Below are 137601 nucleotides of genomic sequence, written 5' to 3' on the forward strand. Positions count from 1 at the left end.
TGCCAGAACCAGTGCGAACCAGTAGCAATTCACCTCTGTCCGTTACACAGCGCTAAGGATTGTTAACCGCCAAACTGCCGACCTTTCTGATCGACAAGCTCAGCGTCTTAGCCACTGAGCCCTTTTGGAAGAAAATAATACTATGTTGAACAGGGATTTTGAGAGCGAGAGTCCTGGGTTTTTATTTTATTTTTATTCTTCGCATTTCTAGACCGCCCCCTCTCCCAAAAAAGGACTCGGGGTGGTGTACAGTCCACACAACAAATAACAAATAATAAATACAAATATAAATATAGATATAAATATACATATGGAGGAGGTTAAAAAATTAAAAGAACTGTACAGAAGAATATAAATATGGTTCTGAAAGCCCTAAAATCAATTAGATTTAAAAACCATACCCTTCTTCCTCAATTTTGGAGGAATCCTTAACAACAACTTACTCCAATTTTTTTTCAAATTTCTCTTCCTTCCCATATTTACCACTGTCATTACTTACCTGTTGAGATGACTGAAGAGAGGAGACACAGGAGAAAGATTCTAGCAGACATTATGATGGCAGTATGGATTGTCTGTGTTTAGAGAAGGCAGTGTGAGATTATTTGTGGTTCCTGGAGTATTCCTAACTTGGAGGATGAGTTTGAAGAACTCTGCTGAGGAGCTGGAAAGGGAGTTGAGGATGACAATTAAAACTCACACAGAGGAGTAGAGCAACATCAACTTACATAGGGAGTTGAGGAAAGGAAAACTTGTACAGAATGCATCAAGATAGGCAAGGCGGTTTGTCATATTGATGGTGAAAGGAAAGTTGATTTAGGCTCTTCCAGTTCATGATGTGGGCCTCACCTTTAGCAGACGTTTATGGGTCAAGTAATGCTAATCGATTAAGGGGGCAGGAGGCAAGAAAGGAGGTTAAAAATCACCATTGGGTTGAGATCATTGTGGTAACATTTTAGGAGAAATGACATGGGATCAGCCAGAACTGAAGCACCAAGAAGTTGTGATGAAAGAGGAATGTCTTCAGGTTCCTTCTCTCTAGCATCCCTATCTATGGTCTGAAACAATGCTGACATGGCTAACTACCCAGGTAGAAAATATCTACCGTATTTTTCGGAGTATAAGACACACTGGAATATAAGATGCACCAAGGTTTTGAAGAGGCAAATAAAAAAAAAAAGATTTTGCACTCTGCAAACCTCCCCAAAACGGCCCATTTTTCCCCTGCGAAAATGAGCCTGGTTTTTTTAAAGGCATGAATAGCTTTGGAGCGGCTTGCAGAGTGCTTCTGGGTGGGTGGGTGGGCAAAAATGAGCAACAAGCAAGGGCTGTTTTTTTTCTCATTTCTGCCCTCCCCAGTCCCCAGAAGCTCTGTGAAAGCCTCCTACAAGCTATGCATGGCCATTTTGGTGAAGGCGGTGGGGTTTCAGGAGGCAAAAATACTATATTCAGTGTATAAGACGCACCCAGATTTTCAGCCTCTTTTTTGAGGGAAAAAGGTGAGTCTTATACTCTGAAAAATATGGTACTTTACCATAGAGAGCCAGAGTGGCTCAGTGGTTAGAATGCAGCACTGCAGGCTATTCCTGCTGCTTTCCGGCTGCTTGTAATTTGGCAGTTTGAATCTTACCAGGCTGCAGCATTTTGGGAGCCACACTCTTTCTGCTTTACATAAATGACCTTTGCAATCATATTATAAGCAGCTGCGCCCTCTTCGCTGATGAGGCAAAACTTTTTAACACCATCGACAATGCTGCTGCCATACAAAGCAACCTTGATTATGTGTCAGAATGGTTGTCCAATTGGCAACTCCAAAGGTCCACCAATAAATGCTTGGTCTTATACATTGGCAACAAAAATCAGAACACCAAATACATTCTGGGTGGATACGACCTCGTAGGTGACCCTCACTCTGTCAAGGGTCTAGGAGTACTCATCTCAAAGGATCTAAGCCCCAGAGCTCATTGTAACAGCATTGCCAAAAAGGCATTAAGAGTTGTTAACATAATTTTGCGAAGCTTCTTCTCCAGTAACATTGTACTGCAAACTAAGGCATATAAAACCTTTGCCAGACCAATTCTCGAATACAGCTCATCTGCCTGGAATACACACTATATATTGGACATTAATATAATCGATAAAAAGGGGCTTCCGGTGGTGAGGTCATGATGGGTGTGAGGAAGAAGATCGGGTCTCTAGCTTCTTATCTCAATCTACACATTTGGAGGACCCCTTTGGGGTATGCTGATCTAGGAGAGAGATGCAGAGGAGTAGGGAAACCCTAGAAATAACAAGGCGGAGGGTGACCGCTTGCTATGATGTGAGGATACCCTTTCAATCTGGTATGCAAGCATCTGCCTTGCTTCAATAGTGGACCTGAAGTTGCGACAAGCTGTCTAAAAGGGGAAGGAAGAATTTAATCAACTTGCTGTGTCATCGAGAGGATTAATGGATCGGCTTGCGAGTGGAAATGGTGGTGAGTGTTGACAGGAAAGGAAGATCGCAGAGAAGAATGGGCAAAGCAGTGAGTCTCTAAAGATTGGGCAAGAGCCATATAAACAAGGAGCAATTTAGCAGAGGCGAGAGCGGTGGGAGCTATTTTTAGAGGCAAAAGACCAGCCTAAAAGAACTAACTGGTGTAAGCAAGTGATCGGGAGGGAAGACAACAAGAAAGAGCACAAACTGATTCTAAGTCATATAGACTCGAGTGGAGAAGATAATATGTGTGTGTGTATAGGTAGATAGATAGATAGATAGATAGATAGATAGATAGATAGATAGATAGATAGATAGATAGATAGATAGAGTGATGTGCCTAATTGAATTAATTGCACTAAGAATATAATGAAATAATAGCACTTTCAAGATATAGCACTTTTGGTATAAGTAAGTATTGAGGCTTTCTCTCTCTGTCTTTCTCTTTCCTTGTTTTTTCTTTCTTTTTTATTATCATTTGGTGTCATTGAATAATTAAGAGATATATAGAGACATATACAGACATATTTATATTACTTACATTGCTATAGGATAACTGATTTTGGATTAATATAGATAAAATAAGCTAAATTAAGGAATTACTTTAAAATGTTTTTTAAAATTTAAAAGTAATTAATTAAAAAACAACAAACTTAACAACAAAGCAAATATATTATACTATCAGTAGTGATTAGTGTAACAGAATATATCTTATTAATAGCAAATTTAGGGCTGTGATCAAAAAAGAAAAAAAAGAATATTGATAAATAGAAAGAAGTTAAGTTGAAATAAAATAATAGTTGAGATATTGGATGCCACTTTGGGACAACAATTACACCATATTAAAAGAACGAGATAAAATTTTAAAAGAGATGACAAGTATCACAACAAGATCATTGAAAGCCAGAAAAAAGACAACTGTAAATCCAGCAATAATGGTATTGACTGCCTCTCCAGCATCCCAAAGGTCAACAAAAGGAATGGCCACAATGGAAAAACAAAATACAGCATCGAATACCCAAAATGTGCAGGCTACATTGCGAGCCATTCAAGAAACCATGATCAACCTTCAAGAGGCAATAACTAAAAACCGCAGTGAATTGAAAACGGAGATGAATGAAATGAAAACAGAGATGAGTGAAATGAAAAATGAAGTTAAAAATGATACACAGAAACGAGACGAAAAAATGGGAATAATACAACAAACACTGAAAAAAGTGAATAGCCAATAAAAGTGGTAGAAAAAGAACAGAACAAACCGAGAAGAAACTAGAGCTAGTTGAAAAAAAGATGAAAACATCAAACAAAGACTTAGAAGACTCTCTCATTCATCTGGAAATGGACCGTGCAGCATTCTAGCTTTGATTCCAAAACGTGACAGAAACAAAAGAGGAAGATTTACAAATGATAATGACAGAAATAATAGCAGAGATGTTACAAAGAGACAAACATGAGATCCTAAACGAGATGAATGAAGTTTTCAGGGTAAGCACTAATTATGCCAGAAGACACCGATTGCCTAGAGAAGTACACATTAAATTTGCGAGGAAAAAAGTGAGAGATATAATTTATAGAATAATAAGAGACGAACCGATGATATACAAAAGAAAGGAGATACAAACCCTGAAACAAATTCCGTGAAGAGTGAGGTAACAACGGAGAGCCTATCGATTTTTAGCAACACAACTAGTTAAATTGGATATACTATTTAGATAGTTGGTACCTAAAGGGATGCTGGCAACTTGGCAGGAGAAAAAGATTAAAGTTGATAATCGGGAGAAGGCACAGGGTTTATATGAGCAACTAGTAGGCCCGGAAGTGGAACAGAACAGTAAGGAGGAGTTAGAATCTAGAAGCCAGATCACTGTCTTTGTATGTCATGCGCGCACAGTCAGCAGTAAAGGTTTTTTTTTTTGAATGGCTGTGTGGAGACTTTCTCATCTGTCTACAGGGAAGATCAGAGAGAGTACCTGAGGTACATTCCCTCCTTCAAGGGGAAGAACAGATTGAACAGGTCTCAGGTGCTAGCACTCCATCCTGCTCCATTCCACAGGAAATGATAAACGCAACTGCTTTATCTTACAAGACATCAGAGCCAACTATGGACAGCCTATTGAGTAGGTTGGAAAAATGTTCAGCCCAGGTTGTTTTTCAGTGCTTCGTGGTTCTTGATCAGACTCAATGCCAACAAGGGGGAGCATCCTGATTTAGAAGGACCTTAAACCAGGGTGGATTTGATTGAAATCAAGTCGATTTAAATCACGATTTAAATCACGAGTAAAAAGGCTCGATTTAAATCGACTCGATTTAAACCATGATTTTTAAAGGGCAGCTGTAATCTCTGTCGCACAGTGGCTCCTCCTCTGACCTGCTTTTGACTCACCGACAGCCGCCATATGGCAGAATATACAGCCTCATGCTACATAACTAAGCTCCATTTCATGCTGAATAGACAAAGTTATGAATATATCTCAAATAGTAAATTTGATAAAAATCAAAAACTCCCATTTAAATTTAAAAACAATCCAATTTAAAGTTTAAAAAAACATTTTTTTAAAAAAACCTTTTTTTAAATTAAAAAATCATTGCTTTTTATCTACCCAAACTGCTTTAACTGTATTGGGGAAAAAACACCTCTCCGATGGCTTGCAAGTCATGACTAATTTCCACCTGCTCAGACTTTCTCTGCTTGTCCTGCATTTCTCACTGTTCCGCTTGTACTTTGGACAACCTGTGTTTAAACGTTTCTTTCTTTGAGACAGAGGATGGGCCATTCTGCCATTCTGCATAGGCCTTGTCCTTGGTCAGGAGGGCTGCTGAAATGGATCCATGGTTTTCATCCAACTAGCCCTTTGGTATGCTTGTGCTTGCAGTCTGTGTGATGGCAACTTTGAACTACATGCACTTTTCAGAATGAAGTTCCCAAAAGGGGTAAATTATTGGAGACTTTTTTAGTAAGCAGACCTTGGATATGTTGGACTTGGCCTGGGCTTTGCAGCCTTCTGAGCTAAATGATATTTTGACTGTCCTTGGTTGCTTATGGCTCATGGGAGCTGTGTGAAAGTTGTAGACCTGTGATGGTGAATCTATGGCACCCGTGCCAGAGGTAGCACATAGAACCCTCTCTGTGGGCATGTGCGCTGTTGTCAGCTGCTCTTCTGGTTTAAGGTGCACCCATACATGCCATCCAGCTGATCTTCTCTGACTGTGGACAACAGCCTGAAAACGGCTCGAAGAATGCCCCCAAAACAGGGCTTTGGCGGGGCTGTTTTAAAAAAAATTGGACCTGTGATGGTGAACCTATGGCACCCGTGCCAGAGATAGCACGTAGAAGCCCCTCTGTGGGCATGTGCGCTGTTGTCAGCTGCTCTTCTGGTTTAAGGTGCGCCCATACACGCCGGCCAGCTGGTCTTCACTGGCTGTGGAAAACAGTCTGGAAACGGCTCGAAGAATGCCCAAAAAACAGGGCTTGGGGGTGGGGGTGGGGGGCTGTTTTCACAAAAATCTGCCTGCACAAAATTCTCTCTCACAGCGAACTGGTAGTAAACCGTTTAGGAACCCACCACTGGTGCAGATATGCCAGTTGCACAATCCTGGAAGCCATCTTAACTTTTTGAGCCTGTCCTGAATTTACCCAATGCTCTCATTTGTGTTATGAGGGAAATAGGAGTTCAAGTAAGGGAGGACATGTATCAATATTTGCACAATGGCTTCTTGTGCTCCCCCAGGCTGCTCAGTTTGTTCTCTCTGTGCTAGACAAAAAGTTCCAGGAAGAACTTTCTAATCGCTTGCGTACGGGATCTACTTGAAGCACTCTGGATCAGCAGTTCAGTGGATCCTGTCTCATTTTATAAACTTTTCTGCCATGAGTGTTCAGCAAATGATTGTGGTTGTTAAAGGGAATCACACAGCCACTCAGCGAATCCAGTATTCATTATTGATTGCCTGTGGCAGCTGGCCAGGAAGGTCTCAGTTTGTGATGACATGAGCTAGGATGGTGCAACCATTGTACATTCATGCCAGTTGCCAAACAACCAAATATTGATCACATGATCACGGGGATATTGAAAGGTCATAAGACAAATAAATTAGTAATCTATAAACTTACAATAGAATAGAATAGAATAACAGAATTGGAAGGGATCTTGGAGGTGTTCTAGTCCAACCCCCTGCTCAGGCAGGAAACCCTACGCCAATTCAAGCAAATGGTTATCCAACGTCTTCTTTGAAACTTCCAGTGTTGGAGCACTTCTGGAGGCAAGTTGTTCCATTGATTGATTCTAACTGTCAGGAAATTTCTCCTTAGTTCTAGGTTGCTAATCTCCTTGATTAGTATCCACCCATTGCTTCTTGTTCTTCCCTCAGGTGCTTTGGAGAATAGCTTGACTCTCTCTTCTTTGCGGCAGCTCCTGAGATATTGGAAGACTGCTATCATGTCACCCCTACTCCTCCTTTTCAAAAGACTAGACATAGCCAATTCCTGCAACTGTTCTTCCTATGTTTTAGCCTTCAGTCCCCTAATCATCTTTGTTGCTCTTCTCTGCACTCTATCTTGAGTCTCAACATCTTCAGGCAGAAGGACATTGAAGAACTCAGTGAGAATTATTTGATGTGGAAATGCATTAAATGATAATTACAAGTTTTTAAGTATGGAAGACAGGAGGGATCAGAAAGAGCTATTTTATTCAGAACAACCTTATTATATAAATTCTAAAGAAAAAGATACTGAATGCAAATTTCTTTGTCATAGCAATTTATTTTTATGATTCTGTGGACTTTGAAAATAGAAAACACTTATTTTATTGAGCTGTGGTCTCAAAGCATGATAGTCAACATTTTTGCCCCAGATCTCCAGTTTGCCACCACTCAGATGAGACTCACAAGCCTCTTTGATTTCAATCTCACTTAATTCACTATTAAATCTCCAGCTTTCTCATTTTTAAAAAAATTCCCAAAATTGTAAAGAAGGGTGACTCTTCCCAACAATCACTGATGATCTGGTTCAGAAGAAGATGCATTTCTGCATTCCAGGATGGTGATATTGAGCTGAATCAGCCCACCAGCCATCTCAGACACTCCTAAAGGGAAGAAACACGACTTCTCTGTCGTACATCCTTGGTGGGTGGACTTCCAATTGAAACTTTTAAGTGGGGCTAAAAAAAAGGAAGAAAAGGTGCATATGAGACACTATAGCATATATATTATAAAACAATACAGATTGTTTCCTTGCTATTTATACTGTTTGGCCTTGATGTTCTTGTGGCCTTTATGGAACCGTTGAAAAACCTGATGCAAATCTGGTTTCCATTTATTAAATGGGAAAAAGGAAGGAAGGAAGGAAATATTTACTCACGAAACTCTGTCTCTGTGGTATGACTTATGGTAAGACACTGATCCTGTATGCCAACGCAGGCTACAGATTGATTGGCTTCACAAGAATCCTCATCTAGTGCAAAGCAGCCTGGGCACTGTAACCCATTTGGTTGAAAGTCTTCATAATTTTCCACTGGAGGAAGCAAACATTCCAGTTAGCATAGTTTCATGATCACCACTAACCCCTTTAATGTCTATCCAACTTGACATTCTTTTCACATACTTGAGTTCAATTCCAGCTGGGATGGAATCAAGGAACCCAAGATTCTTTGCAACAAGCAAGAGTTTTTTTTTTAAAAAGCTAGATTTGGAAAAAATGTATTAAAGTGTAGATACTTACAAGGAAGTGGTTCTACATTAGTTCATAACGGATATGATAATTTGGGCCATAACTGGAGAACTACATATTACATGTAACTACATTACATATAGTAATGTTTCCTTTCATTGAATTATTGTATGCCGCTCAGAGTCTATAGTTGGGCGCAGGTGATAGGTATTATATAAACTAAGTCCATCAATTGAAGCTCAAAAAGTAGAGTTTGAAAAGGTTGTATTAAGGTGTAGATACTTACACGGAAGCGGTTCCGCGTTACAGAGATCAGTTTGGCAACAGTGACCTCTGGCTATGTTAAATCTACCATCTACTGTTGTGGTGCTGTAGAGGCCATCCCAACACGCCTCACGGGTTGAACATTCCTTGACAATTGAACTCACTGGAATTTTGGCTGCAGGAGGGAATTAGAAAAAGAAATATGGAACTCAGCAGAAAAAAGACGAATTGCATATCAACATTTGGCTGTTGTATTTTGGAAGAAACAGCTAAATACCTGTGTTTATTTCACTTTAAGAAATGAATACTGACTGAAACTTTTGAGTGAACTTCCATTGCCAAGTCTTTCTCCTTCCAACCCAGCACATATCCCAATATGCCAGTTCTTGGACCTGCAGAGATTAACTGGCCAGTTAAACTTCTGCAACTGAGGAAGGCCAAGAATGTTGACCTTCTGGCTCCTACATTTTACCTGTGCTACTAAACCTCACTGTCTTTCATGTAGATGTTGACACCTTTGAAGATTTATTTATTCCCAAGGAACATATAAGCACATGCAACTGCAGAATCTGGAGCTTTTGCAGAACGATGAATCTTGCATTGTGACAAAGTAAACTCTAAACTCCTTCTGTTTACCTTGAAATTTGTGATGCAGATTCAAAAGGGCAAAGTGTAGATTGCTACATCAGGATGTGTGTTGTATCACTTGTCCTCTCTTGCCCCCTTGTACATATCAATTCACCAACGTTTTAAAAATTGCATCTGGTAAATAACATTGGACTTGTCCTACTGTCTCTCACTGAACCCTCAAGAGAAGTCATTGAAGGAATTGACCAAACCTAATCACGTTTTAGTGCAACCTAGATGCTAACTTTTAGCATTTTACTGTTTGAGAGTGAAATGGGCGACATATGTCAGCAAAGATGTTGAGACTCTGGAAAGAGTGCGGAGAAGAGCAACAAAGGTGATTAGGGGACTGGAGGCTAAAACCTATGAAGGACGGTTGCAGGAATTGGGTAGGTCTAGTAAAAAGAAGGAATAGTGGTGACTTGATAGCAGTGTTCCAATATTTGAGGGGCTGCCACTAGAATTGGGGGTCAATTTATCCTCCAAAGCATCTGAAGGCAGGATAATAAGCAAGGATATAAGCAACCAAGAACTAAGGAGAAATTTACTGACAATGAGACCAATCAATCAGTGGAACGGCTTGACTCGAGACGTTGTGAATGGTCCAATACTGGAGTCTTGTAAGAAGAGACTGAACAGTCATTTGTCTGAAATGGTCTAATCTAGTGTCTCCTGCCTGAGCAGGAAGTTGGACTAGAAGACCTCCAAGGTTCCTTCTAACTCTGATGTTCTATATTCTAATAAATATATGCATATTATATAAAAGTGAGAAACATGTGCAGGTTATTCCTTGATGGTGCAAAAACCAAGTGATGGACATGGTTGAGAACAAACTCAATTTTCACTTACCTATAGAAGTATTACCAAGCACAGTAGAACAAAATTCTTCATCTTCCTTGCACTCCACCACCTTCACATCATCTTCTTCACATTCAGTTCCAACGGCAACACATTGTTGACACTTCAGAGACGTCACTATAAATAAAAGACATAGCCATGCCAATGATCAGTATCCTCCTTCTATGTTTTTCTCTCCTCCTAGCATTTACATTCAAGACTCCTGTTATAATCTGGATTACTAAGCATGTCTCTCCTGTTGTTGTTTTTCTGCTGGGGACCTGTGGAAGGGTGGGAAATAAGAACAGCGTGTGTGGAAATGGAAGACAAATTGAGACTAAGGGAAGGATTCAACCTCTCAGATCTCTAACATTTTAATATGACACTGGATCATCCCATCTTTTGGTATTTATGCCGTAGACCAATTTTGTGAAGAAACCGTTTGGATGCTGGCTGAGGCCATTTTTTTAAAAGCAGCTGAATTCTAAATGTCTATGAATTCTGAATAACTCTTGATATCAGCTTTGACTCTTGATTCTTGGTGATGCAGGATTTGGGCACATTATAGACATGGTGTGCCAATAACATCTTCTTAAGGCTGAGAGGGAATCACCTGCCCAGTTTTTGGCCCAATGGTAGATTGTCACTTGCCTAGTTTTTGTTCCTCATGAATGACTAGACCAGCGGTGGGTTTCACATTTTGTTACCACTGGTTTGCTGAATGTGTGCCTCAGGCTTCGTGTGGTGTGTGCCCTGCCTTTCACACATGTGCTTTGCTCGCACAGCCTCAAAAACATGCCTAAATAGGATGGCATAGAGCTGGGACAGGTGGGCAGGCCCACCAGTAATTTCCATTACTGGTTCAGGTGAACTTGTCCAAACCAGCTGAATATTACCTCTGGAATAGACTCATAGCACCCCACTCCTAATCCAAAACCTTCAGCCATTAAACCAAATTGGTTCTCTTGATATTCTGAAGACATGATCATTGATCCCTCATCCACCACAGGTAATCCTTGATGTAAGACCAAAATTGGGTTTGGCGCTTGTGCCACTAAGTAACATTGTTAAGTGGGTTGTGCCCAGTTTTACAACCTTTTTGTGGTAGTTATTAACTGTAGTCCTTAAGTGAATCAAATGGCTGTTCAGCAAATCTGCCTTTGCCTATTGATGCTGCTGGTCAGCAAAGATGCAAATGGAGATCATATGTCCCAAGACATGCAATGGATATGAACACATGCCAGATGTTTCATGCCCAAAACTTGATACCTGGCTGTGGGAATACTGCCATTTTTGAAAGTGTTAGGACCATTTGTAAGTCACTTTTTTCAGTGCTGTTCTAACTTCAGATGGCCACAGAACAAATGGACTTGCAGTAGAACAGTTGACCAGAGGCTTCCTCAACCTGCCTGCCTTCCATCCCTTTCCTGAAGTGTCCTGAAGTTTCTTTATTTCAGTTTCAAGGAAATTAAATTCCTTACCTGTTGACAGGATGGAGGAGAAGAGACAGAAGACAAGAATTCCAGCTGCCCTCATGTTGGTAGAAGTCAACTCTGCTGCCTTTCCTGAAAGTTGCTCAGCTTTGCAACTGGGGAAATGTTTGTGAACAATTTGGTGGTGGAGGTGGAATGTAGGATCCCAAATGATTGGCTGCCAGAAATAGCAAACTCAGGCAGGGCAGAAGTTAAATTCCATTAGGAGAGATAGTGGGTTTCTTAGAAAGTATACACAAAATAAACTTTGCTCAGCAGTCAAACGGGGCTGTGATTTCTTGTTTACTACATCTCTACATCTCGACCCTGCAGAGGGTCACTAAACGGGATCATGTGACTCCCAGGATGCCTCAACCATCATAAATATGAGACAATTGTCAAGCACCTGAATGTAAATCACATGAAGGTAAAAATGCAGCAATGGTCACAAGTATGAAAAAGGGTCTTAAGTCACATTTGTTTAGTGTCGTTGTAACTTCAAACGCTCACGAAATGAACGATTGTACATTGAAGACTACCTGTCGTAGATATTATTAATATTTATAATTTGCCAAGCTCAAGACTCCTGGAGTCCAATAGCTCACTATGCAACCACCTTGAGAAACCTCTGCAAACTTCAAAGGGTCCAGAATGCGGTACTCCTTGGCCTCCTACAGGCTCTGCATGGCCATTTTGGAGAAGGGGGTGGGGTTTCGGGAGGCAAAAAATGCTGTATTCAGTGTACAAGATACACCCAGATTTTCAGCCTCTTTTTTGAGGGAAAAAGGTTGTGTCATACTCTGAAAAATCCGGTAACAGGTAGTCCTCAACTTATGGTGATCATTCAAAATAGAGAGATTCCTTGAGAGGACCCACAATTGAAGTTCGTCCTTACTTTGGACAAATCCTTAACCACAATTTAGTCCAAATGCTTCCAGATTTCTCTTACCTCACATATTTACCACTGGTGTTACTTACCTGTTGAGATGACTGAAGACAGGAGGCACAAGACAAAAATTCTAGCAGACATTATGACGAAAATGTGGATCAACTGTGTTTAGGGAAGACAGTGTGAGACAATTATAGTTGCTGGCTCTTTGCCTACTGTGGAGGATGAGTTGGAAGAATTCTGCTGTGGAGGTTGAAAGGGAGTTAGATATGACAATCAAATCCCATACAGAGGAGTAGAGCAGCATCAATTAACACAAGAAGTCGGGGAAAGGGAAAACTTGTACAGAATCCATCAAGATGAGTAAGGCACGGTATCATGATTTCTTCATGACCATCCATTCTGTCTGGTAAGCAATAGCAATAACACATAGATGCATATACTGCTTCATAATGCTTTTACAGTCCTTTCTAAGTGGTTTACAGAGTCAACCTCTTGTCCCAATAATCTGGGTCTATGTGTGTTTGTGTGTATGTGTGTATGTGCCTGTTTGTCTGTCTCTCTCTGTGTGTATAGATAGATAGATAGATAGATAGATAGATAGATAGATAGATAGATAGATAGATAGATAGATATAGTTATGTGCCTAATTGAATTAATTGCACTAAGGATATAATGAAATAATAGCACTTTTAAGATATAGCACTGTTGGTATAAGTAAGTATTGAGGCTTTCTCTCTCTATCTTTCTCTTTCCTTGTTTTTTCTTTCTTTTTTATTATCATTTGGTGTCATTGAATAATTTAGAGATATATAGAGACATATACAGACATGTTTATATTACTTACATTGCTATAGGATAACTGATTGTGGATTAATATAGATAAAATAAACTAAGTTAAGGAATTACTTTAAAAATATATTATACTATCAGTAGTAATTAGTGTAACAATATATCTTATTAATAGCAAATTTAGGACTGTGATCAAAAAAGAAAAAAAAAGAATATTGATAGATAGAAAGAAGTTAAGTTGAAATAAAATAATAGTTAAGATAGTGGATGCCACTTTGGGACAACATTTACACCATATTAAAAGAAGGAGATAAAATTTTAAAAGAGATGACAAGTATCACAACAAGATCATTGAAAGCCAGAAAAAAGACAACTGTAAATCCAGCAATAATGGTATCGACTGCTTCTCCAGCATCCCAATGGTCAACAAAAGGAATGGCCACAATGGAAAAACAAAATACATCATTGAATACCCAAAATGTGCAGGCTACATTGCGAGCCATTCAAGAAACCATGATCAACCTTCAAGAGGCAATAACTTAAAACTGCAGTGAATTGAAAACGGAGATGAATGAAATGAAAACAGAGATAAGTGAAATGAAAAATGAAGTTAAAAATGATATATAGAAATGAGATGATAAAATGGGAATAATACAACAAACACTGGGAAAAAGTGAATAGTCAATAAGTGGTAGAAAAAAGACAGAACAAACGGAGAAGAAACTAGAGCTAGTTGAAAAAAAGATGAAAACATCAAATAAAGACTTAGAAGACTCCCTCATCCATCTGGAAATGGACCATGCAGCATTCTAGCTTTGATTCCAAAATGTAACAGAAACAAAAGAGGAAGATTTACAAATGATAATGACAGAAATAATAGCAGAGATGTTACAAAGAGACAAACATGAGATCATAAACGAGATGAATGAAGTTTTCAGGGTAAGCACTAATTATGCCAGAAGACACCGATTGCCTAGAGAAGTACACATTAAATTTGCGAGGACAAAAGTGAGAGATATAATTTATAGAATAATAAAGAGATGAACCAATGATATACAAAGGAAAAGAGATACAAACCCTGAAACAAATTCCGTGAAGAGTGAGGTAACAACGGAGAACCTATCGATTTTTAGCAACACAATTAGTTAAACGGGATATACTATTTAGGTGGTTGGTACCTGAAGGGATGCTGGCAACTTGGCAGGAGAAAAGGATTAAAGTTGATAATTTGGAGAAGGCACAGGGTTTATATGAGCAACTAGTAGGCCTGGAAGTGGAACAGAGCAGTAAGGAGGAGTTAGAATCTAGAAGCCAGATCACTGTCTTTGTATGTCATGTGTGCACAGTCAGCAGTAAAGGGGTTTTTTTTTTTTTTTGAATGGCTGTGTGGAGACTTTCTCATCTGTCTACAGGGAAGATCAGAGAAAGTACCTGAGGTACACTCCCTCCTTCAAGACCCTGGACAATATGTGATCACATGCAGGGGAAGAACAGATTGAACAGGTCTCAGGTGCTAGCACTCCATCCTGCTCCATTCCACAGGAAATGATAAACACAACTGCTTTATCTTACAAGACATCAGGGCCAACTATGGACAGCCTATTGAGTAGGTTGGAAAAGTGTTCAGCCCAGGTTGTTTTTCAGTGCTTCCTGGTCCTTGATCAGACTCAATGTCAGCAAGGGGGAGCATCCTGATTTAGAAGGACCTTAAACCAGGGTGAATTTGATTGAAATCAAGTCGATTTAAATCACAATTTAAATCACGAGAAAAAAGGCTCAATTTAAATCGACTCGATTTAAACCATGATTTTTAAAGGGCAGCTGTCATCTCTGTCCCAGAGTGGCTCCTCCTCTGACCCACTGTTGACTCACCGACAACTGCCATATTGCAGAATATACAGCCTCATGCTACATAACTAAGCTCTGTTTCATGCTGAATAGACTAAGTTATGAATCTATCTCAAATAGTAAACTATCTTTAGAAAGATTTTTTTCTTCAGAAGCATTTTATTAAAATAAATTTGATAAAAATCAAAAACTCCCATTTAAATAAAATCCAATTTAAAGTTTAAAAAACATTTAAACATCCTGTGTTTAAACATTTCTTTCTTTGAGACAGAGGATGGGCCAGTCTGCCATTCTGCATAGGCCTTGTCCTTGGTCAGGAGGGCTGCTGAAATGGACCCATGGTTTTCATCTAACTAGCCCATTGGTATGCTTGTGCTTGCAGTCTGTGTGATGGCAACTTTGAACTACATGCACTTTTCAGAATGAAGTTCCCGCAAAGGGGTAAATTGTTGGAGACTTTTTCAGTAAGCAGACCTTGGATATGTTGTCTTGGCCTGGGCTTTGCAGCCTTCTGAGCTAAATGATATTTTGACTGTCCTTGGTTGCTTATGGCGCAAGGGAGCTGCGTGTAAGTTGTAGACCTGTGATGGTGAACCTATGGCACCCGTTCCAGAGGTAGCACATAGAACCCTCTCTGTGGGCACGTGCACTGTTGTCAGCTGCTCTTCTGGTTTAAGGTGCACCCATGCACGCCGGCCAGCTGGTCTTCTCTGGCTGTGGAAAACAGCCTGAAAACGGCTCGAAGAATGCCCCCAAAACAGGGCTTGGGGGTGGGGGTGGGGGGCTGTTTTCACAAAAATCTGCGTGCACAAAATGCTCTCTCACAGCGAACTTGTAGTAAACTGTTTAGGAACCCACCACTGGTGCAGATATGTCAGTTGCACAATCCTGGAAGCCATCTTAACTTTTTGAGCCTGTCCTGAATTTACCCAATGCTCTCATTTGTGTTATGAGGGAAAAAGGAGTCCAAGCAAGGGGGGGCATATATCAATATTTGCACGATAGTTGGCACAATGCCATGGTTTTTTGTGCTCCCCCAGGCTGCTCAGTTTGTTCTCTCTCTGCTAGACAAAAAGTTTCAGGAAGAACTTTCTAATCGCTTGCGTACGGGATCTACTTGAAGCACTCTGGATCAGCAGTTCAGTGCATCCTGTCTCATTTTATAAACTTTTCCGCCATGAGTGTTCAGAAAATGATTGTGGTTGTTAAAGGGAATCACACAGCCACTCAGCAAATCCAGTATTCATTATCGATTGCCTGTGGCAGCTGGCCAGGAAGGTCTCAGTTTATGATGACATCAGCTAGGATGGTGCAATACATGCCAGTTGCCAAACAACCAAATATTGATCACATGATCATGGAGATACTGAAAGGTCATAAGATGAATAAATTAGTAATCTATAAACTTACAATAGAATAACAGAGTTGGAAGGGACTTTGGAGGTCTTCTAATTCCTCATTTCCCATCATCTCATCCTGCTCTAAATATATGCATACAAGTAGTACCTACTTTGCAGAAAATGCAGCACACAAGTCAGCATATTAGAAATATGTCTGGTACATTTTGCAATTATGTTAGTTTAAAACTTTGGTTCAGTGAGGCCTGCAAGCTCACTCCTAGGCCTATTACGGTACCTTCCAATTTTCACAGCCCTCTTTTTGACTTGTGCAGTATACAGCAAAAGAAAAAAAACAAGGAAGTCCAGTTGCCTCCTGAAAAAGAGGCCTTTGGGACAAAGGCCAAAAGACCTTAGGGACAACCATGTCCTGGATGACTGAGAATTTCTACAGACTCTCAGACAAGTTGTTGTACCTTTGATTTACCAAAGAACTGAGAAAGGCTGGCAAACCCTTGTCTCTAGTAGTAGTTTACCAGTGGCTAAACACCCAGCCTGAAACGTGAAGGGAAGTGTTGCACATGGTAAGTATGGACGCGCAGAGGGTTTGGGAGGCCTGCAAAGTGCTCCTAGGAGTTGGAGAGATCAAAAACGAGCAAAAGATGGGCCCGGTTTTTACAAAAAGGGGGTGTTTTTGCTCTTCCAAGCCCCCAGGAGTACTCTGCAGGCCTTCCAAATGTTCTGCATCTCCTGTTTTTTTTTTTGCAAAAAAATGGACCATTTTTTTGCTCATTTTTGGTGCTTCCTGGCCCCCAGGAGCATTCTACAAGCCTCTCAAGCCCCCCCCTTTTCAAAATATGGGCCCGTTTTTCACCTCCCAAACCCCCAAGTGTCACATTTTTGCCTTCCCCACCCCCAGGAGCACTTTGCAGGCCTCTCAAACTCTCTGTGTGTCGCTTTTTCACAACAAAATGGGGCATGCAGAGTGTTTGGGAGGCCTGCAGAGTCCTCCTGGGGGTGGAGAGAGCAAAAAAAAAAATTGATTTTTTTTTTAACCTCTTCAAAATCTTGGTGTGTTTTATACTCCGGTGCATTTTATAATCTGAAAAATACGGTAATAATGATGAGGTAAAAAGTGATTAAAATAAATAACTCCTGCCACTTGTTCAACCACTTGAATAACTACACAAGACTCAATTATTTGCATCTTTAGTTTATTTTGATGCTACCTTAATGGCAGTTGAAAGTTAAGAAAGAACCTCACAGTGAGCTGGAAAATCCAAGCATAGTAATTAAACCCCATCATCCATCACCAACTCAAATCACCAACTCTAATCTCGAACCTGAGTGTCTTTGATCCCAAATTTTTACGGCTCTTTGGATTAAGCCCTTAATTCCATCCCCACCCCGATGTTTTTGAAAAGGCATTCCATCCTTCCATTCCCTGAGGATTCTGGCATTCCATTTTTTCAATATTGAAACGAAGTAATCCTTTCCCTTGTTCCACTTCTCCTTTTGGGCAATTACAAAAATTCTGGGTAGCACATCCTTTGGCATTGATTGTTACCTGGTATGCTGCCACTGGGGAAGAAAAGGGGGAGAAAGGAAGCATTTAGGAAACCTGTCTTAATTTTCTCTTCATTTTTAATTGTGCAACACTGAGATACATTAATAAACATAATGTATCTGTCCAGTCATCTAGAGAAGGTCTGTTGAACATTTCCCTTCCTTGTGAGGTAAATAAGGTGTCAGATTCCAATGCATCCATCACGAAGTGAACTCCAAGGCATTCTGTTTCCTCAAATAACAAATTTGGAAAGCCAGCACTAAAACTTCCCGGGCTTTCCATCCCACTATAAAAGTTTCTCAATTTCCCCAAACAATATGCCACATTGGCCAACCGGGATGGGAGTTGGTTGCTTGGTGACTTTTCTCCTCCTCGGGTCAGACAGACATTGGAATGTATCGGATTCATTGGCGAACTACGTTGCAGGACAATTTACAGTGAACTGCTCACGTGCAGTCACTCAAATCCAACATGGCGGCGACATCAGCGGCGGTGAAGGAAGCGGTTCGGGGTGTGTGTATCAGGACTGGGTCGCTGCCGGTTCTGCGACCCAGGCCTGAATTCCACTACAGGTTCGGCTGAACTGGGCCGAACCAGTAGCAACCCATATATGGCTTGACATAAGGAGTGTATGAGATGTTGGGTAGCCAATACACTTGGACAGTTTCTTCCCCTGAGGCATGTCCTACCTCTCCCCGCCCCATGTCATCTATCCCCAAATTACTAAAAATCTATTTTAAATCCAGGAGCATTTGGCCCCCCTTTGATTAACTAAGGTGAGGGGGGGGAATCCATCTCAAATTTTTAATTGAAAGGTTTTCTTGTTGTTTTCGTCCTTAAAAAAAAAGGAACTGAACATTGCCAAAGACCAAAATATTCTACCAAGGAATGAGTCCTATTTGGTTTTACTTTGCATTGTTTATGTTTTTTTCATTTCCTGTATGCTTAATTTATTTGGTGTCTAAAATATTCCTCCCAAAACTGATAAAGAATGAGGTGCTTACATGCAAGCATTCGGTATTTCGTATTGTAACATTGGACCTCATCGTTGAGACACAAGACGGTTCCATTTCCTAAAGAGGAGCCATTTTGTTCATAAGCGCCCGGACAGGTGAGCCCATTGGGTTTAAGGTCGTCACGACCTGGTACTGCAGAGAGGAAATTTCAGAGTTAGCAAATAGTTTTAACAACCACAATCCTTTCTGAAGTAGTGATAGCCCAATCAAGTGCCCTCTAAGCCAGGGATGTCAAACTCAAGGTGCAGGAGCCAGATCTGGTCCATGGGGGCGCTTAGATGTGGCCCATGGGGACAGCTTGGAAAACAGCAAGGAACCAGCCCATGATCCCTCTGCCAGCAAAAACGGAGCTCGGGAGGATTGTGCATGGCCCTGCCAAGGTCCAATTTTGCTGGCAGAGGGTTGCAGGAAGCCGTCACAACCAAAAACAGAGCTCGGGAGTCCATTTTCACTGGCAGTGCTCGGGCTACCACAGGCACCCTCCAACATGAGTAACGTCGAGCTGGCCATGCCCCCCCCCAACCCCAATGTCAAACTCAACCCTGATGCGGCCCTCAATGAAATCGAGTTTGAACCTCCTGCTGCCAGTTTGGACTAGTTTGCTTGAACCAGTTGTTCTGATTCTACATGGTTCAGAGAACCAGCAAATCGGCTGGTCCCGCCTATTTTTCGGGCCATTTTCAACCATTTTTCTGGTGAAAAATAGCCTCAAAGACGCCTCAAAAACGGCCTGAAAATGCCCCCAAACCAGGTCATTGTTCAGGCTTTTTTCAAGCTGTTTTTCAGGCCATTTTCAGGCTGCAAAATTGGCCCGGAAAATGGCCCAAAAATGGCCTGAAAATGGCCCCAAAAAGCTGGCTGCGAGAGAGAGAGAAGCTGAATGAGCTGGACCCAGACTGACACTCACATATACTCTCTCTCCCTTTCCGTCCCTTTCCCTCCCCCCCTCTCTTTCACACACACTCACACATAGACACACGTTGGATCTTTCTCCCCCAACGCCCGGAGACCCCTGGATTCCCTTCCCAACCCTGCCTTTCCCATATAGGTACCACCCACACCAGCGACATAGGGTTGGCCATGCCCACTCAGTCACATGACTCCCACCCAGCCACGCCCACCCAGTCAGTCATTAGGGCAGAGAACTGGTTGTTAAAAAATTTGCATCCCACCACTGCTGCAAAGTCACCAGTCACATGGGCCAATCATCCTACAGCCCAGTTGCTGGGCATCTTCAATCTTCTCTGCTCAAAAACCTGCAGAAGGACCTCGAGGTCATTGCACTGATGCTGGAGGGCGTTTTCTAACTATATTGTTCTGCTTTTAGCTGCAAGTTCTTTCTGAGGAGTTTCATGCTAGTTGATCCCTCCAACGCAAAACACACAGGGTGCTGAAAGGGATAAGAACTTACTCGTTCACACGGAGAATCTGCTGCCGGTTGTTAGAATGGACATTTTAATCTCAGGTTACTTACTAGGAAGAGGTCCAGAATTACAGCCGTCACTCTCACAACACGCTACTCTTATCTGCTTGTGTTTGCCGGCTAGTGATGTGATGCCATAATAAGCATTGTAACATTGCTCAGCTTTTACACAGCCTTTGGAAGTAAAGGACAACGTAGGAGTGGCTGCAAAATTCAATCAGAAAAAACAAAAACCCCATTATGGCAGGTAACAGAGAAATGAAAAAAATCAAGCCTTCCAATTTAGAGGCTTAAATTCAGATGCTTCAGATGATCAGTTCTAATTATTGGAGAGGGTTAAAGCTGAGGATAGGGGCGGGGGAGGGGATACATCTCATGCTTCTCCCTCTGGGATATCCTGAGATGAAATGGAAATCATGGAGAGGTGCCATAAAGAGCTGCGGTGGCACAGTGGTGAGAGTGCAGTACTGCAGGCTGCTTCTGCTGACTGCCAGATGCCTGCAATTTGGCAGATCAAGTCTCACCAGGCTCAAGATTGACCCAGCCTTCCATCCTTCGGAGGTGGGTAATAAAATGAGGACCCAGATTGTTGGGGGAAGAGGCTGACTCTGTAAACCACTTAGAGAGGGCTGTGAATATAAGTCTAAGGGCTATTGATTTTTCCCTTTCCTTTTCCTTTTCATTTCCCCCTTTCCCCCTTTCCCCCTTTCCCCCTTTCCCCCTTTCCCCCTTTCCCCCTTTCCCCCTTCCTTTTCCCTTTCCTTTCTTTTCCTTTCCTGTTAGAGTGCAGCATTGCAGGCTAACTTTGCCCACTGCCCGGAGTTCAATCCTGATGGGCTGAAGATCAACTCAGCCTTCCGTCCTTGAGGTCAGTAAAATGAGGACCCAGAGGGTGAGAGGCTGACTTTATAAACTGCTTAGAGAGGTGTGTAAAGCACTGTGAAGAGGTATATAGGTCTACCTGCTATTGCTCTTGCTATCCGAGAGCATTTCAACACCTTTGACTTCACCCAGGAGAAAGGGAATATTTCCAATTTTTAAGCTGAATGAGGCTCAGTATGATAAGATTGACAGAAGCCATTCTGTTCCTGGATTAATGGCAACTAGACATAGGAAACAGCACAGGTATGGTGAAATGTCTGTTGTGACTCCCACCAACACCTATAAGTTACCCCTTGATGCTTTGGGGACCAAGGGCAGAACATGGCAAACATCATTAAGACTGAAAGTGCATTTCACTCACTCATAGTGCTGCGAATGGAAAGTGTACGACAATGTCCTTCATTCGGTTTACATTCCACCATCTTCATGTCCTCGTTCCTGCATTCTGTCCTGCTGGCAAAGCAGGTCTGGCATTTTAAAGATGCTGCTGCAAATAGAAGAAGAAAAAAAGGAAGGAAGGAAGGAAGGAAGGAAGGAAGGAAGGAAGGAAGGAAGGAAATTTCTAATCAATCATGCTGTAGTTCTAGCAATGTTCAAGATCTGTAATGAGATAATTACCATATTTTTCGGAGTGTAAGACGCACCAAGGTTTTGAAGAGGCAAATAAAAAAAAAAGGTTTTGCACTGTGCAAACCTGCAAAAATGGCCCGTTTTTCATGGAAATGGGCCCATTTTAAAAAAACAAAGGCATGAATAGCCTTTAGGGGGCTTGCAGAGTGTTCCTGGGGGCTGGGGGGAGGGGGTCAAAATTGAGCAAAAAACCCAGCCTTTTTTTCTGCCCTCCCCAGCCCCCAGGAGTTCTCTGAAAGCCTCCTACAGGCTCTGCATGGCCATTTTGGAGAAGGGGGAGGGGTTTCGGCAGGTAACAAAAATTGTATTCAGTGTATAAAGTGCACCAGATTTTCAGCCGCTATTTTGAGGGGAAAAGGTGTGTCATATACTCTGAAAAATACGGTAACAGGTAGTCCTCAACTTATGGTGATCATTCGAAATAGAGAGATTCCTTGAGAGAACCCACAATTGAAATTCTTCTCCTTACTTTGGAGAAATACCTAGCCACAATTTAGTCCAAATGCTTCCAGATTTCTCTTACCTCACATATTTCCCACTGGCGTTACTTACCTGTTGAGATGACCGAAGACAGGAGGCATAAGACAAAAATTCTAGCAGACATTATGATGACAATGTGAATCCACTGTGTTTAGGGAAGGCAGCGTGAGACATTTATAGTTGCTGGCGTTTGCCTACTGTGGAGGATGAGTTGGAAGAATTCTGCTGTGGAGGTGGAAAGGGAGTTGGAGATGACAATCAAATCCCACACAGAGGAGTAGAGCAAGATCAATTTACACAAGAAGTCGGGGAAAGGGAAAATTTGTACAGAATCCATCAAGATGAGTAAGGCAGTTTGTCGTATTGGCAATTTTGTGGGGCCCATGTTTAGCAGAAGGTTTGCGTGTCAGTAATGTCCATTTAATATTTGGGAACCAGATTTGTATCAGATTTTTCAACGATCCTTATGGTTCCATAATGGCTACAAGAACATCAAGGCCAAACAGTATAAATAGCAAAGAAACAATCTGCATTGTTTTATAATATCTATGCTATAGAGCAGCGATGGCGAACCTTTTTTGGCTCGCGTACCACAAGTGGGGGGAGCGCAAGGGGATAGTGTGCGAGCATGCCACACCCATAATGCAATGCACGACCCCCCCAGTGTGCATGCGTGCACAATGCGCAGCCCCCCCACGTTTACATTCTTTTTTTCACCCTCCCCAGGCTCCAGAGGCTTTATAGGAGCCTGGGGAGGGCGAAAAGAGCCTCCCCTGCCCCCCCTGCCCCCCCTGCCCCCCGCCCCCTAGGAGGCCTCCGGAGGCTTAAGGGACCATCCGGAGGCTTCCATGAAGCCTTAGGAATGCTTAAAACGACCCCCCGAGCAAACCGGAAGATCCTCCGAGCAAACCGGAAATAGAGATTGGAATAACAGATGCTTGTGAGTCTTACCTGAGTCAGTAGGGGAAAGCTAGAAATTTGGGACTCTAGAAAGAGTGCAGAGAAGAGCAACAAAGATGATTAGGGGCCTGGAGGCTAAAACATAGGAAGGACAGTTGCAGGAACTGGCTATGTCTAGTCTTATGAAAAGGAGGAGTAGGGGTGACATGATAGCAGTCTTCCAATATCTCAGGACCTGCCACAAAGAAGAGAGAGTCAAACTATTCTCCAAAGCATCTGAGGGAAGAACAAGAAGCAATGGGTGGAAAACTAATCAAAGAGAGAAGCAACCTAGAACTGAGGAGAAATTTCCTAACAGTTAGAACAATTAATCAGTGGAACAACTTGCCTCCATAAGTTGTGAATATTCCAACACTGGAAGTTTTTAAAGAAGAGATTGGATAACCATTTGTCTGAAGCGGCATAGGGTTTCCTGCCTGAGCAGGGGGTTGGACTAGAAGACCTCCAAGGTACCTTCCAACTCTGTCATTCACCAGGAAGGTGTGATGAAAGAAGAATGTCCTCCAGATTCTTTTCTCTAGTCTCTTTATCTATTGGCTGAAAAACTGCTGACACTCCTAGTTGAACATGTCTACTCTGCTCACTATGCAACCACCTTGAGAAACCTCTGCAAACTTCAAAGGGTCCAGAATGCGGTACTCCTTGGCCTCCTACAGGCTCTGCATGGCCATTTTGGAGAAGGGGGTGGGGTTTCGGGAGGCAAAAAATGCTGTATTCAGTGTACAAGATACACCCAGATTTTCAGCCTCTTTTTTGAGGGAAAAAGGTTGTGTCATACTCTGAAAAATCCGGTAACAGGTAGTCCTCAACTTATGGTGATCATTCAAAATAGAGAGATACCTTGAGAGGACCCACAATTGAAGTTCGTCCTTACTTTGGACAAATCCTTAACCACAATTTAGTCCAAATGCTTCCAGATTTCTCTTACCTCACATATTTACCACTGGTGTTACTTACCTGTTGAGATGACTGAAGACAGGAGGCACAAGACAAAAATTCTAGCAGACATTATGACGAAAATGTGGATCAACTGTGTTTAGGGAAGGCAGTGTGAGACAATTATAGTTGCTGGCTCTTTGCCTACTGTGGAGGATGAGTTGGAAGAATTCTGCTGTGGAGGTTGAAAGGGAGTTAGATATGACAATCAAATCCCATACAGAGGAGTAGAGCAGCATCAATTAACACAAGAAGTCGGGGAAAGGGAAAACTTGTACAGAATCCATCAAGATGAGTAAGGCACGGTATCATGATTTCTTCATGACCATCCATTCTGTCTGGTAAGCAATAGCAATAACACATAGATGCATATACTGCTTCATAATGCTTTTACAGTCCTTTCTAAGTGGTTTACAGAGTCAACCTCTTGTCCCAATAATCTGGGTCTATGTGTGTTTGTGTGTATGTGTGTATGTGCCTGTTTGTCTGTCTCTCTCTGTGTGGATAGATAGATAGATAGATAGATAGATAGATAGATAGATAGATAGATAGATAGATAGATAGATAGATAGATAGATATAGTTATGTGCCTAATTGAATTAATTGCACTAAGGATATAATGAAATAATAGCACTTTTAAGATATAGCACTGTTGGTATAAGTAAGTATTGAGGCTTTCTCTCTCTATCTTTCTCTTTCCTTGTTTTTTCTTTCTTTTTTATTACCATTTGGTGTCATTGAATAATTTAGAGATATATAGAGACATATACAGACATGTTTATATTACTTACATTGCTATAGGATAACTGATTGTGGATAAAATAAACTAAGTTAAGGAATTACTTTAAAAATATATTATACTATCAGTAGTAATTAGTGTAACAATATATCTTATTAATAGCAAATTTAGGACTGTGATCAAAAAAGAAAAAAAAAGAATATTGATAGATAGAAAGAAGTTAAGTTGAAATAAAATAATAGTTAAGATAGTGGATGCCACTTTGGGACAACATTTACACCATATTAAAAGAAGGAGATAAAATTTTAAAAGAGATGACAAGTATCACAACAAGATCATTGAAAGCCAGAAAAAAGACAACTGTAAATCCAGCAATAATGGTATCGACTGCTTCTCCAGCATCCCAATGGTCAACAAAAGGAATGGCCACAATGGAAAAACAAAATACATCATTGAATACCCAAAATGTGCAGGCTACATTGCAAGCCATTCAAGAAACCATGATCAACCTTCAAGAGGCAATAACTTAAAACTGCAGTGAATTGAAAACGGAGATGAATGAAATGAAAACAGAGATAAGTGAAATGAAAAATGAAGTTAAAAATGATATATAGAAATGAGATGATAAAATGGGAATAATACAACAAACACTGGGAAAAAGTGAATAGTCAATAAGTGGTAGAAAAAAGACAGAACAAACGGAGAAGAAACTAGAGCTAGTTGAAAAAAAGATGAAAACATCAAATAAAGACTTAGAAGACTCCCTCATCCATCTGGAAATGGACCATGCAGCATTCTAGCTTTGATTCCAAAATGTAACAGAAACAAAAGAGGAAGATTTACAAATGATAATGACAGAAATAATAGCAGAGATGTTACAAAGAGACAAACATGAGATCATAAACGAGATGAATGAAGTTTTCAGGGTAAGCACTAATTATGCCAGAAGACACCGATTGCCTAGAGAAGTACACATTAAATTTGCGAGGACAAAAGTGAGAGATATAATTTATAGAATAATAAAGAGATGAACCAATGATATACAAAGGAAAAGAGATACAAACCCTGAAACAAATTCCGTGAAGAGTGAGGTAACAACGGAGAACCTATCGATTTTTAGCAACACAATTAGTTAAACGGGATATACTATTTAGGTGGTTGGTACCTGAAGGGATGCTGGCAACTTGGCAGGAGAAAAGGATTAAAGTTAATAATTTGGAGAAGGCACAGGGTTTATATGAGCAACTAGTAGGCCTGGAAGTGGAACAGAGCAGTAAGGAGGAGTTAGAATCTAGAAGCCAGATCACTGTCTTTGTATGTCATGTGTGCACAGTCAGCAGTAAAGGGTTTTTTTTTTTTGAATGGCTGTGTGGAGACTTTCTCATCTGTCTACAGGGAAGATCAGAGAAAGTACCTGAGGTACACTCCCTCCTTCAAGACCCTGGACAATATGTGATCACATGCAGGGGAAGAACAGATTGAACAGGTCTCAGGTGGGATATCCTGGGATGAAATGGAAATCATGGAGAGGTGCCATAAAGAGCTGCGGTGGCACAGTGGTGAGAGTGCAGTACTGCAGGCTGCTTCTGCTGACTGCCAGATGCCTGCAATTTGGCAGATCAAGTCTCACCAGGCTCAAGATTGACCCAGCCTTCCATCCTTCGGAGGTGGGTAATAAAATGAGGACCCAGATTGTTGGGGGAAGAGGCTGACTCTGTAAACCACTTAGAGAGGGCTGTGAATATAAGTCTAAGGGCTATTGATTTTTCCCTTTCCTTTTCCTTTTCATTTCCCCCTTTCCCCCTTTCCCCCTTTCCCCCTTTCCCCCTTTCCCCCTTTCCCCCTTTCCCCCTTTCCCCCTTTCCCCCTTTCCCCCTTCCTTTTCCCTTTCCTTTCTTTTCCTTTCCTGTTAGAGTGCAGCATTGCAGGCTAACTTTGCCCACTGCCCGGAGTTCAATCCTGATGGGCTGAAGATCAACTCAGCCTTCCGTCCTTGAGGTCAGTAAAATGAGGACCCAGAGGGTGAGAGGCTGACTTTATAAACTGCTTAGAGAGGTGTGTAAAGCACTGTGAAGAGGTATATAGGTCTACCTGCTATTGCTCTTGCTATCCGAGAGCATTTCAACACCTTTGACTTCACCCAGGAGAAAGGGAATATTTCCAATTTTTAAGCTGAATGAGGCTCAGTATGATAAGATTGACAGAAGCCATTCTGTTCCTGGATTAATGGCAACTAGACATAGGAAACAGCACAGGTATGGTGAAATGTCTGTTGTGACTCCCACCAACACCTATAAGTTACCCCTTGATGCTTTGGGGACCAAGGGCAGAACATGGCAAACATCATTAAGACTGAAAGTGCATTTCACTCACTCATAGTGCTGCGAATGGAAAGTGTACGACAATGTCCTTCATTCGGTTTACATTCCACCATCTTCATGTCCTCGTTCCTGCATTCTGTCCTGCTGGCAAAGCAGGTCTGGCATTTTAAAGATGCTGCTGCAAATAGAAGAAGAAAAAAAGGAAGGAAGGAAGGAAGGAAGGAAGGAAGGAAGGAAGGAAGGAAGGAAGGAAGGAAGGAAGGAAGGAAGGAAGGAAATTTCTAATCAATCATGCTGTAGTTCTAGCAATGTTCAAGATCTGTAATGAGATAATTACCATATTTTTCGGAGTGTAAGACGCACCAAGGTTTTGAAGAGGCAAATAAAAAAAAAAGGTTTTGCACTGTGCAAACCTGCAAAAATGGCCCGTTTTTCATGGAAATGGGCCCATTTTAAAAAAACAAAGGCATGAATAGCCTTTAGGGGGCTTGCAGAGTGTTCCTGGGGGCTGGGGGGAGGGGGTCAAAATTGAGCAAAAAACCCAGCCTTTTTTTCTGCCCTCCCCAGCCCCCAGGAGTTCTCTGAAAGCCTCCTACAGGCTCTGCATGGCCATTTTGGAGAAGGGGGAGGGGTTTCGGCAGGTAACAAAAATTGTATTCAGTGTATAAAGTGCACCAGATTTTCAGCCGCTATTTTGAGGGGAAAAGGTGTGTCATATACTCTGAAAAATACGGTAACAGGTAGTCCTCAACTTATGGTGATCATTCGAAATAGAGAGATTCCTTGAGAGAACCCACAATTGAAATTCTTCTCCTTACTTTGGAGAAATACCTAGCCACAATTTAGTCCAAATGCTTCCAGATTTCTCTTACCTCACATATTTCCCACTGGCGTTACTTACCTGTTGAGATGACCGAAGACAGGAGGCATAAGACAAAAATTCTAGCAGACATTATGATGACAATGTGAATCCACTGTGTTTAGGGAAGGCAGCGTGAGACATTTATAGTTGCTGGCGTTTGCCTACTGTGGAGGATGAGTTGGAAGAATTCTGCTGTGGAGGTGGAAAGGGAGTTGGAGATGACAATCAAATCCCACACAGAGGAGTAGAGCAAGATCAATTTACACAAGTCGGGGAAAGGGAAAATTTGTACAGAATCCATCAAGATGAGTAAGGCAGTTTGTCGTATTGGCAATTTTGTGGGGCCCATGTTTAGCAGAAGGTTTGCGTGTCAGTAATGTCCATTTAATATTTGGGAACCAGATTTGTATCAGATTTTTCAACGATCCTTATGGTTCCATAATGGCTACAAGAACATCAAGGCCAAACAGTATAAATAGCAAAGAAACAATCTGCATTGTTTTATAATATCTATGCTATAGAGCAGCGATGGCGAACCTTTTTTGGCTCGCGTACCACAAGTGGGGGGGAGCGCAAGGGGATAGTGTGCGAGCATGCCACACCCATAATGCAATGCACGACCCCCCCAGTGTGCATGCGTGCACAATGCGCAGCCCCCCCACGTTTACATTCTTTTTTTCACCCTCCCCAGGCTCCAGAGGCTTTATAGGAGCCTGGGGAGGGCGAAAAGAGCCTCCCCTGCCCCCCCTGCCCCCCCTGCCCCCCGCCCCCTAGGAGGCCTCCGGAGGCTTAAGGGACCATCCGGAGGCTTCCATGAAGCCTTAGGAATGCTTAAAACGACCCCCCGAGCAAACCGGAAGATCCTCCGAGCAAACCGGAAATAGAGATTGGAATAACAGATGCTTGTGAGTCTTACCTGAGTCAGTAGGGGAAAGCTAGAAATTTGGGACTCTAGAAAGAGTGCAGAGAAGAGCAACAAAGATGATTAGGGGCCTGGAGGCTAAAACATAGGAAGGACAGTTGCAGGAACTGGCTATGTCTAGTCTTATGAAAAGGAGGAGTAGGGGTGACATGATAGCAGTCTTCCAATATCTCAGGACCTGCCACAAAGAAGAGAGAGTCAAACTATTCTCCAAAGCATCTGAGGGAAGAACAAGAAGCAATGGGTGGAAAACTAATCAAAGAGAGAAGCAACCTAGAACTGAGGAGAAATTTCCTAACAGTTAGAACAATTAATCAGTGGAACAACTTGCCTCCATAAGTTGTGAATATTCCAACACTGGAAGTTTTTAAAGAAGAGATTGGATAACCATTTGTCTGAAGTGGCATAGGGTTTCCTGCCTGAGCAGGGGGTTGGACTAGAAGACCTCCAAGGTACCTTCCAACTCTGTCATTCACCAGGAAGGTGTGATGAAAGAAGAATGTCCTCCAGATTCTTTTCTCTAGTCTCTTTATCTATTGGCTGAAAAACTGCTGACACTCCTAGTTGAACATGTCTACTCTGCCCATCGAGGCCAGTTTACCACTCTCAGAGATAGGAGACACACATGATACACTCAAAGAACCAGACATTCCTAGAAACGGTTGATTGTAAATCACCCTGACTTCAATGTCGTCGCTTTCCATTTGTATTGCACCGGATTGCAGCACAAAACTTGCAAGAATTCACATAAATTAAGCTCTGCAACTTTTTGGACCATAACAAAATCCAGAATGATGAGTTGTGTGTGGGAGGGAAAGGACGATGGATAGATGTGAGAAAGAGTAGCTGGTTGAATGAGGAAAGAATTGAACCTGGTCCCTCTAAGGCTCTTGTGCCTTCAGCCTTAGGGTAAAACTGCTTTGCAAACAGCAGAAAGACACGTTTGGAAAAGAGCATAATTCTCTTCGGAATTATGGGAATCTGTAACGCAGGCAACATGATTGTCCTTGGTCTGGAGGGCTGCTGAAATGGACCCATGGTTTTCATCCAAGTAGCCTGTTGGTATGCTTGTGCTTGCAGTCTATGTGATGGCAACTTTGAACTACATGCACTTTTCAGTAAGTCATTGGAGACTTTTTCAGTAAGCAGACTTTGGATATGTTGGACTTGGCCTGGGCTTTGCAGCCTTCTGAGCTAAATGATATTTTGACTGTCCTTGGCTGCTTATGGCGCATGGGAGCTGCGTGTAAGTTGCAGACCTGTGATGGTGAACCTATGGCACCCGTGCCAGAGGTAGCACGTAGAACCCTCTCTGTGGGCATGTGCACTGTTGTCAGCTGCTCTTCTGGTTTAAGGTGCACCCATGCACGCCGGCCAGCTAATCTTTGCTGGCTGTGGAAAACAGTCTGGAAACGGCTCGAAGAATGCCCCAAAAACAGGGCTTGGGGTGGGGGTGGGGGGCTGTTTTCACAAAAATTTGCCTGCACAAAATTCTCTCTCACAGCGAACTGGTAGTGAACTGTTTAGGAACCCACTACTGGTGCAGATATGTCAGTTGCACAATCCTGGAAGCCATCTTAACTTTTTGAGCCTGTCCTGAATTTACCCAATGCTCTCATTTGTGTTATGAGGGAAAAAGGAGTCCAAGCAAGGGAGGGCACATATCAAAATTTGCACAATGGCTTCTTGTGCTAACTCAGGCTGCTCAGTTTGTTCTCTCTCTGCTAGACAAAAAATTCCAGGAAGAACTTTCTAATCGCTTGTGTACGGGATCTACTTGAAGCACTCTGGATCAGCAGTTCAGTGGGTCCTGTCTGATTTTATAAACTTTTCCGCCACGAGTGTTCAGAAAATGATTGTGGTTGTTAAAGGGAATCACACAGCCACTCAGCGAATCCAGTATTCATTATCGATTTCCTGTGGCAGCTGGCCAGGAAGGTCTCAGTTCGTGATAACATGAGCTAAGATCCTGCAACCATTGTAAATACATGCCAGTTGCCAAACAACCAAATATTGATCACATGATCATGGGGATACTGAAAGGTCATAAGATGAATAAATTAGTAATCTATAAACTTACAATAGAATAACAGAGTAGGAAGGGACTTTGGAGGTCTTTTAATTCCTCATTTCCCACCATCTCATTCTGCTCTAAATAGATGCATACAAGTAGTACCTACTTTGCAGAAAATGCAGCACCCAAGTCAGCATATTAGAAATATGTCTGGTACGTTTTGCAATTATGTTAGTTTAAAACTTTGGTTCAGTGAGGCCTGCAAGCTCACTCCTAGGCCTATTATGGTACCTTCCAATTTTCACAGCCCTCTTTTTGACTCGTGCAGTATACAGCAATAGAAAAAAACAAGAAAGTCCAGTTGCCTCCTGAAAAAGAGGCCTTTGGGACAAAGGCCAAAAAGACCTTAGGGACAACCATGTCCTGGATGACTGGGAATTTCTACAGACTCTCAGACAAGTTGTTGTACCTTTGATTTACCAAAGAACTGAGAAAGGCTGGCAAACCCTTGTCTCTAGTAGTAGTTTACCAGTGGCTAAAGACCCAGCCTGAAAGGTGAAGGGAAGTGTTGGACATGGAATCAAATTGTGCACCTAATTCTGATTTCTTCAGTCTTGGTCATTGGGGAAGGTTTCTGCCCTGGGAAGAGCCCATTTTAGTTTTCCAGAAGAGACAGGATGGTAAAGTGTGAGTAGAGGAAGTCCGGGTGGTTTTACTGGATTTGAACATTGTTACTAAACGTTTCTGGTATTAAATGTAATGGAGGATCAATTTGAGTATTTTGATACCTTGCACCTTAGTCCCACTCACATTTTGCACTGCAGCTCTCAGCGAGCCACTCAGGAAATTCTACCCTCCTCTTTAGTGGCTAAAGAATTGGAATTGGTCCAGGGCCAACTCTTTACCCAGCTATGAGAAACAGAAGCTGTATTTACTCACAACATGGCTATTCCATTTGCTTTGTTTGCACAACTGCAATATTGGCTAATCAAGTGGAATCGTGCAATATGGTAGGCCACCTAGCCCTATTGGCCACCTAGCCCAATCACACATATGAGAACCCTGATTTAAGTTTGTAACAGACCTGATTAAGCCTGTTGTGTGAATGCAGTCATGATTGGACACTTCAAAGGAGAAGAGATAGAGGAAAAAGGAAGCCCATTTACTATTGCCCCTAAGTCTCATTTCGCCCCACCTCACCCTTCTTTTTTGTGGCTGTAAGAAAATAAGCTTTAAAAGGTATTGCCACTGCTGTTCAGGCAATTTTTACTCACTTCTGCCCTACTTTCAATATTTATTTAGTTCAATTATTTTATGCTGCTTTTAGAAACACCATGAAGATGTTTACCATTAAAAACCCAGCAATAAATGAATAATTTACAATAGTGGTCTCTTGTGACATTTCCTCTTCTTCTGACTTGGGGTTGGTTATGGATGGAACTCTCGTGACCATTCCAAGAATATTCCCAGCGATGTTCATCCTTACTCTTTTAACTTGCTTTAATTGCTTTGCTAGTTCTTGCATTACACAAATTGCTACCTCCAACAGATTTTTAATTTAATGCTGGTAGAGCATCCAGAGCCATTAAGAGAATGGAAGCTGTATAGATGATCTCAATAAGCATATCAGCTTATCCAAGGTAAGTACTGTATTTTTCAGAGTATAAAATGCACCGGAATATAAGATGCACCAAGGTTTAGAAGAGGCAAATTAAAAAAAAAGTTTTTGCACTCCCCAAAATGGCCCGTTTTTGTGAAAACGAGCCCATTAAAAAAAAATTTTTTTAACTTCTTTAAAATCTTGATGCGTTTTATACTCCGGTGCATTTTATAATCTGAAAAATATGGTAATAATGATGAGGTAAAAAGCGATTAAAATAAATAACTCCTGCCACTTGTTCAACCACTTGAATAACTACACAAGACTCAATTATTTGCATGTTTAGTTTATTTTGATACTAGCTTAATGGCGGTTGAAAGTTAAGAAAGAACCTCACAGTGAGCTGGAAAATCCAAGCGTAGTAATTAAACCCCATCATCCATCAACAACTCAAATCACCAACTCTAATCTCGAACCTGAGTGTCTTTGATCCCGAATTCTTACGGCTCTTTGGATTAAACCCTTAATTCCACCCCCACCCCGATGTTTTTGAAAAGGCATTCCATCCTTCCATTCCCTGAGGATTCTGGCATTCCAATTTTTCAATATTGAAACGAAGTAATCCATTCCCTTCTTCCGTTTCTCCTTTTGGGTAAGTACAAATATTCTGGGTTGCACATCCTTTGGCATTGACTGTTACACGGTATGCTGCCACTGGGGAAGAAAAGGGGGAGAAAGGAAGCATTTAGGAAACCTTTCTTAGTTTTCTCTTCAGTTTTAATGGTGCAACACTGAGATACATTAATGAACGTAATGTATCTGTCCAGTCATCTAGAGAAGGTCTGTTGAACATTTCCCTTCCTTGTGAGGTAAATAAGGTGTCAGATTCCAATGCATCCATCACGAAGTGAACTCCGAGGCATTCAGTTTCCTCAAATAACAAATTTATTTAGCACCAACTGGTGGAAAGCCAGCACTAAAACTTCCCGGGCTTTCCACCCCACTATAAGTAAAAGTTTCTCAATTTCCCCAAACAATATGCCACATTGTGCAACCGGAATGGGAGCTGGTTGCTTGGTGACTTTTCTCCTCCTCGGGTCAGCCAGCCATTGGAATGTATCAGATTCATCGGTGAACTACATTGTTCTGGCTGAAGACTCCATTCACCTCAGCTCTCCTCCCCTTCAGCTCCAAACTGTGTCAAACTGAATTCATGTGAGAGTAACCCAGGATATAAACAATCCCACAGCCCGGTCAGTTTTAGGCTTGACACAGGGATGGGTTGCTACTGGTTTTACTACTGGTTTGCAACTCGTGCACAATTGCTTCACTCGTGCTTGCCAGATGTGCGCTGCGCGTGCACTATTCAATGGAAATTGAAGGACAATTTACAGTGAACTGAGCATGTGCAGTCACTAAAATCCAACATGGCTGCGACATCAGCGGCAGTGAGGGAAGCAGTTTGGGGTGTTTGTATCAGGCCTGGGTCGCTGCCGGTTCTGCGACCCAGGCCTGAATTCCACTACCGGTTCGGCTGAACTGGGCCGAACCAGCAGCAACCCACCTCTGGCTTGACGTAAGGAGTGGATGAGATGTTTGGTAGCCAATAGACTTGGACAGTTTCTCCCCCGAGGCATGTCCTACCTCCCCCCGCCCCATGTCATCTATCCCCAAATTACTAAAAATCTATTTTAAATCCAGCAGCATTTGGCCCCCCTTTGATTAACTAAGGTGAGGGGGGGATCTATCTCAAGTTTTTAATTGAAAGGTTTTCTTGTTGTTTTCATCCTTAAAAAAAAGAAGAACTGAACATTGCCAAAGACCGAAATATTCTCCCAAGGAATGAGTCCCATTTGGTTTTACTTTGCATTGTTTATGTTTTTTTCATTTCCTGTATGCTTAATTTTATTTGGTGTCTAAAATATTCCTCCCAAAACTGATAAAGAATGAGGTGCTCACTTGCAAGCATTTGGAATTCCATATTGAAACATTGGACCTCATCGTTGAGACACAAGACGGTTCCATTTCCTAAAGAGGAGCCATTTTGTTCATAAGCGCCCGGACAGGTGAGCCCATTGGGTTTAAGGTCGTCACGCCCTGGTACTGCAGAGAGAAAGTTTCGGAGTTAGCAAATAGTTTTAACAACCACAATCCTTTCTGAAGTAGTGATAGCCCAATCAAGTACCCTCTAAGCCAGGGATGTCAAACTCAAGGTGCAGGGACCAGATCTGGCCCATGGGGCGCTTAGATGTGGCCCATGGGGACAGCAGCCCATGATCCCTCTGACAGCAAAAATGGAGCTCGGGAGGATTGTGCATGGCCCTGCCAAGGTCCAATTTTGCTGGCAGAGGGTTGCAGGAAGCTGTCACAAGCAAAAATAGAGCTCGGGAGCCCGTTTTCATTGGCAGTGCTCAGGCTACCACAGGCGCCCTCCAACATGAGTAACATCGAGCTGGCCATGCCCCCCCCCTAACCCCAATGTCAAACTCAACCCTGATGCGGCCCTCAATGAACCTCCTGCTCTAAGCATTTTGACTGCACTTCTTGTCATTCGCAGTCAGGAAAAGTTTTCTTTTCCCCTTGTGTTCATACTGGAGCAGGGCGTTAAATTTAGAACCGCACCATTTCTTAACGAACTTCAAGGCATGAAGGTTCCAAGTAACACCCCCACCCCCTCAAAATAAGAACTCTGAGGCAGGCATATTCCTCGAAGAACATTTTATTGGGATATATCATATTGGTACACTCACTGGAAAACTGGCTCTGGGTCCCTGCTGGTTTTCCACCCAATTAAAAGTAAAACTTTGCCACTCCCCCAGTAAAGCAGTGGGGGGGGGGGCTGCTGCCAGTTTGGACTAGTTTGCTTGAACCAGTTGTTCTGATTCTACATGGTTCAGAGAACCAGCACATCGGCTGGTCTCACCTATTTTTCGGCCCGTTTTCAACCATTTTTCTGGTGAAAAATAGCCTCAAAAACGCCTCAAAAAACGGCCTGAAAATGCCCCCAAACCAGGTCATTGTTCAGGCTTTTTTAAAAGCTGTTTTCCAGGCCATCTTGAGGCTGCAAAATTGGCCTAGAAAATGGCCCAAAAATGGCCTGAAAATGGTCCCAAAAAGCTGGCTGTGAGAGCGAGAGAAGCTGGGTGAGCTGGACCCAGACTGACACTCACACATACTCTCTCTCCCTCTCCCTCCTCCCCCTCCCCCTCTGTCTCTCACACACACTCACACATACACACATGTTGAATCTTTCTCCCCCAACCCCCGGAGACCCCTGGATTCCCTTCCCAACTCTGCCTTTCCCATATAGGTACCACCCAGACCAGCGGCATAGGGTTGGCCATGCCCACTCAGTCACATGGCTCCCACCCAGCCACGCCCACCCAGTCAGTCATTAGGGCAGAGAACTGGTTGTTAAAAAATTTGCAGCCCACCACTGCTGCAAAGTCACCAGTCACATAGGCCAATCATTCTACAGCCCAGTTGCTGGGCATCTTCAATCTTCTCTGCTCAAAAACCTGCAGAAGGACCTCGAGGTCATTGCACTGATGCTGGAGGGCGTTTTCTAACTATATTGTTCTGCTTTTAGCTGCAAGTTCTTTCTGAGGAGTTTCATGCTAGTTGATCCCTCCAACGCAAAACACACAGGGTGCTGAAAGGGATAAGAACTTACTCGTTCACACGGAGAATCTGCTGCCGGTTGTTAGAATGGACATTTTAATCTCAGGTTACTTACTAGGAAGAGGTCCCGAATTACAGCCGTCACTCTCACAACACGCTACTCTCATCTGATTGTGTTTGTCGGCTAGCGATGTGATGCCATAATAAGCATTGTAACATTGGTCAGCTGTTGCACAGCCTTTGGAAGTAAAGGACAGCGTAGGAGTGGCTGCAAAATTGAATCAGAAAAAACAAAACCCCCATTATGGCAGGTAACAGAGAAATGAAAACATCAAGCCTTCCAATTTAGAGGCTTAAATTCAGATGTTTCAGATGATCAGTTCTAATTATTGGAGAGGGTTAAAGCTGAGGATAGGGGCGGGGGAGGGATACATCTCATGCTTCTCCCTCCGGGATATCCTGAGATGAAATGGAAATCATGGAGAGGTGCCATAAAGAGCTGCGGTGGCACAGTGGTGAGAGTGCAGTACTGCAGGCTGCTTCTGCTGACTGCCGGATGCCTGCAATTTGGCAGATCGAGTCTCACCAGGCTCAAGATTGACTCAGCCTTCCATCCTTCCGAGGTGGGTAATAAAATGCGGACCGAGATTGTTGGGGGCAAGAGGCTGACTCTGTAAACCGCTTAGAGAGGGCTGTGAATATAAGTCTAAGGGCTATTGATTTTTCCTTTTCCTTTTCCTTTTCCTTTCCCCCTTTCCCCCTTTCCCCCTTTCCTTTCCTTTTCCTTTTCCTTTCCTTTCCTTTCCTTTCCTTTCTTTTCCTTTCCTGCTAACTTTGCCCACTGCCAGGAGTTCAATCCTGATGGGCTGAAGATGAACTCAGCCTTCCGTCCTTGAGGTCAGTAAAATGAGGACCCAGAGGGTGAGAGGCTGACTTTATAAACTGCTTAGAGAGGTGTGTAAAGCACTGTGAAGAGGTATATAGGTCTACCTGCTCTTGCTCTTGCTATCGGAGAGCATTTCAACACCTTTGACTTCACCCAGGAGAAAGGGAATATTTCCAATTTTTAAGCTGAATGAGGCTCAGTATGATAAGATTGACAGAAGCCATTCTGTTCCTGCATTAATGGCAACTAGACGTAGGAAACAGCACAGGTATGGTGAAATGTCTGTTGTGACTCCCACCAACACCTATAAGTTACCCCTTGAGGTTTTGGGGACCAAGGGCTGAACATGGCAAACATCGTTAAGACTGAAAGTGCATTTCACTCACTGATAGTGCTGTGAAAGGAAAGTGTAAGACAATGTCCTTCATTCGCTTTGCATTCCACCATCTTCATGTCCTCGTTTCTGCATTCTGTCCTGCTGGAAATGCAGGTCTGGCATTTTAAAGATGCCGCTGCAAATAGAAGAAGAAAAAAAGGAAGGAAGGAAGGAAGGAAATTTCTAATCAGCCATGCTGTAGTTCTAGCAATGTTCAAGATCTGTAATGAGATAATTACCATATTTTTCGGAGTATAAGACGCATCGCAGTATAAGACACACCAAGGTTTTGAAGAGGCAAATTAAAAAAAAAGGTTTTGCACTCTGCAAACCTCCCAAAAATGGCCTGTTTTTCATGAAAATGGGCCCATTTTTAAAAAGCAAAGGCATGAATAGCCTTTAGGGGGCTTGCAGAGTGTTCCTGGGGGCTGGGGGGAGGGGGGCAAAATTGAGTAAAAAAACCCAGCCTGTTTTTCGCTCATTTCTGCCCTCCCCAGCCCCCAGGAGTTCTCTGAAAGCCTCTTACAGGCTCTGCATGGCCATTTTGGAGAAGGGGGAGGGGTTTCAGCAGGTAAAAAAAATTGTATTCAGTGTATAAGATGCACCAGATTTTCAGCCTCTATTTTGAGGGGAAAAGGTGTGTGTTATACTCCGAAAAATACGGTAACAGGTAGTCCTCAACTTATGGTGATCATTCGAAATAGAGAGATTCCTTGAGAGAACCCACAATTGAAATTCTTCCTTACTTTGGAGAAATACTTAGCCACAATTTAGTCCAAATGCTTCCAGATTTCTCTTACCTCACATATTTCCCACTGGCATTACTTACCTGTTGAGATGACCGAAGACAGGAGACACAAGACAAAAATTCTAGCAGACATTATGATGACAGTGTGAATCCACTGTGTTTAGGGAAGGCAGCGTGAGACATTTATAGTTGCTGGCGTTTGCCTACTGTGGAGGATGAGTTGGAAGAATTCTGCTGTGGAGGTGGAAAGGGAGTTGGAGATGACAATCAAATCCCACACAGAGGAGTAGAGCAAGATCAATTTACACAAGAAGTCGGGGAAAGGGAAAACTTGTACAGAATCCATCAAGATGAGTAAGGCAGTTTGTCGTATTGACAATTGTGTGGGGCCCATGTTTAGCAGAAGGTTTGCGTGTCAGTAATGTCCATCTATTAATGGGTCATTACTGGGGTAAGAAATGAGGATCAAAATCACCATTGGGTTGAGATCACTTTGGTAACATTTTAAGAGGACGTGTGATCAGGTAGTAGAAGCACCTGGCTCAATCGTGGTGACTGTGAGAGGGATGTTGGAGTCCTAGTGGACAATATGAGCCAACAGTGTGTTGCAGCTACCAAAAAAGCCAACACAATGCTACGCTTCATTAACAGACGGATAGAATTAAGACTACAGTACTGGTTTATAATGCCCTGGTAAGATCACGCTTTGAATATTGTATCCAGTTTTCGTCCCCACAATGTATAAAAGATGTTGAGATTCTAGAAAGAGTGCAGAGAAGAGCAACAAAGATGATTAGGGGGCTGGATGATAAAACATATGAAGAACGATTGTTGGAATTGGGTAGAAAAGAAGGACTGGGGGTGACATGATAGCAGTGTTCCAATATCTCAGGGCTTGCCACAAAGAAGACAGAGTCAAGCCATCTTCCACAGCACCTGAGGGCAGGACAAGAAGCAAGAGCCAGAGGTAACTGTTGCCAGACTGATGTCTGTAGTGCAGAACTGCTTCCACATAAGTATCTACACTTAATACATTCTTTTCCAACTCTAACTTTTTTTTTTAAAAAAAAAAAACCTCTTGCTTGTTGCAAAGAATCTTGGGTTGTGAATTTCCATCCTGGATGGAACTAAAGTCAAGTATGTGAAAAGAATGTCAAGTTGGATAGACATTAAAACGGTTAGTGGTGATCATGAAACTTTGCTAACTGGAAAATTTGCTTCCTCCAGTGGAAAATTATGAGGACTTTCAACCAAATGGGTTACAGTGCCCAGGCTGCTTTGCACTAGATGAGGATTCTTGTGAAGCCAATCAATCTGTAGCCTGCGTTGGCAAAGAGGATCAGTGTCTTACCATAACCAGTACCACAGTAGCAAAGTTTTGTGAGTAGACATTTCCTTCCTTCCTTTTTTCCTTCCTTCCTTCCTTCCTTCCTTCCTTCCTTCCTTCCTTCCTTCCTTCCTCCCTCCCTCCCTCCCTCCCTCCCTCTCTTCCCTTCTTCCTTCCCTTTTTTTGAAAGCACCTGAGGGAAGAACAAGAAGCAATGGGTGGATACTTATCAAGGAGATTAGCAACCTAGGACTAAGGAGAAATTTCCTGACAATTAGAACAATTAATCAATGGAACAACTTGCCTCCAGAAGTGCTCCAACACTGGTAGTTTCAAAGAAGAGATTGGATAACCATTTGTCTGAAGTGGCATAGGGTTTCCTGCCTGAGCAGGGGGTTGGACTAGAAGACCTCCAAGATCCCTTCCAACACTGTCATTCATCAGGAAGGTGTGATGAAAGAAGAATGTCCCCCAGATTCTTTTCTCTAGTCTCTTTATCTATTGGCTGAAAAACTGCTGACACTCCTAGTTGAACATGTCTACTCTGCCCATCGAGGCCAGTTTGCCATTCTTAGAGATAGGAGACACACATGATACACTCAACGAACCAGACATTCCTGAAAACTGTTGATTGTAAATCACCCTGAATTCAATGTCGTCACAACACTTGCAAGAATTCACATAAATTAAGCTCTGCAACTTTTTGGACCATTCCATAAGAAAGTCCAGAATGATGAGCTGTGTGTGGGAGGGAAAGGACGATATATAGATGTGAGAAAGAGTAGCTGGTTGAATGAGGAAAGAATTGAACCTGGTCCCTCTAGGCTTGGCGCCAGCTCTCTTGTGCCTTCAGCCTTAGGGTAAAACTACTTTGGAAACAGCAGAAAGACACGTTTGGAAAAGAGTACTTTCTCTTCGGAATTATGGGAATCTGTAACGCAGGCAACATGATTGTCCTTGGTCTGGAGGGCTGCTGAAATGGACCCATTGTTTTCATCCAACTAGCCCTTTGGTATGCTTGTGGTTGCAGTCTGTGTAATGGCAACTTTGAACTACATGCACTTTTCAGAATGAAGTTTCTACAAGGGGTAAGTCATTGGAGACATTTTCAGTAAGCAGACTTTGGATATGTTGGACTTGGCCTGGGCTTTGCAGCCTTCTGAGCTAAATGATATTTTGACTGTCCTTGGTTGCTTATGGCACAAGGGAGCTGCGTGTAAGTTGTAGATCTGTGATGGTGAACCTATGGCACCCGTGCCAGAGGTAGCACGTAGAACCCCCTTCTGTGGGCACGTGCTCTGTTGTCAGCTGCTCTTCTGGTTTAAGGTGCGCCCATGCACGCCGGCCAGCTGATCTTCGCTGGCTGTGGACAACAGCCTGAAAACGGCTCGAAGAATGCTCCAAAACAGGGCTTTGAGGGGGCTGTTTGCAAAAACTTTTGCCTGTACAAAATGCTCTCTCACAGCAAACTGGCAGTAAACCGTTTAGGAACCCACCACTGGTGCAGATATGTCAGTTGCACAATTCTGGAAGCCATCTTAACTTTTTGAGCCTGTCCTGAATTTACCCAATGCTCTCATTTGTGTTATGAGGGAAAAAGGAGTCCAAGCAAGGGAGGGCACATATCAAAATTTGCACAATGGCTTCTTGTGCTCCCCCAGGCTGCTCAGTTTGTTTTCTCTCTCTGCTAGACAAAAGGTTCCAGGAAGAACTTTCTAATCGCTTGCCTACGGGATCTACTTGAAGCACTCTGGATCAGCAGTTCAGTGGCTCCTGTCTGATTTTATAAACTTTTCCGCCATGAGTGTTCAGAAAATGATTGTGGTTGTTAAAGGGAATCACACAGCCACTCAGTGAATCCAGTATTCATTATCGATTTCCTGTGGCAGCTGGCCAGGAAGGTCTCAGTTTGTGTTGACATGAGCTAGGATGGTGCAACCATTGTAAATACATGCCAGTTGCCAAACAACCAAATTTTGATCACATGATTACGGGGATACTGAAAGGTCATAAGATGAATAAATTAGTAATCTATAAACTTAGAATAGAATAACAGAGTTGGAAGGGACTTTGGAGGTCTTCTAGTCCAACCCCCTGCTCAGGCAGGAAACACTACATCACATCAGACAAATGGTTATCCAACATCTTCTTTGAAACTTCCAGTGTTGGAGCACTTCTGGAGGCAAGTTTTTCCATTGATTAATTGTTCTAAAATTTCTCCTTAGTTATAGGTTGCTAATCTCCTTGATTGGTATCCACCCATTGCTTCTTTTTTTTTGTAATAAAATTTTATTGGTTTTTCAAGATTTATAGGGAAAAGGGTAAATGGACAGGTATACAAATTTTGGCAGTTGCAAAATGTGAGAGGCCCCCCTCCCTCCATACCCATAATATACATTGAAATATAATGCATTAGTATATAATTGATTACAATCAGCATATTAGTTCTATTATTAAATTCAGTCAAATTAAACATTACAATATAAAATCCAAATATAATTCCATTTTCACTTTCGGTCAATTTATAATAATATGATTTTCTTGTTTATTTTTGTGATCTGAGTCTTCTTGCTATTGCCCCATCTCCCTCCACTGGCAGAGCTCTGGCCCCTGCCGTGTCCTGCGTATCCGTTGTAGTGTCTGGTGGTTTCTCTAGGAGTGTTTTATTTTTTTCCATAAAGGCCTGCGCCTCTATGGGTGAATTAATTCTAATTCTTGTCTCCTCCCAGAATATCAGCATACCTTCAGGCATCAACCATCTAAACCACACCCCTTTCTGGTATAATTTATTCGCTAATTGCGAATAATTCTTCCTTTTTTCTCTAATCTTCTTAGGGATCTGCTTCAGAATGGTTATCTCCATATCATGGTATGTCAATGCTTGCCCCCTTTGTACACCCAGAATTTCATCTCTTGTGCTTTTTCTAAGGAATTTAATGTGAACCTCCCTGGGTACATTGTGTGTTCTAGCATAAGCTGAGTTCACTCTATAAACCAGGTCTATATCCCACCCCATCTGTTGTTTTTCTTTGTGTGTGTAGTCAGCCAGAATGTTTGTCATGATGTCCCTTATATTTTCCCCATCTTCTTCTATAACATTTTGAAATCTAAGATAATAGGACATTCTCTCAAATTCTAATTTCATCTGTTGGGTGTCAAGATCTTTGTTCCCTTTCTGCACAGCTTCCACCCCCCCCTCACCTCCTCCACCCCCCCCTTCCACAAGATCCAGTCTCTGTGAGTTCTTATAAATTTGGGCTTGATTTTCTTTAATTTCATCTTTCATTTCCCTTAACTGTTTCTTGATTTCCTCCTGGCCCTGTAAAATTTGTTGAAGCATTTGTTGAAAGTCCATCTCTGTAGTCTTAGGTTGCATCAGTTCTGTTATCTTTGACTGTGTGGCTGGACTGGATGTTGCAGATGTTGGAGCAGACGTGGCAAAGCCAGGTTTCCCAGGAGGTGGTCTTTTAGATGCCATCCTTTATAACATTAGAAGTTCAGTCCGTATATAAGATAAACAGTTAGAAAAGAAGGGTAGCCAGGTGAGGTCCGGGAGCAGAAGAACCAGGCAGAAGAGAATCTCTCTAATAAATCTGGCAATAGATGAAAGGTTTCCCCTAGAAAGTTCAAAAAATACCAATCCACAAGAGATTCCTCTGGGAGACACGGAGACAAAGACCGGAAGCCTGAATTTTAAAGGTGGAGTCAGGTTTCAGAATTCATAAAGACAACGGAAGTGTGCCATCTTGCCCTGCCAGTTTTGGGCACAGAGGCATAACAAAGTTTTTAAAAAAGTTCCAAAAGTCCTCAAATCACAGTAGAAAGTGAAATTAAATTGAAAAGAAAATCATCTCAGCCTGGGTGAGGCTTCATTCGTTGGCTCTCCCCCCTCCTCCTTCCCCGGGGGCTGAGAGCAAAATTATTCCTCGCTGCTTGTCCAAGGGGGGGGGAAACCCCCCTCCCTCCAGCCGCGCCTCCAGAATACTCCGAAAGTTATTTTAAGGAAAGCTGACTAATTCTTCGTGCAAAATAGGGCATGAAGAGAGAAGCAACCTCACCGCACCGCAGCTGCTTCCTTCAATTGCTTCATTCTCCAGACGGCTTTAGCGAGGCGCGAGGCGCAAAAACGCGAGGCGCCCTCCGATCTAGCTCCCCGGTGCCTTGGGCGCGCGAGAGACCTCCCGCCGCCCGCCGCCGCTGCAGGAGCTCCCCGCGATGCCGCCCCTCTGGCAGGACCCCTCTGAGGGGTGTCCTGTGCCCCCCAAGGAGTGGGGAAGCCCACCGGAGAGCCGGAGCGGGCAAAGAGCTGCCCGTCGCCGCTGCCGCCGGAACCGGAACTTACCCATTGCTTCTTGTTCTGCCCTCAGGTGCCTTGGAGAACAGCTTGACTAACTCTTCTTTGTGGCAACCCCTGAGATATTGGAACATTGCTATCATATCTCCCCTAGTCCTTCTTTTCATTAAACTACACATATCCAGTTCCTGCAACTGTTCTTCCAATGTTTTAGCCTCCAGTCCCCTAATCATCTTTGTTGCTCTTCTCTGCACTCTTTCTCGAGTCTCAACATCTTCAGGCAGGAAGGACATTGTAGAACTCAGTGACAAAGATCTGAAGTGGAAATGCATAAAATGATAATTACAATTTTTAAAGTATGGAAGACAGGAGGGATCAGAAAGAGCTATTTTATTCAGAACACCCTTGTTTATATAAATTCTAAAGAAAAAGATACTGAATGCAAATTTCTTTGTCATAGCAATTTATTTTTATGATGATTCTGGGGACTTTGAAAATAGAAAACACTTATTTTATTGAGCTGTGGTCTCAAAGCATGATAGTCAACATTTTTGGCCCAAATTTCTAGCTTTCCTCTACTGACTCGGGTAAGACTCACAAGCATCTGTTATTCCAATCTCTACTTAATTCACTATTACATCTTCAATTTTCCAATTTTTTACAAATTTCCCAATATTTGCAAAGAAGGTTTGGCTCTTCCCAACAATCACTGATGATCAGGTTCAGAAGAAGATGCATTTCTGCATTCCAGGATGGTGGTATTGAACTGAATCAGCCCACCAGCCATCTCAGACACTCCTAAAGGAAAGGAACATGAATTCTTTGTCGCACATCCTTCGTAAGTGGACTTCTCAGTTAAATTTGCAACTGGAGATAAGAAAAAGGCAGAAAAGGTGCATATGAAACTCTGTAGCATAGATATTGTAAAGCAATGCAGATTGTTTCTTTGCTATTCATACTGTTTGGCCTTGATGTTCTTGTCGCCATTATGGAACCATAAAGATTGTTGAAAAACCTGATACAAATCTGGTTTCCATTTATTAAATGTTCAATAAAGTTTCTCCAAATATATCATCTTCCTTTATTTAAAAAAAGGGAGGAAGGGAGGAAGGAAATGTCTACTCACAAAACTCTGTTACTGTGGTATAGGTTATGGTAAGACACTGATCCTCTTTGCCAACGCAGGCTACAGATTGATTGGCTTCACAAGAATCCTCATCTAGCGCAAAGCAGCCTGGGCACTGTAACCCATTTGGTTGAAGCTCATCATAATTTTCCACTGGAGGAAGCAAACATTCCAGTTAGCAAAGTTTCATGATCACCACTAACCCTTTTAATGTCAATCCAACTTGATATTCTTTTCACATACTTGAGTTCAATTCCAGCTGGGAAGGAATCAAGGAACCCAAGATTCTTTGCAACAAGCAAGAGTTTTTTTTTAAAAAGTTAGAGTTGGAAAAGAATGTATTAAAGTGTAGAAGTGGTTCTGTACATTAGTTCATAATGGATAGGATAATTTTGGTCATAACTGGAGAACTACATATTATATGTAACTACATTACATATAGTAATGTTTCTTTTCATTGAATTATTGTATACCGCTTAGAGTCTATAGCTTGGAGTAGGTGTTAGGTATTATATAAACTAAGTCCATCCATTGAAGCTCAAAAAGGTAGAGTTTGAAAGGTTGTATTAAGGTGTAGATACTTACATGGAAGCGTTTCTGCATTACAGAGATCAGTCTGGCAACAGTTAGCTCTAGCTATTTCAAATCTACCATCTACTGTTGTGGTGCTGAAGAGGCCATCCAAACACTCATCATGGGTTGAACATTCTTTGAGAATTAAACTCACTGGAATTTCGACTGCAGAAGGGCATTAGAAAAGAAATATGGAACTCAGCAGAAAATGACAAATTACATATCAAACATGTTCATTTGGCTGTTGCATTTTGGAAGAAATAGCTAAAAATCTGTGTTTATTTCACTTTATGAAATATATACCAACCCAAACTTTTGAGTGAACTTCCATGGCTGAGTTTTCCTGCTTACAACCCAGCGCATTTCCCACTATGCCAGTCCTTGCACCTGCAGAGATTAAATGGCCAGTTAAACTTCCGCAACTGAGGAAGGACAAGAATGTTCAAGTTTCAAGTTTTTTTGATTTATAGACCGCCCCTCTCCCCGAAGGGACTCGGGGCGGTGATCTTCTGGCTCCTATATTTTACCTGTGCTACTCAACCTCACTGTCTTTCACGTAGATGTTGACACCTTTGAAGATTTATTTATTCCCAAGAAACATATAAGCGCATGCAACTGCAGAATCTGGAGCTTTTGCAGAACGGTGAATCTTGCATTGTGACAAAGTAAACTCTAAACTCCTTCTGTTTACCTTGAAATTTGTGATGCAGATTCAAACGGGCAAAGTGTAGATTGCTACATCAGGATGTGTGTTGTATCACTTGTCCTCTCTTGCCCCCTTGTACATATCAATTCACCAACGTTTTAAAAATTGCATCTGGTAAATAACATTGGACTTCTCCTACTGTCTCTCACTGAACCCTCAAGAGAAGTCATTGAAGGAATTGACCAAACCAAATCACGTTTTAATACAACCTAGATGCTAAATTTTAGCATTTTACTGTTTGAGAGTGAAAAGGGCGACATATGTCAGCAAAGATGTTGAGACTCCAGAAAGAGTGCGGAGAAGAGCAACAAAGGTGATTAGGGGACTGGAGGCTAAAACCTATGAAGGACGGTTGCAGGAATTGGGTAGGTCTAGTAAAAAGAAGGAATACTGGTGACATGATAGCAGTGTTCCAATATTTGAGGGGCTGCCACTAGAATTGGGGGTCAACTTATCCTCCAAAGCATCTGAAGGCAGGATAAGAAGCAAGGATACAAGGAACCAAGAACTAAGGAGAAATTTACTGACAATGAGAACAATCAATCAATGCCTCAAGAAGTTGTGAACGGTCCAATACTGGAGGCTTGTAAGAAGAGACTGGACAGTCATTTGTCTGAAATGGTTTAATCTAGTGTCTCCTGCCTGAGCAGGGAGTTGGACTAGAAGATCTCCAAGGTGCCTTCTAACTCTGATGCTCTTTGTTCTAATAAATATATAAATATTATATAAAAAATGAGAAACATGTTTAGGTTATTCCTTGATGGTGCAAAAACCAAGTGGTGGACATGCCTGAGAACAAACTCAATTTTCACTTACACATAGTAGTATTGACAACTATAGTAGAACAAAATTCTTCATCTTCTTTGCACTCCACCACCTTCACATTATCTTCTTCACATTCAGTTCCAAGGGCAACACATTGTTGACACTTTAGAGGCGTCACTATAAATAAAAGACATAGTCATACCAATGATCAGTGTCCTATGTTTTTCTCTCCTCCTAGCATTAACATTCAAGACTCCTGTTATAATCTGGTTTACTAACCATGTCTCCCCTGTTGTTGTTTTTCTGCTGGGGACCTGTGGAAGGGCGGGATAGGAGATCAGCTTGTGGAAATGGAAGGGAAGTTGAGATTAAGAGAGAGATTCACCTTTTGTACAGCTAACATTTTAATATGACACTGGATCATCCCATCTTTTGGTATTTATGCCATAGACTAGTTTTGTGAAGAAGCCCTTTGGATGCTGGCTGAGGCCATTTTCTTTGCAAGCACCTGAATTCTCAATGTCTATGAATTCTGAATAATTTTTGATATCAGCTTTGACTCTTGATTCTTGACGATGCAGGATTTGGGCACATTATAGATGTGGTGTGCCAATAACATCTTCTTAAGGCTGAGAGAAAGAGTCACCTGCCTGGTTTTTGGCCCAATGGTTGAATGTCACTTGCCTAGTTTTCGTTTCTCATGAATGTCTAGACTCATAGCGTTTCACTCCTAATCCAAAACCTTCAGCCATTAAACCAAATTGGCTCTCTTGATATTCTTAAGACATGGTCATTGATCCTGCAACCACGACAGGTAGTCCTTCAGGTAGGGTTTGGTTTGGTGCTTGTGTCACTAAGTGACATTGTTAAGTGAGTTGTGCCCAGTTTTACAACCTTTTAGTGGTAGTTAATAACTGCAGTCATTAAGTGAATCACATGGCTGTTCAGCAAATCCACCTTCCCCTATTGATGCTGCTGGTCAGGAAAGTTGCAAATGGAGATAATATGTCCCAAGACATGCAACGGATATAAACACATGCCAGCTGCTTCATGCCCAAAATTTGATACCTGGCTGTGGGAATACTGAGATTGTTGAAAGTTTTATGACCATTTGTAAGTTACTTTTTTGAGTGCTGTTCTAACTTCAGATGACCACAGAACAAATGGACCTGAGTAGAGCAATTAACCAGAGGCGTCCTCACCCTGCCTGCCTTCCATCCCTTTCCTGAAGTCTCCTGCAATTCCTATATTTCAGTTTCAATGAAATTAAATTCCTTACCTGTTGACAGGATGGAGGAGAATAGACAGAAGACAAGAATTCCAGCTGCCCTCATGTTGGTAGAAGTCACGTCTGCTGCCTTTCCTGAAGCCACCTATTGCTCAGCTTTGCAACTGGGGAAATGTTTTTGAACAATTAGGTGGTGAAGGTGGAATGTAGGATCCCAAATGATTGGCTAGCAGAGATAACAAACTCAGGCAGGGCAGCAGCCAAATTCCATTAGGAAAGATAGTGGGTTTCTTAGAAAATATACACAAAATAAACTTTGCTCAGCAGTCAAATGGGACTGTGATTTCTTGTTTACCACATCTCTATATCTTACTCTGTAATTGGAACCTTTGCCTCTCTTGACTGTTTCACCTTAATTCCTACATTCATTCATTTGGATTGTTCTTCTTCTGTTCCTACAGTTGTGCATAATATAATAATCAGTATTTTGTTATACTGTATATTAATGATAAATCTCTGAACATTTTCATTATTATATTTTTATTTTTGTAGACAGATTTTAGTTTCTTTCCCTTCATTTCTACTACTTATTACCATATTTATTGACCTCCCAATCTATATGGAATAAAGATTAAAATACAGTTATAATTCACCTGTATTCAGTGCTGTTGTCACTTCAGATGGCCACCGATTAAATGGACATATGTCAAGAACTCTATGTAGTAGAACAATTGATCAGAGACTTCCTCAAAGGAAAATGAAGTGATACTTTGCTTTTTATGTTATAATTGTGATCATAATTCTTCCCACCCTCGTGATTCAGAGGTGCTATGTAACTAACTGACCAATTACTATCCTTCCTTTTTCAATGGAGATTATTGAGATGGAGATGAGGGAGCAATTACAGAATCGTACTGATTTGCAATAGTACCACTTTTCCTCAGTGGACAACTTCATCTGTAATGTTGGAAAGAACTGATCTCTTGTGGGTGTAAAGGGACTTGGCACTGATGACCAGTGGTCAGATTCAGTCAGTTTGCATCGGTTCAGCCATAGCAGTTGTTAATTTTGTGTGCAGTTCGGTGAACCGGCTGAGCCCGCCTCATGGCTCACCCCTCCCCTCCCAGCTACTCCTCGCCTTGCCCAGCCTGACCTGAGGCCATTTTGGCATCTCAGCGCTCCTTCTAAGCAGCCCTCTGGCCCAAGCCTGCATGGTGGACTGTGGCACTGGATGATTCCAGAGACACACACAGAGGGATGGATGGGTGACTGAGCAGTTGGCAGGAAGAAAGGAGAAGGAGCAGGGAAAGAGGAAAAGCGACCTCCTCCTCCCCTCACACTGGCCACTCAGTTGCTCATTTCTCCATTGCAGTGCAGTGCCATGAAGCTTGCCCCACCCACCACTACCCAGATGCCTTTGCTTCCCCCAAGTATTTGGTTGCCTGACTTCCAGCTGCATCTAATTTTCCCATCACGTTTCTGGCCATTGTGTGCAGGAATCAAAGGTTTGTGGGACTAAAAAGAGTTCGGTCCATCAATTCCTATTTCCCCCACCCCAACAAAAATAAAATCACACAAAGCTTTTTCTTTTCCCCTGCTCCTCCTTCTCTTGTGCTGGTTGTTCCATTTCCCATTTTTCCATTGCAGCACAGCTATTTTATTCAGAACACCTTTGCTGATATAAATTCTAAAGAAAAAATACAGAATGCAGATTCCTTTGTCATAGCAATTTATTTTTATGTTGATTTTGTGGACTTTGAGGATTGAAAAAAACATATTTTATTGAGCTGTGGTCTCAAAGCATTATATTTCAATATTTTTGCCCCCGATTTCCAGCTTTCCACCACTCAGTTAAAACTCAGAAGCTTCTTTGATTTCAAGCTCTACTTAATTCACTATTAAATCTCCAGCTTTCACATTTTTTAAAAAAATTCCCAAAATTGCAAAGAAGGTTTGGCTCTTCCCAACAATCACTGATGATCTGGTTCAGAAGAAGATGCATTTCTGCATTCCAAGAAGGTGCAATTGATCTGAACTTGCCCAACATTCATGTTAGAATATCCTTCAAGGATGGAACATACATTCTTTGTCGTACACCCTTGCTGAGCGAACTTCAGAGTGAAATTTCCACTTAGGGCTAAGAAAAAGGAAGAAAAGGTGCATATGCAGACACTATAGCATAGATATTATATTATTATTATTATTATTATTATGTTCTTGAGCCTTTATGAAACCATAAAGATCATTGAAAAACCTGATGCAAATCTGGTTTATTAAATGTTCAATAAAGTTTCTCCAAATAGTTCATCTTCCTTTATAAAAAAAAGGAAAAAGGGAAAAATGGAAGAACGGAAGGAAATGTCTACTCACGCAATTCTGCTACTGTGATACAACTTATCGTAAGACACTGATCCTCTTTGCCAACGCAGGCTACAGATTGATTGCCTTCACAAGAATCCTCATCTAGTGCAAAGCAGCCTGGGCACTGTAACCCATTTGGTTTAAAGTCTTCATAACTTTCCACTCGAGGAAGCAAACATTCCAGTTAGAAAAAGTTTCATGATCACCACTAACCCTTTTAATGTCTATCCAACTTGACATTCTTTTCACATATTTGAGTTCAATTCCAGCTGGGATGGAATCAAGGAACCCAAGATTCTTTGCAACAAGCAAGAGGTTTTTTTTAAAAAAGGTTAGAGTTGGAAAAGAACGTATTAAAGTGTAGATACTTACACAGAAGTGATTCTACATTAGTTCATAATGGATAGGATAATTTTGGTCATAACTGGAGAATTACATACATATTACATATAGTAACTACATTACATATAGTAACTACATTACATATAGTAATGTTTCTTTTCATTGAAGTATTGTATGCCACTCAGAGTCTATAGCTTGGCGTAGGTGATAGGTATTATATAAACTAAGGCCATCAATTGAAGCTCAAAAAATAGAGTTTGAAAAGGTTGTATTAAGGTGTAGATACTTACACGGAAGCGTTTCTGCATTACAGAGATCAGTTTGGCAACAGTTAGCTCTAGATAGTTGAAATTTACCATCTACTGTTGTGGAGCTGAAGACGCTATTCAAACACTGCTCACGGGTTGAACATTTCTTGAAAATTACAGTCACTGGAATTTCGGCTGCAGGAGGGAATTAGAAAAAGAAATATGGAACGCAGCAGAAAATGACAAATTTCATATCAAACATGTTCATTTGGTTGTTTCATTTTGGAAGACAGAGTTAAATGCCTGTGTTTATTTCACTTTAAGAAATGAATACTGACTGAAACTTTTCAGTGAACGTCCATGGCCAAGTCTTTCTCCTTCCAACCCAGCACATATCCCAATATGCCAGTTTATGGACTTGCAGAGATTAACTGGCCAGTTAAACTTCTGCAACTGAGGAAGGACAAAAATGTTGACTTTCTGGCTCCAATGTTTGAGGGGCTGCCACTAGAATTGGGGGCCAACTTATCCTCCAAAGCATCTGAAATTTACTTACAATAAGACCAATCAATCAGTGGAACGGCTTGCCTCAAGAAGTTGTGAATGGTCCAATACTGGAGGCTTGTAAGAAGAGACTGGACAGTCATTTGCCTGAAATGGTCTAATCTAGTGTCTCCTGCCTGAGCAGGGAGTTGGACTAGAAGATCTCCAAGGTTCCTTCTAACTCTGATGTTCTGTGTTCTAATAAATATATACATATTACATAAAAATGAGAAACATGTGTAGGTTATTCCTTGATGGTCCAGAAATCAAGTGATGGACATGGTTGAGAACAAACTCAATTTTCACTTACCGCTACTCATAGAAGAATTAACAACTATAGTAGAACAAAATTCTTCATCTTCTTTGCACTCCACCACCTTCACTTTATCTGCTTCACATTCAGTTCCAAGGGCCCTACATTCTTGACACTTTAGAGACGTCACTATAAATAAAAGACATAGTCATACCAATGATCAGTGTCCCCCTTCTATGTTTTTCTCTCCTTCTAGCATTAACATTCAAGACTTCTGTTATAATCTGGATTACTAAGCATGTCTCCCCTGTTTTTGTTTTTCTGCTGGGGACCTGTGAAAGGGTGGGAGAGAAGATCAGCTTGTGGAAATGGAGGGGAAGTTGAGACTAAGGGAGAGATTCACCCTCTCAGACATCCAACATTTTAATATGACACTGGATCTTCCTATCTTTTATTATTTATGCTGTAGACTAATTTTCTGAAGAAGCCATTTGGATGGAAGAAGTGAATTCTGAATGTCTATGAATTCTTAATAATTGTTGATATCAGCTTTGACTCTTGATTCCTGGTATTGCAGGATTTGGGCACAGTAGAGACGCTGTGCCCCAATAACATCTTCTTAAGGCTGAGAGAAAGAATCACCTGCCTAGTTTTTGGCCCAATGGTTGAATGTCACCTACCTAGTTTTTGTTTCTAATGAATGTCTAGAGTCATAGCGTTTCATTCCTAATCCAAAACCTTCAGCCATTAAACCAAATTGGCTCTCTTGATATTCTTAAGACATGGTCATTGATCCTGCAACCACGACAGGTAGTCCTTCAGGTAGGGTTTGGTTTGGTGCTTGTGTCACTAAGTGACATTGTTAAGTGAGTTGTGCCCAGTTTTACAACCTTTTAGTGGTAGTTAATAACTGCAGTCATTAAGTGAATCACGTGGCTGTTCAGCAAATCTGCCTTCCCCTATTGACGCGGCTGGTCAGGAAAGTTGCAAATGGAGATCATATGTCCCAAGACATGCAACACGTTCCAGCTGCTTCATGCCCAAAATTTGATACCTGACTGTGGGTATACAGCCATTGTTGAAAGTTCTTTGACCATTTGTAAATCACGATTTTTCAGTTTTGTTATAACTTCGGATGGCCGCAGAACAAATGCGCCTGCTGTAGAACACTTGACCAGAGGCTTCCTCAACCTGCCTGCCTTCCATCCCTTTCCTGAAGTCTCCTGCAATTCCTATATTTCAGTTTCAATGAAATTAAATTCCTTACCTGTTGACAGGATGGAGGAGATGAGACAGAGGACAAGAATTCCCGCTGCCCTCATGTTGGTAGAAGTCAACTCCGCTGCCTTTCCTGAAGCCACCTATTGCTCAGCTTTGCCACTGGAGAAATGTTTTTAAGCAATTAGGTTGTGGAGGTGGAATGTTGGCTTCCAAATGATTGGCTGCCAGAAATGGCAAACTCAGGCAGGGCAGAAGCCACATTCCATTAGGAAAGATAGTTGATTTTTTAGAAAATATACACAAAATAAGCTTTGCTCAGAAGTCAAATGGGGATATGATTTCTTGTTTACTACATCTCTACAAAAATAATGTAAACTCCTTCTGTTTATCTTGCAACTTGTGATGCAGATTCAAAAGGGTAAAGTGTAGATTGCTACATCAGGATGTATGTTTCATAACTTGTCCTCTCTTGTCCCCTTGTACATATCAAATCACCAAAGCTTTAATAATAACCCTAACCCTAACCCTAACCCTAGCTTAGATGCTAAATTTTAGCATTTACTGTTGTTTGAGAGTGAAATGGGCAACATATGTCAGCAAAGATGTTGAGACTCCAGAAAGAGTGTGGAGAAGAGCAACAAAGGTGATTAGGGGACTGGAGGCTAAAACCTACGAAGGATGGTTGCAGGAATTGGGTAGGTCTAGTAAAAAGAAGGACTAGCAGTGACATGATAGCAGTGTTCCAATATTTGAGAGGCTGCCACTATAATTGGTGGTCAACTTATCCTCCAAAGCATCTGAAGGCAGGATAAGAAGCAAGGATATAAGCAACCTAGAACTAAGGAGAAATTAACTGACAATGAGACCAGTCAATCAGTGGAACGGCTTGCCTCGAAATGTTGTGAATGGTCCAATATTGGAGGTGTGTAAGAAGAGACTGGACAGTCATTTGTCTGAAATGGTCTAATCTAGTGTCTCCTGCCTGAGCAGGGACTTGGACTAGAAGATCTCCAAGGTTCCTTCTAACTCTGATGTTCTGCGTTCTAATAAATATATACATATTATATAAAAATTGAGAAACATGTTTAGGTTATTCCTTGATGGTCCAGAAATCAAGTGATGGACATGGTTGAGAACAAACTCAATTTTCACTTACACATTTCTACTCATAGTAGAATTAACAACTATAGTAGAACAAAATTCTTCATCTTCTTTGCACTCCACTACCTTCACATTATCTTCTTCACATTCAGTTCCAAGGGCAACACATTCTTGACACTTTAGAGACGTCACTATAAATAAAAGACATAGTCATACCAATGATCAGTATCCTCCTTCTATGTTTTTCTCTCCTCCTAGCATTTACATTCAAGACCCTGTTATAATCTGGTTTACTAAGCATGTCTCCCCTGTTGTTGTTTTTCTGCTGGGGACCTGTGGAAGGGTGGGAGAGGAGATCAGCTTGTGGAAATGGAAGGGAAGTTGAGACTTAGGGAGGGATTCAACCTCTCAGATCTCTAACATTTTAATATGACACTGGATCATCCCATCTTTTGGTATTTATGCAGTAGACCATTTTTTTTGCAAGCAGCTGAATTCTCAATGTCTATGAATTCTGAATAATTTTTGATATCAGCTTTGACTTTTGATTCCTGTTGATGCAGGATTTGGGCACATTATAGACATGGTGTGCCAATAAGATCTTGTTAAGGCTGAGAGAAAGAGTCACCTGCCTAGTTTTTGGTTCTCATGAATGTCATAGCATTTCATTCCTAATCCAAAACCTTCAGCCATTAAACCAAATTGGCTCTCTTGATATTCTTAAGACATGATCTTTCATCCTGCAACTACTACAGGTAGTCCTTGAGGTAGGATTGGGTTTGGCACTTGTGTCACTAAGTCACATTGTTAAGTGAGTTGTGCCCAGTTTTACAACCTTTTCGTGGTAGTTAATAACTGCAGTCATTAAGTGAATCACATGGCTGTTTGGCAAATCCGCCTTCCCTTATTGACGCTGCTGGTCAGGAATGTTTCAAATGGTGATCATACATCCCAAGACATACAACGCATATAAACACATGCCAGCTGCTTCATGCCCAAAATTTTATACCTGGCTGTGGGAATACTGCCATTGTTGAAAGTTTTATCACCATTTGCAAATCACTTTTTTCAGTACTGTTCTAACTTCAGATGACCACAAAATAAATGGACCTGAGTAGAACAGTTGACCAGAGGAGTCCTCAACCTGCCTGCCTTCCATCCCTTTCCTGAAGTGTCCTGAAGTTTCTATATTTCAGTTTCAAGGAAATTAAATTCCTTACCTGTTGACAGGATGGAGGAGAAGAGACAGAAGACAAGAATTCCAGCTGCCCTCATGTTTGTAGAAGTCAAGTCTGCTGCCTTTCCTGAAGCCACCTGTTGCTCAGCTTTGCAACTGGGGAAATGTTTGAGAACAATTAGGTGGTGGAGGTGGAATGTAGGATCCCAAACAATTGGCCAGCAGTTATATCAAACTCAAGCAGGGCAGCAGCCAAATTCTATTTGGAAAGATAGTGGATTTCTTAGAAAATATACACAATATAAACTTTGCTCAGCAGTCAAATGGGACTGTGATTTCTTGTTTACTTCATATCTACATCTTCCTCTGTTTTTTTCAAAGCTTAGTTTAGCTTCTAAAGGTGATTTTATATCCTAATATAATTCTCTATATCTGAGTTGTATCCTTTGCCCCTCTTGACTGTGTGTCACCTTAATTCCTACATTCATTTATTTGGATCGTTTTAGACCTTTTCCTGTTTTTATAGTTGTGCATAACATGTATGTCAGTACTTTGTTATATATTAATGATATCAACATTTCCGTTATTATATTTTTATTTTGTAGACAGATTTTAGTTTCTGGCCCTTAGTTGCTATTACTTATTACTATATTTATTGACCTCCAACTCTATCTATAAGAAATAAAGATTAAAATACAGTGATAATTTAACTGTATTAGTGCTGTTGTAACTTCAAATGGCCACTGAAAAGGACATATGTCAAGAACAACCTGTAGTAGAACAATTGATCAGAGACAACCTCAAAGGAAAATGAAGAGAGACTTTGCTTCTTATGTTATAATTGTGATCATAATTCTTCCCGCCCTCATGATTCAGAGGTGCTATGTAACTAACTGACCAATTACTATCCTTCCTTTTTCAATGGAGATTATTGAGATGGAGATGAGGGAGCAATTACAGAATGGCTGAAATCTGGGCCATTTCAATTGGCTTCAGACACCGGATGGAAAAAGCCTTGGTCATACAAGTGGGCGACCTTTGCCAGGATCTGTATTGGTGTCTTGGCCCTTTTAAATCTCTCTGTGACCGTTGTCCTCTTCTGGACCAATTTTGAGGATGAGGAGTTGATTGAAGGACTGATTTGCAATAGTTCCACTTTTCCTCAGTGGGCAACTTCATCTGTAATGTTGGAAAGAACTGATCTCTTGTGGGTGCAAAGGGATTAGACACTGATGACCAGTGATCAGATTCAGCCGGTTTGCACCGGTTCAGCCAAAGCAGTTGTAAAATTTGTGTGCAGGTCGGTGAACTGGCTGAATTACCATGCCTCACCCCTCCCCTCCCAGCTACTCCTCGCCTTGCCCAGCCTGACCTGAGGCCATTTTGTAAGGTGACCAACCGTCCTCCTTTAGGGAGGACAGTCCTTCTTTTGTAAGTTCTGTCCTCCCTCGAAAAGTGTCCTCCTACATGTCCTCCTTTTCGATATTTGAAGACTAATCTGTTGCGCGTTATGTGACGTATTTGTATTTGACATGACAATTCGTCAAGACTCGGTATAGTGCAGTATAAGATGCGATTATGAGATGCATGCACTCCGCACGGGAGACCTTGAGAGAGAGCGCCACGTGCAAGTGGCTTTGTTTACTTCTTACCGAAACACAACACGGCACATACGTGAGTAGACTCACGGCATGTCGGCAATTGAATGACTCACGGTAATTATTTCTTTCTCAGTGAATATTCAATTATACAGAGGTAAGTACAATTCACGTTTTACTAAACAGTTTTTAATGGTGTTTTTTTTACTTCATCGCAAGTGTATTGAACAGATATTGAATCTTGTGTTGAATTTTTATCTAAAGAAATGCTAGACATTAAAATAGACGACAATTGTCTCTTTGAAGAAATTAGAAGACTGAATGTATATTTAAATTCTGAAAAATTAATACAATGGGAAAATCAACATGTTGAAATTGATAAAAGATGGCTGGATATTTTCAGCCATTTCAAAAATGAACATATTCCATGTGAACATTTATTTATACTTGTTCAATTTACGTTGTGCAGCCCTGGAACTAATGCAGCAGTTGAAAGAGTTTTTTCAATTGCCAATGATTTTTGGACAAGTGAGAAATCGAGATTGAATGTTGATACTCTAGCTGCAGCACTTGCCGTAAAATTCAATATCAAGAATATTTCTTGTTCAGATATTTCCAATATATTGTTAGAAGATGATACATTGACAAAAAATATTAATTCAATGGAAAAGTACTCATTTAAATAATAATTAACAGGCATGTAAGCATAATTACAATATAAAATGTTGCAAATGTTTTTTATTAGGCATATATCATATTTTAGTGTATTATTGTTGCAATGAACAAAATATTTCTTTTATTTACGATATATTTTTTCCAATTTATTTGTCCTCCTTTTCATTGTAAAAAAGTTGGTCACCTTACATTTTGGCATCTCAGTGCTCCTCTAAGCAGCCCCCCAGCCTCAGCCTGCATGGTGGACTGTGGCACTAGATGATTCCAGAGACACACACAGAGGGATGGATGGGTGACTGAGCAGTTGGCAGGAGGGAAGGAGAAGGAGCAGGGAAAGAGGAAAAGCGACCTCCTCCACTGGCCACTCAGCTGCCCATTTCTCCATTGCAGCGCAGTGCCATGAAGCTTGCCCCACCCACCACTACCAAGATGCCTTTGCTTCCCCCAAGTATTTGTTTGCCTGACTTCCAGCTCCATCTCATTTTTCCATCACGTTTCTGGCCATTGTGTGCAGGAAACAAAAGTTTTTGGGACTAAAAAGAGTTCGGCCCATCAATTCCTATTTTCCCCACCCCAACAAAAATAAGATCACACAAAGCTTTTTCTTTTCCCCTGCTCCTCCTTCTCTTGTGCTCGTTGTTCCATTTCCCATTTTTCCATTGCAGCACAGCTATTTTATTCAGAACCCCTTTGCTGGTATAAATTCTAAAGAAAAAATATTGAATGCAGATTTCTTTGTCATAGCAATTTATTTTTATGTTGATTTTGTGGACTTTGAGGATTGAAAAAAACATATTTTATTGAGCTGTGGTCTCAAAGCATTATATTTCAATATTTTTGCCCCCGATTTCCAGCTTTCCACCACTCAGTTAAAACTCACAAGCATTTTGATTTCAAGCTCGACTTAATTCACTATTAAATCTCCAGCTTTCTCATTTTTAAAAAATTCCCAAAATTGCAAAGAAGGTTTGGCTCTTCCCAACAATCACTGATGATCTGGTTCAGAAGAAGATGCATTTCTGCATTCCAGGAAGTTGACATTGAGCTGAACTTGCCCAAGAGCCATCTTAGAAAATCCTTCAGGAGAGGAACATAAATTCTTTGTCGTACATCCTTGCTGAGCGAACTTCAGAGTGAAATTTCCAATTTGGGCTAAGAAAAAGGAAGAAAAGGTGCATATGCAGACACTATAGCATAGATATTATAAATCAATGCAGATTCTTTCCTTGCTGTTCATACTGTTTGGCCTTGATGTTCTTGAACCTTTATGAAACCATAAAGATCATTGAAAAACCTGATGCAAATCTGGTTTCCATTTATTAAATGTTCAATAAAGTTTCTCCAAATAGTTCATCTTCCTTTATAAAAAAAAGGAAAAAAGGAATAAAGGAAGGAAATGTCTACTCACGCAATTCTGCTACTGTGATGTAACTTATGTTAAGACACTGATCCTCTTTGCCAACGCAGGCTACAAATTGATTGGCTTCACAAGAATCCTCATTTAGTGCAAAGCAGCCTGGGCACTGTAACCCATTTGGTTGAAAGTCTTCATAATTTTCCCCTGGAGGAAGCAAAGTTTCCAGTTAGCAAAATTTCATGATCACCACTAACCCTTTTACTGTCTATCCAACTTGACATTCTTTTCACATACTTGAGTTCAATTCCAGCTGGGATGGAATCAAGGAACCCAAGATTCTTTACAACAAGCAAGAGGTTTTTTAAAAAAACGTTAAGAGTTTGAAAAGAATGTATTAAAGTGTAGATACTTACACAGAAGCGGTTCTACATTAGTTCATAATGGATAGGATAATTTTGGTCATAACTGGAGAACTACATACATATTACGTGTAACTACATTACATATAGTAATGTTTCTTTTCATTGAAGTATTCTATGCTGCTCAGAGTCTATAGCTTGGAGTAGGTGTTAGGTATTATATAAACTAAGTCCATCAATTGAAGCTCAAAAAGCTAGAGTTTAAAAGGTTGAATTAAGGTCTAGATACTTACATGGAAGCGTTTCTGCATTACAGAGATCAGTTTGGCAACAGTTAGCTCTACATAGTTGAAATTTACCATCTACTGTTGTGGAGCTGAAGACGCTATTCAAACACTCCTCACGGGTTGAACATTTCTTGATAATTGCAGTCACTGGAATTTCGGCTGCAGGAGGGAATTTGAAAAAGAAATATGGAACGCAGCAGAAAATGACAAATTGCATATCAAACATGTTCATTTGGTTGTTTTATTTTGGAAGAAATAGCTAAATGCCTGTATTTATTTCACTTTAAGAAATGAATACTGACTGAAACTTTTGAGTGAACTTCCATGGCCAAGTCTTTCTCCTTCCAACCCAGCACATATCCCAATATGCCAGTTCTTGGACCTGCAGAGATTAACTGGCCAGTTAAACTTCTGCAACTGAGGAAGGACAAAAATTTTGACTTTCTGGCTCCAATATTTGAGGGGCTGCCACTAGAATTGGGGGCCAACTTATCCTCCAAAGCATCTGAAATTTACTGACAATAAGACCAATCAATCAGTGGAACGGCTTGCCTCAAGAAGTTGTGAATGGTCCAATACTGGAGGCTTGTAAGAAGAGACTGGACAGTCATTTGTCTGAAATGGTCTAATCTAGTGTCTCCTGCCTGAGCAGGGAGTTGGACTAGAAGATCTCCAAGGTTCCTTCTAACTCTGATGTTCTGTGTTCTAATAAATATATACATATTACATAAAAATTGAGAAACGTGTTTAGGTTATTCCTTGATGGTCCAGAAATCAAGTGATGGACATGGTTGAGAACAAACTCAATTTTCACTTACCGCTACTCATAGAAGAATTAACAACTACAGTAGAACAAAATTCTTCATCTTCTTTGCACTCCACCACCTTCACTTTATCTTCTTCACATTCAGTTCCAAGGCCAACACATTGTTGACACTTTAGAGACGTCACTATAAATAAAAGACATAGTCGTACCAATGATCAGTGTCCCCTGTCTATGTTTTTCTCTCCTCCTAGCATTAACATTCAAGACCCTGTTATAATCTGGATTACTAAGCATGTCTCCCCTGTTTTTGTTTTTCTGCTGGGGACCTGTGAAAGGGTGGGAGAGAAGATCAGCTTGTGGAAATGGAAGGGAAGTTGAGACTAAGGGAGAGATTCACCCTCTCAGACATCCAACATTTTAATATGACACTGGATCTTCCTATCTTTTATTATTTATGCTGTAGACTAATTTTCTGAAGAAGCCATTTGGATGGAAGAAGTGAATTCTGAATGTCTATGAATTCTTAATAATTGTTGATATCAGCTTTGACTCTTGATTCCTGGTATTGCAGGATTTGGGCACAGTAGAGACGTTGTGTGCCAATAACATCTTCTTAAGGCTGAGAGAAAGAATCACCTGCCTAGTTTTTGGCCCAATGGTTGAATGTCACCTGCCTAGTTTTCGTTTCTCATTAATGACTAGATTGAAAGCGTTTCATTCCTAATCCAAAACCCTCAGCCATTAAACCAAATTGGCTCTCTTGATATTCTTAAGACATGGTCATTGATCCTGCAACCACTACAGGTAGTCCGTGATGTAGGGTTGGGTTTGGCACTTGTGTCACTAAGTGACATTGTTAAGTGAGTTGTGCCCAGTTTTACAACCTTTTCGTGGTAGTTAATAACTGCAGTCATTAAGTGAATAAACACGTGCCAGCTGCTTCATGCCCAAAATTTGATACCTGACTGTGAGTACACAGCCATTGTTGAAAGTTTTATGACTATTTGTAAATCACGATTTTTCAGTTTTGTTATAACTTCAGATGGCCGCAGAACAAATGCGCCTGCTGTAGAACACTTGACCAGAGGCTTCCTCAACCTGCCTGCCTTCCATCCCTTTCCTGAAGTCTCCTGCAATTCCCATATTTCAGTTTCAATGAAATTAAATTCCTTACCTGTTGACAGGATGGAGGAGATGAGACAGAGGACAAGAATTCCCGCTGCCCTCATGTTGGTAGAAGTCAACTCCGCTGCCTTTCCTGAAGCCACCTATTGCTCAGCTTTGCCACTGGAGAAATGTTTTTAAGCAATTAGGTTGTGGAGGTGGAATGTTGGCTTCCAAATGATTGGCTGCCGGAAATGGCAAACTCAGGCAGGGCAGACGCCAAATTCCATTACGAAAGATAGTGGGTTTCTTAGAAAATATATACAAAATAAGGTTTGCTCAGCAGTCAAATGGGGGTATGATTTCTTGTTTACTACATCTCTACAAAGGTAATGTAAACTCCTTCTGTTTATCTTGCAACTTGTGATGCAGATTCAAAAGGGTAAAGTGTAGATTGCTACATCAGGATGTATGTTTAATAACTTTTCCTCTCTTGTCCCCTTGTACATATCAATTCACCAAAGCTTTAATAATTATATTTGGACTTCTCCTACTGTCCCTCATTGAACCCACAAGATAAGTCATTGAAGGAATGTCCCAAACCTAATCACATTTTAGTACAACCTAGATGCTAAATTTTGGCATTTCACTGTTGTTTGAGAGTGAAATGGGCAACATATGTCAGCAAAGATGTTGAGACTCCAGAAAGAGTGTGGAGAAGAGCAACAAAGGTGATTAGGGGACTGGAGGCTAAAACCTACGAAGGATGGTTGCAGGAATTGGGTAGGTCTAGTAAAAAGAAGGACAAGCAGTGACATGATAGCAGTGTTCCAATAAAACTTTTGTACTATCTGTTTTTTTAATGCTGTACGCCGCCCTGAGTCCTTGGGAGAAGGGCGGCATATAAATCTAATAAATCCAATCCAATCCAAAAGGAAAAGTGACCTCCTCCTCCCCACACACTGGCCACTCAGTTGCTCATTTCTCCATTGCAGCGCAGTGCCATGAAGCTTGCCCCACCCACCACTACCAAGATGCCTTTGCTTCCCCCAAGTATTTCTTTGCCTGACTTCCAGCTCCATCTCATTTTCCCATCACGTTTCTGGCCATTGTGTGCAGGAAACAAAAGTTTTTGGGACTAAAAAGAGTTCGGTCCATCAATTCCTATTTCCCCCACCCCAACAAAAAAAAAAGATCACACAAAGCTTTTTCTTTTCCCCTGCTCCTCCTTCTCTCGTGCTGGTTGTTCCATTTCCCATTTTTCCTTTGCAGCACAGCTATTTTATTCAGAACACCTTTGCTGATATAAATTCTAAGGAAAAAATACTGAATGCAGATTCCTTTCTCATAGCAATTTATTTTTATGTTGATTTTGTGGACTTTGAGGATTGAAAAAACATATTTTATTGAGCTGTGGTCTCAAAGCATTATATTTCAATATTTTTGCCCCAGATCTCCAGCTTTCCACCACTCAGTTAAAACTCAGAAGCATCTTTGATTTCAAGCTCTACTGAATTCACTATTAAATCTCCAGCTTTCTCATTTTTAAAAAATTTCCCAATAATTGCAAAGAAGGTTTGGCTCTTCCCAACAATCACTGATGATCAGGTTCAGAAGAAGATACATTTCTGCATTCCAGGATGGTGGTATTGAATTGAATCAGCCCACCAGCCATCTCAGACACTCCTAAAGGGAAGGAACATGAATTCTCTGTCGTACATCCTTGGTAAGTGGCCTTCTCAGTGAAATTTTCAACTGTGGATAAGAAAAAGGCAGACAGGTGCATATGAAACTCTGTAGCATAGATATTATAAAGCAATGCAGATTGTTTCTTTGCTATTCATACTGTTTGGCCTTGATGTTCTTGTGGCCTTTATGGAACCATAAAGATTGTTGAAACACCTGATACAGATCTGGTTACCATATATTAAATGTTCAATAAAGTTTATAAAAAAAGGAAGGAATAAAGGGAAGAGGGAAGGAAGGAAGGTAGAAAGGAAGGAAGGAAGGAAGGAAGGAAGGAAGGAAGGAAGGAAGGAAGGAAGGAAGGAAGGAAATGTCTACTCACAAAACTCTGATACTGTGGTATAGGTTATGGTAAGACACTGATCCTCTTTGCCAACGCAGGCTACAGATTGATTGGCTTCACAAGAATCCTCATCTAGTGCAAAGCAGCCTGGGCACTGTAACCCATTTGGTTGAAAGTCTTCATAATTTTCCACTGGAGGAAGCAAATTTTCCAGTTAGCAGAGTTTCATGATCACCACTAACCGTTTTAATGTGTATCCAACTTGACATTCTTTTCACATACTTGAGTTCAGTTCAATCCAGGATGGAAATTAACAACCCAAGATTCTTTGCAACAATGAAGAGTTTTTTAAAAGTTAGAGTTGGAAAAGAATGTATTAAAGTGTAGATACTTACACAGATGTGGTTCTACATTAGTTCATAATGGATAGGATAATTTTGGTCATAACTGGAGAACTACATATTATATGTAACTACATTACATATAGTAATGTTTCTTTTCATTGAATTATTGTATACCGCTTAGAGTCTATAGCTTGGAGTAGGTGATAGGTATTATATAAACTAAGTCCATCAATTGAAGCTCAAAAAGGTAGAATTTGAAAAGGGTGTATTAAGGTGTAGATACTTACACAGAAGCGTTTCTGCATTACAGAGATCAGTCTGGCAACAGTTAGCTCTAGCTATTTCAAATCTACCATCTACTGTTGTGGTGCTGAAGAGGCCATCCAAACACGCCTCATGGGTTGAACATTCTTTGACAATTAAACTCACTGGAATTTCAACTGCAGAAGGGCATTAGAAAAAGAAATATGGAACTCAGCAGAAAATGACAAATTACATATCAAACATGTTCATTTGGCTGTTGCATTTTGGAAGAAATAGCTAAATACCTGTGTTTATTTCACTTTATGAAATGTATACCAACCCAAACATTTGAGTGAACTTCCATGGCTGAGTTTTCCTGCTTACAACCCAGCGCATTTCCCACTAGGCCAGTCCTTGCACCTGCAGAGATTAACTGGCCAGTTAAACATCCGCAACTGAGGAAGGACAAGAATGTTGATCTTCTGGCTCCTAAATTTTACCTGTGCTACTAAACCTCACTGTCTTTCTCATAGATGTTGACACCTTTGAAGATTTATTTATTCCCAAGAAACATATAAGCACATGCAACTGCAGAATCTGAAGCTTTTGCAGAACGATGAATCTTGCATTGTGACAAAGCCATGTAAGCTCCTTCTGTTTATTTTGCAACTTGTGATGCAGATTCAAAAGGGCAAAGTGTAGATAGCTACATCAGGATGTATATTTCATGACTTGTCCTCTCTTGTCCCCTTATACATGTCAATTCACCAAAGTTTTAAAAATTACATTTGGACTTCTCCAACTGTCCCTCACTGAACCCACAAGATACGTCATTGAAGGAATGTCCCAAACCCAATCAGGTTTTAGCAGAACCTAGATGCTAAATTTTAGCATTTTACTGTTGTTTGACAGGGAAATGGGCGACATATGTCGGCAAAAATGTTGAAACTCTGGAAAGAGTGTGGAGAAGAGCAACAAGGGTGATTAGGGGACTGGAGGCTAAAATCTATGAAGGACGGTTGCAGGAATTGGGTAGGTCTAGTAAAAAGAAGGACTAGCAGTGACATGATAGCAGTGTTCCAATATTTGAGGGGCTGCCACTAGAATTGGGGGTCAACTTATCCTCCAAAGCATCTGAAGGCAGGATAAGAAGTAAGGATATAAGCAACCTAGAACTAAGGAGAAATTTACTGACAATGAGACCAATCAATCAGTGGAACGGCTTGCCTCAAGAAGTTGTGAATGGTCCAATACTGGAGGCTTGTAAGAAGAGACTGGACAGTCATTTGTCTGAAATGGTCTAATCTAGTGTCTCCTGCCTGAGCAGGGAGTTGGACTAAAAGACCTCCAAGATTCCTTCTAACTCTGATGTTCTGCGTTCTAATAAATATATACATGTTATATAAAAATTGATAAACATGTTTAGGTTATTCCTTGATGGTCCAGAAATCAAGTGATGGACATGGATGAGAACAAACTCAATTTTCACTTACACATAGTAGTATTGACAACTATAGTAGAACAAAATTCTTCATCTTCTTTGCACTCCACTACCTTCACATTATCTTCTTCACATTCAGTTCCAAGGGCAACACATTCTTGACACTTTAGAGACGTCACTATAAATAAAAGACATAGTCATACCAATGATCAGTGTCACCCTTCTATGTTTTTCTCTCCTCCTAGCATTAACATTCAAGACTCCTGTTATAATCTGGTCTACTAAACATGTCTCCCCTGTTGTTGTTTTTCTGCTGGGGAAATGGAAGGGAAGTTGAGATTAAGAGAGAGATTCCCACCTGGCTGTGGGAATAGTGCCATTGTTGAAAGTTTTATGACCATTTGCAAATTACTTTTTTCAGTACTGTTCTAACTTCAGATGACCACAAAATAAATGGACCTGAGTAGAACAATTGACCAGGCGTCCTCAACCTGCCTGCCTTCCATCCCTTTCCTGAAGTCTCCTGCAATTCCTATATTTCAGTTTCAATGAAATTAAATTCCTTACCTGTTGATAGGATGGAGGAGAAGAGACAGAAGACAAGAATTCCAGCTGCCCTCATGTTGGTAGAAGTCAAGTCCGCTGCCTTTCCTGAAGCCACCTATTGCTCAGCTTTGCAACTGGGGAAATGTTTGTGAACAATTAGGTTGTGGAGGTGGAATGTTGGCTTCCAAATGATTGGCTGCCGGAAATGGCAAACTCAGGCAGGGCAGAAGCCACATTCCATTTGGAAAGATAGTTGATTTTTTAGAAAATATACACAAAGTGAACTTTGCTCGGCAGTCAAATTGGGCTGTGATTTCTTGTTTACTACATCTCTATATGTTACTCTGCTTTTGCTTAGTGGGTTAGTCTGGTTTCTAAAGCTGATTTTATACCCTTCTGTAATTCTTTATATCTAATTGGAACCTTTGCCCCTCCTGACTGTGTTTCATCTTAATTCCTACATTCATTCATTTGGATCGTTTTGGACCTTTTTCTGATTCTACAGTTGTGCATAATATGTATGTCAGTACTTTGTTATATATTAATGATAAGTCTCTGAACATTTCCATTATTATATTGTTATTTTTTGTAGACTGATTTTAATTTCTGGCCCTTAGTTTCTATCACTTATGACTATATTTAGTGATATCCCTGTCTATCTATAACAGGGGTGTGAAACTCAATTTCATTGAGGGCTGCATCAAGACGGTGGTTGACCTCGGGGGGGCCAGGAGGCGTGGCTGACTGGGTGGGTGTGGCAACTGGGTGGACATGGCCCATTTGACACCACTCTCCAAACTGCTGGATTTGAAACAGAGTGGTGGATGGCTTATAGAAATGAGGGGATGACCAGAAAGAATTAATTCCTTCTACTGGGCCAATTTTGAGGATGAGGTGTTGATTGAAGGACCGATTTGCAGTAGTTCCACTTTTCCTTAGTGGATAGCTTCAGCAGTGATGTGGGAAAGAAAGGCCTACATAGTAGCTGCTCCCTTGTGCGATGCCTCTGCCCCCTATTGTTTAATCTGTCCATGGAAATTAATTTAGGATTTGATATCCTCAGTATGTTGATAGATTTAGAATTATATGTCTACACCAGTGTGCTGAGCCTGGGCTGGTGAGGCTGGTGAGACCTTGTCCCAGTGTTTGAAGTACCACTACATTTTCAAATTTCCAGCCCCCAGTTTGAAAATAGATGTGGGCTCTTGCTGTGAAGGTAATGGTGATTGGTTTTTACTATGGCCACTCACTGATTTTTTTTTTTGTGGATTCAAGGGAGAAACAGATTCTTTTTTGACCCCAGAGATACTTTGATTCACAGCCTCTGCTTTGACCCTCCTCTTTAACAACTCCCTTCCCTTGCAATACCCAACACAATTCTTCCCAGTGTCTCTATATCCTCCTCCAGAAATATAGCCATCAAAGGTACAGAAAGAAGCCGTGAAAAGACACAAAAAAGAGCTGAAGGAGGAAGAGAAAAAAAATGCAATGAGGGATGGAGGGCACCTCCTTGAGATCTGGGATACACAAGCAGAACTTGGGTACAAAGTCCCTTTCCAACATTTATGAAGAGCTCTAGATATCTCCTTGAGTTCATTTCGTTTGGGGAGGAGGATATGAGAAAAAGAAAAAGAATGGAAGTATGCCAGAGGAAAAGGGGTATAGCTGAATTGACTCCAGAATGGATGACAATAGAGGAGGAAATGCGTAGTTTATCGAAGCTGTCTTCTCGTGTGTGTTCAAACTTCCCTTAGGAGAATACACAGACGCAAATACTTTTGTCACCAATTTTATTTGCATTACAATTTAGAGAAAACGGATCATTAAAGAAAGACCACATACCCCTGAGCTAGCTTGCACCTCCATATCCTAAATCATTACCAAATTTCCAAGAATGCTTAGTCCCAAAGCATCGTAATTCTTACCACTAAAGCTCCAATCTCCTTTCCACGTTTACAAATTTCAAATGCTAAGGGAAATAAATCTGTCTGTCTATATCAGGGGTGTCAAACTCAAGACCCTAGGGTGGAATCTGTCCCATGGGGGGCTTAGATCTGGCCCACAGGGACACCCTGGAAACAGCAAAGGACCGGACCGCAGTTTCTCTGCCAGTGAAAATGGAGCTCCCAAGGGCCGTGGGCAGCCCTCCCTAGCTCCGTTTTCATTGGCAGGAGGCCATCACAGCTGAAAACGGAGCTCGGGAGCCCGTTTTAGTTGACAGAGCTCTCAGGCCACCACAGGCACCCCCGACATGAGAGACGTTGAGCTGGCCATGCCCACCCATGCCATGTTCCCCCCCAGATCAAACACAACCCTGATGCTGCCCTCAATTAAATCGAGTTTGAAACCCCTGGTCTATATATTAAAAAGCCATCTGATCCAGTGATTGTGAAGCAATGTGTGGTGATATTGAATTTTACAATGCCCGTTTCCCATTTGTGTCTCGCCTATAGGGAAGGAACATATATTGTTTGTTACACATCCTTGGGTAACAACCTCCTCACAAAAAGCTCCAACTGTGGAAGAAATAGAAAGAATAAGGGTTGGTTGTGAGACACTGGAAAACAATGACGTTTTTCTTCTTGACCCCCGAGGGAGCCACAAGGGAGCTATCCACCTCCCTCAAAGTAGCTCTCTGTCAATGACTGAGTCAATGACTATCAGTCCTTCAAGGAGACCAGACAAAGCATGCATGTTCCCACTACCAAACCAGTAGTGAAGAAAATAGAATACCACCTCTGGCTCACATGTATACGAGGGGTGGGTTCCTGCCAGTTCTAACTTCTTCTGTAGAAGAGCTTCCACAAATCTACCCTGCCATTTAGAACCAGTTCTAGCTCCCTCCCCCCACGTCCACACCACGCTATCCCCGCCCACCACTCACTGATCGGCTGACTCACCAATCATCCCGCCCACCTCTAAGAGTCCTATCTAAACCTTAAAGTCTTAAAGCTTGTCATGTTTGAACACCCCTGGGATTTTTTCCCCTAAAGGATTAGGGGTGCAAGGGTCTTGTAACGTGACAGTTTTAAGACTTGCATACTTCAGTGCCAGAGTTCCTGAGCCAACATGACTGGAGGAGGAATTCTGGGAGTTGAAGTCCACAAGTCTTAAAGCTGTCAAGTTTGAACTCCCCTGGGGTTTTTTCTAAAGGGTTAGGGGTTCAAGGGTCTTGTAACTTAACAGCTTTAAGACTTGCGTGCTTCAAATGCCAGAGTTTCTGAGCCAACATTTTGGTTGCTAAGCAAGAGCGTTGTTAAGTGAGTTTCACCACATTATACAAGTTGGCCATGCTCACCCAGTCACATGAGTGCCAAGCCACTCCCACTCAGTCACATGGCTGGCAAGCCACTCCCACAAAGCAGGCCACACCTACAGAAGAGGTACTAAAATTTTTTGAAACCCACCACTGATGTATACATGCCAAAATGTGTATTTCACGCACATTCTCTTTTAGCACAACATAGATGCTAAATGTTAGTTAAATGTTAGCATTTTACTGTTGCTTGAGAGTGAAATGGGTGACATATGTCAGCAAAGATGTTGAGACTCTGGAAAGAGTGCGGAGAAGAGCAACAATAATGGATTGGGGAGTGGAGGCTAAAACCTATGAAGGATGGTTGCAGGAATTAGGTAGGTCTACTAAAAAGAAGGACTAGGGGTGACATGATAGAAGTGTTCCAATATTTGAGGGGCTGCCACTAGAATGGGGGGGTCAACTTATCCTCCAAAGCATCTGAAGGCAGGATAAGAAGCAAGGAGATAAGCAACCTAGAACCAAGGAGAAATTATTTTTGCCAAGACAGAGAAGTGACTGATGTCATGGGGGAGAATCCCCATGTTGTGGGTACGATCAAAGGTTTTCCCCTACTGACCAAGGTAAGAATCACAGACATCTTTGATTCCAATCTCTACTTAATTCAGTATTAAATCTCCAACTTTCTCATCTTTTACAAATTTTTACAATAATTGCAAAGAAGGTTCGCCTCTTCCCAACAATCACTGATGATCAGGTTCAGAAGAAGATGCATTGCTGCATTCCAGGGTGATGACATTTATGTGAATCAGCCCACTGGCTGCCTCAAATTCTCCTAGAGGGAAGGAACATGAATTCTTTGTCGTACATCCCTGGAAAGTGAGCTTTTCAGTGGAATTATCATCTGGGGTAAGAAAAAGACAGAAAAGGTACATTTGAGACTCTATAGTGTGGATATTATAAAGTAATACAGATGGTTTCTTTGTTATTTATACTGTTTTGCCTTGATGTTCTTGTAGCATTTATGGAACCATAAAGATCTTTGAAAAACCTGATGCATTTAAATCTGTTTACCATACATTAAATGTGTGATAAAGTTTCTCCAAATAGATCATCTTCCTTTTTTTTTAAAAAAAAAGGAAGAAAGGAAGGGAAGGAGGGAGGAAGGAAGCAAATGTCTACTCACAAGACTCTCTGATATAAGTTATGGTAAGACACTGATCCTCTTTGCCAACGCAGGCTACAGATTGATTGGCTTCACAAGAATCCTCATCTAGTGCAAAGCAGCCTGGGCACTGTAACCCATTTGGTTGAAAGTCTTCATAATTTTCCACTGGAGGAAGCAAATTTTCCAGTTAGCAAAATTTCATGATCACCACTAACCCTTTAATGTCTGTCACAACCTCCTCCAACTTCACATTCTTTTCATGTACTTCCAGCTCGGATGGAATCAAGGAACCCAAGATTCTTTGCAAAAAAACAAGAGTTTTTTTTCCAAAAAGCTAGAGTTTGAAAAGGATGTATGAAAGTGTAGATACTTACACAGAAGCGGTTCTGCATTACAGACATCAGTCTGGCAACAGTTACCTCTGGCTAGCTCAAATCTACCATCTACTATTGTGGTACTGAAGAGGCCATCATAACACTGCTCACGTTTTGAGCATTCCTTCATAAGTAAACTCATTGAACCATTGGCTGCAGAAGGGAATTAAAAAAAGGAATATGGAAGTCAGCAGAAAATGAAGAAATGCTTATCAAACGTTCATTTGGCTGTTCTATTTTGGAAGAAATAGCTAAATACGTCTTTTTTTTCACTTTATGAAATGTATATCCTTTTTCTTTGGGAGCTCAAAGCACTTCCACTTGTTACTTTTTCCTAGAAAATCACTAAGATTAGTTGGGCTGTGAAAGTTTGACTTACTATTGAGTGAACTTCCAACCCAGCATATATCTTACTCTATTAGTTCTTGGACCTGCAGAGAATAACTGGCCAGTTTAACCTTTGCAACTGAGGTTCCTAATCCTAACCTGAATTATTAAACCTCACTGTCTTTCACATAGATGTTGACATCTTTGAAGATTTATTTATTCTCAAGTAATATATAAGCCCAGGCAACTGCAGAATCTGGAGCTTTTGCTGAACGCTGAATCTTGCGTTGTGACAAAGCCATGTAAGCTCCTTCTGTTTAGCTTGCAATTTGTGATGCACATTCAAAGGGGCAAAGTGTAGATTGCTACATCAGGATGTATGTTGACTCACTTGTCCTCTCTTGTCCCTGTGTACATGTCAATTCACATCGTTTAAAAAGTCACATCTGGCAAATAACATTGGACTTCTCCTACTGTCCCTCGATGAACCCCCAAGAGAAGTCACTGAAGGAAAGTCCCCAATTAATCAGGTTTTAGCAAAACCTAGGTGCTAAATGTTAGCATTTCACTCTTGCTTGACAGTGAAATGGGCAATATACGTTGGCAAAGATGTCGAGACTCTGGAAAGGGTGCAGAGAAGAGCAACAATGATGACTGGGGACTGGAGTTTAAAACCTATGAAGGACAGTTGCAGGAATTGGGTATGTCTAGTAAAAAGGGTGGGATGTTGTGGCTCAGTGGCTAAGATGCTGAGCTTGCTGATCAGAAGGTCGGCAGCTCAGCGGTTCGAATCCCAGATCTCCCATTACTTGTCCCAGTTTCTGCCAACCTAGCAGTTTAAAAACATGCAAAACATGTAAACAGAAAAAAAAACTTTGATGGGAAGGAAACAGTGCTCCCTGTGCCTTCGGTGTTTAGTCAGGGCAGCCACATGACCATGGAGACATCTTTGGACAGCACTGGTTCTCCGGCTTAGAAACCGAGATGAGAAACAACTAGTATGCATGTGCGGGGGAATCTTTACCTTTACTAGCAAAAAGAAGGTTGTGGGTACTCCAACGCTGGAGGATTGTAAGAAGAGACTGGACACCCATTTATCTGAAATGGTCTAAGGTCTCCTGCTTGAGCAGGGGGTTGGACTAGAAGACCTCCAAGGTCCCTTCTGACTCTCATTTTCTACATTATAATAAATATATACAATTATGTTAAAAAAAATGAGAAACTCATTCAGGTTATTCCTTCATGGTCCAGAAACCAAGTGATGGATATGTTTGAGAACAAATTCAGTTTTCACTTACTTATAGAAGTATTATAAACTTGAGTATAACAAAATTCTTCATCTTCTTTGCACTCCACCACTTTCACATTATCTCCTTCACAGTCATTTACAGGGGAAAAACACGTCTGGCATTTCAGAGAGGTCACTACAAATAGAAGATTTGAATAAAAGTCATGCCAACGATTAGTGTCACCTTTGAATATGCTGCTGTTCTGGCGTTTACATTCAAGACTCCTATTATGATCTGGTTTACTAAGCATGTCTCCCATGTTGTTGAGTGTTTTTCTGCTGGAGAGCTTTGCAAAAGTGGGAGAGGAGATCAGCGTGTGGAAATGGAAGACAAATTGAGACTAAGGGAGAGATTCATCCTCTCAGACCTCTAACATTTTAATAGGACACTGGATCATCCCATCGTTTGGTATTTATGCTGTAGACCAGTTTTGTGAAGCAGTCATTTGGATGCTGGCTGAGGCCACTTTTCTGCAAAAAACTGAATTCTGAAATGTCTATGAGTTCTGAATAATTTTTGATATCAGCGTTGGCTCTTGATTCCTAGTAATGCAGGATTTGGGCACATTTAAGATGTGATGTGCTAATTTCTCCTTCTTATGGCTGAGAGAGAATCAATTGCCTATTTTTGGGTCTAATGGTCGAATGTGACTTGCCTAGTTTTTGTTTCTCATGAATGAAAAGTCTCATATTGCCCCATTCCTAGTCCAAAACTTTCAGCCACCACACCAAATTGGCTCTCTTGATACTTTGAAGAGATGATCATTAATCCTGCATCCACTACAGGTAGTCCTTGATGTAGGACCACAATTGGGACTGGAGATTGTGTCACTAAGTAACATTGTTAAGTGAGTTGTGCCCGGTTTTACAACCTTTTCCTGGTAGTTAATAACTGCAGTCCTTAAGTGAAACACATGGTTGTTCAGCAAACCTGCCCTCCCCCCACCTTGAAGCTTCTTATCAAAAGCTGATGGCCAGGAAACTCGCATATGGTCCTCATATGTCCCAGGACACTGCAATGGATGTAAACTCATGCCAGCTGCCTAATACTCAAATTTTGATATGTGGTTGTGGTAATACTGCCATTGTTGAAAGTGTTGGGACCATTTGTAAGTCACTTTTTCAGTCCTCTTCTAACTTCAGATGGCCACAGAACAAATGGACACGTAGTAGAGCAATTGACCTCAACCTGCCTGCCTTCCATCCCTTTCTTGAAGTTTCCTGAAGTTTCCATATTTCAGTTTCAAGAAAATTAAATTCCTTACCTGTTGACAGGATGGAGGAGAAGAGACAGAAGACAAGAATTCCAGCAGCTTTCATGTTGGTAGAAGTCAACTCCGCTGCCTTTCCTGAAGCCACCTATTGCTCAGCTTTGCAACTGGGGAAGTGTTTTTAAGCAATTAGGTGGTGGAGGTGGAATGTAGGATCCAAAATGATTGGCTGCCAGAAATAGCAAACTCAGGCAGGGCAGACGTCAAATACCATTACGAAAGATAGTGGGTTTCTTAGAAAACATACACAAAATAAACTTTGCTCATCAGTCAAATGGGGATGCGATTTCTTGTTTACTTCATCTCTACATCTTACTCTGCTTTTTTAAGGGCTTTAGCCTAACTTCCAAAGCTGTTTTTATATCCTCCTATAATTCTCTATATCTGATTTATATCCTTTGCACATCTTTACTGTGTTTCACATTAATTCCTACATTCATTCATTTGGATCGTTTTGAAACTTTTTCTGACTCTAAGTTGTGCATAATTCCCTGTTTCCCAGAAAATAAGACCTCCCTGGATAATGAGCCCAATTGGGCTTTTGAGCGCATGTGCTAAAATCAGCCCTCCCCACAAAATATTGCAACACAGCAGCAGCCATGAGGTGACCATGCTCGCTGCCTCCTGTACCTCTAAAATAATAAGACTGCCCCCAAAATAAGGCCAAGTGCTTATTTCTGGGGTCAAATGAAAATAAGACCTTGTCTTATTTTTGAGGAAACACGGTATAACATTCAGTACTTTGTTATACTGTATATTAGTGATAAGTCTCTGAACATTACCATTATTATATTTTTATTTTTGTAAATAGATTTTAGTTTTGGGCCCTTAGGTTCTATGACCGATTACTATATTTATTGATCTCCCACTCTATCTATAAGAAATAAAGATTAAGGTACAGTTATAATTTAAGGTTACCTGAAATGATACTTTGCTTCTTATAATCATGATCATCATTCTTCCCGCCCTCGTGATTCAGAGGTGCTATGTAACTCACTGACCAATTACTAGCCTTCCTTTTTCAATGGAGATTATTGAGATGGAGATGAGGGAGCAATTACAGAATGGCTGAAATCTGGGCCATTTCAATTGGCTTCAAATATGGAATGGAAATTGTTATGTATTATAGTTTTCCCTCTGGTCCGTTCCACTAGGGGGCGCTGTGCTCGTTGCTGATTGGTTCCCTGTTTGACAGCCGGTATATATAAAGAGCTGCCAAACAGGACTCAGCTGTTGCCAGTTAGCTGAGATGCGCGAATTGCGAACTGCCACATTTGGCAACCTGTTATCATTAAAACTGTTAGCTGCTTGAAGTCCTGGCTCGCCTCCTTCTGTCCACCTGTGTTCTCCCAGCTAGAACAGAAATAGCCTTGGTCATACAAGTGGGTGGCCTTTGTCAAGATCTGTATAGGTCACTTGGTCCTTTTACAACTCTCTGTGACCGTTGTCCTCTCCTGAACCAATTTTGACGATGAGTGTTGATTGAAGGACTGATTTGCAATAGTTCCACTTTTCCTCAGTGGACAACTTCATCTGTAATGTTGGAAAGAACTGATCTCTTGTGGGTGCAATGGTCAGATTCAGCCAGTTTGCATTGGTTCAACCAAAGCAGTTGTTAACTTTGTGTGCAGGTCGGTGAACCGGCTGAATCACCACGTCTCATGGCTCACCCCTCCCCTCCCAGCTAGTCCTCACATTGCCCAGCCTGACCTGAGGCCATTTTGGCACCTCAGCGCTCCTCTAAGCAGCCCTCTGGCCCCAGCCTGCATGGTGGACTGTGGCACTGGATGATCCCAGAGACACACACAGAGGGATGGATGAGTGACTGAGCAGCTGGCAGGAGGGAAGGAGAAGGAGCAGGGAAAGAGGAAAAGCGACCTCCTCCTCCCCTCACACTGGCCACTCAGTTGCTCATTTCTCCATTGCAGCGCAGTGCCATTAAGCTTGCCCCACCCACCACTACCAAGATGCCTTTGCTTCCCCAAGTATTTGTTTGCCTGACTTCCAGCTGCATCTAATTTTCCCATCACGTTTCTGGCCATTGTGTGCAGGAATCAAAGGTTTGTGGGACTAAAAAGAGTTCATCAACTCCCAATCCCCCCCCTCCAAAAAAACCACACAAAGCTTTTTCTTTTCCCCTGCTCCTCCTTCTCTTGTGCTGGTTGTTCCATTTCCCATTTTTCCATTGCAGCACAGCTATTTTATTCAGAACCCCTTTGCTGATATAAATTCTAAGGAAAAAATACTGAATGCAGATTCCTTTGTCATAGCAATTTATTTTTATGATGATTTTGTGGACTTTGAGGATTGAAAACACATATTTTATTGAGCTGTGGTCTGAAAGCATTATACTTCAATATTTTCCCCAGCTTTCCAGCTTTCCACCACTCACGTAAGATTCAGAAGCATTTTGATTTCAAGCTCTACTTAATTCACTATTAAATCTCCAGCTTTCTCATTTTTAAAAAATTTCCCAATAATTGCGAAGAAGGTTTGGCTCTTCTCAACAATCACTGATGATCAGGTTCAGAAGAAGATGCATTTCTGCATTCCAGGATGGTGGTATTGAATTGAATCAGCCCACCAGCCATCTCAGACACTCCTAAAGGGAAGGAACATGACCTCTTTGTCGTACATCCTTGGTAAGTGGCCTTCTCAGTGAAATTTGCAACTGGGGATAAGAAAAAGGCAGAAAAGTTGCATATGAAACTCTGTAGCATAGATATTATAAAGCAATGCAGATTGTTTCTTTGCTATTCATACTGTTTGGCCTTGATGTTCTTGTGGCCTTTATGGAACCATAAAGATTGTTGAAACACCTGATACAGAATTGGTTACCATATATTAAATGTTCAATAAAGTTTCTCCAAATAGATCATCTTCCTTTATAAAAAAGGAAGGAAGAAGGGAAGGAAGGAAGGAAGGGAGGGAGGAAGGAAGGAAAAAAGGAAGGAAGGAAATGTCTACTCACAAGACTCTGTTACTGTGGTATAGGTTATGGTAAGACACTGATCCTCTTTGCCAACGCAGGCTACAGATTGTTTGGCTTCACAAGAATCCTCATCTAGCGCAAAGCAGCCTGGGCACTGTAACCCATTTGGTTGAAGCTCATCATAATTTTCCACTGGAGGAAGCAAATTTTCCAGTTAGCAAAGTTTCATGATCACCACTAACCCTTTTAATGTCTATCCAACTTGACATTCTTTTCACATACTTGACTTCAGTTCCATCCAGGATGGAAATTCACAACCCAAGATTCTTTGCAACAAGCAAGAGTTTTTTTTAAAAAAAAAGAGTTGGAAAAGAATGTATTAAGTGTAGATACTTACACAGAAGTGGTTCTACATTAGTTCATAATGGATAGGATAATTTTGGTCATAACTGGAGAACTACATATTACATGTAACTTCATTACATATAGTGAGTTTCTGTTCATTGAATTATTGTTTGCTGCTCAGAGTCTATAGATTGGAGTAGGTGATAGGTATTATATAAATTAAGGCCTTCAATTGAAACTCAAAAAGGTAGAGTTTGAAAAGGTTGTATTAAGGTGTAGATACTTACACGGAAGCACTTCTGCATTACAGAGATCAGTCTGGCAACAGTTAGCTCTAGCTATTTCAAATCTACCATCTACTGTTGTGGTGCTGTAGAGGCCACTGAAACACTCCTCACGGGTTGAACATTCTTTGACAAATAAACTCACTGGAATTCCATCTGCAGGAGGGAATTAGAAAAAGAAATATGGAACTCAGCCGAAAATGACAAATTGCATATCAAACATGTTCATTTGGCTGTTGTATTTTGGAAGAAACAGCTAAATACCTGTGTTTATTTCACTTTATGAAATGAATACTGACTGAAACCTTTGAGTGAACTTCCATGGATGAGTCTTCCTGTTATCCCACTGTTCTGACACACACACCCCATCCACTAACGAATGCTGACACAAGCTTAGCTGGAATGACGCAACACTTTATTATAAATCTTGGTGGCTGAAAGCCCAAACACGAAACACAGATTATAAATCTTGGTGGCTGAAAGCCCAAACACGAAACTAACAGATAAGAACCTTGGCAGCAACACAGAGTCCGACGGATTTATATTTATTTATTTATTTATTTATATTTGGTGCTTCTAGACCGCCCCCTCTCCCGAAAGGGACTCGGGGCGGTGTACAGTCCATACAAAATATAACAGAATACAATAAAAGTTAAATATGTACAGTTGACAGTTGGCATGGAGGAGGTTAAAATGCAATTAAAAGAACTGTACAAAGCTAATATAAATATAAGTTTAAACCCCTAAAATAGATACAGTAAATATTTTTAAAAACCCCTAAAATAACCAGATATAATACATTTGCCAGGAGGGACAGTTGTAATTATGCCAGGCCTGCTAATCGGAACAGGTGGGTCTTCAATTTTTGCCGGAAGAAGCGGAGGTCAGAAGTGGTTCTAATATCGGGGGGGAGGTCATTCCAGAGGGTTGGGCCCATCACAGAGAAGGCCCTACTCCTCGGTGTCGCCCGTTGGCATTGCCTAGTGGACGGCACCAGGAGAAGTCCCTCCCTGTGTGAGCGAATTGGCCGCAGGGATGTATGTGGGAGGATGCGATCCCGCAAGTAACTAGGTCCCGTGCCATGGAGCGCTTTAAAGATGGTAATCAGCACCTTGAAATGCACCCGGAAAACCACAGGTAGCCAGTGCAGCTCGCCTAGGAGAGGTGTTACGTGGGAGTACCTCGTACTCCTCATCACAGCCCGCGCGGCTGCGTTCTGAACTAACTGCAGTCTCCGGGCGCGTCCCAAGGGCAGCCCCATGTAGAGAGCGTTGCAGTAATCCAGGCGGGACGTCACCAGCGCATGAGTGACCGTGCGCAGGGCATCCCGGTCCAGTAGGGGGCGCAATTGGCGCACCAGGCGAACCTGGTGGAACGCCCCCCTCGCCACGGCTGCTACATGGTCATCCATTGACAGCCGGGCATCAAGGAGGACGCCCAAATTGCGCGCCCGTTCCACAGGGGGCAATTGTTCGCCCCCTATGGCCAGTGATGGAGTCAGCTGGCTGAACCGAGGTGCCGGTAGCCACAGCCACTCAGTCTTGGAGGGGTTGAGTTTAAGTCTGTTACAGATAACAGCTTCTCCAGCATGTTTCAAACACGAATCCAAAACAGTTCAGACCAGATGAACTGCAGATTGCTTTCAATGGTTGTGTCCTGCAAAAGTCTCCTCCCCAAAAGCTCTCCTTAAGTAAGCTCTTGGGAGGGGCCAAGCCACAACCACCTGGGCGTGATTATCTCTGAGGAGCTTGTCTCTGAAGCAACTGTTGCTGTCGCTTCTCCGCCCTCCTTAATCTTAAACTCCCTTAGATCCTCCCCACTGCTCCATGCCTCAGGTGCCTCCTGGTGGCCAATCAGCCTCTCTGGTCCCTGCTCTGAGTCTGAACCCTGCCCAGGGTCCTCCATCTCTTCCATAGCCGACTCATAAGGCTCGTCTCTATCTGAGTCCTTCAGCAGCTCCAGCAGATCTTGCTGGGCCACAACATCCCACTATGCCAGTTCTTGGACCTGCAGAGATTACTTGGCCAGTTTAACTTCTGCAACTGAGGAAGGACAAGAATGTTGATCTTTTGGCTCCTAAATTTTATCTGTGCTACTCAACCTCACTGTCTTTCACATAGATGTTGACACCTTTGAAGATTTATTTATTCCCAAGAAACATATAAGCACATGCAACTGCAGAATCTGGAGCTTTTGCAGAACGATGAATCTTACATTGTGACAAAGCCATGTAAGCTCCTTCTGTTTACTTTGCAACTTGTGATGCAGATTCAAAAGGGCAAAGTGTAGATTGCTACATCAGGACGTATGTTTCATAACTTGTCCCCTCTTGTCCCCTTATACATGTCAATTCACCAAAGTTTTAAAAATTACATTTGGACTTCTTCTACTGTCTCTCAATGAACCCACAAGATAAGTCATTGAAGGAATTGACCATACCTAATCATGTTTTAGTACAACCTAGATGCTAAATTTTAGCATTTTACTGTTGTTTGACAGTGAAAAGGGCGACATATGTCAGCAAAGATGTTGAAACTCTGGAACGAGTGTGGAGAAGAGCAACAAAGGTGATTAGGGGACTGGAGGCTAAAACCTACGAAGGACGGTTGCAGGAATTGGGTAGGTCTAGTAAAAAGAAGGACTAACAGTGACATGATTTCAGTGTTCCAATATTTGAGGGGCGACCACTAGAATTGGGGGTCAACTTATCCTCCAAAGCATCTGAAAGCAGGATAAGAAGTAAGGATATAAGCAACCAAGAACTAAGGAGAAATTTCCTGACAATGAGACCAATCAATCAATGCCTCAAGAAGTTGTGAATGGTCCAATACTGGAGGTTTGTAAGAAGAGACTGGACAGTCATTTGTCTGAAATGGTCTAATCTAGTGTCTCCTGCCTGAGCAGGGAGGTGGACTAGAAGACCTCCAAGGTTACTTCTAACTCTGATGTTCTATGTTCTAATAAATATATACATGTTAGATAAAAAATGAGAAACATGTGCAGGTTATACCTTGATGGTCCAGAAACCAAACTCAAATTGAGAACAAACTCAATTTTCACTTACCGGTACTTATAGTAGAATTAACAACTACAGTAGAACAAAATTCTTCATCTTCCTTGCACTCCACCACCTTCACATCATCTTCTTCACATTCAGTTCCAAGGGCAATACATTCTTGACACTTCAGAGACGTCACTATAAATAAAAGACATAGTCATGCCAATGATTAGTGTCACTCTTCTATGTTTTTCTCTCCTCCTAGCATTTACATTCAAGACTTCTGTTGTAATCTGGTTTACTAAGCATGTCTCCCCTGTTGTTGTTGTTGTTGTTTTTCTGCTGGGGATGTGTGAAAGGGTTGGAGAGGAGATGAGCTTGTGGAAATGGAAGGGAAGTTGAGATTAAGAGAGAGATTCACCTTTTGTACTGCTAACATTTTAATATGACACTGGATCATCCCATCTTTTGGTATTTATACCGTAGACAGTTTTGTGAAGAAGCCATTTGGATGCTGGCTCAAGCCATTTTTTTTTTGCAAGTACCTGTATTTTCAATGTCTATGAATTCTGAATAATTTTTGATTTCAGCTTTGACTTTTGATTCCTGGTGATGCAGGATTTGGGCATATTATAGACATGGTGTGCCAATAACATCTTCTTAAGTTTGAGAGAAAAAGTCACCTGCCTAGTTTTTGTTACTCATGAATGTCTAGACTCATAGCGTTTCATTCCTAATCCAAAACCTTCAGCCATTAAACCAAATTGGCTCTCTTGATATTCTTAAGACATGGTCATTGATCCTGCAACCACTACAGGTAGTCCGTGATGTAGGATTGGGTTTGGCGCTTGATCACTAAGTGACATTGTTAAGTGAGTTGTGCCCAGTTTTACAACCTTTTTGTGGTAGTTAATAACTGCAGTCATTAAGTGAATCACATGGCTGTCCAACAAATCTGCCTTCTCTTATTGACGCTGCAGGTCAGGAAAGTTGCAAATGGAGATCATATGTCCCAAGACATGCAACAGATATAAACACGTGCCAGCTGCTTCCTCCCCAAAATTTGATACCTGGCTGTGGGAATACAACCATTGTTGAAAGTTTTATGACCATTTGTAAGTCAATTTTTTCAGTTCTGTTCTAACTTCAGATGACCACAGAACAAATGGACCTGAGTAGAACAATTGACCAGAGGCGTCCTCAACCTGCCTGCCTTCCATCACTTTCCTGAAGTGTCCTGAAGTTTCTATATTTCAGTTTCAAGGAAATTAAATTCCTTACCTGTTGACAGGATGGAGGAGAAGAGACAGAAGACAAGAATTCCAGCTGCCCTCATGTTGGTAGAAGTCAACTCTCCTGCCTTTCCTGAAGCCACCTATTGCTCAGCTTTGCAACTGGGGAAATGTTTTTGAACAATTAGTTGGTGGAGGTGGAATGTAGGATACCAAATGATTGGCTGCCGGAAATGGCAAAGTCAGGCCGGGCAGGTGCCAAATTCCATTACAAAAGATAATGGGTTTCTTAGAAAATATACACAAAATAAACTTTGCTCAGCAGTCAAATGGGGATGCGATTTCTTGTTTAATTCATCTCTACATCTTACTCTGCTTTTTCTAAGGGGTTTAGCCTAACTTCCAAAGCTGATTTTATATCCTCCTATAATTCTCTATATCTGATTTATATCATTTGCCCATCTTTACTGTGTTTCAGCTTAATTCCTATATTCATTCATTTGGATCGTTTTGAAACTTTTTCTGACCCTAAGTTGTACATAACGCACTGTTTCCCTGAAAATAGCACCTCCCTGGATAATAAGCCCAATTTGGCTTTTGAGCACATGTGCTAAAATAAGCCCCCCATGAAAATAAGCCCTCCCCAAAATATTGCAACACAGTAGCAGCCATGAGGTGACCGCGCTCGCCGCCTCCTGTACCTCAAAAATACTAACACTGCCCCCAAAATAAGGCTAAGTGCTTATTTCGGGGGTCAAAAGAAAATAAGACCCTTTCTTTTTTATGCCAGAGATATTTTGATTCATAGACTTTGGTTTGATCCTCCTTCTAAACAACTCCCTCTCCTTACAATCCTCAACACAATTCTGCCCAGTGTCGCTATATCAGGAGTGTCAAGCTCATATTCATTGAGGCTGCATCAGAGTTGTGTTTGACCTGAGGGGGCCAGGGTGGATGTGGCCAGCTCGACCTTACTTGTGTCGGGGACAACTGTAGCGAAAACAGGCTCCTGAGCTCCATTTTCAGCTGCGGCAGCTTCCTGCAACCCTCTGCCAGCAAAAATGGGCGGGGCTCCTGAGCTCCATTTTTGCTGGTAGAGGCACAGTGGGCTGGTTCTTTTCTGTATCGAGGGTGGCCCCATGGGCCAGATCTAAGCAGCCCGTGGGTCAGATCCAACCCGTGAGCGGGACCGAGTTTGACACTCCTTGCTCTATATGGCAACTATTTTAAATTTTAGGGTAGTTTTTAATGTTTTTAATGTTATTTTATATTATTATTATTATTGTGTTGATTTTATGAAATGTAGTATTGCTGTTGTGAGTTTTTATACCTCCTCCATGTAACATGCAACATGCAATACGTTTTGACTTTGATTGTACGCCGCCCTGAGTCCCTTCGGGGAGAGGGAGCGGCATATAAATCTAATCAAATCAAATCAAATCAATATCCTCCTCCACAAATATGGCCATCAAAGGTGGAGAAAGAAGCTGTGAAAAGACACACACACAAAAAAAAAAAAAAAGAGCTGAAAGAGGAAGATAAAAAATGCAATGAGGGATGGAGGGCACCTCCTTGAGATCTGGGGTACACAACCAGAACTGAGATAAAAAAAAAACCTTTCCAACATTTATGAAGAGCTCTTGATATGTCCTTGAATTCATTTCATTTGGGGAGGAGGATGTGACAAAAAATAATGGAAGTATGGTAGAGGAAAAGAGTCTAAGGGTATAGCTGAATTGACTCCAGAATGGATGACAATAGAAGAGATAATGTTAGTTTATCGAAGCTGTCTTCTTGTGTGTGTTCAAACTTCCCTTAGGAGAATACACAGACGCAAATACTTTCATCACCAAAATTTATTTGCATTACAATTCAGAGAAAATGGATCGTTGAGAGAAAAACAACATCCCCCTGATTTAGCCTGCACCTCTATATTTTAAATTAGTGCCAAATCCCCCAAAATGCTTAACCTCAATTCATTATAATTCTTATCAATTGAGCTCCGATTTCCTTCCCACTTTTACAATTTTCAAACGCTAAAGGAAATAAGGCTGTCTATATGTTAAAAAAACGTGCTCTCAAATAATTGCGAAGCAACGCAACACTTCTGTGTGGTGATATTGAACTTTATAATGCCATTGCCCATTTGTGTCTCTCCTTTGTGGTAGGAACACACATTGTTTGTTGCACATCCTTGGGAGAAATCCACTTCCTCAAAGTAGCTACAGAAAATAGCCATGAAGCCACTGTCGACTGGCTGTTTTGTTTTGTTTTGTTTTTGCAATGGAAGATTTGTGATAAAAGTGAATGTTCATATTGCTCTGAATGTTTACATAGTGGGCAGACATTGCTCCCTTGACCTGTTTATCAGCTACAGTGGATTGCTTTCCACTGGATGAATATTTTGCAATAACACCCTGGCTTGGTAAATTTGCTTTAAAAAAAACATCAGAATTGAGAATAGATATTATTTTAGGAGATGCAAATGGTCTGTTTGGGAGATGTTAGATACTTGCTCTAACTACAATGGCTTCCACCATGGTCGTCTGTTCAGGCGGAAACAGAGGTTTAATCCTATTGGTCAGAGGGTCTGACAGCTCCCTATAAAAGGGCTGCTGTCAGATTCAACCTTCTCTGGATTGTTCTCACTTGTTGTACTTAATAAAGAGCTGATGTTGTCGTTAAGTGTGTGTGTGCCTATCCATTACCCAATCTAACATTAGTCATATTTCTATGTCTGCCCCTACACTATCTATGTTCCCTATAATCCATTCAGGAGTGTCAGTTGGGTGGGCCAAAATAATCAAGATGGAGGCCAGAACATGATTCTAACCCCAGGAGGCAAATTGTATTTTTCTCTTTCCCACATTTTTCTCTAATTTAAAAAAATAGCAAGAAAGACAAAGGAAGAAAGATCTTCTAATCACACGTATACATGCCAAAATCCATATTTCCACATCGATCCCCTTTGCCAAGGCAGAGAACTGGCTGAGGTGGTTGGGGAGAATCTCCATGTCTCGTGTATGATCCAGAGCATACCAATCAGAGGAGGCATTCTGCTGGTTCGCCCTGGTTTGAACCAGTGGCGGTGGTGAGAGGCTCCTCCCACCTGCTCAGACGTCATCACGGATGCTCTGAATATGTGCAGAAGTGTTCCATGTGAGCACACACTCCCCGTTCCAAAGCAGTAGCGAAGGTAAGAAGATTTCATGCCTAAAATCAATCCCTTGGGTTCAAGTTCCTCACGATAAGCCACTTCAGAAACCAACCCCAAATTATCAAAACATTTTCAAGGAGACCATCCCATATTAAATCTCAAGATCTTTTGCATCCTGGCTTCCAGAATTTCCCAGACAGGACAGGATTTGTACTCCAAACATCTAAAGGCAGAGCTGGAGTTTCTGCTTATCCCAGCAACCAAGCAGGTCGCCCCACCAATTTCTTCAGTCAAGGAAGAGATGACATTTCATCCCATCTACCCCACCCACTGTGGTTCTTAAGTGATCATACGGTCACTCAGCGAATCCACTTTTCCCTATCGATTGCCTGTGGTGGCTGGCCGGGAAGGTCTCTGTTTATGTTGACATGAGCCAGGATGCTGCAACCATTGTAAATACACGGCATTTGCCAAATTTCTAAATTTTGATCCCATGATTATGGGGATACTATGAAAGGCCAAAAGACGAGTAAATTAGTAATCTATAAACTTCAGTCAGAAGGACATTTAGAACTCAGTGAGAAAGATTCCAAGCGAAAATGCCTTAAACAATAATGACAATTTCTTAAGTATAGAAGACAGGAGGGACCAGAAAGAGCTACTTTATTCAGAACACCTTTGTTTATATAAATCCTAAAGAAAAAGATACTGAATGCAGATTCCTTTGTCATTTTTGCCAGAATCATTTTTATGATGATTCTGTGGACCTCGAAGGTCGAAAAAAAAAACATATTTTATTGAGCTGTGGTCTCAAAGCATGATAGCTCAGTATTTCTGCCCCAAATCTCCAGTTTCCTCCCTACTGACTCAGGTAAGAATCAAAAACATCTGTTTTTCCAATCTCTACTTATTGAACTATTAAATCTCCAACATTCTCATTTTTTTTTACAAATTTCCCAATAATTGCAAAGAAGGTTTGGCTCTTCCCAAGGCTCACTGATGATGAGGTTCAGAAGAAGATGCATTTCTGCATTCCACTGTGGTGATGTTGAACTGAATTAGCCCACTGGCTACCACAGACACTCCTAAAGGGATGGAACATAAGGTCTGTGCCGTACATCCTTGGTAAGTGGACTTTTGAGTGAAATTTCCAACTGCGGATAAGAGAAAGGAAGAAAAGGTACATTTGAGACTCTATAGCATAGATATTATAAAGCAATGCAGATTGTTTCTTTACGATTTATACTGTTTGGCCTTCATGTTCTTGTGGCCTTTATGGAACCATAAAGATCTTTGAAAAACCTGATACAGAATTGGTTACCATATATTAACTGTTCAATAAAGTTTCTCCAAATAGATCATCTTCATTTATAAAAAAAAGGAAGGAATAAAGGGAGGAGGGAAGGAAGGAAGGTAGGTAGGTAGGAAGGAAGGAAGGAAATGTCTACTCACAAAACTTTGCTACTGTGGTACTGCTTATGGTAAGACACTGATCCTCTTTGCCAACGCAGGCTACAGATTGATTGGCTTCACAAGAATCCTCATCTAGTGCAAAGCAGCCTGGGCACTGTAACCCATTTGGTTGAAGCTCATCATAATTTTCCACTGGAGGAAGCAAATTTTCCAGTTAGCAAAGTTTCATGATCACCACTAACCCATTTAATGTCTATCCAATTTGACATTCTTTTCACATACTTGAGTTCAATTCCAGCTGGGATGGAATCAAGGAACCCAAGATTCTTTGCAACAAGCAAGATTTTTTTTTAAAAAAAGTTAACAGTTTGAAAGGAAGGTATGAAAGTGTAGATACTTACACAGAAGCGGTTCTACATTACAGACATCAGTCTGACAACACTTAGTTTTAGCTATTTCAAATCTACCATCTACTGTTGTGCTGCTGAAGAGGCCCTCATAACACCGCTCACGTTTTGAACATTCCTTGATAATAAGATTCACCGACGTTTTGGCTGCAGAAGGGCATTAGAAAAAGAAATATGGAAGTCAGCAGAAAATGAAAAAATACATATCAAGCATGTTCATTCGACTGTTGTATTTTGGAAGAAATTGCTAAATTTCGTTTCAAGGTTTTGATAACAATCTTTAAAGCGCTCCATGGCTCAGGACCTAGTTACTTGCGGGATCGTATTCTGCCCCATACATCCCTGCGACCAATCTGCTCGCACAGAGAGGGCCTCCTCCAGGTGCCGTCCACCAGACAGTGTCGAGGGGCGGCGCCTAGGAGTAGAGCCTTCTCTGTGGCGGGCCCAGCCCTGTGGAATGACCTCCCTCCGGATATTAGGAATACCTCTGACCTCCGCTCCTTTCGTATAAAGCTCAAGACCCACCTATTCCAAGTAGCTGGCCTGGTTCAACTTTGATCTAACTATATCGCTCCTGACGGGTTTTTATTTGGGTATTTTAATTGTATTCAATTATTTAGGGGTTTCTAAACATTGTATTTTATTGTTTTTATTCATTAGCCGACCTCCTCCTTGTACATGTCTTGGTATATGTCTTTGTAACATGTATGTCTTGTCTATATATTTATTTCATATGTTTTATTGTACGCCGCCCCGAGTCCTTCGGGAGAGGGTGCGGCTAAGAAATAAATATTTATTATTATTTATTATTATTATTAAATACATGTGTTTATTTCATTTATGAAATGTATACTGACTCAAACCATTGAATGCACTTCAATGGCTGACTTTTCCTGCTTCCAACCCAGCACATATCCTAATATGCCAGTTTTCAGCCAGTTAAACTTTTACAACTGAGGTTCCTAATCGTAACCTGAATTATTGAACCTCACTGGCTTTCATGTAAATGTTGACACCTTTGAAGATTTATTTATTTCCAAGAAACAGATAAGTACAGGCAACTGCAGAATATGGAGCTTCTGCAGAATGATGAATCTTCCATTGTGACAAAGCCAGGTAAGCTCCTTCTGTTTAGCTTGCAATTTGTGATGCACATTCAAAGGGGCAAAGTGTTGATTGCTACATCAGGATGTGTGTTTTGCCACTTGTCCTCTCTTGTCCCCTTGTACATGTCAATTCACCAAAGTTGAAAAAATTACATCTGGCAAATAACATTGGACTTCTACTACTGTCCCTCACTGACCCCGCAAGAGAAATCATTGAAGGAAAGCCCCAAACACAATTGTTTTAGCACAACCTAGATGCTAAATGTTAGCATTTCACTGTTGCTTGACTGTGAAATTTGGTGACATATGTCGGCAAAGATGATGAGACTCTGGAAGGAATGCAGAGAAGAGCAACAAAAAGACTGAAGACTGGAGGCCAAAACCTATGAAGAAGAACGGTTGCAGGAATTTGGAATGTCTAGTAAAAAGAAGGACAACAGTGACATGATAGCAGTGTTCCAATATTTGAGGGGCTTCCTTAAAGAATTGGGGGTCAACATCCTCCAAAGCGTCTGAAGGCAGGATAAGAAGCAAGGATATAAGCAACCAAGAACTAAGGAGAAATTTACTGACAATGAGACCAGTCAATCAGTGGAACGGCTTGCCTCGAAACGTTGTGAATGGTCCAATTTTGGAGGCGTGTAAGAAGAGACTGGACAGTCATTTGTCTGAAATGGTCTAATCTAGTGTCTCCTGCCTGAGCAGGGAGTTGGACTAGAAGATCTCCAAGGTTCCTTCTAACTCTGATGTTCTGTGTTCTAATAAATATATACATATTATATAAAAATTGAGAAACATGTTTAGGTTATTCCTTGATGGTCCAGAAATCAAGTGATGGACATGGTTGAGAACAAACTCAATTTTCACTTACCAGTACTCATAGTAGAATTAACAACTACAGTAGAACAAAAATCTTCATCTTCCTTGCACTCCACCACCTTCACTTTATCTGCTTCACATTCAGTTCCAAGGGCAACACATTGTTGACACTTTAGAGACGTCACTATAAATAAAAGACATAGTCATGCCAATGATTAGTGTCACCCTTCTATGTTTTTCTCTCCTCCAAGCATTTACATTCAAGACTGGTTTACGAAGCATAATCTGGTTTACGAAGCATGTCTCCCCTGTTGTTGTTGTTTTTCTGCTGGGGACCTGTGGAAGGGTGGGAAATAAGAACAGCGTGTGGAAATGGAAGACAAATTGAGACTAAGGGAGGGATTCAACCTCTCAGATCTCTAACATTTTAATATGACACTGGATCATCCCATCTTTTGGTATTTATGCTGTAGACCAGTTTTGTGAAGAAGCCATTTGGATGCTGCCTGAGGCCATTGTTCTGCAAGAACCTGAATTCTGAATGTCTATGAGTTCTGAATAACTGTTGATATCAGCTTTGACTCTTGATTCTTGGTGATGCAGGATTTGGGCACATTATAGACGTGGTGTGCCAATAAGATCTTCTTAAGGCTGAGAGAAAGAGTCACCTGCCTGGTTTTTGTTACTCATGAATGACTAGACTCATAGCGTTTCATTCCTAATCCAAAACCTTCAGCCATTAAACCAAATTGGCTCTCTTGATATTCTTAAGACATGGTCATTGATCCTGCAACCACTACAGGTAGTCTGTGACATAGGGTTGGGTTTGGCGCTTGTGTCACTAAGTGACATTCTTAAGTGAGTTGTGCCCAGTTTAACAACCTTTTTGTGGTAGTTAATAACTACAGTCATTAAGTGAATCACATGGCTGTTCAACAAATCTGCCTTCCCTTATTGACGCTGCTGGTCAAAAAAGTTGCAAATGGAGATCATATGTCCCAAGACATGCAACGGATATAAACACATGCCAGCTGCTTCATGCCCAAAATTTGATACCTGGCTGTGGGAATACAACCATTGTTGAAAGTTTTATGACCTTTGTAAGTCACTTTTTTGAGTGCTGTTCTAACTACAGATGACCACAGAACAAATGGACCTGAGTAGAACAATTGACCAGAGGTATCTTCAACCTGCCTGCCTTCCATCCCTTTCCTGAAGTGTCCTGAAGTTTCTTTATTTAACTTTCAAGGAAATTAAATTCCTTACCTGTTGACAGGATGGAGGAGAAGAGAAGGAAGACAAGAATTCCAGCTGCCCTCATGTTGGTAGAAGTCAACTCTGCTGCCTTTTCTGAAGCGACCTATTGCTCAGCTTTGCAACTGGGGAAATGTTTGTGAACAATTCGGTGGTGGAGGTGGAATGTAGGATCCCAAATGATTGGCTGCCAGAAATGGCAAAGTCAGGGAGGGCAGAAGCTAAATTCTATTAGGAAAGATAGTGGGTTTCTTAGAAAATATACACAAAATAAACTTTGCTCAGCAGTCAAATGGGGATGCGATTTCTTGTTTACTTCATCTCTATATGTTACTCTGCTTTTGCTTAGTGGGTTAGTCTAGTTTCTAAAGCTGATTTTATACCCTACGGTAATTCTTTATATCTAATTGGAACCTTTGCCTCTCTTGACTGTGTTTCACCTTAATTCCTACATTCATTCATTTGGATCATTTTAGACATTTTTCTGATCCTACAGTTGTGCATAATATGTAAGTCAGTACTTTGTTATATATTAATGATAAGTCTCTGAACATTTCCGTTATTATATTTTTATTTTTGTGGACAGATTTTAATTTCTGGCCCTTAGTTTCTATCACTTATGACTATATTTAGTGATATCCCTGTCTATCTATAACAGGCGTGTGGAACTCAATGTCATTGAGGGCTGCATCAGGACGGTGGTTGACCTTGGGGGGGGGGACAGGAGGCGTGGCTGACTGGGTGGGTGTGGCAACTGGGTGGACATGGCCCATTTGACACCACTCCCCAAAGTGCTGGAATGTTTCCTGTTCGCATTGGGTAAACCGGGCCGAAGCTATACTGGCATTCCTTCTACTGGACCACATCTGTCTGGATTTGAAACAGAGTGGTGGATGGCTTATAGAAATGAGGAGATGACCAGAAATAATTAATTCCTTCTACTGGGCCAATTTTAAGGATGAGGTGTTGATTGAAGGACCGATTTGCAGTAGTTCCACTTTTCCTTAGTGGATAGCTTCAGCAGTAATGTGGGAAAGAAAGGCCTACATAGTAGCTGCTCCCTTGTGCGATGCCTGATATCCTCAGTATGTTGATAGATTTAGAATTATATGTCTACACCAGTGTGCTGAGTCTGGGTTGGTGAGGCTGATGAGACCTTGTCCCAGTGTTTGAAGTACCACTACATTTTCAAATTTCCGGCCCCCAGTTTGAAAATAGTTGTGGGTTCTTGCTGTGAAAGTAATGGCGATTGGTTTTTACTATGGCGACTCACTGAATTTTTTTTTTGTGGATTCAAGGGAGAAACAGATTCTTTTTTGACCCCAGAGGTACTTTGATTCACAGCCTCTGCTTTGACCCTCTTTAACAACTCCCTTCCCTTGCAATACCCAACACAATTCTTCCCAGTGTCTCTATATCCTCCTCCAGAAATATGGCCATCAAAGGTACAGAAAGAAGCCGTGGAAAGACACAAAAAAGAGCTGAAGGAGGAAGAGGAAAAAAATGCAATGAGGGATGGAGGGCACCTCCTTGAGATCTGGGATACACAAGCAGAACTTGGGTACAAAGTCCCTTTCCAACATTTATGAAGAGCTCTAGATATCTCCTTGAATTCATTTCGTTTGGGGAGGAGGATATGAGAAAAAGAAAAAGAATGGAAGTATGCCAGAGGAAACGGGGTATAGCTGAATTGACTCCAGAATGGATGACAATAGAGGAGGGAATGCGTAGTTTATTGAAGCTGTCTTCTCGTGTGTGTTCAAACTTCCCTTAGGAGAATACACAGACGCAAATACATTTGTCACCAAAATTTATTTGCATTATGATTCAGAGAAAATGGATCGTTAAAGAAAGACCACATGCCCATGAGTTAGCCTGCACCTCTATATCCTAAATTACTACCAATTTCCCAAGAATGTTTAGCCCCAAAGCATTGTAATTCTTACCACTAAAGCTCCAATCTCCTTCCCACGTTTACAAATTTCAAACGCTAAGGGAAATAAGGCTGTCTGTCTACATCTTAAAAAACATCGTATCAAATGATTGTGTAGCAGCGCTACAACTCTTCGTGATGAGATTGAACTTTACAATGCCATTGCCCATTTGTGTCTCTCCTATCGGGTAAGAACATACACTGCTTGTTGCACATCCTCGGATCACTGTCTCCTCCTCAATAGATCCCACTGTGGAGGAAAAAGAAAGAATAAGGACATGTGAGATTTGGTTATGACAACAAAAAAAATGATATTTTTCTTCTTAACCCCCAAAGGAGTCACAAGGGAGCTATCCACATCCTCAAAGTAGCTACACAAAATAGCCACTGTCCTCTTGTCAACCCTTCAAGGAGACCAGACGAAGAACTCAAAATCAACTCAAAACTCAAAAGTTATGCTAACAGAATCTTGCAAGAGGGAATGCACTTTTTTCTCCCCTCTTTTTGTTAGTGAGAACAAGGGAGGGTTTTGTCTGGGATGCTGTAGGATAGAGTTCCCCAACCTTTGTGGACTGGTGGGGGAGGAGAGAGGATGGTTCCCTGCGCATGGTTGACAAGGGCATGCCTGCTGCTCCATTTGTGTAAGCAGTGGGTTCAAATGCCCGCTGCTCGCATAAATGAAGTATGTGCCCGGTACTTGTGCAAATGGAGATCTGTGTGGACCTAACTGCTGCTTGCGTGGCCCGATTCTAAATGGCTCATGGCCCAGTAGTGGGCTGCGGCCCACTATCCATTAGGAGTGTCAGATGGGCGGGCCAAAATAGTCAAGATGGAGGCCAGAACATGGTTCTAATCCCAGGACTTCAATTGCATTTTTTTCTTTCCAATGTTTGTCTCTAATATAAAAAATAGCAAGGAAGATAAAGGAAGAAAGATCTACTCACATGACTCCATGCCAAAATCCATATTTACACACTGATTCTCGTTGCCAAGACAGAGAACTGTCTGGTCTGGTTGGGGAGAATCACCATATTTTGTGTACGATCCAGTGCATGTATATCCATTGGGTTTAAGGTCCTCACGACGCGGCACTGCAGAAACCAACCCCAAATTGTCAAACATTTTCATGGAGACCATCCTGTATTAAATCTCAAGATCTTTTGCATCCTGGCTTCCAGAATTCCCAGCCAGGAGAAGATTTGTACTCCAAGCATCTAAAGGCAGAGCTGGACTTTCTGCTTATCCCAGCAACCAAGCAGGTCACCCCACCTACTTCTTCAGTCAAGGAAGAGATGACACCTCATCCCATCTGCTCCACTCCTATCCATTATAAATGTACATGGATGCATGTTCTGAAGTTCCCCTTCAAAGGGCTGTTTTAGCTCTGTACCCATTTTAAACCCTAGGCTGAAAATGAGTCCTGGGTTGCTGGACCGTTGTGTTCTCCAATTATAGAAATCTCATATTTTTATGACCTTATATTTGACCCAGCAATGGCTTGCTCAACTAATGAACTTTCCTCACCCCTTCCCTCCCTGAGGTTTGTTGCACCATTCAAATTTTATCTCCCCATGGTGTGTGTGTGTCTGTGTGTGTGTGTGTGTGTGTATGTGCAGAGGTCTTCTTACATGCCACTCAGGCTGGGTGAAATCTGCTCCCCCTTACTTTCTCACTCCCTGCCGACAATACTGTAAAGTTTAACTTTCTCTGCCCTTTTGCAGGGAGACATTGAGTTGAATTACTTACAAGCAGAAGGCAGGATATTGCAACCATCTGACTGGCAACTGTGAACAATGAGTTCAAAGGATTTTGTCTGGGTAGAAGTCATAGAGAAATAACCATCATAAGCTTCCTCAGGTTTTACACAGGTCTTAGTAGTGTAACTGACTGAAGGAGTGGCTGTGAAGAGATGAAATGTTGGGAGTGTAAGAAAAAAGAATTATTTTTTTTTAACAAAGCAGTCTGCTTATTTAACTATTTCATTTGAGATCCCAACCATTAATAAGTGGTTGTTAGCTGGCGGGAAGATTATATGCTTTTTCCTTAATATGCAAAGGGATTGGCAGATTAATAGCAAGAGCACTTAGACTTGCATACCGCTTTACAGTGCTTCCCAGCTCTCTTTAAGCGGTTTACAAAGTCAGCATATTGCCTCCAACAATTTGGGTCCTCATTTTAGCCCCCTCGGAAGGATGGAAGGCTGAGTCAACCTTGAGCCTGGTGAGATTTGAACTGCCAAATTGTAGGCAGCCGGCAATCAGCAGAAGTAGCCTGCAGTACTGCACTCTAACCACTGGGCCACCACAGCTCATGCTCAGAATTACCCTTTACGTTCTTCAACTTGATTGTTTCCATTTATCACAGATATGAAGAAACAATTTACTTCGATTGGTGAACTTCTGGAAAATTCTTCTCTACAGTTAGAAGGAAGTTTTGGTTCCCTTCTTCTCCCTCTTGCCCCCCACCCCCAGTATTTTCCATGTACACGACAGAGCAAGAGAAAACAACATTTCTCTACATAATATTCCTAACAAACACACTCCAGTGAAAATGGCAGACTACATTGAGATTAGTTGAAGCCAATGGCATCATCCACCTTCAAGAAAATTGAATTACCCTTTGAGATGATAATGTTGTCTGACACCTAAATTGAAAATATGTTTCTGACAAACCTATTTCTAACTCCATTTTGCAGAATTAAGAGTACTTTTACTGGTTATGAAAAGATAGTAGCGAAGCAAAGAAAGATCTGAGGCAAAAGTGTGCGAAATCATACATATCAATATGTGACCAAACCCCCTCCCCCTGGTAACCCTCACCCCAGTGTCCAATCTGCAAATCCCTTAGGTGTCATTTGAGTTCCATCTTCAAGGAGCATCATCAGGTTGGTATGCAGGATGGTTGGCCTTGACCGACACCAAGCACTAATCTCCAGCATGCGCAGTAGACGGTGAGAACAAAACTCCCTTTTTATAATCTCTCCTGTACTTAAACCTCCCCTCCCAAATACCAGCCCGCCCCTCTCCCTGTTTCAATGGCAGCCAAAAGCAAATAGCAAAACAGAGGCTGACAGTTTCACTCACTGAAAGTGGTACGGAGAGTCAAGGAAACGCAATGGGTTTCATCTGGTTCACACTCTACCAATGTCATGTCCTCATTTCTACATGGTCCATTGGTGGTAAAACACTTATAGCATTGTAGAGATGTTACTGTAGAGGATAGAAGCAAAATGATTACAGCTCAACAGAGAGCCAACCAAATTATGCACTAATTAATTAAAAAAGATGTTAAAGATTAACATCATATTTTTTTTCCAGGTAAGTCTCTTAAGTCATGTCTACCAATAGTATGAAGGTTGCAGGTGACAGGAAGAGACTAAAAATGTGGACATCAGAAATTAGTTGATCTTTTGAATAGGAAAAGTGACCCTTCATAAGGAGATATTTAGATCTTTAGATAAGATTCCCTTTTTATTATTGATTGAGATCAGTCTTCAAAACAAGCTGACTGGATATCTGTTAATATTGTTCAATTCCCAATACAGAGTCGACCAAAACAACCACAATTGGTCATTTAGAATCAGAAAGAAACCAAATCTTAGCGCATCCCTCAGATACCTGTTTATTAATTCACCTCCTCATTCATTTACTGAGAAGACCCTCTGTGACACAGGTTACAAAACAGCAACCATCTCCACATTTCCGTACCCCACACCCTCCATCATTGATGATATAATTGGATGTCTGCCACATATGAAACTATGTTTAAGCATATGCAGCTATTGAGTGGCATAAATATTTAGGCACATTAAAAGCAGCAAAAGATTTGTATAACGTTTGAGTGATGTTCTATTTATGTTGTAACCCAGGACCAACGACAGTTAGCATAAACCCAACCTGTCAGGACTACCATCTTCAAAAGAGAGAGAAAGAAAAAGCCAAAGATTTTTGGAGGTATTTTAGCAGTGATCTGCCTCTCTAGACATGTAAGAAGCCTCCCTCCGCCACCTCTCTAGCATCTCAGTGTGGAATAGCAATACTCACCACCTGTCAGTAAGACTGAAGAGATGAGACAGAAGTAGACAAAAAGGCCAGGAGCCATTGTGTGCGAAGAGCGAGTTGACTGCCTTCCTGCAGCCAACTATCAAATGCACTCAGCTTTATAGTGAGTAGGGTGGGTCTCTTGTGGGGTGCTTGGGAGCAATTTTTTTGAGTGGGTGGCATGGAAGACATGAGTGATCACCAAATCCCACACAGAGAAATATCCATTTGCACAATAAAAATGGGAAAAGGGGCAACCGCAATGGTGAAGCAAGAAGGTGGTTGAAGCTTGTTGGGATTATCCATAACTCAATGTGTTCTTTAAGTTAAGCAAGAACTGATTTCAATTGTAGCTGGGTTACTATAGAGCAGGGGTGTCAAACTCGATTTCATTGCGGGTAGCATCAGGGTTGCATTTGACTTCAAGGGGCCAGGTGTGTGTGTTTGGCGCTGGCGTGGCTAGCTCAACATCACTTGTCAAGGGTCCGTTTTTGGCCATGACAGCCTCCTGCAGTCCTCTGCCAGTGAAAATGGAGATCCAGAAGGCTGCATGCGGCCTGCCTGGGCTCGGTTTTCAGCTGTGATGGCCTCCTGCAGCCCTCTGCCAGTGAAAACGAAGCTTGGGGGGGCTGCACGCAGCCCACCTGGGCTCCGTTTCTGGCTGCAACGGCCTTCTGCAGCCCTATGCCAGTGAAAATGGAGCTCTCCTTGGCAGAGGCACCATGGACTGGTCCTTCATTGTTTCCAGGACGGCCTTGCAGGCCAGATCTAAGCACTCTGTCGGCCAGATCTGGCCGGTGGGCCTTGAGTTTGACACCCCTGCTACAGAGGAAATCTCTCACTTGTCTGTTTATTTTTTATTTTGGAGGTGGCTGGGATAAGTGAATTCCATCCATGCTAAGTTTTCAAATACAATTCAGAGTGCACTAAGAATGAGGCACTTTGAGATACTTTTTTTTTCCACTCCACCTTTTCCCATTTCAGTAACTAGTAGCAACCGGTTGCAGCTGTTTATTCATTTGATTTATAAATAAAGCCACCCATCTACCAGCTGTTCTAACTTTAATTGCAAGCAAAAGGATTGGGATGAAAGGTCCCCAATCTTCTCAGGATTAGTAGGTGAAGGAGGACTGGGCAAGACGTGGCTGAGAAAAGCTTGTGAGGAAACCTTTGATAGTCCTGGAAGTCCTAGCAGAAGATACCAGACCAAGCCACCACCTGCCATGATGGTCCCTGTGCAGAAGTGAACAAATATTCCACCTGATGCCCAGTGGGCTCAGCCAGATAGAAATAGTCTAGGTAAAATCTAACTCATTTAATCATGGTGTCAGAGATCTCCCTTTACCTAACTAGAGAAACAGAAGAAGCATTGGCAGGGAGCAGAAGTGAGTTCCAATTTCCCCACTGGATTTCCTTGTGGAAAGGTGACAGTAGCAGGGGAAATCTTCCTTCCTTTTTTCCTCTCCTACCTGTTTTTCTTCCTTCCCTTCCCTTCCCTTCTTCTTTTCTTTTCCTTCCCTTCCTCCTTTCTTTCCCTTCCTCCTTCCCTTCCCTCTTCTTCCTTTCCTTTCTTTCTTTCCCTTCCCTCTTCTTCCTTTCCTTTCCTTTCTTTCCTTTCATTCCCTCTTCCTCTTTACCTTTCCTTTCCTTTCCTTCCTTCCTTTCCTTCCTTTCCTTCCTTTCCTTTCTTTCCTTCCTTCCTTTCCTTCCTTTCCTCTCCTCTCTTGCCCTGCCCTGTCCAGCAGGCAGGTAAATGAGTGGGTGTTGCTGGGTGAGGGAGATAATGAAAGATTGGGCAAGTGGACAGAAGGTTTGAAGAATGTTGAAAATGGAAATCATGTCACCACAGCAGCATGGAAGTAACACTGAATCAGCAGCAGTAGCGTTGCAGAAGCAGTCTGGCAGCCCTTAAGCAACCAGAACTATCCAAATTTTCCCAAATTTAATTCCCGTGGTGGCCCCTGACACTCTCTAAGTTAGCCCATTTGAGGTATCTTGGTTGAAGAGATTTTGCCTTACGATGTATCGCTTCACCCAGTTAAAGATTACAGAAGAGAGAGAGAGAGAGACAGATACAGAGACAGAAACAGAGACAGAGACAGAGGGACAGAGAGACAGACAGAAAGAGAGACAGAGAGACAGAGAGACTGAGACAGAGACAGAGAGACAGAGACAGAGACAGAGGGAGAGGGAGGTATGCAATACTACTATAGAACTATGATATCTGGAAGATGGATGAATGGAGGGAGGGAGGGATAGATACATGGATGGAAGGAAGCAAGGGAGGGAGGAAGAAAGGAGGGAAGGAAGGAAGGGAAGAAGGAAGAACTGTCTCGCAAGTATCTAGACTCTCTTATACCCAAATCAAAATGGACATAGTGAGCAATGTCCAGTTGAGAGAAAATATCACCAAAAACTCTTAAGCAACTGAAAGGAGCTCATCAAATCCCTACCTCTGGTCATATCACTACCAATCTCATCACTAAGGCATTGTCAAGCTTCTCTATCTTTGTCTTTTTCTTGATTCATGGAAGAAACTTATTCTTCTTCGATCCTAGAGGTACTTTGATCCATAGTCTCTGGTGAGACCCTCCCCATTAGCAATACTTTTACCACTGTGCGGTCCATCTGGATCTAAACCATCCTGAAGAGATGGTGACAGGGAAGAGTACATCTTGCTGATCTCAGGGACATCGCAAAGTCCCTGATTGATCCAAGAGACTCTCCTCTAGCCGGCGATAGAAGCACAGCCCCAAGCTGCTGAAGTCGGGACACCTCTGCAACCAGAGGAATGCGGAAAGAGAAAGTGTGTCCATCTGGTGAGAAAATTTTATTTTTCACAAAAGACTGCCCAAAAAAGATTAAAACCAAATCAAACTTGTAAAGAAAAGAAAAGAAAATAAGTGGCGAATTTAAGCTATTTTCAACAGTGTGTTATCCTTTTTTAAAAACTGTCTTCTATGGATAGAAGTTTTGCAAACACTTTCTACTTTTTAAAGTGAAAGTATTGGCTTTTCTTCTACTACTTTTTTTTTATTTATGGATTAAATCTTTTTTTTCACAATACTGGCTTGGATGGAGATTTTTTTTTCTTTTTCTTTTGCTCTATTTAAGAGCCTTGTTTCTTTTAAGCTTGGAATATAAAGAGGATATAAAAGGAATATAAAGAGAGCAGTAACATCAGAGGGAAAAGAAGTTGCACTGCCACTTGGAGGTTGGAGGCCAAGTTCTGGAAATATTTCTCTCTCTTTTCTTTGAACATTTTGACCTTGCACTTCAAAGGTTTTAGCTTGCAAAGAGATAAGATGGATTGTTTATGCAGGTGCCCTTTGGATGTCTCTTTGGCAGTGAGAGAGAAGTGAAAAAGAAAGTTTTGTTTTCCAACTACAGCGTTTATATATTGGACAATGACACAGAACAATTAGGTGGTGGAGGTTGAATGTTGGGTCCCAAACAATTGGCTAGCAGAGATATCAAACTCTGGGCAGGGCAGCAGCCAAATTCCATTAGGAAAGATAGTGGGTTTCTTAGAAAGTATACACAAAATAAACTTTGCTCAGCAGTCAAATGGGGCTGTGATTTCTTGTTTACTTCATATCTACATCTTACTCTGTTTTTTCTTAGTGGGTTAGTCTAGTTTCTAAAGCTGATTTTATACCCTACATTAATTCTTTATATCTAATTGGAACCTTTGCCCCTCCTGACTGTGTTTCACCTTAATTCCTACATTCATTTATTTGGATCGTTTTGGACCTTTTTCTCTACAGTTGTGCATAATATGTATGTCTGTACTTTGTTATATATTAATGATAAGTCTCTGAACATTTCCATTATTATATTGTTATTTTTTGTAGACTGATTTTAATTTCTGGCCCTTAGTTTCTATCACTTATGACTATATTTAGTGATATCCCTGTCTATCTATAACAGGGGTGTGGAACTCAATGTCATTGAGGGCCGCATCAGGATGGTGGTTGACCTCGGGGGGCCAGGAGGCGTGGCTGACTGGGTGGGTGTGGCAACTGGGTGGGCATGGCCCATTTGACACCACTCCCCAAACTGCTGGAATGTTTCCTGTTCGCATTGGGTAGACCGGGCCGAAGCTACACTAGCATTCCTTCTATTGGACCACATCTGTCTGGATTTGAAACAGAGTGGTGGATGGCTTATAGAAATGAGGGGATGACCAGAAAGAATTAATTCCTTCTTGGGCCAATTTTGAGGATGAGGTGTTGATTGAAGGACCGATTTGCAGTAGTTCCACTTTTCCTTAGTGGATAGCTTCAGCAGTGATGTGGGAAAGAAAGGCCTACATAGTAGCTGCTTCCTTGTGTGATGCCTCTGCCCCCTATTGTTTGATCTGTCCATGGAAATTAATTTAGGATTTGATATCCTGAGTATGTTGATAGATTTAGAATTATATGTTTACACCAGTGTGCTGAGCCTGGGCTGGTGAGGCTGATGAGACCTTGTCCCAGTTTTTGAAATACCACTACATTTTCAAATTTCCAGCCCTCAGTTTGAAAATAGTTGTGGGCTCTTGCTGTGAAAGTAATGGCGATTGGTTTTTACTATGGCCACTCACTGAATTTTTTTTTGTGGATTCAAGGGAGAAACAGATTCTTTTTTGACCCCAGAGATACTTTGATTCACAGCCTCTGCTTTGACCCTCTTTAACAACTCCCTTCCCTTGCAATCCCCAACACAATTCTTCCCAGTGTCTCTATATCCTCCTCCACAAATATGGCCATCAAAGGTACAGAAAGATGCCATGAAAAGGAAGAAAAAAGAGCTGAAGGAGGAAGAGGAAAAAAATGCAATGAGGGATGGAAGGCACCTCCTTGAGATCTGGGATACACAAGCAGAACTTGGGTACAAAGTCCCTTTCCAACATTTATGAAGAGCTCTAGATATCTCCTTGAGTTCATTTCGCTTGGGGAGGAGGATATGAGAAAAAGAAAAAAAATGGAAGTATGCCAGAGGAAAAGGGGTATAGCTGAATTGACTCCAGAATGGATGACAATAGAGGAGGGAATGCGTAGTTTATTGAAGCTGTCTTCTCGTGTGTGTTCAAACTTCCCTTAGGAGAATACACAGACGCAAATACATTTGTCACCAAAATTTATTTGCATTACGATTCAGAGAAAATGGATCGTTAAAGAAAGACCACATGTCCATGAGTTAGCCTGCACCTCTATTTCCTAAATTACTACCAATTTCCCAAGAATGTTTAGCCCCAAAGCATTGTAATTCTTACTACTAAAGCTCCAATCTCCTTCCCACGTTTACAAATTTCAAACGGTAAGGGAAATAAGGCTGTCTGTCTACATCTTAAAAAACATCATATCCAATGATTGTGTAGCAGCGCTACAACTCTTCGTGATGAGATTGAACTTTACAATGCCATTGCCCATTTGTGTCTCTCCTATCGGGTAAGAACATACACTGCTTGTTGCACATCCTCGGATCACTGTCTCCTCCTCAATAGATCCCACTGTGGAGGAAAAAGAAAGAATAAGGACACATGAGGTTTGGTTATGAGAACAAAAACAATGATATTATTCTTCTTAACCCCCAAAGGAGCCACAAGGGAGCTATCCACCTCCCTCAAAGTAGCTACACAAAATAGCCACTGTCCTCTTGTCAGCCCTTCAAGGAAACCAGACGAAGAACTCAAAATCAACTCAAAACTCACAAGTTATAGTAACAGAATCTTGCAAGAGGGAATGCACTTTTTTCTCCCATCTTTTTGTTAGTGAGAACAAGGGAGGGTTTTGTCTGGGATGCTGTAGGATAGAGTTCCCCAACCTTTGTGGACTGGTGGGGGAGGAGAGGGGATGGTTCCCTGCACATGGTTGACAAGGGCATGCCTGCTGCTCCATTTATGTAAGCAGTGGGTTCAGATGCCCGCTGCTCACATAAATGAAGTAAGTGTGTATTCGCCCGGTACTTGTGCAAATGGAGATGTGTGTGGACCTAACTGCTGCTTGCATGGCCCGATTCGAAATGGCTCATGGTCCAGTAGTGGGCCGGGGGGCACTATCCATTCAGGAGTGTCAGTTGGGCAGGCCAAAATAGTCAAAATGGAGGCCAGAACATGGTTCTAATCCCAGGACTTCAATTGCATTTTTTTCTTTCCCACATGTGTCTCTAATTCAAAAAATAGCCAGGAAGATAAAGGAAGAAAAATCTTCTACTCACATGTCTCCATGCCAAAATCCATATTTACACACTGATTCTCGTTGCCAAGACAGAGAACTGTCTGGTCTGGTTGGGGAGAATCACCATATTTTGTGTACGATCCAGTGCATGTATATCCATTGGGTTTAAGGTCCTCACGATGCGGCACTGCAGAAACCAACCCCAAATTGTCAAACGTTTTCACGGAGACCATCCCGTATTAAATCTCAAGATTTTTTGCATCCTGGCTTCCAGAATTCCCAGCCAGGAGAAGATTTGTACTCCAAGCATCTAAAGGCAGAGCTGGACTTTCTGCTTATTCCAGAAACCAAGCAGGTCACCCCACCTACTTCTTCAGTCAAGGAAGAGATGACACCTCATCCCATCTGCTCCACTCCTATCCATTATAAATGTACATGGATGCATGTTCTGAAGTTCCCCTTCAAAGGGCTGTTTTAGCTCTGTACCCATTTTAAACCCTAGGCTGAAAATGAGTCCTGGGTTGCTGGACTGTTGTGTTCTCCAATTATAGAAATCTCATATTTTTATGACCTTATATTTGACCCAGCAATGGCTTGCTCAACTAAAGAACTTTCCTCACCCCTTCCCTCCCTGAGGTTTGCTGCACCATTCAAATTTTAAGTCACCCTGATTTGTTTGTGTCTGTGTGTGTGTGTGTGTTTGTGTTTGTGTATGTGTAGAGGTCTTCTTACATGCCACTCAGGCTGGGTGAAATCTGCTCCCCCTTACTTTCTCACTCCCTGCCGACAATACTGTAAAGTTTAACTTTCTCTGCCCTTTTGCAGGGAGACATTGAGTTGAATTACTTACGAACAGAAGGCAGGATATTGCAACCATCTGACTGGCAACTGTGAACAACGAGTTCAAAGTATTTTGACTGGGTAGAAGTCATAGCGAAATAACCATCATAAGCTTCCTCAGGCTTTACACAGGTTTTAGTAGTGTAACTGACTGAAGGAGTGGCTGTGAAGAGATGAAATGTTGGGAGACTAAGAAAAAAGAATTATTATTTTTCTAACAAAGCAGTCTGCTAATTTAACTATTTCATTTGAGATCCCAACCATTAATAAGTGGTTGTTAGCTGGCGGAAAGATTATATGCTTTTTCCTTAATATGCAAAGGGATTGGCAGATTAATAGCAATAGCACGTAGACTTGCATACCGCTTTACAGTGCTTCCCAGCTCTCTTTAAGCGGTTTACAAAGTCAGCATATTGCCTCCAACAATTTGGGTCCTCATTTTAGCCCCCTCGGAAGGATGGAAGGCTGAGTCAACCTTGAGCCTGGTGAGATTTGAACTGCCAAATTGTAGGCAGCCGGCAATCAGCAGAAGTAGCCTGCAGTACTGCACTCTAACCACTGGGCCACCACAGCTCATGCTCAGAATTACCCTTTACGTTCTTCAACTTGATTGCCTCCATTTATCACAGATATGAAGAAACAATTTACTTCGATTGGTGAACTTCTGGAAAACTCTTCTCTACAGTTAGAAGGAAGTTTTGGTTCCCTTCTTCTCCCTCTTGTCCCCACCCCCAGTATTTTCCATGTACATGACAGAGCAAGAGAAAACAACATTTCTCTACATAATATTCCTAACAAACACACTCCAGTGAAAATGGCAGAGTAAATTGAGATTAGTTGAAGCCAATGGCATCTTCCACCTTCAAGAAAATTGAATTACCCTTTGAGATGATAATGTTGTCTGACACCTAAATTGAAAATATGTTTCTGTCAAACCTATTTCTAACTCCATTTTGCAGAATTAAGAGTACTTTTACTGGTTATGAAAAGATAGTAGCTAAGCAAAGAAAGATCTGAGGCAAAAGTGTGCGAAATCATACATATCAATATGTGACCAAACCCCCTCCCCCTGGTAACCCTCACCCCAGTGTCCAATCTGCAAATCCCTTAGGTGTCATTTGAGTTCCATCTTCAAGGAGCATCATCAGGTTGGTATGCAGGATGGTTGGCCTTGACCGACACCAAGCACTAATCTCCAGCATGCGCAGTAGACGGTGAGACCAAAACTCCCTTTTTACAATCTCTCCTGTACTTAAACCTCCCCTCCCAAATACCAGCCCGCCCCCCACCCTGTTTCAATGGCAGCCAAAAGCAAATAGCAAAACAGAGGCTGACAGTTTCACTCACTGAAAGTGGTACGGAGAGTCAAGGAAACGCAATGGGTTTCATCTGGTTCACACTCTACCAATGTCATGTCCTCATTTCTACATGGTCCATTGGTGGTAAAACACTTATAGCATTGTAGAGATGTTACTGTAGAGGATAGAAGCAAAATGATTACAGCTCAACAACCAAATTATGCACTAATTAATTAAAAAAGATGTTAAAGATTAACATCATATTTTTTTTCCAGGTGTGTCTCTTAAGTCATGTCTACCAACAGTTTGAAGGTTGCAGAGGACAGGAAGAGACTAAAAATGTGGACATCAGAAATTAGTTGATCTTTTGAATAGGAAAAGTGACCCTTCATGAGGAGATATTCAGGTCTTTAGATAAGATTCCCTTTTTATTATTGATTGAGATCAGTCTTCAAAACAAGCTGACTGCATACCTGTTAATATTGTTGAATTCCCAATACAGAGTCGACCAAAACAACGACCATTGGTCATTTAGAATCAGAAAGAAACCAAATCTTAGCGCATCCCTCAGATACCTGTTTATTAATTCACCTCCTCATTCATTTACTGAGAAGACCCTCTGTGACACAGGTTACAAAACAGCAACCATCTCCACATTTCCGTACCCCACACCCTCCATCATTGATGATATAATTGGATGTCTGCCACATATGAAACTATGTTTAAGCATATGCAGCTATTGAGTGGCATAAATATTTAGGCACATTAAAAGCAGCAAAAGATTTGTATAATGTTCTAGTGATGTTCTATTCATGTTGTAACCCAGGACCAATGACAGTTAGCATAAACCTAACCTGTCAGGACTACCATCTTCAAAAGAGAGAGAGAAAGAAAAAGCCAAAGATTTTTGGAGGTATTTTAGCAGTGATCTGCCTCTCTAGACCACCACCTCTCTAGATCTGCCTCTCTAGACCGCCACCTCTCTAGCATCTCAGTGTGGAATAGCAATACTCACCACCTGTCAGTAAGACTGAAGAGATGAGACAGAAGTAGACAAAAAGGCCAGGAGCCATTGTGTATGGAGAGCGAGTTGACTGCCTTCCTGCAGCCAACTATCAAATGCACTGAGCTTTATAGTGAGTAGGGTGGGTCTCCTGTGGGGTGCTTGGGAGCAATTTTTTTGAGTGGGTGGCATGGAAGACATGAGTGATCACCAAATCCCACACAGAGAAATATCCATTTGCACAATAAAAATGGGAAAAGGGGCAACTGCAATGGTGAAGCAACAAGGTGGTTGAAGCTTGTTGGGATTATCCATAACTCAATGTGTTCTTTAAGTTAAGCAAGAACTGATTTCAATTGTAGCTGGGTTACTATAGAGCAGGGGTGTCAAACTCGATTTCATTGTGGGTAGCATCAGGGTTGCATTTGACTTCAAGGGGCCAGGTGTGTGTGTTTGGCGCTGGCGTGGCTAGCTCAACATCACTTGTCAAGGCTCCGTTTTTGGCCATGACAGCCTCCTGCAGTCCTCTGCCAGTGAAAATGGAGATCCAGAAGGCTGCATGCGGCCTGCCTGGGCTCCATTTCTGGCTGTGATGACCTTCTGCCTCTCTCTGCCAGTGAAAACGAAGCTGGGGAAGGCTGCAGGGGGCCATGTGGGCTCCGTTTCTGGCTGCGACGGCCTTCTGCAGCCCTCAGCCAGTGAAAATGGAGCTCTCCTTGGCAGAGGCACCATGGACTGGTCCTTCATTGTTTCCAGGACGGCCCTGCAGGCCAGATCTAAGCACTCCATGGGCTGTATCTTGCCGGTAGGCCTTGAGTTTGACACCCCTGCTACAGAGGAAATCTCTCACTTGTCTGTTTATTTTTTATTTTGGAGGTGGCTGTAACAGGATGTTTAATATATGGCAATATGTCCATAGGGATCAATAATGGTGTTTCAGGAAGTTATGTCTTTATTCGCATGCACGGACATTTGCAAATCAGTAGTGATAAGTGAATACCACCCATGCTAAGTTTCCAAATACAATTCAGAGTGCACTTAGAGTGAGGCACTTTGAGATACTTTTTTTCCCCACTCCACCTTTTCCCATTTCAGTAACTAGTAGCAACCGGTTGCAGCTGTTTATTCATTTGATTTATAAATAAAGCCACCCATCTAGCAGTTGTTCTAACTTTAATTGCAAGCAAAAGGATTGGGATGAAAGGTCTCCAATCTTCTCAGGATTAGTAGGTGAAGGAGGACTGGGCAAGACGTGGCTGAGAAAAGCTTGTGAGGAAACCTTTGATAGTCCTGGAAGTCCTAGCAGAAGATACCAGACCAAGCCACCACCTGCCATGATGGTCCCTGTGCAGAAATGAACAAATATTCCACCTGATGCCCAGTGGGCTCAGCCAGATAGAAATAGTCTAGGTAAAATCTAACTCATTTAATCATGGTGTCAGAGATCTCCCTTTACCTAACTAGAGAAACAGAATAAGCATTGGCAGGGAGCAGAAGTGAGTTCCAATTTCCCCACTGGATTTCCTTGTGGGAAGGTGACAGTAGCAGGGGAAATCTTCCTTCCTTTTTTCCTCTCCTACCTGTTTTTCTTCCTTCCCTTCCCTTCCCTTCCCTTCTTCTTTTCTTTTCCTTCCCTTCCTCCTTTCTTTCCCTTCCTCCTTCCCTTCCCTCTTCTTCTTTCCTTTCTTTCTTTCCCTTCCCTCTTCTTCTTTCCTTTCCTTTCTTTCCTTTCCTTCCCTCTTCCTCTTTACCTTCCCTTCCCTCTTCTTCCTTTCCATTCTTTCCTTCCCTTCCCTCTTCCTCTTTACCTTTCCTTTCCTTTCCTTCCTTCCTTCCTTTCCTTCCTTTCTTTCCTTCCTTTCTTTCCTTCCTTTCCTCTCCTCTCTTGCCCTGCCCTGCCCTGTCCAGCAGGCAGGTAAATGAGTGGGTGTTGCTGGGTGAGGGAGATAATGAAAGATTGGGCAAGTGGACAGAAGGTTTGAAGAATGTTGAAAATGGCGATCATGTCACCACAGCAGCATGGAAGTAACACTGAATCAGCAGCAGTAGCGTTGCAGAAGCAGTCTGGCAGCCCTTAAGCAGCCAGAACTATCCATGTTTTCCCAATACTACTATAGAACTATGATATCTGGAAGATGGATGAATGGAGGGAGGGAGGGAGGAATAGATTTATCACTACAAATAGAAAACATAGTCATACCAATGATCAGCATCACCATTGTATATTTTGCCATCTGAGCATTTATGTTCAAAACTCCTGTTATAATCTGGTTTACTAAGCATGTCTCCCCTGTAGTTGTTTTTCTGCTGGGGACCTGTGGAAGGGTGGGAAATAAGAACAGCATGTGGAAATGGAAGACAAATTGAGACTAAGGGAGGGATTCAATCTCTCAGATCTCTAACATTTTAATATGACACTGGATCATCCCATCTTTTGGTATTTATGCCGTAGATGAGTTTTGTGAAGAAACCGTTTGGATGCTGGCTGAGGCCATTTTTTTTGCAAGCAGCTGAATTCTCAATGTCTATGAATTCTGAATAGTTTTTGATATCAGCTTTGACTCTTGATTCTTGGTCATGCAGGATTTGGGCACATTATAGACATGGTGTGCCAATAACATCTTCTTAAGGCTGAGAGAAAGTGTCACCTACCTAGTTTTTGTTACTCATGAATAACTAGATTCATAGCATTTCACTCCTAATCCAAAACCTTCAGCCATTAAACCAAATTGGCTCTCTTGATATTCTTAAGACATGGTCATTGATCCTGCACCTACTACAGGTAGTCCTTCAGGTAGGGTTGGGTTTGGCGCTTGTGTCACTAAGTGACATTGTTAAGTGAGTTGTGCCCAGTTTTACAACCTTTTCTTGGTAGTTAATAACTGCAGTCATTAAGTGAATCACATGGCTGTTCAGCAAATCCGCCTTCCCCTATTGATGCTGCTGGTCAGGAAAGTTGCAAATGGAGATCATATGTCCCAAGACATGCAACGGATATAAACACATGCCAGCTGCTTCATGCCCAAAATTTGATACCTGGCTGTGGGAATACTGCCATTGTTGAAAGTTTTATGACCATTTGTAAGTCACTTTTTTCAGTTCTGTTCTAACTTCAGATGACCACAGAACAAATGGACCTGAGTAGAACAATTGACCAGAGGCGTCCTCAACCTGCCTGCCTTCCATCCCTTTCCTGAAGTGTCCTGAAGTTTCTTTATTTCAGTTTCAAGGAAATTAAATTCCTTATCTGTTGACAGGATGGAGGAGAAGAGATAGAAGACAAGAATTCCAGCTGCCCTCATGTTGGTTGCCTTTCCTGAAGCCACCTATTGCTCAGCTTTGCAACTGGGGAAAGGTTTTTGAACAATTAGGTGGTGGAGGTGGAATGTAGGATCCCAAATGATTGGCTGCCAGAAATAACAAACTCAGGCAGGGAAGAAGATAAATTCCATTAGGAAAGATAGTGGGTTTCTTAGAAAATATACACAAAATAAACTTTGCTCGGCAGTCAAATTGGGCTGTGATTTCTTGTTTACTGCAACTCTACGTCTCACTCTGCTTTTGCTTAGTGGGTTAGTCTAGTTTCTAAAGCTGATTTTATACCCTACGGTAATTCTTTATATCTAATTGGAACCTTTGCCTCTCTTGACTGTGTTTCACCTTAATTCCTACATTCATTCATTTGGATCATTTTGGACCTTTTTCTGATCCTACAGTTGTGCATAATATGTATGTCAGTAGTTTGTTATATATTAATGATAAGTCTCTGAACATTTCCATTATTATATTTTTATTTTTGTAGACAGATTTTAATTTCTGGCCGTTTCTATCACTTATGACTATATTTAGTGATATCCCTGTCTATCTATAACAGGCATGTGGAACTCAATGTCATTGAGGGCCGCATCAGGATGGTGGTTGACCTCGGGGGGCCAGGAGGCGTGGCTGACTGGGTGGGTGTGGCAACTGGGTGGACATGGCCCATTTGACACCACTCCCCAAACTGCTGGAATATTTCCTGTTCGCATTGGGTAGACCGGGTCGAAGCTACACTGGAATTCCTTCTACTGGACCACATCTGTCTGGATTTGAAACAGAGTGGTGGATGGCTTATAGAAATGAGGGGATGACCAGAAAGAATTAATTCCTTCTACTGGGCCAATTTTGAGGATGAGGTGTTGATTGAAGGACCGATTTGCAGTAGTTCCACTTTTCCTTAGTGGATAGCTTCAGCAGTGATGTGGGAAAGAAAGGCCTACATAGTAGCTGCTCCCTTGCGCAATGCCTGATATCCTGAGTATGTTGATAAATTTAGAATTATATGTTTACACCAGTGTGCTGAGCCTGGGCTGGTGAGGCTGATGAGACCTTGTCCCAGTGTTTGAAGTACCACTACATTTTCAAATTTCCAGCCCCCAGTTTGAAAATAGTTGTGGGCTCTTGCTGTGAAAGTAATGGCGATTGGTTTTTACTATGGCGTCTCACTGAATTTTTTTTTTGTGGATTCAAGGGAGAAACAGATTCTTTTTTGACCCCAGAGATACTTTGATGCACAGCCTCTGCTTTGACCCTCCTCTTTAACAACTCCCTTCCCTTGCAATACCCAACACAATTCTTCACAGTGTCTCTATATCCTCCTCCAGAAATATGGCCATCAAAGGTACAGAAAGAAGCCATGAAAAGACACAAAAAAGAGCTGAAGGAGGAAGAGAAAAAAATGCAATGAGGGATGGAAGGCACCTCCTTGAGATCTGGGATACACGAGCAGAACTTGGGTACAAAGTCCCTTTCCAACATTTATGAAGAGCTCGAGATATCTCCTTGAGTTCATTTCGTTTGGGGAGGAGGATATGACAAAAAGAAAAAGAATGGAAGTATGCCAGAGGAAAAGGGGTATAGCTGAATTGACTCCAGAATGGATGACAATAGAGGAGGGAATGCGTAGTTATCGAAGCTGTCTTCTCGTGTGTGTTCAAACTTCCCTTAGGAGAATACACAGACGCAAATACTTTTGTCACCAATATTTATTTGCATTACGATTCAGAGAAAATGGATCGTTAAAGAAAGACCACATGCCCATGAGTTAGCCTGCACCTCTATATCCTAAATAACCACCAATTTCCCAAGAATGTTTAGCCCCAAAGCATTGTAATTCTTACCACTAAAGCTCCAATCTCCTTCCAACGTTTACAAATTTCAAACGCTAAGGGAAATAAGGCTGTCTGTCTACATCTTAAAAAACATCATATCCAATGATTGTGTAGCAACGCTACAATTCTTCGTTATGAGATTGAACTTTATAATGCCGTTGCCCATTTGTGTCTCTCCTATCGGGTAGGAACATACACTGCTTGTTGCACATCCTTGGCTCACTACCTCCTCCTTAATAGATCCCACTGTGGAGGAAAAAGAAAGAATAAGGTCACATGAGGTTTAGTTATGAGAACAAAAACAATGATATTTTTCTTCTTAACCTCCAAAGGAGCCACAAGGGAGCTATCCACATCCTCAAAGTAGCTACACAAAATAGCCACTGTCCTTTTGTCAGCCCTTCAAGGAGACCAGACGAAGAACTCAAAATCAACTCAAAACTCACAAGTTATAGTAACAGAATCTTTCAAGAGGGAATGCACTTTCTCCTCCCCTCTTTTTGTTAGTGAGAACAAGGGAGAGTTTTGTCTGGGATGCTGTAGGATAGAGTTCCCCAACCTTTGTGGACTGATGGGGGAGGAGAGGGGCTGGTTCCCAGCATGTGGTTGACAAGGCGTGCCTGCTTCTCCACTTGTGTAAGCAGTGGGTTCAAATGCCCGCTGCTGGCATAAATGAAGTAAGTGTGTACTCGCCCGGTATTTGTGCAAATGGAGATGTGTGTGGACTGCTGCTTCTGTGGCCTGATTCGAAATGGCTCATGGCCCAGTAGTGGGCCGCGGCCCACTATCCATTCAGGAGTGTCAGTTGGGCAGGCCAAAATAGTCAAGATGGAGGCCAGAATATGGTTCTAATCCCAGGACTTCAATTGCATTTTTCTCTTTTCCACGTGTGTCTCTAATTAAAAAAATAGCAAGGAAGATAAAGGAAGAAAGATCTTCTACTCACATGCCTGCACGCCAAAATCCACATTTACACATTGATTCTCGTTGCCAAGACAGAGAACTGGCTGGTTTGGTTGAGGAGAATCACCATGTGTTGTGTACGATCCAGTGCATGTATATCCATTGGGTTTAAGGTCCTCACGACGCGGCACTGCAGAAACCAACCCCAAATTGTCAAACGTTTTCACGGAGACCATCCCATATTAAATCTCAAGATTTTTTGCATCCTGGCTTCCAGAATTCCAGAGCCAGGAGAGGATTTGTACTCCAAGCATCTAAAGGCAGAGCTGGACTTTCTTCTTATCCCAGCAACCAAGCAGGTCACCCCACCTAATTCTTCTATGAAGGAAGAGATGACACCTCATCCCATCTGCTCCTCTCCTATCCATTATAAATGTACATGGATGCATCTTCTGAACTTCCCCTTCAAAAAGGCTGTTTTAACTCTGGACCCATTTTAAACCCTAGACTGAAAATGAGTCCTGGGTTGCTGGACCGTTTTGTTCTCCAATTATAGAAAGCTCCAATTTTAATGACCTTATATTTGACCATTCAATGGCTTGCTCAACTAATGAATTTTCCTCACCCCTTCCCTCCCTGAGGTTTGTTGCACCATTCAAATTTTAAGTCCCCATGGTGTGTGTGTGTGTGTGTGTGTGTGTGTGTCTGTGTGTCTCTGTGTGTCTCTGTGTGTGTTTGTGTATGTGCAGAGGTCCTCTTGCATACCACTCAGGCTGGGTGAAATCTGCTCCCCCTTACTTTCTCACTCCCTGCCGACAATACTGTAAAGTTTAACTTTCTCTGCCCTTTTGCAGGGAGGGCAATTGAGTTGAATTACTTACGAACAGAAGGCAGGATATTGCAACCATCTGACTGGCAACTGTGAAGAACGAGTTCAAAGTATTTTGTCTGTGCAGAAGTCATAGCGAAATAACCATCATTAGCTTCCTCAGGCTTTACACAGGTCTTAGTAGTGTAACTGACTGAAGGAGTGGCTGTGAAAAGATGAAATGTTGGTAGTGTAAGAAAAAAGAATTATTATTTTTTTAACAAAGCAGTCTGCTTTGTTAAACTATTTCATTTGAGATCCCAACCATTAATAAGTGGTTGTTAGCTGCCGGGAAGATTATATGCTTTTTCCTTAATATGCAAAGGGATTGGCAGATTAATAGCAATAGCACTTAGACTTGCCTACCGCTTTACAGTGCTTCCCAGCTCTCTTTAAGCGGTTTACAAAGTCAGCATATTGCCTCCAACAATTTTGGTCCTCATTTTAGCCCCCTCGGAAGGATGGAAGGCTGAGTCAACCTTGAGCCTGGTGAGATTTGAACTGCCAAATTGTAGGCAGCCGGCAATCAGCAGAAGTAGCCTGCAGTACTGCACTCTAACCACTGGGCCACCACAGCTCATGCTCACAATTACCCTTTACGTTCTTCAACTTGATTGTTTCCATTTATCACAGATATGAAGAAACAATTTACTTCGATTGGTGAACTTCTGGAAAACTCTTCTCTACAGTTAGAAGGAACTTTTGGTCCCTCTTGCCCCCACCCCCCAGTATTTTCCATGTACATGACAGAGCAAAAGGAAACAACATTTCTCTACATAATATTCCTGACAAACACACTCCAGTGAAAATGGCAGATTAAATTGAGATTAGTTGAAGCCAATGGCATCATCCACCTTCAAGAAAATTGAATTCCCTTTGAGATGATAATGTTGTCTGACACCTAAATTGAAAAGATGTTTCTGTCAAGCCGACTTCCCTCAGCAGCCAAGAAAGAAACCACTTAACTTCATTTTGCAGAATTAAGAGTACTTTTACTGGTTATGAAAAGATAGCAGCTAAGCAAAGCAAGATCTGAGGCAAAAGTGCACGAAATCATTCATATCAATATGTGACCAAACCCCTTCCCCCTGGTAACCCTCACCCCAGTTTCCAATCTGCAAATCCCTTAGGTGTCATTTGAGTTCGACCAACACCAAGCACTAATCTCCAGCATGCGCAGTAGACGGTGAGACCAAAACTCCCTTTTTACAATCTCTCCTGTACTTAAACTTCCCCTCCCAAATACCAGCCCCCCCCCCCCCCGTTTCAATGGCAGCCAAAAGCAAATAGCAAAACAGAGGCTGACAGTTTCACTCACTGAAAGTGGTACGGAGAGTCAAGGAAACGCAATGGGTTTCATCTGGTTCACACTCTACCAATGTCATGTCCTCATTTCTACATGGTCCAATGGTGGTAAAACACTTATAGCATTGTAGAGATGTTACTGTAGAGGATAGAAGCAAAATGATTACAGCTCAACAACCAAATTATGCACTAATTAATTAAAAAAGATGTTAAAGATTAACATCATATATTTTTTTCCAGGTGTGTCTCTTAAGTCATGTCTACCAATAGTTTGAAGGTTGCAGGGGACAGGAAGAGACTAAAAATGTGGACATCAGAAATTAGTTGATCTTTTGAATAGGAAAAGTGACAATTCCTAAGGAGATATTCAGCTCTTTAGATAAGATTCCCTTTTAATTATTGATTGAGATCAGTCTTCAAAACAAGCTGACTGGCTACCTGTTAATATTGTTGAATTCCCAATACAGAGTCGACCAAAACAACCACAATTGGTCATTTAGAATCAGAAAGAATCCAAATCTTAGCCCATCCCTCAGACATCTGTTTGTTAATTCACCTCCTCATTCATTTACTGAGAAGACCCTCTGTGACACAGGTCACAAAACAGCAACCATCTCCACATTTCCGTACCCCACACCCTCCATCATTGATGGTATAATTGTATGTCTGCCACATATGAAACTATGTTTAAGCATATGCAGCTATTGATTGGCATAAATATTTAGGCACATTAAAAGCAGCAAAAGATTTGTATAACGTTCGAGTGATGTTCTATTCATGTTGTAACCCAGGACCAATGACAGTTAGCATAAACCCAACCTGTCATGACTACCATTTTCAAAAGAGAGAGAATAAAAAAGCCAAAGATTTTTGGAGGTATTTTAGTAGTGATCTGCCTCTCTAGACATGTAAGAAGTCTCCCTCCGCCACCTCTCTAGCATCTCAGTGTGGAATAGCAATACTCACCACCTGTCAGTAAGACTGAAGAGATGAGACAAAAGTAGACAAAAAGGCCAGGAGCCATTGTGTGCGAAGAGCGAGTTGACTGCCTTCCTGCAGCCAACTATCAAATGCACTCAGCTTTATAGTGACTAGGGTGGGTCTCTTGTGGGGTGTTTGGGAGCAATTTTTTTGAGTGGTGGCATGGAAGACATGAGTGATCACCAAATCCCACACAGAGAAATATCCATTTGCACAATAAAAATGGGAAAAGGGGCAACCGCAATGGTGAAGCAAGAAGGTGGTTGAAGCTTGTTGGGATTATCCATAACTCAATGTGTTCTTTATTGATTCATTGCGGGCCGCCTCAGGGTTGTGTTTGACTTCAAGGGGCCAGGTGTGTGTGATTGGCGGTGGCGTGGCTAGCTCAATATTACTTGTCAAGGCTCCATTTTTGGCCATGACAGCCTCCTGCATTCCTCTGCCAGTGAAAATGGAGACCAGAAGGCTGCATGCGGCCTGCCTGGGCTCGGTTTTCAGCTGTGATGGCCTCCTGCAGCCCTCTGCCAGTGAAAACGAAGCTCGGGGAGGCTGCATGCAGCCCACCTGGGCTCCGTTTCTGGCTGCGACGGCCTTCTGCAGCCCTCTGCCAGTGAAAGCGAAGCTCGGGGAGGCTGCATGCGGCCATGTGGGCTCCGTTTATGGCCGTGAGGGCCTCCTGCAGCCCTCTGCCAGTGAAAATGGAGCTCTCCCTGGCAGAGGCACCATGGACTGGTCCTTCATTGTTTCCAGGACGGCCTTGCAGGCCAGATCTAAGCACTCCATGGGCTGTATCTGGCTGGTGGGCCTTGAGTTTGACACCCCTGCTACAGAGGAAATCTCTCACTTGTCTGTTTATTTTTTATTTTGGAGGTGGCTGTAACAGGATGTTTAATATATGGCAATATGGCCATAGGGATCAATAGTGGTGATTCAGGAAGTTATGTCTTTATTGGCATGCACGGACGTTTGCAAACCAGTAGTGATAAGTGAATAGCACCCATGCTAAGTTTCCAAATACAATTCAGAGTCCTAGGCATAATCTTTAAAGTTCCTTAAGATTTTCACCTTTAAGACATCCAAAGGATTGCCTTCGTTGGGATGTTTGGGAGTCAGTGACAGAATGAATGCGGCCGGTGCAAAGTGCAGCATCTAACAATTAAAAAACAAAACACTTGTCCATGCTTATATGAGGAGTTCTCCAACTTCATATCCTCAGGATTCAATGACGCTGATTTTCTGGAATACACAATCAGATGAGCAAATTCTACTTGTAAAGCTACAGTAGCAGAATCTCACAGCTCTGAGCAGATATCCTCTCCCTCCACAATTCTCCTTTACAGCTGGAGAAACTAGGGAGGGTCCCTTCTGAGATTTCTCACCCTGTCCATTATCCAGCTGTGGGCTATGCTGTCTGGTATCTGACCATCCCTTAGGCCAGTGTCTCTTAGCACAGTCTCCTCTTTCCCAGGTATTATTACAAGATAATATCTTTAATATCCTGGTTTATCAAGCTTCTCTATTAACACCTCTTCTCATGTCTAGCAATACACGTGGAATTCTTAATTTTGTTCATTGTTAAGCATGCTTTCACAATGTGACAATTCCCCAGGTTCCTCAAAAAAGTCCAAGGTTAACATAATCTTAACATAATCATAATACAAACTAAAGTAAACCGTTCCAAATTCGATGGCAGAAAATATGCCTTCAGCAAGAGTCTATGCGTAGAATGCACTACCCAACTTTGTTGTTACATCCTCAAACCCCCCATAACTTTAACCTTATACTAGCGTGGACCTCACCCCTTTCCTAAGAGGTCTGTAAGGGGGCGTGCATAAACGCACCAGCGTGCCTACCGTCCCTGTCCTATTGTCCCCATTTGTTCATACCCATTTCCTGCATTCATGTCTATGTTTATACTTATGTCTGTTATCTCGTACATGTTTGACAAACTAACGAACTAACTAATTAATTAATGAACAAACTAACGAACTAATTAAGAAAGAACTCATAGACTTTCTGGAGAATTTCTGGGAAATCTCTCTAACAATTGTCTTCGTGAACCCGATTATTTTGCCACAAATTGTCATCCAAGAATATTTCAAAGTTCACAATATTTCACAGTTTCAAACTTGCACTTAGAATGAGGCACTTTCAGATACTTTTTTTCCCACTCCACCTTTTCCCATTTCAGTAACTAGTAGCAACCGGTTGCAGCTGTTTATTCATTTGATTTATAAATAAAGCCACCCATCTATCAGCTGTTCTAACGTTAATTGCAAGCAAAAGGATTGGGATGAAAGGTCCCCAATCTTCTCAGAATTAGTAGGTGAAGGAGGACTGGGCAAGACGTGGCTGAGAAAAGCTTGTGAGGAAACCTTTGATAGTCCTGGAAGTCCTAGCAGAAGATACCAGACCAAGCCACCACCTGCCATGATGGTCCCTGTGCAGAAATGAACAAATATTCCACCTGATGCCCAGTGGGCTCAGCCAGATAGAAATGGTCTAGATAAAATCTAACTCATTTAATCATGGTGTCAGAGATCTCCCTTTACCTAACTAGAGAAACAGAATAAGCATTGGCAGGGAGCAGAAGTGAGTTCCAATTTCCCCACTGGATTTCCTTGTGGAAAGGTGACAGTAGCAGGGGAAATCTTCCTTCCTTTTTTCCTCTCCTACCTGTTTTTCTTCCTTTCCTTCCTCCTTTCTTTCCCTTCTTCCTTCCCTTCCCTTCCCTTCCTCCTTCCCTTCCCTCTTCTTCTTTCCTTTCTTTCCTTTCCTTCCCTCTTCTTCCTTTCCTTTCCTTTCTTTCCTTTCCTTTCCTTTCCTTTCCTTTCCTTCCTTCCTTCCTTTCCTTCCTTTCCTTTCTTTCCTTCCTTTCTTTCCTTCCTTTCCTCTCCTCTCTTGCCCTGCCCTGTCCAGCAGGCAGGTAAATGAGTGGGTGTTGCTGGGTGAGGGAGATAATGAAAGATTGGGCAAGTGGACAGAAGGTTTGAAGAATGTTGAAAATGGCGATCATGTCACCACAGCAGCATGGAAGTAACACTGAATCAGCAGCAGTAGCGTTGCAGAAGCAGTCTGGCAGCCCTTAAGCAGCCACAACTATCCATGTTTTCCCAAATTTAATTCCCGTGGTGGCCCCTGACACTCTCTAAGTTAGCCCATTTGAGGTATCTTGGTTGAAAAGATTTTGCCTTACGATGTAGCGCTTCACCCAGTTAAAGATTACAGAAGAGAGAGAGAGAGAGACAGATACAGAGACAGAAACAGAGACAGAGAGACAGAGAGACAGACAGAAAGAGAGACAGAGAGACAGAGAGACAGAGAGACTGAGACAGAGACAGAGAGACAGAGACAGAGACAGAGGGAGAGGGAGGTATGCAATACTACTATAGAACTATGATATCTGGAAGATGGATGAATGGAGGGAGGAGGGGATGGAGGGAGGGATAGATACATGGATGGAAGGAAGCAAGGGAGGGAGGGGGGAAGGAAGGGAAGAAGGGAAGAAGGGAAGAAGGAAGAAATGTCTCGCAAGTATCTAGACTCTCTTATACCCAAATCAAAATGGACATAGTGAGCAATGTCCAGTTGAGAGAAAATGTCACCAAAAACTCTTGAGCAATTGAAAGGAGCTCATCAAATCCCTACCTCTGGTCATATCACTACCAGTCTCATCACTAAGGCATTGTCAAGCTTCTCTATCTTTGTCTTTTTCTTGATTCATGGAAGAAACTTATTCTTCTTTGATCCCAGAGGTACTTTGATCCATAGACTCTGGTGTGACCTTCCCCATTAGCAATGGCCTTTCCTTACAATCCTCAAAACACGCCTCCTCCCCAGTGTCTCTTTGGCCAACAAAAGTAGAGAAGGAAGAGAAGGAAGCCCCCAAAAGAGGCCGCACATCTTGGTTGTTCAGACAAGCCTTTCTACTATGGGTCATGAGCAATGGTGGGATTCAACCACTTCGCACCACTTTGGGAGAACCGGTTGTTAACTTTCTGAGCAGTTTGTTGAACTGGTTGTTGGAAGAAATCATTAGGGCAGAATCTCATCATTGGTCATGAGTAGAATTTTTTTTCACCAGCCCCGGGCCCGGGGAAGGGGCAGTGGGGTAGCAGTGATTATCCGGGAGGACTTAGAGCCGAGGGAGTCCACTGTGCCACAGACGTCCAGATGTGAATCCCTTGTTGTGAAATGGGGCCCTGGGAGGCAGTTGGGCCTGCTGATAGTATACCTGGCTCCCCGCCATACATCAGCGACCCTGCCTGAGCTCCTCGAGCTGATCTCATCGGTGGCGGTTGAGACCCCCAAACTTCTAGTGATGGGGGATTTTAACCTGCCGTCGGTGGGAGAAGCATCAGAGGGGGTTCGGGAGTTCATGGCTTCCATGATAGCCATGGACCTGACTCAAATGATTCAAGGCCCGACACACGAGGGAGGTCACACCTTGGACCTTGTTTTTGTCTCTCGCCAGTGGTTGAGTGATCTAGGAGGAGTGAATTTAACCATCACTCCTCTGTCATGGTCAGATCACTCACTCCTCCGACTTGACTTCCCTGGTGCTACCCCTCACTGCGGGGAGGCGGAACCGGAAAACACTAGATGGTTCCGCCCCAGGCGCTTGATGGAACCAGACAGGTTCCAGACGGAGCTTGGGCCACCTCCTGCAGCCCTGACCCGCCCTCGGGTAGAGGACCTGGTGGCCGCGTGGAATAATGCGACTACCGGGGCCTTGAACCGGGTGGCGCCTTTGCGGCCTCTCCGGCGGCAACGATCCACCCTGGCTCCTTGGTTTACCGAGGAGCTAAGGGTGATGAAGCGCCGCAAGAGATGCCTAGAGAGTCGTTGGAGATCCTCCCGATCCGAATTTGACCGAGCACAGGTACGAGCCCATTTAAGGACGTACCTAGTGGCATTGAGAACGGCCAAACGTCAATATTGTGCCGCTCTCATTGCATCCGCAGAGAACCGCCCTGCCGCCCTGTTTCGGGTGTCCCGCTCCCTTCTGTTTCAGAGGCCGCGGGAGGCCCCTCTACAGGGTAGGGCAGAGGAGTTTGGGAAATATCTGCAGGATAAAGTCGCTCAAATCCGGAAGGATTGGGTCCCCTCCAGTGGCCCAGTCGAGACGCCAGTGGCGAGTCTTGAGAAACCTTTTTGGGAGGAGTTTGACTTGGTTGTCATCGAGGATTTGGACAGATTGCGTGGACGACTGCGACCTACCACATGTTTACTGGACCCGTGTCCCTCCTGGCTTGTACTGGCATCCTGGGAGGTTACACGCGACTGGCTCCTGGGCCTAGTGAACGCTTCGTTGGGTGAGGGGTCTCTCCCGGCCGCCTTGAAAGAGGTGGTGGTGAGACCCTTGCTCAAGAAGCCTTCCCTGGACCCTACGGAGCTGGCCAATTATCGTCCTGTCTCCAACCTTCCCTTTTTGGCGAAGGTTGTAGAGAGTGTGGTGGCTTCTCAGTTTCCACGACATCTGGAGGAGAATGATTATCTAGACCCGCGCCAGTCCGGCTTTCGCCCTGGGCACAGCACAGAGACGGCCTTGGTCGCGTTGGTAGATGATCTCTGGAGGGCCAGAGATAGGGGCTGTTCCTCTATCCTGGTCCTATTAGACCTCTCGGCAGCTTTTGATACCATCGACCATGGTATCCTGTTGCGCCGACTGGAGGGGTTGGGGGTCCGGGGCACCGTTTTGCGGTGGTTCGGCTCCTACCTCTCTGGCCGGACGCAACGTGTGTTGGCAGGGGAGCAGAGGTCGACCCTATGCCCCCTTACTTGTGGGGTGCCACAGGGGTCGGTCCTCTCGCCACTCCTGTTCAACACATACATGAAGCCGCTGGGTGAGATCATCCGTGGTTTCGGGGTGGGATATCATCTGTACGCTGATGATACTCAGCTGTACATTTCCACCCCGAACCACCCCAACGAGGCCGTCGAAGTGATGTCCCGGTGTGTGGAAGCCGTACGGATCTGGATGGATGACAACCGACTCAGGCTCAACCCTTCCAAGACGGAGTGGCTGTGGGTTCCGGCTCCCCGGTTCAACCAGATAATTCCATCTCTGGCCATTGGGGGCATTCAACTCACCCCCGTGGAGCGGGCGCGCAATTTGGGCGTCCTCCTGGATGCCCGGCTGTCCATGGATGAACATGTGACAGCCGTGGCCAGGGGGGCGTTCCACCAGGTTCGTCTGGTGCGCCAATTGTGCCCCTATTGGACCGGGACGCCCTACGCACAGTCACCCATGCGCTGGTGACGTCTCGCCTGGACTACTGTAATACTCTCTACATGGGGCTTCCCTTGAAATGCACTCGGAGACTGCAGTTGGTCCAGAATGCGGCCGCGTGGGTGATTATGGGGAGTACCAAGTACTCCCATGTGACACCTCTCCTGCGCGAGCTGCACTGGCTTCCTGTGGTTTATCGAGTGCGTTTCAAGGTCTTGATTACGATCTTTAAAGCGCTCCATGGCTCAGGACCTAGTTACCTGCGGGATCGTATTCTGCCCCATACATCCCTACGACCCATCCGCTCGCACAGAGAGGGACTTCTCCAGGTGCCGTCCACCAGACAGTGCCATGGGGCGGCGCCTAGGAGCAGAGCCTTCTCTGTGGCGGGCCCAGCCCTGTGGAATGACCTCCCCCCGGATATTAGGACCACTACTGACCTCCGCTCCTTCCGTGTCAAGCTCAAGACCCACCTTTTCCAAATAGCTGGCCTGGCTCAACCATAACTTCGTATCGCTCCTGATGGGTTTTTTAATTTAGTAATTTTATTTAAGGGGATTTTAAATTGTGTTTTTAATTGCCTTTCACTTATAAGTCAACTCTCCTCCATGCACATATGTATATGTCTCTGTTCTTTTTGTATATATGTTTGTCTTATGTGTATTTTTATTTGTTTTGATTGTACGCCGCCCCGAGTCCTTCGGGAGAGGGTTGCGGCTAATCAAATAAAAATTATTATTATTATTATTATTTTTACTGCCATTCCTTACATGAAAACAAAGTATTTAATGTTTAGTGGACATGTAAAAAAGTTTGAAACTATTGAATTCAAATGTCGATTCACAGGATTTTAAAGATTAATACACAACGGAGACCAGAGGTTTTTCTTTTGGGATATGGATATATATATATATATATATATATATATATATATATATATATATATATATATATATATATGCTGGTTTTGTTGTATTCGGGTCTTTTCCCCTGTTTCGGCAGGATCTCACCTGCCATCTTCAAGCTGTGGGCTTAAAATGTGATCGGAGCTGCCATCTTTCTGTAAGTCTTGGTGGGAGGGGATAGGGTGCTGGCTTTGTTTCAGTAAGTGGAATGATTGGTTGTGTGGTTGTATCATGATAGGTAGATAAATGCACGCATCACAGAACACAAAAACGCAGTAAGAAAAAAAGAAAAAACTTCTTCCCTTTTCCAGCACCTTAAAGCTACAGGACATGAAATCAACTTTGAAGGAGCCAGGTTAATCTCCAAAACAGAACACCTCCACAAGAGAATAATCATGGAAGCCATTGAAATAGAGAAACACCCCCACAGCATGAACAAACGTGATGATACCTCCCGCCTACCAAACATCTGGAAACCAGCCCTAGCCAACAAACGAACACCACCCACCACCCAAGCCGTTACAATGCAAAACAACAATGCACACACAGCCTGCACCAATCAGCACCAATCTACCAATCATGATACAACCACACAACCAATCATTCCACTTACTGAAACAAAGCCAGCACCCCATCCCCTCCCACCAAGACTTACAGAAAGACGGCAGCTCCGTTCCCATTTTAAGCCCACATTTTGAGCCCACGCTTGAAGATGGCAGGTGAGATCCTGCCGAAACGTTGCAAAGACAATCTCAACCTTACACAAGAAAAGACCCGAATACAACAAAACCAGCATACCTACACCCGTGAAAATCTACGAAAACACACGCACACGCACAGACACACACGCACAGACACACACACACACACACACACACACACACATATATATATATATATATAAATAAATAAATAAATATATTTGATGTAAAATATATAATTTGATATGGATTATAGGTGATGACTGTGGAAGGGATGCATGAAAGTTCTTTGTAACCAATTGACATACTTTTTATAATTTGTAATGGAATATTTTTTTATGGTGTTTGTTGTGTCTTATTTGTGTCTATTCAAAAATAATAATAATAAAAAATACAGACACAAATGCTTTCAAAACTCAATTTATTTTCGTTATGATTTAGTGAAAACAGAATGTTTAGAGAAAAACCACATTCCCCTCAGCTAGGCCCAAACACAGCATTTCAACGCTCCCAGGTCTGCTCCTCCTCCATATTTTAAATTACTAACAAGAATGCTTAACCCCAAACCACTGTTACATCTTACTTCTGAAGCTCCAATCTGCTTCTGAAAGACAAAGGGAGAAGGCTAGGTTCGACTACTTGAGAAGAAAAGCACGATCAAGTGAGAGGGGAATAGTATTACACTCCTTCGTGATGTTGAGCCTTATAAGGCCATTGGCCAGTCTCGTCTCTCCACCAGGATAGGAACATACGTCTGGGGTTGCACATCCTTGGAGCATACCCCTTTCTTCAATAGCTCCAACTGTGGAGGAAAAAGGAAGATTAAGAATCTCTGAGATTTTATGGCGAGGATATTAGAAAACCAAGGTAATTTTTCTCTTGACAAAACTCCTGAGCATAGTCACTCTTTGGGAACATCCGTTGCACTATGTTAACAATTAAGCCCTTATATCAGACATGGGGAAGAGTGTCAGGGGAAAAAACACCCTGGAGAAAATATGAGATCAATGGACCGGGCTGATTCCCTTCAGCATATCTTTTGAGATATTAAGAAAATAAAATAAAAGTCTTTGAGAAGTATATTCTAATTAATAAACAAACTTTAATACGAAAAAAATAAAAGCAAATAAAACAGAAAATTAACTAAATTGTTACATTTTGATAATGAAAGCTCCGTCTGCCAAGTTCTGCTTGGCAGCCGGACAAAGAACAAAGGAATAGTTCTGGAATGTGTGAAGCATGCGCAATAAATCACTTTCAGATAACATTTTGTTTTATGACCTGCGCAATAAAGCTTTCTTAGTTTAACTCTTGAATGTCAGTTCAGTCAGTTCAGACCTAGCAAACTTTTTAACATCGTGACAAAGAGAACATCCTGCAGTCAGTCAGTCTGTCTCTCCTTCTCCCAAATTTTTAATCCCCACCACCACAATCTATCAGATTTTAATTATTTATTTTTAATTACCCGGGCTTTCTTTTTCTCTTTCTATGGTTTCTCTGATTTAAAAAATAAAAGATTGCACTCACATTCAGTCGAGGTAAAATTAACATTGACACAGCGGGTCTCTCGGCCGAGACAGAGAACTTGCTGAGGCGACTGGGGAGGATCTCTGTGTCTCGTGTATGATCCAGAGCATACCAATCCATTGGGCTTGAGTTCGTCACGCAATGGCACTGTAGGAATCAACCCAAGTTTAGCAAACCTTTTCATGGTCTCTTTCACAGTCTGGCTTCCAGGATTCCCAGCCAGGGTAGGATTTGTCATCCAAGAGTCTGAAGCATTGGACTGGATTTATTGGATGCCGCCCTTCTCCCAAAGGACTCAGTGGTGCTATTCAGTGGTGCTATTCAGCCAGTTCTATCTGGGTCGGGAGAACCAGTTGTGGTGATGGCGGGACACCCTGCCCACCCACCCAGACGTCATCACATCCCGTTTTTGATGCTCTGTGCATGCTGGGAAATTCCTGTGCATGTGTGTAGGTGGTGCACACTCACCTTTCCGAACTGGTAGTGAAGGTAAGTTGATTTCATCCCTGGTCTGAAGGTAGAGCTGGACCAGGAATGAGGATGGCGCCATATTCCATCTGCTCCATCATTCCATCACAAATCTACCCTGACACGTGTTCTGAGGCTCCCCTTCAAAATGGGTATTTTTTTCTCCTTCCCCTTAATAAGCCCCTTTGAGAGGAGGACAGCCTGCAGGGCTCGCCACCCCTTATGACAATCCCGGCTCTGATTGGCAACTTCAGTGATGGAAGGCCTTCTCCTCCAATGGCTGATTGCAACCCAGGGCAGCCATTTCAACCTAGGTTGCTTGACGGCCATGTTCTCCACTGACACATGGCTGCTATTTTTCTCTTATGCAGGTAGCCCTCAACTTACCACAGTTCATTTAGTGACCGTTTGAAGTTACAATGGCCCTGAAAAAAGTGACTTATGACCTCTGCAGCATCCCCAGGATCACCTGATTTTCACGCTTGACAACTGACTCCCATTTATGACACTCCTGGAGTCCTTTTGTGACCTTCTGACAAGCAAAGTCAATGTCAAAATCAATTCACTTAACAGCCGTATTACTAATGTAACAGCTGCAGTGATTCACTTAGCAAATGTGGCAAGAGATGTCGTTAAATAGGGCAAAGTTCAGGTAGCCAATTTCTCACTCAGCAACATAAATTTGGGGCTCAATCATAGCTATAAGTTGAGGACTACCTGTGGTTGACCCAACAATGGCTCGCTCAACAAATGAACTTTCATTAATTCAGCGGTTTTAAAGAAGAGATTGAATAACCATTTGTCTGAAATGGTGTAGGGTTACCTGCTTGAGACTAGAAGATCTCCAAGGTCCCTTCCAACTCTGTTCTGGTGTTATTCCTCACCCTCTCACCCCCTGAAGCTTGCTTCTCCATTGAAACTTTGCATCTCTTTGGAGACAGGTATGATGGTGATGTTGCTTTCTCCTTAAGCTGGGTCAAATTTGCTCCCCTGGTTTTCTCACTTCCTGCCCACAGTACTGCCAAGTTTAACCTTCTCTACCTTACGCAAAGAAACATTGAGTTGAATTACTTACACAAAGCAGGCAGGACATTGCAACCGTCCGACTGGCAACAGAAAATGTTCGTTTGAGAATAATATCCCTGTGCAGAGGTGATACTGTAAAAGCCTTCTTTGCATTCCTCAGCCTTTGCACAAGTCTTAGCTGTGTAACTGAGTGAAGGACTAGCTATGAAACAGAAATGAAATGCTGGGATTTAGAAAAAGAAAATAAAGACAGTGTTTAAAAAGCACTGTGCTCAATTCAATATTTTATTTGAGATCCCTTGTGTTAATGGATGTTGGCTGGCAAGAAGATTATATGGTTTTCCTTAATAGGAGAAAGAAAATAGTCACAAATATAGTTATTTTAAGGCCCAAAATTACCCCATGCATAATTGGAGATGGTTTCCTCCATTTATTTCAGGTAAAGAGGAAGAGTTAATTTTGACTGGTGAACTTCTGGAAACTATTCTGCACCATTAAATGGATATTGGATCCCTTTCTTTCTCTTACCACTTTTCTCCCAGTGTTCATGTACAGTAAAGATTCTCCTCACACATATGTGCTAGCTATTCTCAACTCTAGGGGGTGGTGCTCATCTCCGTTTCAAAGTCGAAGAGCCAGTGCTGTCCGTAGACATCTCCGTGGTTATGTGGCTGGCATGACTAAATGCCAAAGGGGCACGGAATGCTGTTACCTTCCCACCAAAGGTGATCCCTATTTTTCTACTTGCATTTTACATGCTTTCGAATTGCTAGGTTGGCAGAAGCTGGGACAAGTAACAGGAGCTCACTCTGTTATGCGGTGCTAAGGATTCGAACCGCCAAACTGCCGACTTTTCTGATCAACAAGCTCATCATCTTAGCCACTGAGCCACCATGTCCCTTCCATGTACTGTAGAGTAACAGAAAATAATATTTTCAACAACACAGCATTTCTAGTAAGCATAACCCACTGAAATTGGCAGAATATGTTCAACATTAGTTGAAGTCAATGATGAAATCCACCTTCCAGAAAACTGAATTATTCCTTGATGCTTGAGATACTAAGTGATGGTAATATGGACTTTCAGCTAAATTGAAAAGGTATTTCACTCACTGAAAGTAACCAGGAGAGACAAGGAAAGGCAATGTGTTTGGTCTTGTTCACACTCCATCAATCTCATGTCCTCATTTCTGCATTCTCCTCTAGTGGCAAAACATGTGTGGCATTTTAGAGATCTGACTGCAGAGGAGAGAAGGAAAATGATTATACATGCAGTGAGCCAACCAGGTGATGCAATAGTTATTTAAAAGCCCTGTGTAGACTTCAAAAATAGTAACATTTTTTTCTAGGTGTGTATCCGTCTCTAGCAAACATTTGAAACTTCGAAGGTTAGAGATTGAAAAACATGGATATCAGAAATTAGCTCAGCTTTTAAATAAGAAAAGTGATCCGAATTTACAACCTAAATGTTGGAGATGTGATTGTGCTGATGCTACGTATTACCATATATGGTGGACTTGCAAAAAAGTCAAAGCATTTTGGATAAAAAATATGGTGGGTTATTCAAAATATACTTTAAAAAAGGATAAAGTTCACCCCCAGTTGTTTTTGTTAGGTATAATTAGACTGTACAGTTATAGAGACTAATTTGATTTTGAACTTAACAACGGCAGCAAGATTGTTGGTGGCGTAGTACTGGAAGAGGGAAGAATTGCCTGCTATTCAAGAATGGATGCTAAAAGTAGTAAATCTAGCAGAGATGGCCAAAATTACAGCATACTTGAAGGACCACTCAGATGAGAAATACAAGTTCGAATGGAAAAGATGGATTGACTATATTCAAAATAAATATCGGACTAAAAAATTTCAATTAGCTTATAAGTGAAGGAATAAGGAATGTTACAACTTACCTAAAGTTAACATAACAAAAGGGGAATTAAGGCACAAGAGGAGGTAGGATGTCGAATTCAGTTAGCTTATGTTAGCATATGATTGTTAAATGTTTATACCCTGAATTTTGCTCTGGGAGTTTGGGGGGAGGGAGGGGGGAGGGAGGGAAGGTGAGGGGGCAATATTTGTAAAATATATTAAAACTTTTAATAAAAAAGGGATCTTTCATTCTCTTCTTTAGATGAGATGTTCCCCGAAACACTTCTTTTTATTATTGATTGAAATCAGCCTTCTAAACCAGCTGATTGAGTGCCCGCATATTAAGAACCAATACAGAGTATCCCGAGACTATGAAGAATTCACAGTTTATAATCTATATGACATTCGTTTTAGTGTTTTGGTTGAACACGTTGAATTAGGAGCTGGGAATCTCTGTGTTCTAGTTTTGCTTTAGGCACAAATGTCAGCTTGGGGACTTTGGACCAGTCACTCCTTAGCACAAGAAGAAGCATGTCCAAAATATGGCCAGGAAAATAGCTGACCTCTTATTGCTGGCCGCAGGGGTGAAGGCTAACTCCAAAGACCAAATTCTTAGCCTCCTGCCCATCCCGCAACTATCTGGTTGCTGATTCACCTCCTCCTTCATTTATTGAGAGCCTGTTTTTAAAAAGCTAAAACAAGCAGAGAGCTGAAGATGCTTCTCCATCCATGTGTCTTTATCCATTTAAGAAAACTCCTTCTACTAAGTCTCTGGAACAGGGGTGTCAAACTCAAGGCCCAGGGGTTGGATCCGGCCCACGGGGAGCTTAGATCTGGCCCATGGGACCACCCTGGAAATAGCAAAGGCCTGCAGTTCCTCTGCCAGCGAAAACGGAGCTCACGAGGTCCACGGACGGCCCTCCCGAGCTCCATTTAATAATAATAATTCTTTATTGTCGTGCACAACATATGTACAATGAGATTGGAGGAGTGCATCCCCTCCAACACAATACAACTCACAGTGAAGACAAAGAAAAAAAATCCCTAACCCAATAAATCATATTAACAAACACCCAGTCCCATTAGACTACTGTGAACATGTTACACATTGCGCCAGCCCTGCAAGTCCATCATACAACTTAGTTATGATGTCACTTTGTGTCCAGGAGTCTGACAGCCGACTGGCACTCCACTGGCAGAGGGTTGCAGGAGGCTGTCCCATCTGAAAACGGAGCTCAGCAGGGCTGTACATGGCCACCCTGAGCTCCACTTTCACTGGAAGAGAATTGCAGGAGGCCATCGCAGGCAAAAGCAGAGATCAAGAGTCTGTTTTCACTGGCAGAGCTCCCGGGCCTCTGACACAAGTGACATCATGCTGGCCACAACCACCCCAGCCCCCCTCCCCTCGAGGTCAAACACCACCCTGATGTGGCCCTCAATGAAATAGAGTTTGACACCCCTGCTCTAGAATCTCAGTGTTGAATAGCAATACTCACCACCTGTCAGTAAGACTGAGGAGATGAGACAGAAGAAGAGAACAAGACCAGCAGCCATTGTATCTGCAGAGTGACTCCAGCGCTGTCCCGAAACCAACAAGTGAATGCACTGAATTTTATAGTTATTGGAGCATGGCTCCCCTGTAGGATGTTTTTGGATTGATTCCATCCAGTGGGTGGAATGGAAGACATGAGTGATCACCAAATCCCACACAGGGTAGAGAAATAACAACTGGCACCGTGAAATGGCGAAAGGGGCAACGTCAATGAAGAACCAACACGTTGGTTGAGGCTTGTTGGGATCATCCAGTAACTCAGTGGGTTCTTTAGGTTAAGCAAGAATTGATTCCAATCAGAAGTAGGGGGTTGAAGAGGAAATATCTCCCTCCTCTTTTATTTTATTTTATTTCAGAAAGGAGAGTAAGAGGATGCTTGCTATGTGCCAACATGTCCAAGGTGGGTCAGTGGTGACGATGAAGGATATGATTTTGTTTTGATTCGTTGAGAAACAGCATAGGACCATAACCACTACTCAACTATTCACTGGAGGTATTGGCCAACCCAGCTTCTTTTATTGGAAGAGAAAGATGGAGGTTGCTGTGGGATGTTGGACTTTATCAGGGATGGAGATTAAATTTGTATGGTGTTTTTGCAATGGTTTAATGGGGATTTCTGTGGGTCAGTAATAGATGAATTCCTACAGGAAATCAACCCTATCCTTGGAAGGACAGACCCTGAAGCTGAAGCTCAAATTCTTTGGCCAACAAATGAGAAGAGAGGAAACATTAAAAATGTGCCTCTGCTGGCCAAAACGGGCTGGGGGAACATGTGCAGTCGCCCTGTGGCCTGTTTTCAGCCTCCCTGGCGTCCTGCAGCACTCTACTGGCCAAAAACAGGCTGCGTAGTGACTGAACAACAACAATAACAACAAGTAGATGAATGCTGAATGTGCAAAGGCCTGCACTCGTCTGGCAAATTAGCAGATATCGGAGGAAACAAGACTTATGGATTTTGAATGATTTGGTGACCGTTGTGTCAGGCTTACTAGGTAGATCAGATAGGAACACAATTAGATGAACTAATTCTACTTTATTGTAAAGCTACATTACCTGAAACTTGCAGGTCTGAAAGTACAATCCCCCCAAACTTTTTATAGCCCAAGAGACTAGAGAGTTTCCCTTCTGGATTTCTTGTCTCACCCACTATCTATTTGTTTGTTGTTGTTTATTGGATTTATATGCTGCCCTTCTCCCAAAGGACTCAGGGTGGCGTACAACATTAAAAAAAAACACATATTACAAAACTATTTGCAGACTATTTATTTATTTTATTTTTTATTTATTTGATTTGATTTCTAGACCGCCCCCTCTCCCCGAAGGGACTATTCATTTAGTTTGTCACATGTACAAAATCACAGGTATAAGAAGAAACATGGAACACAGGAAATGGGTAGAAATCAATGGGTACAGCAGGACAGGGACAGTAGGCATGCTGGTGCGCTTATATGCATGCCCCTTACAGACCTCTTAGGAATGGGGTGAGGTCAAAAGTAGACAGTTTAAGGTTAAAGTTATGGTGATTTGAGGATGTCACAACAGAGTCAGGTAGTGCATTCCAGGCATTGAGTACTCTGTTGCTGAAGTCATCTTTTCTACTGTGTCTTATATGACCAATGGCTTGGTAGAATCTCTTCACCCAGTCTTGCTTTCCCATATAAATCACAAGAAGACATCTTAACAAATACGACACAAAAAGGTGATGGAATGTGTAGGAGCAGTGAGGGAAGATTTTTGGCAACACAAAGCTTTCCCACAAAGAGGCCCAGCTTAAGAGACTGTGCAGTCCCAAGTTGGATGGGGAGGAGGTCCACGGTAGTCACACCCTAGAATCTCTCACGATGCATCTAGCAGGTAAGAAATTTACAACTTTATTTTGGCAAGATTCTGTCAATTAGATGTGACTGGATCTTGCCTCGTCCCTGCTTGACAGAAGCTACTGTATCAACATGTCTTCTCATGCCTAGTAATATACAAAGAACTCTTCTTATTTTGGTCACTCTTCTTATTTGGTCACAATAGTGGGAGCATTCACAACTTCTGGAGGCAAGTTGTTCCACTTATTAATTGTTCTGTCAGGTAATTTCTCCTCAGAGGACTTATTCAAAAAAAAAAAAAAAAAGGTTTGGGTAGCTGCAATATACTGGTGGCTCATATTTAAGTGATTGTCCACTAGGACACAAGAGGGAGTCAAACTATTCTCCAAAGCACATGAGGGTAGGACAAGAAGCAACGGGTGGAAACTAATCAAGGGGAGAAGCAACTTCTAAGGAGGAATTTCCTGACAGAACAATTAATCAGGGGAACAGAAGTTGCCTCCAGAAGCTGTGAATGCTCCAATACTGGAAGTTTTTAAGAAGATGTTGGATAACCATTTGTCTGAAGTGGTGTAGGGTTTCCTGCCTAAGCAGGGAGTTGGAGTAGAAGATCTCCAAGGTCCCTTCCAACTCTGTTATTCTATTCTATCCCTCTCACAGTTACTACATTACAACTCTCTGATAATATGAGAATGGTAGGAAGTATTCCAAAAGAAAAGTGACTAAGAGTATAGCTGAATTGAGTAAGAAATGGATGACACCAGAGGAGGGAATGACCTGGTTATCAATGCTATGGTTTCATGTTGTTTGTTCAAACCTCTCCTTAGAAAAATATCCAGGCACAAATACTTTAGTTGCCACAACTTATTTTCATTATGATTGAGGGAAAATGGATTGTTTAGAGAAAAACCACGTTCCCCTCAGCTAGTAGCCCCAAACACAGCATTTCAAACCTCCCAGGTCTGCCCCTCCATGTTCTAAATTACTGCCAAATTACAAGTAAATTACTTGTTACTCACTTAACAAAGGTTTCATTTAGCCACATAAATGTTGGGCCTAAATTGTGGTCATAAGCCGAGACTCCCTGTATTACATAACTATCAAGGGTTCACAGTTTTACATCTCCCTGTTGATTTTATGTACCAGCCCTGTTACAACATTCAACATTGCCAGGTTCTATGCAAATATTCTCAGAATTCGTCAGATGATTATTTCTCCCTTCTGTTTAGAGCTCAACACTGCAAACTAGAGTCAATTTGACTTGCTGCACCTTTCGCATACCCATTTTTAAAAAAAATTCCCCTTCGCATTTCTACCCCTCCTCTTTTTTAATCTTCCCACTATTTACATGTTGATATCTTCTGTGCCTCTTACACATCTTTTCGTTTTCTGCTCTGATGCTATCTATAGCTCATTATAACTTTCCCCTTAATATAGCTTTTTATATTTATTTTAATGACTGTATTCACGCCCTTAGGTTAGTCTAGCCCTGTAATGATGATTCATTAGATTGCTTATCAGAAACAAATCAAGAAAACCCACGTTCCTGCTCAGCGACAGAGCTCAGGTGCGTGTTTCCAAAATTAGAAGCTGTATTTGCATAACATGACAAATGTGAACAGAGCTACTATTGACTTTAGGGTTGTTTTTTTGTCTTATAAATGAACTGAGCATTATTCACACGCAAAGGAAATGGGATTACAGATAGTCCTCAACTTACGACCACAACGGAGCTCAAAATTGCTAAGGGAGACATTTGTTAACTGAGTTTTGAACCACTTTACGCCCTTTCTTGATACTGTGGTTAAGGGAATCCCTGCAGTTGTTCAGTTGGCACGGTTGTTAAGTGGATCTGGTTGACTTTGCTTGTTGGAAGGCCGCAAAAAAGGATCATGTGACCCACCATCATAAATAGGAACCAGTTGCCCAGCATCTGAATTTTGATCAGGTGACTGCAGGGATGTTGCAAAAGTTGTCCGTGAAGACACTTTTTTTCAGCATCATTGTAACTTCAAATGGTCACTAAATGAACTGTTGAAAGCTGAAGATTACCTGTACTTGTGACCGTGGTGGGATTCAAATAATTTAATAACCGCTTCTCTGCTCTAATGACCAACTGGGTAGGCGTACCTACCTGGGTGGCCATGTAACTGGGTGGGCGTGGCCAACTTGCCGAGGGTGGGCGGGTGGCCGTGGCCAACTTCGCCTCGCTCATGAATATGGGGCAGTGGTGGGTTTCAAATTTTTTTAGAACCTCTTCTGTAGGTGTGGCCTGCTTTGTGGGAGTGTCTTGCCAGCCATGTGACTGGGTGGGCATGGCCAACTTGTAAAATGTGGTGAAACTCACTTAACAACGCTCTTGCTTAGCAACCAAAATGTTGGCTCAGAAACTCTGGCATTTGAAGCACACAAGTCTTAAAGCTCTAAAGTTACAAGACCCTTGCACCCCTAACCCTTTAGAAAAAAACCCCAGGGGTGTTCAAACTTGACAGCTTTAAGACTTGTGGACTTCAACTCCCAGAATTCCTCCTCTCGCTCTTCATCTTGATGATGTGCAGACAGGCGGGGGGAGGGAGCTGGAACCGGCACTGTAGATTTGTGGAACCTCTTCTATAGAAGAGCTTAGAACTGGCAGGAACCCACCCCTGCTATGGGGATGCTGCAATGGTCATAAGTGTGAAAAACCATCCTAAGTCACTTTTTTCCAGTCCCATTGTAACTTTGAATGGTCACTAAATGAACCATTGTAAGGCAAGGGTTACCTGTACAGAAACACAAATAGCTTCTTTGCTTGCAAAAAGCTGCCCTAAATATTAATCATTAGATTAGAAATGGGGGAATATACAAACGCTGTTGGAAGGAGATTTCTTTCCAACAACTGGTTCTCCGAACTGCTCAGAAAGCTAACAACTGACTGAATCCCCCCCCTCCCCAATTGCTTGTTACCTATGTTGTGCGAAGCCAATTATGGGGCAACTTTTAGCCAATTGCACTATTACAATTACACAAAAGATTGCTATTCTGAGGATTGCATTAGGGAAAATCTCCTTTCACATAAACCCTGTTACACTTGATTGATATAAATACAATAATTAACGAACACTGACTGGCCACAAGTAATCTGGTTACTAGACACTTGGTGATTTTGTTAATTGAATCCTGCCCCACAAAGCATTGCTGAACAAATCACAAAGCAAGAAGAGAATTAGTTAAGAAGACAAGATCTACGTCGATCTTCAGGTATATTATGTGCCTAAAAATGGAAGTCTTTTCTTGAAATTTCTAGTAAGAAGCAGGTCAGAGCCACATTTCTTGGCAAGGTTTTTTTTAGAAGTGGTTTCTTCTTGTTTTCTTCCTAGGCTTTAGAGAGAGGGATTGGCCGAAGGTCGCCCCACCTGCTTTGTGTCTAAGGTGGGACCAAAACTCCTGGGTTCCCGGTTTGTAACTTGATGCCGTAACTACTACGCTAAACTGGCTTTCTATAAAAATAGATTTAGCTAAATGTAACTTAAAACAAGTTGACTAAAACTAAAAGATGTGTGCAACCTGAAAACCAGATTGGAGACAATTTGTTGTGGAGAAAAATCCATCTGTGAGGCTGCTAAGAGTTGGCAACAACTTGATGACACATCATCAAAAATTAACCACAAGATACATAACTAATGATGATATTTACCGTCTTTAAATTCCCTCCTTTCAATGCACGCAACATTATAATTTTTGAAACTTCCTCCGGTCCTTCCGACACGCCCTAAAAAGTTGGCTTTTCCAGCAAGCCGGCCTGGCCTGTTAATTTTAACTCATTTCTTAAATGTATTGTTCCATAAATTCAATTTGGGTTTTTTTGGATATATATTTAATTTCTTTTTAACTTTTGGGATGTGTGTTTTTTAATGTTGTACGCCGCCCTGAGTCCTTTGGGAGAAGGGCGGCAAATAAATCCAATAAAGACAAAAACAAAACAAAACAAATGTTTTCTGCTTCTTTTTTTAAATAATATTTGTTTAAATCAAGTAGTAATTCTGCTTTAAGTCAGAGTGGCTTTGGACATGTATGCCCTTTGGCTACAGACAAGTTCCATTGTTATTTTTATCTGGAGTCATGCTTCTCTGTGCAAATCTTGGCTCAGATTCTGTCTGTGGGATTCAAGTTTCTCCTTGAAGCAGTTAGTCAAAGAAACTGGGCTGTGACAACTGCCAACTTGCTGTGGCCACCTTGCCGTATGCAACTCACCACGGGCAACCCGCCACAGCCAGCTTCTTGCAGCCAACTCACCGTGGCCAACTCACCACAGGACAAGAGTGACACTAATGTTGAAGAAATAGTGGGATAGAATCATTAAAGAAAGGATGCCGAAGGAGGGATAAAATGAAATGGGAATGACCAAAATTAAAATAATTTTCAAAACTTATTTAAATAACTACGGTTACGAAGTATTTCTAGCAGGACTAGCAGATGCTGCAACAGCTTTGTTCCCTATCCATCTGGTAAACTCGCACGGTTTGTTTTTCTCTCCATGTCCATGTCCATGTATACATCCAAAGTAGACTGTGTTGCTTCTCTGTGTCATATAATATATGTGGGTATATGCATAATTTTGTATTCATTCATTCATTCATTCTGTCATGGTTATGTAGTGTATATTGGAGATGGTGAGCCTCTGAGAGCTTATGCAACGAATTTCATTCCAATGTATGCCAATTAGTGTACATTCAAAGCGACAATGAAGTTCTTCTAAGTCTAAACTGATTTGTTAAATTGTTCCACAGCGAGTTGTCCTGTGTGGCAAGTTGACCATGGTGAATTGTCCCGCAGCAAGTTAGCCACACTGAATTGGCTGCGGCGAGTTGACTGTGGCGAGTTCTCCCATTCTGCTCTTAACTGCCCTTATGCTCTGGAACTGTTTCTCAGCCTTAGCTAACCAGCTAGATTGACACAGAGTTGTTGTTGTTAAGAAACACTGATGTGCTACCTCCATCTTTCAAAGCTCTTGGACGAAAGACAATCTATCAAGCTAACAAGTGACAGATTTTCCCACGAGATTTGTAAGTAGGATAGTGACATCACACTGCATCCAACATCTGTCTTGGGTTCCTTCAGGAACTTAATCACTCCCTTATATTTTTCTTACCCAGAAAAAGTATATATGTTTTTGCAAAACTGCAGGTTGCCATCTCAAGTTCGGGGGTGGGGGGGCAGTCCATTTTAATTCCCAGCGGTTGTACCTAAAGCCTGAGCCCTGAGAGTAGAAGAAGTGAATAGAAATAAAAGGTTTAAAACATCCGGGAAGGGCCAATCTACAAAATCTCCATTATGTTGCAACAATACAAAGGCTGCTCAGTTGAAAGTCCTCTTTAGAATGGATGGAACAATAAACATAACACCCAGGTGTGCAAATTTGGCTTGAAGGTGGAGTCTGCTTTGGATGACGAAGAAAGTCAATAATACAGGGGAAAAAAAGATTATTTCCAATAAAGAGCTAAAAGAGAGAGAAAAACCTAAAGATTCTTCAATTTGTACTGACTCCCCGGACACATTGATGTATCTGTTATAGAAATGGAACAGAATACTTTTAACCAAGAAGTACTTCCCAGTTGATTATCTCCAGGGGTTTCTGGTGATATGTTATCCGATGTGGTTTGTTAGCTTTTTGAGATCACGTGTGTGGGTGTTGGCGTTTCACATGTACATATTTACTCCTAGCAACATGTGAATGGGTTGGGAGCCGTTCCAAAATGGGTTGGGAGCCGTTCCAAACATTATGCAAGCAAACAAGATTAGCTAATTGAACTTGTTAAAAGCTCCCACTATAAAACAGGGATTCAATTAAATTCTCATATAGCTTCGTGTGCTTGCAAAAGACTACAATCAAGGCAAAATATATAGTAATTTCTGAAAGTAGATGACCAGACCTCACTTACCCACCAAGCCACTGAGAAGGAAATCCTTCTTATCTTGGCGTCACGTTTTTACCAATATGTCAGATTTGGTTTATTCAATTTGAAGACTTCTTTTTTGTTGCTGTTGCCACTTTTTAAAATGAGCTTTAAGCCATACAGAACTGTTCTTTCTTTCTTTCTTTCTTTCTTTCTTTCTTTCTTTCTTTCTTTCTTTCTTTCTTCCTTCCTTCCTTCCTTCCTACCTACCTACCTACCTACCTACCTCCTACCTATCTATATTTGAGTTTTGTTAGATAAGAATGAGTGGATTAGGTAAAGGTAAAGGTTCCATGTGTAAACTAAGGACTACTTGTCCCAGAGGTGCTTTTTCAAAAGGTGACTGGACCTTCTTAGATTTTCTTTGAAGGCATTTAGCTTTTCATCCAAGAAGCTTCTTCAGTTCTGATTGAATGGTGGATGAAGGAAGGATTTCATCCTCCATCCATCCCATCCTTTCATCCCAAAGCACCTTTGGGACAACCATGACCTGGATGACTGAGAATCCCCATAGACAATAAGGACTACTTGTAGTGCTTTTCCCACGTTGAGAAATGCTGAAGTCAAAGGCAAAAGAAGTACTGATCGTTTACTTTTCTAATCATGCGCTGATCAAAGAAAATACAATGTGACAGACTCTTCTCACAGATGGCCAGATGCCAAGTAGGAGTTCTTTGAAGGATTGCTAATGCATTGTGCGCCCAAACTCGCTCAGAAGTGGTGTGGGTTGTTGATGACATTTCAATGGCTGTGTTTACCACACATACAGAACCAAAATATTGCACCTCAGAATGTCAGCCTAGTTCTCAGCTCACTGAGACGGAATGTAATTTATTTAACTTTAGCCATTGCAATAATTAACCATACCGGTAGGTTCTGGCTAAGGTTTCTGGTTACACCCATTAACCTTGCTTCACATAAGTCGGTTTCTTTGTATCATCCTCTCATATAATATCTACAGACCCCTCACATCCTGGACCTAAATTGTTTCAACTTCTACCCTCAAAATGACGCTATAGGGCACTGCACACCAGAACAACTAGACACTAAAAACTAAGACAGGTTTTTTTCCTGAATGCAATCACTCTGCTAAACAGCTAATTCCCACAATACTGTCAAATTATCTACTAAGACTGTATTACTATTATTCTTCTCATCCTTCCTAGTACCCATCTCTTCTCACTTATGACTATAACCATGTTGCTTGTACCTTTAAAATGTATATTGTTGTTTGTTTCCTAGTATAATTTGTTTATTA

The 137601-nt window shown here is 42.0% G+C and overlaps 8 protein-coding genes and 1 long non-coding RNA gene across 14 annotated transcripts; all 9 read right to left on the reverse strand.

Moving 5' to 3' along the window:
• Positions 1-7208: 7208 nt before the first annotated feature.
• Positions 7209-56504, reverse strand: LOC309396818 (phospholipase A2 inhibitor and Ly6/PLAUR domain-containing protein-like). Of its 4 annotated transcripts, XM_081962283.1 has the most exons (7): positions 56347-56504; positions 55492-55707; positions 54398-54462; positions 52007-52073; positions 51196-51348; positions 50573-50725; positions 49915-50339 (listed from the first exon to the last, which is right to left on the reverse strand). In XM_081962283.1, exons 2-7 carry the CDS (start codon positions 55544-55546, stop codon positions 50173-50175), a joined length of 660 nt encoding a protein of 219 aa, XP_081818409.1. In that variant the 5' UTR covers positions 55547-55707; positions 56347-56504; the 3' UTR covers positions 49915-50172. The 4 variants fall into 4 exon arrangements, with proteins under 4 accessions (XP_081818407.1, XP_081818408.1, XP_081818410.1 ...); XM_081962281.1 differs by lacking the exons at positions 49915-50339; positions 50573-50725; positions 51196-51348; positions 54398-54462; positions 56347-56504 and adding exons at positions 7209-7625; positions 7826-7978; positions 8421-8573 and having other exon boundaries at positions 52007-52138; XM_081962282.1 differs by lacking the exons at positions 49915-50339; positions 50573-50725; positions 51196-51348; ... (1 more) ...; positions 55492-55707; positions 56347-56504 and adding exons at positions 7209-7625; positions 7826-7978; positions 8421-8573; positions 53217-53423 and having other exon boundaries at positions 52007-52138.
• LOC309396829 (phospholipase A2 inhibitor gamma subunit B-like) lies at positions 32951-37519 on the reverse strand. The gene is made up of 4 exons (XM_081962297.1): positions 37446-37519; positions 36289-36441; positions 34512-34655; positions 32951-33266 (listed from the first exon to the last, which is right to left on the reverse strand). The coding sequence occupies exons 1-4, from the start codon at positions 37510-37512 to the stop codon at positions 33076-33078; spliced, it is 555 nt and encodes a 184-aa protein (XP_081818423.1). The 5' UTR covers positions 37513-37519; the 3' UTR covers positions 32951-33075.
• On the reverse strand, positions 42734-48447 carry LOC309396823 (phospholipase A2 inhibitor NAI-like). Its single transcript, XM_081962291.1, has 5 exons — positions 48254-48447; positions 47026-47151; positions 45516-45668; positions 44931-45083; positions 42734-44671 (listed from the first exon to the last, which is right to left on the reverse strand). The coding sequence occupies exons 1-5, from the start codon at positions 48306-48308 to the stop codon at positions 44511-44513; spliced, it is 648 nt and encodes a 215-aa protein (XP_081818417.1). The 5' UTR covers positions 48309-48447; the 3' UTR covers positions 42734-44510.
• Positions 56505-58430: 1926 nt separating the features above from the next.
• Positions 58431-62804, reverse strand: LOC309396819 (phospholipase A2 inhibitor NAI-like). Its single transcript, XM_081962285.1, has 5 exons — positions 61665-62804; positions 60543-60674; positions 59731-59883; positions 59130-59282; positions 58431-58873 (listed from the first exon to the last, which is right to left on the reverse strand). The coding sequence occupies exons 1-5, from the start codon at positions 61717-61719 to the stop codon at positions 58707-58709; spliced, it is 660 nt and encodes a 219-aa protein (XP_081818411.1). The 5' UTR covers positions 61720-62804; the 3' UTR covers positions 58431-58706.
• Positions 62805-62931: 127 nt separating this feature from the next.
• On the reverse strand, positions 62932-66555 carry LOC309396822 (phospholipase A2 inhibitor NAI-like). Its single transcript, XM_081962290.1, has 5 exons — positions 66219-66555; positions 65704-65829; positions 64255-64407; positions 63663-63815; positions 62932-63349 (listed from the first exon to the last, which is right to left on the reverse strand). The coding sequence occupies exons 1-5, from the start codon at positions 66271-66273 to the stop codon at positions 63189-63191; spliced, it is 648 nt and encodes a 215-aa protein (XP_081818416.1). The 5' UTR covers positions 66274-66555; the 3' UTR covers positions 62932-63188.
• Positions 66556-67973: 1418 nt separating this feature from the next.
• On the reverse strand, positions 67974-74092 carry LOC309396824 (phospholipase A2 inhibitor and Ly6/PLAUR domain-containing protein-like). The gene is made up of 5 exons (XM_081962292.1): positions 73876-74092; positions 72621-72746; positions 70996-71148; positions 70640-70786; positions 67974-70357 (listed from the first exon to the last, which is right to left on the reverse strand). Exons 1-5 carry the CDS (start codon positions 73928-73930, stop codon positions 70197-70199), a joined length of 642 nt encoding a protein of 213 aa, XP_081818418.1. The 5' UTR covers positions 73931-74092; the 3' UTR covers positions 67974-70196.
• A 2177-nt stretch (positions 74093-76269) lies between these two features.
• On the reverse strand, positions 76270-90005 carry LOC309396820 (phospholipase A2 inhibitor NAI-like). 3 transcript variants are annotated; one of them, XM_081962288.1, is made up of 5 exons: positions 81722-81901; positions 80507-80638; positions 77446-77598; positions 76853-77005; positions 76270-76552 (listed from the first exon to the last, which is right to left on the reverse strand). In XM_081962288.1, the coding sequence occupies exons 1-5, from the start codon at positions 81774-81776 to the stop codon at positions 76392-76394; spliced, it is 654 nt and encodes a 217-aa protein (XP_081818414.1). In that variant the 5' UTR covers positions 81777-81901; the 3' UTR covers positions 76270-76391. The 3 variants fall into 3 exon arrangements, with proteins under 3 accessions (XP_081818414.1, XP_081818413.1, XP_081818412.1); XM_081962287.1 differs by lacking the exons at positions 76853-77005; positions 77446-77598; positions 80507-80638; positions 81722-81901 and adding exons at positions 86282-86434; positions 86644-86796; positions 88627-88758; positions 89841-90005 and having other exon boundaries at positions 76274-76552; XM_081962286.1 differs by lacking the exons at positions 76270-76552; positions 76853-77005; positions 77446-77598; positions 80507-80638; positions 81722-81901 and adding exons at positions 85476-85983; positions 86282-86434; positions 86644-86796; positions 88627-88758; positions 89841-90005.
• Positions 90006-91621: 1616 nt separating this feature from the next.
• LOC309396830 lies at positions 91622-93197 on the reverse strand. The gene is made up of 2 exons (XR_014176158.1): positions 92706-93197; positions 91622-92011 (listed from the first exon to the last, which is right to left on the reverse strand). It is a non-coding gene; the product is annotated as an uncharacterized lncRNA (long non-coding RNA).
• A 29586-nt stretch (positions 93198-122783) lies between these two features.
• On the reverse strand, positions 122784-128592 carry LOC309396499 (phospholipase A2 inhibitor and Ly6/PLAUR domain-containing protein-like; the record flags this gene model as incomplete). Its single annotated transcript, XM_081961659.1, has 5 exons — positions 122784-122950; positions 123676-123822; positions 125219-125367; positions 126279-126408; positions 128535-128592. 5 exons carry the CDS (start codon positions 128590-128592, stop codon positions 122784-122786), a joined length of 651 nt encoding a protein of 216 aa, XP_081817785.1.
• Positions 128593-137601: the final 9009 nt, after the last annotated feature.

Source organism: Natrix helvetica, assembly GCF_964273705.1.
Source record: "Natrix helvetica genome assembly, chromosome: 9".
NCBI classification, from domain to species: Eukaryota; Metazoa; Chordata; class Lepidosauria; order Squamata; family Natricidae; genus Natrix; species Natrix helvetica.

Bases quoted from the DNA above. Each gene is read 5' to 3' on its own strand.
- LOC309396829 (XM_081962297.1), bottom strand. From the start codon at position 37,512: ATGAAGATGGTGGAATGCAAAGCGAATGAAGGACATTGTCTTACACTT. The intron at 34,656-36,288 runs GTAAGTAACCTG...TTCTCTCTGCAG, and splicing joins TAATTCGGGACCTCTTCCTA to TACCAGGGCGTGACGACCTT. The intron at 33,267-34,511 runs GTGAGCACCTCA...TTTCTTCCCCAG, and splicing joins GGAATTCCAAATGCTTGCAA to TGGCAGCATACCGTGTAACA.
- LOC309396819 (XM_081962285.1), bottom strand. From the start codon at position 61,719: ATGAGGGCAGCGGGAATTCTTGTCCTCTGTCTCATCTCCTCCATCCTG. The intron at 60,675-61,664 runs GTAAGGAATTTA...TTTTATTTATAG, and splicing joins CTCCTCCATCCTGTCAACAG to TGACGTCTCTAAAGTGTCAA. The intron at 59,283-59,730 runs GTAAGTATCTAG...TGCTTCCTCCAG, and splicing joins TAATGCAGAAACGCTTCCAT to GGGAAAATTATGAAGACTTT.
- LOC309396820 (XM_081962288.1), bottom strand. From the start codon at position 81,776: ATGAGGGCAGCTGGAATTCTTGTCTTCTGTCTCTTCTCCTCCATCCTG. The intron at 80,639-81,721 runs GTAAGGAATTTA...TTTTATTTATAG, and splicing joins CTCCTCCATCCTGTCAACAG to TGACGTCTCTGAAGTGTCAA. The intron at 77,006-77,445 runs GTAAGTATCTAC...TGCTTCCTCCAG, and splicing joins TAATGCAGAAGTGCTTCCGT to TGGAAAATTATGATGAGCTT.
- LOC309396823 (XM_081962291.1), bottom strand. From the start codon at position 48,308: ATGAGGGCAGCTGGAATTCTTGTCTTCTGTCTATTCTCCTCCATCCTG. The intron at 45,084-45,515 runs GTAAGTATCTAC...TGCTTCCTCCAG, and splicing joins TAATGCAGAAACGCTTCCAT to TGGAAAATTATGATGAGCTT. The intron at 44,672-44,930 runs GTGAGTAGACAT...TCTTATCTCCAG, and splicing joins TACCACAGTAACAGAGTTTT to TTGCAAATTTAACTGAGAAG.
- LOC309396824 (XM_081962292.1), bottom strand. From the start codon at position 73,930: ATGAAAGCTGCTGGAATTCTTGTCTTCTGTCTCTTCTCCTCCATCCTG. The intron at 70,787-70,995 runs GTAAGTATCTAC...TGCTTCCTCCAG, and splicing joins TAATGCAGAACCGCTTCTGT to TGGAAAATTATGAAGACTTT. The intron at 70,358-70,639 runs GTGAGTAGACAT...TTCTTACCCCAG, and splicing joins AACTTATATCAGAGAGTCTT to ATGATAATTCCACTGAAAAG.
- LOC309396818 (XM_081962281.1), bottom strand. From the start codon at position 55,546: ATGAGGGCAGCTGGAATTCTTGTCTTCTGTCTCTTCTCCTCCATCCTG. The intron at 52,139-55,491 runs GTAAGGAATTTA...TTTTATTTATAG, and splicing joins CTCCTCCATCCTGTCAACAG to TGACGTCTCTAAAGTGTCAA. The intron at 8,574-52,006 runs GTAAGTGAAAAT...TCCCTCCTGCAG, and splicing joins TAATTCTTCTATGAGTAGCG to CCAAAATTCCAGTGAGTTCA.
- LOC309396822 (XM_081962290.1), bottom strand. From the start codon at position 66,273: ATGAGGGCAGCTGGAATTCTTGTCTTCTGTCTCTTCTCCTCCATCCTA. The intron at 65,830-66,218 runs GTAAGGAATTTA...TTTTATTTATAG, and splicing joins CTCCTCCATCCTATCAACAG to TGACGTCTCTAAAGTGTCAA. The intron at 64,408-65,703 runs GTAAGTGAAAAT...GCCCTTCTGCAG, and splicing joins AGTTGTCAATACTACTATGT to TTGAAATTCCAGTGAGTTTA.